At 47.6% G+C, this 143,043-nt stretch overlaps 2 protein-coding genes and 1 pseudogene across 21 annotated transcripts; 1 reads left to right on the top strand and 2 right to left on the bottom strand.

Moving 5' to 3' along the window:
- Nucleotides 1-5,581: 5,581 nt before the first annotated feature.
- On the top strand, nt 5,582-18,425 carry CDPF1 (cysteine rich DPF motif domain containing 1). Of its 12 annotated transcripts, none has more exons than XM_037847870.1 (6): nt 6,383-6,433; nt 6,623-7,354; nt 11,006-11,066; nt 13,707-13,819; nt 14,751-14,862; nt 16,715-18,276. In XM_037847870.1, exons 4-6 carry the CDS (start codon nt 13,707-13,709, stop codon nt 16,859-16,861), a joined length of 372 nt encoding a protein of 123 aa, XP_037703798.1. In that variant the 5' UTR covers nt 6,383-6,433; nt 6,623-7,354; nt 11,006-11,066; the 3' UTR covers nt 16,862-18,276. The 12 variants fall into 12 exon arrangements, with proteins under 12 accessions (XP_037703794.1, XP_037703793.1, XP_037703792.1 ...); XM_037847869.1 differs by lacking the exon at nt 6,383-6,433 and having other exon boundaries at nt 6,483-6,752; nt 7,259-7,354; XM_037847866.1 differs by lacking the exons at nt 6,383-6,433; nt 6,623-7,354; nt 11,006-11,066 and adding exons at nt 5,582-5,640; nt 18,317-18,425 and having other exon boundaries at nt 16,715-16,877.
- Nucleotides 18,426-18,529: 104 nt separating this feature from the next.
- On the bottom strand, nt 18,530-98,122 carry PPARA (peroxisome proliferator activated receptor alpha). Of its 9 annotated transcripts, none has more exons than XM_037845344.1 (9): nt 97,592-98,122; nt 96,250-96,310; nt 92,343-92,498; nt 51,902-52,151; nt 41,813-41,973; nt 39,988-40,126; nt 38,986-39,188; nt 27,797-28,244; nt 18,530-25,957 (listed from the first exon to the last, which is right to left on the bottom strand). In XM_037845344.1, exons 4-9 carry the CDS (start codon nt 52,107-52,109, stop codon nt 25,710-25,712), a joined length of 1,407 nt encoding a protein of 468 aa, XP_037701272.1. In that variant the 5' UTR covers nt 52,110-52,151; nt 92,343-92,498; nt 96,250-96,310; nt 97,592-98,122; the 3' UTR covers nt 18,530-25,709. The 9 variants fall into 9 exon arrangements, with proteins under 9 accessions (XP_037701272.1, XP_037701271.1, XP_037701270.1 ...); XM_037845343.1 differs by lacking the exon at nt 97,592-98,122 and adding an exon at nt 96,908-97,046 and having other exon boundaries at nt 92,355-92,498; XM_037845342.1 differs by lacking the exon at nt 97,592-98,122 and adding an exon at nt 96,908-97,046 and having other exon boundaries at nt 51,902-52,148.
- On the bottom strand, nt 75,570-76,196 carry LOC119541413 (annotated as a pseudogene).
- Nucleotides 98,123-143,043: the final 44,921 nt, after the last annotated feature.

Here is a 143,043-nt window from a genome sequence, read left to right on the forward strand (position 1 = left end):
GTCTGAGAAGCTGGGGCAAGGGGTGGTCCAGTCTGCCAGGTGGGAAAATGAAAAGGCTTAATGACTCACCCTAGGTCAGCCAAACAGTGAGTGTCAGAAAGTCAGACTTGGCCTTTCTGTCCCCTGGTGGGGAGGCCGTGGGGCAGCCTGGACCATCCTGGCCCCCAGCTCCTGCCTGGAGCACTTTGATTACACAGCATCCCCCTTTACCACGTGACTTCTGAGCAGGTTGAGAAAAAGATCAAACATAGGGACCGCGCGATGCCTTTTTACCGATAGGAGCCAGCAGGTGTTCAAGTTGAATGCACTTGCTCCTGGACCCACGGAACAAGGCAGCTTCACTCTAACTGCAGGCCAAGCTGGCGGCCTCCCCTTGGGGGGCAAAGACGGCCAACAGGGCGTGCCCCGTCCTTCTTCCCAAACTTAGCCATGAGCTAAAGTCACTGCCCCTCCCTGGGGGCTGAGAGAGGCTCAGGCTGACACTAGCTGGTTTCCCTTTTCAGGAAGGAAGCACCAGGGCTGGGAAGAAATGTTTCCCGATGTTGCGGCCAGGGCAGATCGTGCCTTGGACTTTGAGCTATGCAGCCAGAGGGTCAGAGTCATAAAGGCAGGGCCCGAGGGTGTGGTCCCAGCCACGTTGACCTCGGGGAGACCTGGGCGAACCAGGGGAGGGGGCCCGGGAGCAAGCCCCGAAGGAGGGCCAGGTAAGGACCAGGGACAGCGGCTGTGGTTCCAGCCAGAGGAGACAAGACTGGACTCCTGGGTTAAAATCAGAAATCCAGCAGAGTCCCAGGACTTTTTCCTTTATTCATGGTGGCAAAGAGCAATGAGTGACAAATATTTACACAGTTTAGAGATACAGAGATGCCAATGATAACATTATTAGGAAGACAAGAATCAAATAAGACAAATTACAGTTATGGATTTCTTTTGAAGGTTATTTTCACAGGATATGGTAACAATTTCTAAAGAGTCTTTTAAGACACTTGTTGTAGTCATACTTCCAGGGATAGGGCTATATTCCCAACAGGTTGTTCATAGTTAAGAATACCCTCCCAAGTCTTTGTATTGCATGGGAAGCCAAGATGGATAGTCTTGGTTCTGTTCTCAGTTTAGTCCCTTATTAACTCAGAGTATTTGAACAAGTTTTATGTGTCGTGAGATCCCTCCATCAGGGAGAAAAGACATGTTTTTTCCTGCATTTCTTGTTCATTAAGAAGACTTGCATTTTGGAGACTAATGCCTCTGGAATTGCATTAGGTAGTGCCAAAAGCAAAAAGCAAGACTTTAGACCTCAATTTTACCAGCAGAAATGACAGAGGGCTAAATAGGGTTGTATTTAAGAATGAACTGAGGTGCAGAGGGAATTAACCTTCCACAGCACCCCGCTTTGTAGCTCTTAGCAATACGGTATCTCAGAGTTTAGTCTGCATTCAATTCCTCATCTCTCAATTTTCAGATTTCCTTTCAGTCTTCAAGTACACACATAAGATACAATATTTGTTGAGTGTTGTGATTAAAAAGCTTACAAGGTATTCTTTTAAGAGCACATTTATATAGCATTTTGTAAGGATTTCTACATTTTTGCCAGTAAGCCCATCCCTAACACCTGTGGGGCCCACGGTGGAAGCACAAATGGAGGCCCACATGCCATATTTCTTAGTATTTAAGTTATAAACAAGCTTAAAAACTGTTGCACAAAACATACTATATCCACCTACCTTGAAAAATACACCTTCAAAAGGACAAAATAAAAAGGTATCCATAAAGCTATGATGTTTATATAGCTGAAAATTGGCAAAATATCAAGGATAACGGAAATTAATTATTGTGCACCTCTGAGTGTTTGGGTGATGGGTCAGTGATGCTTGGATGAGTAATAAAGACATACACAGTCCATAAATTATTGTGTATTAAGTCCATAAAAACAATTTTTCTTGCCTTCATTTCTGAAAATTCATGTGTTTGTATGCTATGGATTAAATTGTATCCCCCAGAAGGACATGTTCAAGTCCTGACTTCTGGCCCTGTGAATGTGAACATTATCTGTAAACAGGATTTTTGAAGTTGTTATTAGTTAAGGCCAAACTGGATTAGCAGGGGCCATCAATCCAATATGGCAAATATCCTCATTATCAGGGAAAAGTGGACACAGTAAGACGCAGACAGGCAAACAGGGACAGCCCTGTGACGGAGGCAGAGATTCAGTTATGCTACAAGACAAGGAGCCTCATGGATTGCTGGCACCCACCAGGGGTTGGGGAGAGGCATGGGATTGGCTCTCCCCTTTACGAGGGAGCCTGGCCCTGCCAACATCTGGGTTCAGACTGCCTGCATCCAGACAGCGAGATAATAAATTCCTGTTGTTCAAACCAACTAGTCTGTGGTAATTTGTTACAGTAGCCCTGGCAAACCAAAACACCAAATAGTAAAGAGCTTCACATAATTTGTGTTCTGTTGACAGCAGTGCCCAATCACGTAACCTTTTGTTCTGGTTTGCTAATGCTGCCACTATGCAAAATACCAGAAATGGATTGGCTTTTATAAAGGGGGTTTATTGGTTACAAAGGTCCAGTCTGAAGGCCATGAAAATGTCCAAATGAAGGCATCAGTACAAGTAAATCTTCACCAAAGGAAGGCCAATGGCATCTGGAAAACCTCTGTTAGCTGGGAAGGCACGTGGCTGGTGCCTGCTGATCCTAGGTTGTGTTCCAGCTCCACTCTCAGCTTCTGTGCGTTCTTCAAAGTGTCTCTCTTGGCTTCAGCATCTCCTTCTGTCTGTGAACACTTTTACAGGACTCCAGAGATCCAGTCAGACCCACCCTGAATCGGTGGGGTAACACCTCCATGGAAATTATCCAATCAAAGGTCTCACCCACAGTTGATTGAGTCACATCTCCATGGAAACACTCAAAGGATTCCAACCTAATCAACACTAATACATCTGCCCCCGCAAGATTGCATGAAAGACCTGGTGTTTTGAGGAACATAATATATCCAAACCGGCACACCTTTCCTGGGTCATTATAGTTTGTAGATTGTTTTCAACTATCTCAATTTGCAGAAATTTTGCTCTGCTGAGGGCGGAGCAACTGGAATTGTCAATAAAATTCTTAAAGCTGCAGATCTGGACTGGAACCACGAATATCTGTATTATGTTTACATATTGTAAGGAGAGTGTATACAAGAGATTATCATTATTTCAGAAAATATTGCAATACATTTTCTTCTCATTATACAAATGTTACCATTATTTCACTATTATCACCATTTCTTAAGGCAATATCCAGATTCATACAGTACTTCCGAACTTGGGATATTATAAAGAAAACAATAAATTTAAGTAGGTTGCTCACTTTGTTCAAACCTCTCTTCAACACAGACTTTAACTTGATCTATAATGACCAGAAAATCATCTCCACATGGTCTAGTTTGCTAATGCTGCCAGAAGGCAAACCACCAGAAATGATTGACTTTTATAAAGAGGGTTTATTTGGTTACACAGTTACAGTCTTAAGGCCATAAAGTGTCCAAGGTAAGTCATCAACAATCGGGTGCCTTCACTGGAGGATGGCCAATGGTGTCCGGAAAACCTCTGTTAGCTGGGAAGACATGTGGCCGGCGTCTGCTCCAAGTTCTGGTTTCAAAATGGCTTTCTCCCAGGACATTCCTCTCTGGGCTTCAGCTTCTCTGCAAAAATGTCACTCTTAGTTGATCTTGGGGCCTTTGTCCTCTCTTAGCTTCTCTGGAGCAAAAGTCTGCTTTCAACAGCCGTCTCCAAAATGTCTCTGTGAGCTGAAGCTCCTCTCTCAGTTCTTGACTGTACCAAGGTGGCTCCTTCTGTTTGAGCTTATATACTGCTCCAGTAATCAACGCCCATGCTGAATGGCTGGGGCCACACCTCCATGGAAATTATCTCAGAGTTATCACCTGCAGTTGAGTGGGTCACATAAACACTCAAAGGATTCCAATCTAAACAGCACTAAAACATCTGCCCCACAAGATTGCATCAAAGAATATGGCTTTTTCTGGGGGACATAATACATTCACACCATACATTCTATGGCACACCATAGAAATTAGTTTCAGGATTATTTGTACATGAATCTTCTCCTTAAGACTCCAGCAAACATTTCTGTTTCCTCATTTTAATTTTCTTATTTTGTATTTGAATGTCATTTTAGTGCTTATTTTATATGCAGTGTGTTTGGGGACACCATTTTTTCCTACAACTTTATGAAATATTTTTAATCCTTTTAAAAGTGAAAAGTCAAACATATATCGGTTTGGATTTTTTGGTTTTTTTAATATTAATATTTGTAACTATGGACAGCTGAAATTCAAAATTAACTGCTTTCTGCCAAAGATCACAATTTGTTCCTTGAATATCTTCTGTTTTTTCACTTAACTCTGCTAGTACATCTTGCAACTTGTCTAAATGAAATCTAATTGCTTTAACAGCATTCATGGGATTCCCATCAAGTACCTGAGAGTGGTTAAAAGAACGCCATTGCTGTAAGCTCAGTTGCAGTGTGTGTTATCAACAGAATCAAACTGATTTCTAATTCTGGGGTTCCCTTGGCCACGTTTAGGAGTGGTTCTGCTTCCCTGCAAAGCACCTCGTCTAATTCTTGCTTCTCACTTCCCCAAAGGACTAAGTCCCAGTCCTGTGTGGCCTGGCAGATGACGGAGAAGCTCTGGTCCGGGGACACAGCCGCCGCTTCGCGGTGACAGTCACCCCTCATCCCGCCAAGGCCGCGGTTTCAACAGCGGCACAGGGAAGACCGGGAGGAGGGCGGCGGCTGCTGCTCTCCGGGCAGCACTCCCCGGCGCCCCACGGTCTCAGGGGAGCCCAGGGGCGCCCGGAGTCCGCGCCCCTAACCCTACAGCATGGTGCCTCTGCACGCGGAGGGGCCGGGGCGGCGTGGGACGGACATCTCAGGACTAGGAACGGTCTCCGAGCTCCCGGAGGCAGAAGGCCGGGGGCTGGGGGACAGGACGCCGGTGTGGCTCCCGAGGGGCCTCGACGCGTCCTGGGGCCACGCAGCGTCATCAAGACCCCGCAATGTGGGCAACCGGAGGGCGCCTTCGGAATCCACCCTGCGTGGGGCTTTGCGCAGGCCGAGTCGCTGCAGACCCGGGGCGCACGTCCTAACCGGGTCGGGGCGGTAGCAGCGGGCGAGCTGACGGAGACCAGGGCGTGGTCAGAGGCCCGTACGGCGAGACGAAACGTGACTGCGACCGGGTCGACCTCTGCGCCCTCGGTTATCCGGAGGCCACGCACCGGCAACCTCACCTCTCCGGAATCGGGAGGAAACCCAAAAAGAAGCCGAGGGCCCCGGAGTGGCCAGGACAGGAAGCCGAATGCGCGTGCGCTCGCCGGAGTAGGCGCAGGCGCAGACGGGGCTCCCCTTTAGCCCCAAAGCCCGCCGCGCTGCTGTCGCCCGGACTTCCGCTCAGAAACCACACCCCACCCGCAGTGGCCGGAAGGAAAAGACCAGGCAGGGAACGCGATTAAGCCTCGCCTCGCGCCACTCTGCGCATGCGTCCAGGACCCGGCCTGTCGCGGGGGCGGGTCTGTGGGCGGGGCCTCTCATGCGCCGCGGGGCGCGGATTCAAGCGCTGCGGCGGCGGGCGGAGGTGAGTGCGCCCCGCGGCGACGGCCGGGCGGGGGGTCCACGTTGTGGGGCGGGTCCCGCGGCCCTGTCGGTTCCTAATGGGGGCCCTGTGGGGATCTGAGCGTCACTGCGACGGCACGGAGGATGGGGAAAACTGATCGCGCCGTGAATGGCGGGACTTTGGAGCCTAGGCCTGTCGGTTTCTGAACCCCGGGGTGTCCTGCTTGGACGTGCGGAACCTTTTCAGTTCGTGTGCAGCTCAGGGCGGGCTTCCTGGAGGCGGTGAGGTCCAAGGCAGGGCCGGGTGGGAGGAGAGGGAGCCAAGACAGTGATGGGGAGAGAGCAGGTTCTTGGGAGAGGGAACGGCGCGTGCACGGCCACCACTGCCGGTAAATGCACACGGTACCCGGAGCTTGTCGCGGCCTTGGGACGGGCCTGGGTTGCTGGTACAGATGAGAAATGGAGTTAGGCTCACACACATCCAAAATAGAGTTTTTCTTAAGAGCCAACATGGTGACATGTCATTATGTATTCTGTACCTCTAGGATTTGAATGTGAGTTTTTCCAACTCTGAAGCTCATACTGCATAACATACATCAAATTCTCATGTTCAGAAGAGGGGAGAGATCACAGCTAGGCAGTAGGAAACAGCTGATTAGGCTGTATTTGATAAAGGCTCTGAAAGTTGAGCAGAAATTCTGTAGGCAAATAATAAGTTGGCTAATCTAAAAAATCATAATTTTTCTTGAAGCCATCAGAGCTGAGGTCACAGGGCAACCAAAAATCTGAGGAAAGAGGTGCCTCCAAGATAGAATGTGAGTATGGGATGGGGACATTGTACACACAGGTGAGAAGAATTCAGCTGAAATTTTTAAGGAAATGCTATATATCCATGGTGGCTAACATAAGAGCATAGAGCCCCTGGGAACCACCAAAACTAGGGGAGTTTACCCCCTCCCTCAGGCTCTTCTCCACAGACCTTTCCTGGGTGTCCCCCTCCCCAGTGGGGCAGACCTGGACGGGGAGAGCGGCTGATTCTCCAACAGCATCCTACCTGGATCCTTCTCCTATTTGGAACAAAAACCTTAAGCCACTGGGGGAAGGAGAGCAAACGCTGTCACCCTCCAAGCACAGGTGAAGACCCATTGCACCAAGGGATTGAGAAAAGGAAAAAAAACTCATCCATTCCTGGGAAGGGGCGGGAAGCTGACCTGGGGCCAGGTCATTAGAGGTGTCGTGCAACCCATCCCTGAGACCCAGGACCAGAGGGCCTGCCTGAGACCGAGGCTGAGTGGGGACAACAGAGGACCCAGCCCCACCAGGCAAGCAGTACTGAGTGACAAGGGCTGCAGGCTACCACTGGAGGTGGGACAGGAGTGTGTAGACGCCCTGTCTGAGGCACAGAGGCCCAAAGCTGAGGGTAGAGAAGATAAGGCTGAAGGAGTCTTCACTATAAGCACAAAGTAACACTAGAAAAATGTGAACTCAGTGATGCCCTGGGGATAACCAAATCAACTACAAAATCAAACCCACCTCGACTCCTGACTAGATTGATTCAACACCCCCCACAAAAGGCCTGGCAGAAGAAGAGAATGCTCATTTTCATGCATAAACTCTGCTTACCTCTCTACTATCTATAGACAATATCCAGCTTCTAGCCAAAATTGAGATACAGGACAAAGCAAGAAAAAAGGAAAAAAACAGTCAAGTCAAAAAGTCAGCAGTACCAGAATCAGGTATGACACAGATATTAGAACAATCAAATGAGTTTAAAATAAATGATTAATATGTTAAAGGCCCTAGTGAAAAAGGTATACAACATGCATAAATGGATGGGGAATTTCAGCAGAGAAGGAAACTATGAGAAAGTCTAATGGCAGTGCTAGGCTAATAAACAGCATAGCAGGTAAAAAATGCCTTCAAAAGGCACAGCAACTGACTTGACACAGCCAAGGTGTGCTGGTTTGAATGTATTATGTCCTCCAGAAAAAGCCATATTCTTTGATGCAATCTTGTGGGGCAGACATATTAGTGGGGATTAAGTTGGAACATTTGGATTAGGTTGTTTGCATGGAAATGCACCCCACCCAACTGTGGGTGATAACTCTGATGAGATATTTCCATGGAGCGTGGCCCCACCCATTCAGGATGGGCCTTGATCAGTGGAGCCATATAAATGAGCTGACAAACAGAAGGAATTCAGTGCAGCTGAGAGTGACATTCTGAAGAGGAGCTACAGCCAAGAGGGACACTTTGAAGAAAGCAGAGGAGCTGCAGATGAGAGACAGTTTAAAGATGTCCGTTGAAAGCAGACCCTTGCTCTGGAGAAGCTAAGAGAGGACAAACAACCCAAGAGCATCCAAGAGTGACATTTTTGAGGAACTGCAGCCTAGAGAGGAACATCCTGGGAGAAAACCATTTTGAAACCAGAACTTTGGAGCAGACGCCAGCCACATGCCTTCCCAGCTAACAGGTTTTCCGGACACCATTGGCCATCCTCCAGTGAAGGTACCCGGTTGCTGATGTGTTACCTTGGATGCTTTATGGCCTTAACACGGTAACTGTGGAACCAAATAAACCCCCTTTTATAAAAGCCAATCCATCTCTGGTGTTTTGCATTCCAGCAGTATTAGCAAACTAGAACACAAGGGTAAAATATCAGTGTACTTGAAGGTAAAATAGAAATTACCCAAACTGAAAAAAAAAAAAAAATGAAAAAAAAGCAGAGCCGAGTAACCAAGAACTGTGGGACAATATCAGATGGTCTAACGTATTTGTAGATAGAATCCCAAAAGTGAAGAGAGAAAGAATGGGGCAGAAGAAAAGAAGTTATAATGATCAAGAATTTTCTAAAAATAATGAAAGATATCAAGCCACAGATCAAAGACTTTGCTCAAAGAAGCAGAAGGATAAATGACTTTTAAAACCCACACAAAGTAGACCTGTCCAGATTAAGGCAGGAGAGGGAGATGCTTCAGGGCTCTGAACTTCCATAGAAACTTTGAATAACCAGCAGGAACTGGAAGAAACGTATTTCTCAAAGCTCCAGTTAAAGAGCTGCAGTAACAGGGAGAGTCCCAAATTAAGACAAAGACTACTCAAAAATGGTAGGCCCTCGTGGTACCCTGGCTGCCCCCCGCTTTCCCTCACTGGCTCAGTGCAGAGCTGGCCCAGCTCCCAGTGCAGATTCCTGGTCCCAGTAGTGGAGGGAGCAGAGTAACTCCTACAGAATGCCGAGGGAAAGTAGTCAAGGGGCTGCTGGAGGCAAGGGATAGCTGCCTGTAGAACATACAGTGCTGCACCCCTGACCATGAGGAAACAGTTTCCTAGGGAAGAGGGAACATTTGTATTCGAGTGAACAGGAATTCCTAGGGCCACACGTGCATGCCCAAGAGAAGAAGGATGTGCAGAAAGGATTAAGGAGGCCCCTATGCTTTGGCCTGGACCTATTCTCTAAACTTATTATATGGATAAGCCCTGAAGGGGATCACTTGTACAGGCAGTCCACAAAAACTGGGGAAAATGTTTTCTTTATTTCCTTTTATTTTTTTTTTTTTATATTAGCTCTTGGCATTTAAGGAAAGCGCTGTCATAACACTAGATGGATACAAGCTTAAGGAATAGATGTTTCCGAGTCTAAATTCCAGTGATGACACTAAAATATTAAAATGTCCAGGTTTCAACAAAAGATTACAAAACATACAAAGAAACAGGAAGCAGTGGCCCAGGTAAGGAGATTAAAGTGTTAGGACCAATCAGTGAGGAAGGCCAAACCTGGGACATACTGGGCAAAAACTTTTAAAAAATGGTCCTAAATATGTTCAAAGAGCTAAAGGAAATCGTGGGCAAAGAACTGCAGGAAATCAGAAAACAGATGAACACAAAGAGAATATCAGTGGAGAGATGGAAATTATGAAGAGGAACCAAACAGAAATGAAGATCACGGTAAAAGAAATTTCAAAATCCTTAGAGGGTTCAACAGCAGATTGGAACTGGCAGAAGAAAGAATCTGAACTTGAAGATAAGACAATTGAAATGATCCATTCTGAGGAACTACAAGAAGAAGGAAGAAAAATGAACAGAGTCCGAGGAATCTGCGGGACACCATCAAGCAAACCAATATACTTATTGTTGGAGTCTCTGGAAGAGAAGAAAGGGGCAGAGAGAATATTCAACAAAATAATGGCTGAAAACTTCCTAATTTTAACAAAAAATGTGAATATTCACATCCAAGATACTCCATGAACCCCACCCAGATAGACCCCAGCTGCAGTATATTACAGTCAAACTGCCGAATGCCAGAGGTGAAGAGAGAATTCAGAAAGCCACAAGAGAGAAGCAGTGAGTCACATACAAGGGAGCCTCGATAAGATGAAGTAGTGATTTCTCAATGGAAACCATGGAGGCAAGAAGGCAGTGGGATGAACTATTTAAAGAGGCTGAAAGCTACTCAAGAATTCTATATCCAGCAAAACTTAAAAAATTAAGGAAGAGATTAAGATGTTCCCAGATAAACAAAAGCTGGGGGAGTTCGTCACCACTAGACTGGCCCTACAGGAGATGCTAGAGAAGAATCCCGAACGTTGAAAAGAAAGGACAACAGACAATAGGTGGTAGCCGGATGAAGAAATAAAGCTCTCTGGTGAGGGTAATGACATGAGTAAATATAAATCCATACTCTTGGTAACTCCACTTTTCCTTCTGGATCTAAAAGGCAAATGCATAAGATGTAACAATATATCAGTGACTGTGGACTCATAATGTGTAAACATGTAATTTGTAATAAGAACCACATAAAAATAGGAGGATGCAGGGTTATAGGAACACAGTTCGTATATACTATTGAAGTTAAGTTGATGCCAAAGCAAATGAGATTGTTATAGCTATAGGATGTTAAATATAACTAACTACAAACTTATGGTAACTACAAAGAAAATATTGGAGGATATGCAAGCTTATAGTGACAGAAATTAGAATACAGGTTGTTGGGCTGGGGGAATGGGAATTAATACTAATGGGTATAGCGTTTCTGTTTGGGAGGTGGAATTGGTTTAGCAGTGGAAGGGGGCGAGGGTACTGCAATCCTGTCAATGTGATTGATCTCATTGAATGTTAATGCTTGCGATGGTTGAGAGCTCTTTGTATATTCTGGATACAAGTTTTGTTTGTTTGTTTGTTTTCGTGAGATGTGATTTGCAAATATTTTCTCCCAAACTGTGGCTTGCCTTTGCGTGTCCTTAACAGTGTTTTTCGAAGAGCACAAGCTTTTAATGTTAATTCAGTTTATCAGAATTTTCTTTTATGGATTATGCTTTTGCTGTTGTATGTCAGAAATCTTTGCCATACCTGGGGTCCCAAAGATGATCTTCTGTGTCTTTTTTTGGCAGCTCTAGGTTTTACATCCAGGTCTGTGGTCCATTTTAAGTTAATCCTTCTACATGGTACAAGGTATGGCTTGCGGTTCCCTTGGTTGCCTATGGAGATCTGATTGTTTGGGCATCACTGTCCAGTTTCCATTGAAATGCCTTTCAATTTTGTCAAAATCAGTTGTCCATATATGTGTGGGTTTGTTTTTGGATTGATAGTTCTGTTTTAAAGGTATTGTCCCCTGGTTTTCTCACTGGTCAGATTTTTGACATGAAGTCTTCCGCCATTCTTACTATTCTTCCCCTGCCCTTCGTGCTGCTGGGGACATTGTTATCACACATTTTACACCTACCTATGTTGTTAATGTCACAGGACTTTCTGTTCCTTTGTTCCATTTGTGTGTGCTTACGCTAGCACCACACCGTTTTGATTACCAAAGCTTATAATATATTGAAGACATGTAGTGTTAGTCCTCCAAATTTCTTCTTCTAAGTTGTTTTGTCTTCTAGGTCATTTTCATTTCCATATGAATTTTAGAATCTGCTTGTCAGTTTGTACAAAAAGCCTTTGGGATTTTGGCAAAGGTTGTGTTGAAAGCATAGGTAATTTGGGAGACTTGATATTCTAACAATATCGAATAGTGTCAGCATGGTATGGCTTTGGTATATCTTTTTCTGTCCTTTCACTTTTAATCTATCTGTCATTATGTTTAAAGTGTTTTTTGTTTGTTTTTATAGACGGCTTATAGTTGGGTCTTGATTTTTTTATTCCATCTGACAATATCTATTTTTTCATAGGAGCATTTAGACCTAGGGTCAGGAAACTGCAGTCCTGGCCCCATCTGTTTTTGCACATAAAGTTTTAATGGACACCAGCATGCTATTTGTTTACAAATTGTCTGAGGCTGCTTTCACGTTAGAAGGGTAGAATTGAATGTTTGTGAGAAGCAGAAGATGTACATTGTCTGGCCCTATGCAAAAAAAAGTATGCTGACTCCTGCTTTAGCCATTTCCATTCAATGTAATTATCAACATGGTCAGGTTTATATCTACCATTTTGCTGTTCATTTTCTTTCTTTCTTATCTATTTTGCTTTCTTTTAGATTAAGTATATTTTAGGATTTCCATTTTTATTTACTATTGGTTTCTTAGCTCTTACTTTTATTTTTTTTTAGTGATTAGGTTTTACAATGTCCATCTGTATTTTACCTCAGTTTATCTTTAAATAATTTTGTTCCACTTCACATGAAATATAAGCGCTGTATTTCCATTTCACCTCCCCTGCCCTTTTTGCTGCTGGGGACATTGTTACCATACATTTTACATCTACCTATGTTGTTAATGTCACAGTACTTTCTTAGATTAATTTTGATTTAAATGGCCAATTATCTTTTAACAAAATTGGAAAATAAGGTAGTAAGCCCAACATGTTTACCATTTCCAGTTCTTTTCATTCCTTTGTGTAGCTCCAAGTATCCATTTGGCATTACTTATCCTTCCTTTAACATTCCTTATAGTGCAGGCCTGATGGAGAGAGAAGTTCTCTTAGCTTTTGTTTGTCTGAAGAAGTCTTTATTTGATCTTCATTTTTAAAAATAATTTTTAATGAGATTTTTGTCTACGTATCATAAATTCACCCATTTCAAGTGTATACTTCAATGATTTTGTAACTTTACAGAGTGTTTACCTTCATTTTTGGAAGATATTTTTACTGGGTACAGAATTCTGGATTGATAGTTCTGTTTTAAAAGTATTGTCCCCTGGTTTTCTGACTCGTCAGATTTTTGACATGAAGTCTTCAGCCATTCTTACTATTCTTCCTCTCTGTGTGTAATGTTCTTTTTTTCTCTCGATGCCTTCATGGTTTTCCCTTTACCACTGTTTTTTAGCAATTTGATTAAGATGTGGTTTGATGAGCTTTTGGCATCTGTGGATTTATGGTTTCCTTCAGTTTCTTGACTGGAGAGTTTAATCCATTTACATTTAGTGTAACTGCTGATAATGCAGGACTTTCTTCTGCAGCTTTGTTATTTAGTCTTTGTAAGCCTTTTACCTTTTTTGTTGTTGTTGTTGTTACTCAGTTTTCTGTTAGTGCCTACTTTCACATTTATTTGATATCTTTGTAAGGTACTATTTTGAGTACCTTGTCATTTCCTTCGTATATATTCTTCAGTTATTTTCTCTGTGATTATCATGGGGCTTAAATTTAACACCCGAAATCTACAGCTGTCATGTTTGGTTTGGTACCAAGTTCACTTCGGTGGCAAACACATACACTGTTTCCGTACCCCTCTGTCCCCCCACCTTTTTGTTGTACTCATTACAAATTATGTTTCTACACATTGTATGTCCCCATGCCTTTTGTGACACATCTGCATTAAGCAGGGCTCAGCTATACTTCAAAAAAATGGAATGTTCTTTGAAAAGAATCGGAAGTTACTGGTGAAATGTGTTTCTTTGAGTCTCTCCTTGCTGTTGGGGCTGAGAATCCCATGTTGTCCCCTTGGGTTGGGCGTGGCTGTTGACAGACCCCTCCTAGCGGGCGGCCGATGGGCGGGGGGCTTGGACGAGGATCCCCGATGCTGAATTGACTGGGCCTAGTGTGGCCTTGTGGGTCTCCTACATGCTCTGAGCTCGAGGTTCCCTGTCCGTGAAGTGTGTGAGAAGGACGCAGAGGGCTGGGTGAGCCTTTGAGGTGATTGGGCGGTTCTTGGTCTTGCAGATGGCATCCGAGAGAGAGCACCGCTCCCTGGGGGTGTTCGAGTGCCACCTCTGTGCCTTGACAGCTCCGTACAGCTACCTGGGGCAGAAACCTCCTGACACGCAGTCTGTCATGTGAGTACCCGGCTTTTGGGCCAGTGGCCCGGGCACCCCCTGCCCGGGCTATGGACCCTTTAGATGTGACCTGAGGAGGCAGGGGCCAGTCTCGAGGGCTGCTTGGCTCTTCCAGAATCTCCAAGCCCCTCCCTCCTGCCTCAGCCCAGAGTCCAGCACCTGCTCCAGCTGCAGAGTGGAATCCCCATAGCTCAGCCTAAACAGCCCACAGCTGGGCCTCCCGGGGACCTTGGTGGCCTCCTCTCTCTCTGGCGCTGTGCCTTGGTGCCCTCCCTGCTGGTTCCTATGGAGATGCCCTCCTAGCGGGCAGCTTGTCTTCCTTGCAGCTGTTGCATGGGCAGGAGCAAGTCCCAAAGGCCAGGGCTTGGTGTGAATCTACCCAGAGCAGGCCTGCAGTCGAGCCAGCGGGTCCTGGGGGTGACTTCTTTTCTAGGACAAAAGGACCTGACAACCTGTCCTTCATCAAATCCTACACTGTGGGGAAGCTGACCAGTGTGTGACTCACAGTGGGACCCAGGGGCAGGGTACAGGCCTTTATCCTGGCTGGGGGTCCATGCTGCCCAGGAACCTGGGGTGTCGTCACCACATAACCCTGCTGGTCGCGTTCCTGAGGTGCAGCGTGAGACCAGGCTTGTCGCTGGGGGGCGTGAGGGTGCGAGAGGGCCCTGGGTCTTCCTGCGTGGGATATTGGAGGGCTCGGATGGGGGCCTTGTCTCCCCGCCCCCTGTAAATAGGGGTGGGCTGGGGGCTCACGTGGTGGCCCAAAGCAGAGAGCAGGGGGTAATTCCAGGCTAACTTGGCCCCAGACCTTTCCGCCGAGGCCAAGCATAAAGAGGCCGTTCTGCTGCTGCCCGGCAGGCCACTCTCTCCCAGCTGGGTTTCCGTCCGCCCAGGTTGGGGCCACTCTGACCCTGGCCTTGCTTCTTCGCAGCCTCCTGGAGGAAAGCTACGTCATGAAGGATCCCTTCACCTCTGACAAGGACAGGTTCCTGATCCTGGGTTCGCGGTGCAGTTTATGCAGCCGGCTGGTGTGTGTGGGCCCGGTGGGTGAGCGCAGGGGGCTGGGCGGCCTTCCCTCCACCCTCGTGGCCGGGACCCCTCCCCTACATAATATCGAAGGTTTGCCCAGGGTGGAGACTTTCTTGCTAGTTGCCCTTGGAGGGACCTCCTCGGGGAGGAAACTCTCCTTTGTTGAGCATTTGTTGTGTGTCAGGCCCTGTGCTTGGGACCTGTTTTACAGGTGAGGCTTCATTCAATCCCCCCCAAACCCAACTAGGGAAAGTGGAATTATATCCGTATTATAGATGGGGAAAATGAGGTTCAGCCAGGCCGAGGGGACCCCGGTCACCTGCTTAGCTGAGCCTCTAGGGAGGCTAGAGGGAGGGAAGCAGGGGCACTTTAGGAGTATAGCCAGGGGGCCTGAGGGCCTGGGGTCTGAGAAGCCCCCCGAGGCTTCTGCTGCGGGGGTTGGATGCAGACAAGGGAGGCTGGCCTCAGGCCACACTGCAAGCCTGCTCCACGCCTCCAAGGCCAGGATGGGAAGGGCCTGGTGAGATCTTGACGGGGTGGGCAGAGGCCTGGAGAGAAGACGGTGAAGAGCATGGAGCTGCCGGCACAGCTGGGGCCTGCAGAGGAAGAGAAGAATCTGGGAAGCTGGGCCCACAGGGTTGGGAGGGGGCCAGGCAGGGGACAGCCTCGAATGCCGTGCTTTGGGATTCTGGCTCACCTGGTGATCAGAGCAGGGTGTCCCCACGGGTGTCACATGTCTCCAGCTTCTCTCTGGTTGAGCAGTAGCTGGTCAGCCCGTGAGTCCCCCCTGGAGCGGCTCTCCTCCAGGAGCAGCGGGATGTGCAGCCCGGTGTTAGTTGAGGTGCACCCAAGCGGCTGTAACAGAGACCCTGAGGGTTTAGTCACCAAAATAAGGGCAATGTGTGTGTTTGTCTCCTGTATACGAGACCCGCTGCCGGTGGTCCAGGCTGGAATGGACCCTGCTCTCCTCAGCTCTCCCGGCTCCTACCATCACACCTGCATCCCAGCTGGGAGGGACAGGGAGTGATCCAGAAGTGGTACACCCAGAACCAAGCACATGGCCATGCCCTGTTGCAGAGGAGGCTGGGGGATGTCACCCTTGGCTGGGAGCTGGGTGCCAGGAGAATGGTTTCAAAGGACAATGGGTTAGAGTGGACCCGGCTGGACAGCGTGACCTCCTACCCAGAGCAGCTCCTCGTCCATGGCCTCTGTGGTCTGCGTGGCTGTCCCTCCCAAACCTGCTGTCCCCAGCACTGGCAGCCACCCTGCCCCTCTCCCGTGGCCAGGATCCTCAGGGGAGGGAGGAGTCCAGGGTTTTTGACTGTCAGGAGTGGCCTGGGCTGCAGCTGCCCTGGCTGGCATTTCCCCCCGGGCTGGAGTCGGGTGGGCCCCAGAGCCTTCCTGCTGCCCCTCCCTGGTTAGCTCCCTGGTTAGCGCAGACCTTCCAGCCTCCCTCCTGGACGCCACCTCTGAGCTTTCTGAACGATCCCCATGTACTTTCTGCCCTGGGGTCTCCTCCGCACAGGCGTCGGTGACAGCAGCCCCTCTCCACCCCGCCTGCTCCCACTTTGACCCCAGAGCCGTCATCTGGCGTGGCCCTCGCAGTCCTGGACCCATTACCCTGATGGGCAGACCCCTGGGCTCCCATGAGATCACTCCCAAGGTGCCAGTCTGCCGCACCCCACCCCCACTGCAGGCCGTCACCAGCGCCTCTCCTCTCAGGCACAGCCCACTCCTCAGGAGGCCTGCCCTCCCCGTCGCTGTGCCCCCTCCCCTCGGATCCCTGTGCATCCCGGGGGCCTGGCCCGAGCCCCCCGTCGTGAAGGGCTCCCATGATAATCAACCCCTTCCGTCCCCCCCTCTCAGGAATGCAGTTTATTCTACTCCAAGAGGTTCTGTCTCCCCTGCGTCCAGCAGAACATTGAAGCTTTCCCTCAGGAAATTCGGCAAGACCTGGCCAAAAGGAAAGCCGCCTCCAAGATGCCCTCCGGCAAGCCCCGCCCCCAGACGTGAGGCGGCCGGGTGCCAGGTCAGCCAGTGGGGTGACCGTGACCGCGTCTTGGGGTGCTGCTTGCTGGAGCCACAGGGCCTGGCCTCGTATCCAGGCAGCAGGGGCAGTGGCTGCAGCCCAGGGGAGCAGCGGAGGCCACTCGCAGCAGCCCCAGGCCGGGGACCTGGGCAGAGCAGGACCCGGAGGCAGACGCCAGGCCCAACCCCCAGCTGGGCGCCCAGGGCCTTCTCCCTGCTGGGGCCGTGGAGGGCAGTGGGCACCGGCTGGTGGGCCTGGAGTTGGAGGGGCTGGAGGGGCCGCCCAGGCCGGTGGTGGGCCCTGTCGCTCTCTCCCTTCCGGGGCTGGGGTCCGGCCTGTGCGAGGGCTCCGGCTCACCTCCTCCGTCTGTGGCACGGGCAGCAGGGCCCCTCGCTGTGCCATATCCCACGAGCTGGGCCGAGGGCTGCGAGACCCAACAGACACTGCAATGAGCTCCTTTTTTTAAGGAAAATCATCAACAGTGGCCACTTTCTTGGAGTGAGATCAGGAAGTCTGGAGAGGGGATAGGATTGTATTTTATATCCTTGTGTAATGCTTGAAAAACGCTGTTTTGTCTTGGCTATAACTTATTTCAAGACCAAAAAACGGGTTCATTTTTTGAAAAGTAATCTTTCACCTGAAACCTCTGTGAGCTCCAACCTTTCCCCTGACACGCAGGAGCTGGCATTGGATGCGTCTCGTGGGGAGCTGACCATGGGGCTTCCAGTCTTTTCTGCTCCCTCAGGCTCTGGCTCCAGCCCCAGACCCGGCTGCATTCCCCACCCACCCCCAGCCCCCCTCAGCTTCCCACACTCACGCCCTCGCCTCAGCCACTGTGCACCTTGCCCGCTTCCTCCCCATGGACTGTGAAGTCCAGCGCCCACGGCCATGGGATGTTCCTGTGGCAGCCTTGCCCCCCGTGGCAGCCCCGTCCCCCATGGCAGCCCCCGTCCCCCGTGGCAGCCCCTGACACCGTGGCAGCCTTGACCCCCGTGGCAGCCCGTCCCCCATGGCAGCCCCTGTCCCCCGTGGCAGCCCCGTCCCCCTGTGGCAGCCCCGTCCCCCTGTGGCAGCCCCCGACCCCCGTGGCAGCCCCCGTCCCCCGTGGCAGCCCCGTCCCCCTGTGGCAACCCCGTCCCCCTGTTGCAGCCCCCGACCCCGTGGCACCCCTTTCACCTGGCAGCACCTTTGCCTCTTGTGGCCTCCAGTGGCCACTGGTGTCCCGATTACCTGTGAACTCGCCTTATGCCCAGTGGTTCGCAGTGGGCAGGACCCGCTGTCTTATTTTATAATTACTGAAAGTCCAACTTTCAGTGTTTGATGAAAGAATGAATAAAAAGCTTTTACTGACTGATTTGTGCACTGGATTTCAGTTTAAATGTTTAAAATGTAATAAAAACAAGTCATCTTTAAAAGTTTCCCATTTCATGTGACTTTAGACTAACGGATGTCACGTTCTCGGGCCACACCATCCCAGGTTCATTCTGCACCCTGAGGACATGAAGGGACCCCGTGTACCCGGGAGACCACCCCGTTCAGGCAAGTGGGGGCGGGACGGATTGTTCTAGGCTGAGAGCAGAAACGATGGCTGGGGATTTGTTTCTTTCCAAAACAAACCTTTCATCTCACAGCATCACTCAAAACTCACCAAATAATTTTAAAAAATAGTTTATTTTTTAAAACCATTAAGGCAGAACTGTACCCTGAAATTAACTCTTTACATTCATCAGTCTTACAGTAGGACATTCCAAACACAGACTTTTCCATAAATCCAGGATGAATCAATACGTAAGATCAACTCAATCTCCTAATGGGAAAATGAATAAGACCCAAGATTTTTTTTCATTAAAGTTAATATTTCATAGCCATTGTCTCATAGCCTGGCACCACTCCATCCATTCATTACACTTCATGCACCTCGTTTCCCGAGGTCCTCGATAGCCCACCATATGCAGAGAGTGAGGGGCTGCAGCTGGGTCAGCCATGTCCACTTGGCTCCTGCCCCTGCTTAGGAGTTACAAACAAAGGGTCTGGACACCCCTAAATGCTTCGTTCTTTGAGGCACCGAGAACTAAGAATAAACATGTGCAGCACCTGAGTGCAGGCCTCGCTTTGGAAACTCAACTGTTCTTAGCAGGGTCCTGCCATATCCCCTCCCCTTGGGCTCTGAGCAGGAGGGCCGTGTGGATTCCAGAGGTGCTGAAAATATGCTTCCAAAAGAAGCTGTGCCAAGATAACTCAAAACAACGTAAGGCCTCCCGGGAGCCTGGAGGGAGCTGGGCGACGTCCCGGGGTCTGTGGTTCTGTGTCCTGCATCGGGCCGGGTCACCTGGAGGGGCCGGAGCACCAGCGGGTGCAATGATTTCCCTCGGACAATGTCAAATTGCTTGAGTTCTTTGGTAACAACCCACAGGCAGTGATTCCCTGAAGATCAGCGAGCTATTTACCAAACTGGAATAGTTTTTAGCAAAACACTGTTGTATCATTTTGGTGGCCTTGACCCTGGCGTCTGAAAAGAACTTGCTGGTAGAAATGAATAAAGGCACAATCGCACTTCTTGCATAGACAGCGAAAAAAAAAATCCTGCATGGCTCAGGAGAAATTAAAATCTTTGATGGATGCGTGTATGTGTGTGTGCAATTATATTCCACTTCCTTTGTGTTTCCAATAGGTTCAAACCCAGGCTTTTAGCAGTAAAGCATCAATTAACACTGATTTCAGGGGAATCCCATTGTTTGTTATTAGATGCATGATCATAAGTTAAAATCACAGTGTATAAGATATTATATGACTCTATTCACAGAGTTCTTTTTTACCATACAGTATAGAAGACAGTAGTGATACTCGAATACTGCAGCCTTACCAAAAGGGGTTTTGAGTGGTATTCATCTTTTGTGAGGTACATTTTTTTGTCCTTGCCTTTAAAAGGAGAAGACATTTTCAAAGGTGAATAATTTGCCTTTGGAAAGACTAGACACCCACTTGTCTTGAGGGCCTGAAATCTGACCCTTTCTGCCAGGGGATCCGGGGTGGTGGGGGCCCCCACGCCTCTCTCCCCCTGCTCACTCCTCCCTGGGAGGCAAGGCTCAGCTTTGGGGCGTCGCGCCAGCGTGCCCGGTCAGTTACAAATGCTGTGGGGGAAGACGGGCGAGAAGCTGGCAGAGCCCCTTCTCTGGAGAAAACCATGGACTTTACCACATTTGGCCCAAACTAGCAAACTTTTTGTTTTAAATTAAAAAAAAAAAAAAAGACCCTGGGCTTTAATTTGCCATTTATAATATAAAAATCAATGTTTCTTACCTTTTGCAAATCATAAATTGAACAGCTGTGGGGAGCTAAAGTACTTGATGTTTTATCAGTTGCTTCAACCAAGACATGGCCATGAACATGGACATAATTCTGGTCTGTTCTTTTTGGCAAAGGACTCCCCAAAGCACTGGTTGTATATGTATTTCAGCTGAACCACATAATATAGCTCCTCTTCCCTTGCAAAGGGGGTTCTTTGTCGGGGAGAAAATAAACAATCGTAGTTCTCATGTCTCTAACAGATTCTGAGAAGCAGACGTCGGTTGACAGCCCCATTCCCGACCCGGGGCAGTGGTGGGGCCCCCAGGGGCTCCTGAAGCTGGGAGGAGGCAGTGCAGGGGACAGCCTGCCTGGCAGCCTCGCTTTCTCATCTCTTCTTAAGCAGGACACATGAGTAGCTTTTCCTTTTTCCTTCTTTTTTTGACAAGCCTGCAGCCACTCCACTGAAATAGAGTTTAAGAACCTGCTGCATTCTACAAAAATAGCATGATGGAATTCTACTTGTCATGATTTAAATCAAAGCATGAAGGCTCATTTTCTTTTCTTTTTTTTTCTTTAAACAAAACTTTCAGTCCACATTTTAGTTTGTATGGTGGTCTCCAAAGAAATATTGCACATCTCATATACTCTGGGTCAGATCAAAGATAGGCCATTTTCTTGACTTCTGTGGCAGTGCCTAAAAATATACCAGATCCCAGGAAAGACCTCAACATTGGCTCTTTCCAGGCAGAAGCTCCCTCAGGAGTGCGTGTCCTGGGTGAAGCCCTTAGAAGCAGCAGGAGGAAAGCCGCTCAGTTGCGGCAGAATTTTAAATATCCATTTAGCCATTAGCCCTCCTTTGCACCTCAGAGCTGAGCCATCCTCGGGCCTTTCAGCAGGTGGCGTGGACATTCCATGCCCAGCTGGACTTGGACAACAACCTCTCCTGGTCACTCCTGTCGAGGCAACGCAGGGTGAACTTGGCTGAAAACCTGATCCTGAGATTTGGTGGTGAACAATCATCCATTCCTGTGGAGCCCTGGGAAGTAGCTGGGGCCAAGAGTGAAGAGAAGCTGGGCCACTTTTGACAGGAAAAGAAAACCTAACGAAGTCTGTTTTGGGAACGTCCAAGGCTTTGCAAGGCCAACACTGAGAACACGGGGTGCCTGGGGGAGCATCTGTGGATGCTTTTCAACCATCAGCAGACAGCGCTCTATCGGTGGCTCCCATCTTGACGGGTGATCTCTCTGGACAGAATTTTCTTGCCTCTCCTGAATCTAAGCCATTGTTACGGACTTCAAGCCTTTTGAAAAGTAGCCCACCAAAGTAGCCCAAGCCAGGCAGGCCAAGCTGGCTGCAGAAGGCCCAGCCAGCCCTCCAGAAGGGACAGCGAGGAGACAGGCCTCCCCCGCAGAACTTCTGCCACTGTGCAGAAGTGGCAAAGCAGGAGACCCAGGATCCAAACCCACAGCCCTGCAGCGCCAGCCGGTCCATCCTCTGGAGGCTGCGGGTTTCCGTCTTAAAACAGGGAGGCTCTGGTTCAGACCCTCTCAAGCGGTTGGGGTCAGAGGAGACAAAACGGACCAGCTTGGAAAGGGGTCCAGAGTGCTGGCCGAGGGCTCCCGGCTTTAAGGACTGGACGTGTTTTTCCTAGTGGCATCTGCATTGTGGAGGCCACACCAGCCAAGAGGGGTTTTGCGGGGGGCTGGCTTTGCCTCGGGCCCTGAAACCAGCCCCAAGTCAGGGGACCAGGGAGTCATGTCAGTCAGAGCCGGAAGCGCTCGACTCGGTTGAAACTCTGACCGCCGTATCGAAGCAGGCGTTTAGAGATCCCCAAGGCATGTGGGGTGTCTGGGCCAAGACAAACGTCTCCCTCCAGCCTGTGTCTGGGTGCTCAGCCCTGGATGTGCCCAGAATTGTGGTGGTTTGGAAAGGAGCATGAGTGAGGCTTGTGATCAAATACAGAAATACAGGGGAGCACAGATGCAGGTTAAGGGCACGGAGAGACCTTAGAAAAAGTCAGGTTTATTAAGCTTTGAGGCATACATTTCCTGTGCTTCCTGTGAGTGGACCCCTAAAAGGCTAGCGGGAGTGGTGGACAGGAGGGGTGGCGGGGACCGGGCTGCTTCCCTCACCCCCAAGTTGTGCTCAGTCTCACGGGTCACTCGGCAGGGCAGCCACAGCGATTGGGGTAGCGCGTCTCCCGGCTTCCGGGGGAGAAGTCCTTGCTGAGCTGACGGTTTTATGTTGGCATCAGCTTCTGCTGGGAATGGACCTTCGGCTGCTGCGCTGTCCCTACACATTCCCCTTAGGGCTTTTTTAATTAAATGGCTTGGTGGAAGAAATGCATTAAGACAAGCAGAAAGGCACATTCTATGCTCTTCAAATGAAAAGAAAGAATCCCCTTAAAACAGGGACAGCTCTCCCAGGCATTCTTGAATGCACTTAGTTCCAAGTGTCTCTCTACTCTACTTCACATTAATTATCTATGCAGGAACATAAATATTCTTTAGGAAAGTGCTTGAAGTTCATCTCCTCAAAGAGTTGTAGAAAGGTCAAGAGCAAGGTGGGAAGCAGCGGGCATCCGCCAGCTACTGAAACTCTGCTACTGAGTCCCACCATCGGCCACGGCGACTGGGAGAACCCTAGTTTCGACAACACTCCATTTGACGGCTCTCGGGCTTCCAGCTGGGCACTGGGTGCTGCATTCAGTGGGAGCTGCGCCCACCCAGAAACCTCCAGGGGCAGGGAGAGGTGGCGTGGGCTGCCACGGGTCCAGGTGGAGGGGACCGCATCCTGCCCTGAGCCCCTGCATGGGCCAACACCCCAAAAGGCATGGCCCAGATGAGGCCCTGCGGCCCGTCCTCGTGGTCAGCACACAAGACGAAGGCTGGCTGGTGGGTCCGTGGTCTCGGGCTGGTGGGCACTTTTCGCTACTAAGAGCTGAGAAAATGGAGAGCCGACTTCAACAGGCTGAAGGGTGGTCTTGGTGGTGAAAGGGTGCACAGTCTGTGTCCCCCACCCTGGGCGGAGGTCTTGGCACATCCGCTGTGGAATTTCCTGAGCCTGTTGCGCTCTTGTCAATCTTGGTGCCAACGTCTGCTGAAACCCAGCGGGCAGTGAGCATGCCCTTTCGACAGCTCCTTGCTGAAACCCCCGGGGTCCCGAACTAGTGGGTGATCAGCCCCAGTGTGACCGCTGATGCTCCAAGGAGGCTTGGATGAGGTGACTCAAATATTCCACAGTCCATCACCGAGTGGCGATTAGTGGTCAGGTATTAAAAATAATGGGGAAGACATGATTTTGCTGCCTATACATAAAAGTGAAGATGCCAAGTGACGGTCGCACAGAGGCCACCTGTGGGCTGCTTTCTGGTCTCACCAGGGTTGTCACTGGTTGTCTTGGACCCTCTGAGAAGCAAGCACTCGCAAATGCCAGTGGACCCCACCCGCCTTGGGCTGGTTCTGCATTGCTGCTGAGAGCATGGAACGAGGAGCCTCTTTAGGTCAGGTCTATGAAAATTTAAATAGAATGAATGAAAAACCGGGTCTCAAGGCTTGCTTTGCTAAGCTATGCATCCATCTAGGGGACGTCAGTGCGAGAGGCTTCCATGGCAGTGCAGGGATCGTGGGCTTGGCATTGGAATCCAACTCTGACCCTGCAACCTTGGGCAGAACACAGCCCAGTGTCCTCGGAACAGAGAGTTCTCGGTTAGGAAAGAACATTTAAATAGATACGGCATGTGACGCAAGGGTTAGCTCCTTTTCGAATTAGGATTGCTTCTCGATTGGTGTTGTAGATGGAAATGTTTGTATTTGCTTCCAATTCCTAATAGATGGGCTGCAAATTGCTTACTTTCAGCTGGCCAAAGGAGCCTTCAGATTTTTAAAAATTTTTTAAACTTACTAAATGTGTAATTTTTAACAGGATGTCCTAATGGTAGATGTTCACTTTTTTTCCTAGTTGAAGTCTTGCAGCTTTACTGTCCTTTTTACCATCACATCTTCGCATTGCTGATCTTGGGAACAACACCAGTATCGATCCCAGTCACTCTCCAACAGCAAATAGTAATGACCCTAAAAGAGCCACAGTTTCTACAGGCAGGAGGAGGGAGGCGCGTCAAGGAGAGTGACGGGCTCGCAAATGCTCGAGTGGCTGAGGAGGTCTGAGCTGGAGGCTCGGTCTGGTTCTGGCTTTGGGAGATGCGGTTGAAAATTCTCCAGGGGTACAATTTATCTACTGTGGTGGACGGAAGGAGAGAGTGTATCCAGGTCCAGAGTTTCTAGACAGAAAACCACCGTCAATGTTGCTTTCCCTACCACACTGAAGTTTAGAAGTCGGTCTTTAAGGCAAAAACTAATATTTTAGTTGTTGGAAAAGTGAACTCACATATAACTGGAAAAGGAGCGCTCACTGTCTAAATCTTTCTAAAATAATCAGGCTGCTGTGAAATCTGAGGCTCAGTAAAGCCACCATGTGAAGGACACCTGTCCGTCCTCCCCGGCTCTCCAGGGAAGACATGTTTGCTTCATTTTCCTCCACACCAGTAGGCATCAGTTACCACCAAGAGTTAAAAAAAATAAAGCTTTGTATTTTAAAAAGCAATATAGGAAAAGACAAAAGAAGCTGCCTTGGTACTTGGGGCCCAAAGGAACACTGAAAAATAATCTGCCAGTTTACCCCCCAAAATAGTATCATACCCCAAAACAGCCTGATTCACCTGGTTCAGATTTGTTAGGAAACGGGAGGTGAGAGGAATGGGAAGCTAACATACGTTCGGAGTTTTTCTTGTTCCTGCCGATCATGGATGCTAGCTTAAAAAATGTGTCTATCACTTCCAGTAGGGGTCTCAAGACTTGGTTTTCTGAGATCTTCTGTACAAATCTGGAAAGAGGCTTTTTCACATATTAGTTACAACCATAGAAAGAGTGAACTGAAAACAAAACAACTGCTGCATTTTGATGTCTTATCAAATAATTCTTTAAAATTCTAAATCTTATGATTAAAAAACAGGGTGTCATCTTTCTTAAAATTCAGGAAACAGAATGGAAATCTTCCAAATAAATATTCTGCTGCTTTATAAATACCTAACCTTTGGAAACATCTAAATTTATAGGATTATAAAACCTGTTAAAAAGTGCTGATTAGTTTTCAAAATATAAAGGAGCACAACAGTTAAAGGGACAGTAGAAAGGGAAGGTATCCACATAGTCTGAGGTTACCAGCGGATTAAAGGCTAAATCACTAAGGTGATAGAAAGAAATCGGCATCGATTAACATCATGGGAGTTAAAATCAGATTGTTGAACATCATTCTCCTTAATTTTCCAAGTCCTGACTATTCACTGCTCATCACCAGCAACTGAATACCTCGTTTGCTCTTGAAGTCCTGGTTAAAACAAGAAATGTGGAATTTACTCCTAGAGCTTACACTTCCCATTCTCTAGCATTAAAATGGTGGCTATTTGTGCAAAGTCGTGTTGCTCCCGTGCTGTCAGCTTTAAATATCCTCACAAGTTTCTTTTTTTCCTTGCTTATGGAAAAGTGTTCAGTACATGTCCCTGTAGATTTCTTGCAGCAACGGGTGCAGGGCCGCGTCGGACTCGGTCTTTTTGATGACCTGAACGAGGCGTGCGTGCTCCGTCACCAGCTGCCGGAGGTCCGCCATTTTCTGAAGAAGTTTTGGGAAAAGAAAGATGTCATCTGGGTGGTTGCTTTGCAAGTGAAGTTTGAGCACATGCACGATACTCTCCTGCATTTTTTCAATGTGTCCAATGTTTAAAAGGCCGGGACGATCTATTCTCAAAAGAGAGAGAGAGATGCTTAGGTGAGGTAATTACCCGGTTAACGCCTAACAAGTGTTCCCAGTTCTGGTAACCAAACATTCCGATTTTACATGGTCTTTCTTACAAAAATCGGAGCTGCCTTTAGATACTGTCAACTTGACCAGAAGACAGAAATGGACTTTTCCAGAATCACTAAGTTTCTTTAAGGGACAGAGGGGACAGCACCGGTTCCTGCCTGTTCAGACTACACCAGGCCTCCCTCCACCCTAAACGGCCGATCACCCTGCATCGTTGACCCATCATTTGAATTTGCCTGATTACCACCTGTCGGGAAAAAATAAAAAAACAAAATATTAGGAGTAACAGTGCCTTCTGATGATGACTACAACAACCCACTTTGCATAATATGGGACATGAAGTTCTTATGCCCGAGTCAAAACTAGATATTTGGCTTCAGAGTTTTCACTGGTATTGAAGTGTGTTATTACGACATTAGGCTTAGGTTTTGCAGTATGAAGCATGATTACAGGTACTTGCTTATAGGAATCAGCTGAGAAGAAAGTGTGAGCAATGGATGGGAGGATGGAGACTGGTGGAGAGAATGCTGGGGCACGGCTGGTGGGCAAGGACAAGGCACAAAGTGGGAAACTCTCCCTCGGGCTCCCTGTGGGAGCTGAGCGAAGGCATCAGTCTTCCCCGGGCAGTCTCCGACCATCCTGACTCTCAGTCCGGAAAATACTGCCCAAAAATTCACATTCACTAAGCTGTGCCCACACTAAAGCCCTATTCATTCCTATCATTTTCAAAACTGTTGGCCAATAATGTGGATCTTTTAAATCTTTGTTGCTTTCTGGTTGTAAAATAAATAGAATTATGAAGCTTTAAACAAAGAAATATTAAAAAAAATTGAAAGTGAACCCCTTCTCATAATTTTAGCCCCACCCTCACAGGCTTAATGGACATCTTGTCAGACATTTTTCTTTAGATCTAGGCTTTATGTATGATTATAATTTTTTTACAAAAATTGGACAATAGTATATATAAACAGTTCTGCAATTGCTTTTACATGCTACATCTTAGGTGTACAAAAATGGGATACTACGATATACAAACCATTCTGCAACTGCTTTTGCACAACACTGTATCTTAGGCTTATAAAAGGATGAGGAAGAATTAGTAGGTCAAGTATTCTGTCCATCTGACTAGGGCCCAACCAGGCGGTAGAGGGACACGCCTCGGGGCGCTGGCCTGCGCTTGTCCAGCTGCTCTCACGGAGCAGAGGAGCTCGCTGGCCGGCCCCAGTGCCGAGCGGGGATAAATCTGGGAGGGCAGGTGTGGCACGCCGCAGCTCGTCAGAGTGTCACCCTGCTCAGCCTCTGCCAAGGCTGGCTAAGGTCAGCTGAGTTTACAGTAGAGGGGTGACCTTCCTAGACCTGGGACAGTGCTATTTAGAGAAATGTAACACTGAGCCAAAAATCCAGGGGCTGTAGAGCCAACTACCCTGCAGAGAGGTCCAGATTTGCCTTCACTGGGATCTGTTTCCTCTGGCAAAGCAAGCCTTGCAATCACTGTCAGCCACCCTTTTTTTTCATTATGAAATATCATACATAGATCAATAGTGATTGTAACTGTAGCAACACTGGTACGGTACTTAATAGAATACACTGTCGTGAGGGTCGTGGCCTTGAATTCTACCCAGCAACAACGCAGGGGCTCAGCCGCCTTTGCATCCTATCTCTGCCCACTCTGCTGCCACACAGCTCAAGCCGGTCCTGATTTTGCCATCGTAAAATTCTTCAAGACAGGAGTCTGAGTGATAAGGTAGAGGCAGAGTAAAGAAGTAACCTACCTCCGCAGCAGATGATAGCAGCCACGAACAGGGAAATGTCGCTGTCGTCCAGTTCCAGAGCATTGAACTTCATCGCAAAATCGAACTTGGGTTCCATGATGTCGCAGAACGGCTTCCTGAGGCCCTTGAGGAACTCACGCGTTATGAAGCCATTGCCGTACGCCACCAGCATCCCGTCCTTGTTCATCACAGAGGACAGCATTGTGAATATGGCCTCGTAGACGCCGTATTTGAGCAACGTCACCTGATCGTTCAAGTCCAAGTTGGCGAAGCCCGGGATGGACTTGGCGAACTCTGTGAGCTCGGTGACGGTCTCGACCGACGTGCACTGGCAGCAGTGGAAAATACGGACCTCAGCCTCCTTGTTTTGGATGCCGTTGGCCACCAGCTTGGCCACCAAAGTCTTTTCGGCCATACACAGTGTCTCCATGTCATGGATGACAAAAGGCTAGGAGGAAAGACAGGGAAGTAAGGCGGGTGATTCGTGACAAGCTACATGGTTGGAATTTACTAACAAGCATCTGCTGCTTCCAAACTGCCAAGCTTGATGGTGCGGGGAATTCAGAACGTGTATAAAGCACAAAGCACAGTCCTCGTCCTTAAACTAGTTGGGCCTCATGAAACATTGATAGGGAGCTAACAAAATATATCAGAACAATAATACTGCCATTGCCTGACATTGGGGAGGGATTTCGTGGCCAAGAAACTGAAGTACCGATTTTGGCAAGAAAGCTAACCAGAGAATATTACCAAGCCCTTTTATATTTTATAATACTCTCTGAACTCCCAAATACTACTGCAATGAACCTTAATTACAATAATTATTAATTGTCCCATTTTAGGAACTTTAGAGGTTACCACTATAATTTAACACTGACTTGGATGAAAAAATCTGGCATGTTTGTCACTCAGAAAGTTGGCATTGGGGGACAAATGTGCAAACAAGCATTGGGATAAACTGGAAGAGCCTGGAAGAACCCTCCTTTCTCTGCATATAGGATGGAAATCTTCACATTAGGCTTCCACATTCTGGCACAAGCACCGACTCCTGCAGGCAGCTCCCTATGTGTTACCAAAGCCACTGGTCCTGCCACCTTCCAACGATCTGTTGGTGGAAAGACGAGGTGGCCGGACATACAATTTGGAGCCAATATTCCCAGTAGGGGCACAAACACCACTGTGGTCCAAATCAGCTCAACCTCCATGTGCAGAGCAGAAGAAATGACAGTACACAAATCATCTCTTTGATTTATAACCTGTTTTTCAGCTCATGGAAACACAGATCAACAGTGAAGCGGGGCATGGCGTGGTTTTCCATCCATACAGGAGTACACCAGCATTCAGTGACTTCAAGAATCACGCTGCCAGTGGGAAAAACATGTCCCTGGCAATGCGTCTGGACCTGTGGTATGAAGCATCCTCTGTATCTGGGCTCACAAGGGCATCGAGTGAAACTGCACAAGGACCGTCTTCAGGGCACCTTTGAGACATACCTGGTGCTGAGGCAAGGAGGAGCTGGTGATTGCAGGGCTGGTGACAATCAAAGAGATTATCCTTGAAATGCTTAAGCAGAACGAGAACATATAATCTCGTGTTTGACAAAAAGCAGATCTAATTCCGCCTCTGAGGAAAGGGGATATTTTTTAAATGATTTGTGAATTAGGGAAAACATTCTGAATACAAAATTCGAAGCCAAATTCTAAACATCTCAAATCATGTTAAGGAAGACTGAAACCATGTCTCCCAAAAGACTAGATTACCACTGCTTTGGATAAGTTTGGGGATAGCTCTTCCTGAAAGTAAAAGAAAGGAGCACAGGAAATAGAATCAAACCCAAGAAGTGTCCACATAGGCTGAATAGCTGTTAGTGGACTTGACCTTCCCACAGATAATAATAATTAGCTCTGGACAAAATTTTAAAAATCAGTGACCAGAAGGTACCGGAGAGGGTGAACACAAGTAGGCAGGATCTGGGGGGAGTCAACCCTTGGAAGAAGGGACAGGACATGGGTGACTTTAGCCCAAGGGCAGGCTGAGGACAGCAGCTGAGTCTAGAGGGGACGACTGCAGCCTTTCCAAATGGAAGAACCAGAGGCCCGAGCATGGAGAAATCACAGCCACTGGCATTGGTTGCGGGGTGGGGTGGGGGAAATGCTGGGAAGGAGTGAGCTAGATAAAGAAACTCCAACTTGTGTATAAACTGCCCAAATCTCACCCCCTGGACCGTCAAGAACTGGGCAGATTCAAAGCTGCCCAGGTGATGTGAGCAGAACTGGAATCAGAGCAGCCACCTACTGCAGGGGAGACGAGGTTTATAGTGTGAGCCTAACCCAGTTCACTGCCCGCTAAAACAAAAAAAAACAAAAAACAAATAAAAATCAACACTCTTCAGAGGAATATAACAGAATTCAGTCTCCACAACATAACGCTGACCATGTCCAGGATTCCATCCAAAAGTAGCCTCCACAAATGAAGAACCAGAAAATGTGACCCCGCTAAAACAAACAAAAAAAAACAAATAAAAATCAACACTCTTCAGAGGAATATAACAGAATTCAGTCTCCACAACATAACGCTGACCATGTCCAGGATTCCATCCAAAAGTAGCCTCCACAAATGAAGAACCAGAAAATGTGACCCCATCAAGACAAAAGGCAACGGAGACCAGAAACAAGATGACCAGGCATTGGAAACAGCCGACGAGGGTCCCAAGCAGGATAAATACAATGAAAATCATGCCCAAGCATGTCTTGTCAAACTGCTGAAAACCAAAGAGAAAGACTTAAAAGAAGCCAGAGAGAAACAGGACATTACATACAAGGTGTGCCAGCTTGGATATATTATGTCCCCCAAGAAAAAGCCATGATCTTTTAATCCAGTCTCATGGGATCTGTTGATTAGGTTGTTTCCATGGAGATGTGACTCACCCAAGTGTAGGTGATAATTTTGATCAGATTATTTATTTCCATGGAGGTGTGGCCCCACGCATTTAGCTTGGGTCCTGATGAGTTTACTGGAGCCCTATAAGAGCTCAGGCAGAAGGAGCTCCATGCTGCAGCCAAGAGACACATTTTGGAGATGGCCACTGAAAAGCAGACTTTTGCTGACGCTTTGGAGGTACTAGCCCAGAGTTTGCCCCGAGAAGCTAAGCCTAGAGACATTTTGGAGAACACTATTTTGAAGCACAACCTGGGAGCAAGCAGACACCAGCCACGTGCCTTCCGAGCTAACAGAGGTTTTCCAGATGCCAATGGCCTTTCTCCAGTGAAGGTACCCGATTGTTGAAGCCTTACCTTGGACACTTTTATGGCCTTAGGACTATAACTTTGTAACCAAATAAACCCCCTTTATAAAAGCCAATCCATTTCCGGTATTTTGCATAACAGCAGCATTAGCAAACCAGAACACGGGTGGGAAACAATTTGAATGAATTCATCAGAAACCAGGGATGGCAGCAGATAGTGGAGTGATATCTTTAAACTATAAAACATGTCAACACAATTCTATATCCAGTGGAAGTGTCCTTTAAGAATGAGGTTGAGATAAAGATATTTTCAGATAAAGAGAATTCACAGCTTGTACTATAAGAAATGCTAGAAGAAGTTCTTCAGACTGAAGGTAAATGATAATAGATGAAAACAATTCATATTTTTCAGGAAGAAATGAAGAGCATTGAAAATGTAAATATTCTTCCTGGTACCTAAAAAAACAAAAAAAGCAGTGTCCTCTGATACTCTCCCTCCAACCCCCCAACTATCAAACCCAAGCAAAAACTTCAGCCTTGCAAGACTCAAAAATAATTCCCGCTGTCCCCTCCCACCAACCCCACTCTATCCTTAGCACGAAACAAGTGAATCCAATTCATTATTTGAACCTCAGGCTAGACAACCCTAAATTTTTAAAAAACAATTCATTGTTTTTTGTTTTTTTTTTTTAATTCATTAGGTCTAAACTTTCATCAAAAACAGTTTTACAAAAAACCCTATAGGAAAAACTTTTGCCAAACTGATCACAGACAAAAGCTATCCTCGATCTTTAGGAGATAACCATTAACACTTCAGAAACTGTTGATATTTATGGAAAAGGACTGCTAATAGAGACCTCAAAGGTGGGACTCCTATCTTAAACTTATTAGTAATAAAACCAACAATTCATAAGTCTCTTTTTAATAAGGGCATTTCCTTGAATGGGTTCACCATACAGTACTTTATGTGATGGGTGGTGTCATGGAAGGGAAACCTGGATGCACAGACTCATTATTCAACTTTCTGGCTCAGCCCCGGGATGTCCCAGCAGAATCTGCAGGAGCTATGACTCCAGTATGGCCAAAGAGCAGCCATATGGGGGCTGAATTGTTTTATCTTTCAGTTACAAGTTGAATGAAAGTGCCATATATCCTAAAACAATACACAGAGTGCAGGATCTTTTTGTTGTTTCATTTTTTTAAGGGGAGATTTTAATGGTTTCAATTTAGCAGCCAAATATTTTTGTATATTTGAGTGCTCTATTTAAAAAGAGCTCAGAATTCTTCCCTAAAAAGTTAAACAAAACAAAGAGAAAGGAATCATAATTGTCTTTTTATTCAGTGCAACTGAGTGTAAAATTCCAAGGACACTGCTTGAAAAATGAGGTTAAAGCACGTGGTGCAGTCACCATGCTTTGTGGTATAGACAAGAAGGCAGCCTTAAGCCAGAAGCAAGATCGTCGTTTCAAACATGCAGCTGGAGAAGGCAATTTGGCCCCCTGGCAATCGCACTGGACTCTCATTTCACACCTAACATTCACTGTAATTGAATGCTGTTTCCTTTAGATTTAATTTTAACCACAATTCTTTTTGTAGTTACTTGGAAGCATCTCCAATATACTCAAGCTTACGTACAAGGTTTTTTTCTTGCTGTTTCCAGCTCTACAACTGAGAGAGCTGCAGTAGAGTGATTAGAACAGACTGCCTATCCTCAAATCTTGGCTCCACCACTTTCTTGGACATTTCCTAATCTCACCGTATGCCTTGGTTCCCTCTGTCATAAATTGCGGATAATAAATATATCTCTCAAAGGACTGTACAAATACTGAATAAATCGATATGTGTAAAAACTTAGGATTCAAAATGCTAGTTGTCATTAACATCATTATGATAATTTCCAGAAGCTGCTTCTCTTCAACTTCCTCACTGGAGGACTTCATTATTTCACGGCTTCTAAATTTCTCTACTCCAATGGACCAAGCAAATGCAACAATCAATTTTGTAACTTTCTGAAGCCAGGAACAGAGAAAATGCTACAATGTTTCTGGATCATCATGGATCTCCCTGTTAACCCTACCATAATTTTGGGAAATAGGAAAGAAAAGGGAGATTATTTTAAAATTTCAGGAATTTAACGGACTCAGCTCAAGAATTAGGATTAATAAGGCCATAATTCTTGGCAAGCCTGCTCCAGATCATCTGGTTAAGGGGCCCTAGGAAGATGGGGAGATCATTTTATTATTCTGCCAACTTGATTTTAAACCTATTGCTTCACCACGAGGTGAGGCTCCAGCTTAAGGAATTGACATTTATAAGAGAGACTAGAGTGATATTTTTAAAGTACAGATGGCAATATTCCTGCAATTCCACAAAAGATACTATTAACCCACGTTAACTTAATACAAGTCATTGGTTTTTTTTATAAAAGAATATTCAACATAAATAAAAATGCTAAACCAATTAAAAAAAAGTTCTGTTAAAAAAAATTAGAGAAACACCAAATTAAACAAAGTTATCTAGATTTTGTTTGCATTAGGACCTCCCAGAGTCTTCAACATAACAGACGTGCACGGAGAATCTTCAAGAACGGAGATAATGAGTATGCAGTGGTTCCCAAAGAGTTTGATTCCAGCATGCTTCATTTTTTTGTCAGAGCCTCTCCCAGGGCTAGTAAAGGATCAGCTATGTAATTTTCAAGGCCTCGTGCAAAATGAAAATGTAGGGTTGGTTGTTTGAACACTATTAAGAAGCTCGAGATGGAAACAGGAGAGCACTAAAGCCCAAGCACAGGCCCTTCGGGGCCCGGGGCCCCTAAGACCTCCCAGGCCACTGCCCACGATGCCGGCCCTGACTAGGGTTTTGTGTAATACACGCTCATGATCGGGGATTGAAACGTTAACAATCAGTGCATCTCATTTTTATAAAATTATCGTTTCAGATTTCTAAAAGCAAGCCTTACTTAGTGGCAAAATTGAAAGCCATTTGAATTCAAAACAAGGGCCAACGTTAAGAAACCGATGATTATTAAAGCTGAACAGCATGTTATAGTAAAACAGATCTGAAAATTTGCCAAACTTTACTGATAAATATTCTATTTTAGAAATCCTTACGTCTTATATTTAACTTAAGAATGTGCCTTTTATGCTAATGTTTGGGTATGAATCTATCTGACATGGCAGGAGTTCATTTCAAGTAAATTAAATTAAGCACATCGTAAGATTTTAAACGGCACAAAGCAGAAAGATGCTCGCATTCCCCGGAATCTCACCATGCCAAGCCCAGAAAGCGGCCCTGACGTGCCCACCCCTGACCATGTTCTGTGTGGATGACACTCCTCACAGGAGTTAATCCCCAAACACATTTAAACAGCACTGCTGATGAAAAGTCAGGCAGCTGCCATCTCAGGAAAAATCTAATTGTCTAGTATTGGTAGAACTGCTTGAATGAAATTACTTACTAAGCTTTTGGTTATGTTTTATCACTCATTTCTAGAAAGGGGATAAAACATTAGGTGTGTTTTTCAGTCTGAAGACAATTTCAATAGCAAGTAGAATATCTGACCACAACACCCAGGCACCACCAGACGCTGGGGGCAGCTCCGTCTAAAGCTGCAGCTCTTACGGGACGGAAACAGGGGCCCCCTTACTCCCCAGATCCTGACAGGTGGAGAACAGTGTTGGAATGCACCCGTTCTCAGCCACAGCCCACGAACTCGTCTCCCTGCCTGTTCGGGGTTGAACATGTCCTAACCCTTGGGTCCCACTAACATGACCTTACTGGGAAACAGGGTGTACAAAGATGTGATTGGCTAAAGTGAGGCCTGACCGGATTAGGGAGAAGGCGAGAAGGCCACAGAAGACAGAGAAGGCCACATGAGGACGGAGAAGGCCACGGAAGACGGAGAAGGCCACGGAAGACGGAGAAGGTCATGTGAGGACGAAGAAGGCCACAGAAGACAGAGAAGGCCACGTGAGGATGGAGAAGGCCACGTGAGGATGGAGAAGGCCACAGAAGACAGAGAAGGCCAAGGAAGACGGAGAAGGCCACGTGAAGACAGAGAAGGCCACGTGAGAACGGAGGCGGCCACGGAAGACGGAGAAGGCCACGTGAGGACGGAGAAGGCCACAGAAGATGGAGAAGGCCACGGAAGATGGAGAAGGCCACAGAAGACAGAGAAGTCCATGTGAGGACGGAGAAGGCCATGTGAGCTCGGAGAAGGCCACGTGAGGACGGACAGGCCGAGTGAAGCACCTACAAACCCAGGAACACCAAGGGTGCCGCAGACACCAGCAGCAGATGAAGCAGGGACGGATTTCCCTCTTCAGGTTCCTGAGGGAGCCCGGCCCTGCTGACACTTGGTTTCTGACTCCAGCCTCCAGAACGGTGACAAACGTCTGTTGTTTTAAGCCACCTTCTTTGTGGTGCTTTGTTAAAGCAGCCCCAAGAAACTAAGGCAATGCTTTAGTTTCGTTTTTAACCAGAAGCTTTACTCTGTTTGATCCCAATTTACATACCAGGTTGGCTACAAATAACTCATGGTTCTATCCAAAACACAATTATAATCTTAGAGTGTAAAGATTTTCCATAACTGAAGATGTTCAAAGACTGGAGATAACTGCCAACGATTTTGAGCAACAGGGGAATCTCTGAAATAAACACACGATGCTCCCTAAATGGATACGTTCTGATGTTTGTTAGATTTAAAAAAAGCAGCACCATACTACACTACTGTCACTTTATACTTTGAATTGCTAGAGTCTAAATATTCAGGGCCAAAGGACTTTTTTTTGTTCTTTTTCTTAACTAAACACCCTCACCATTTTTCAGACGTGCTGCTGGCTACTAAAGCCAGAAAGCAGTGACGCCTGGGTGAGAGTGTGTGTGCTTGTGGGTGCCTGTGCGGCTGTGTGAAGCGGAGCATGTCTGTGTGTGAGGGGGTGTGTGAGTGCGTGTGAACGTGAGTGTGTTTACATGTCAGTGGGTGCATGAGGTGCATGTGAGTGTCCCGTGAGTGCATGTTAGTGCACCAGTGTGCGTGCGTGTGTGTGTGTGCCTGTGTGTCGGGGGCCTCAGCCCTTGGCTGCTGGGGAAGGAAACACCAGACATCATAAGAAACGTGCCGACTCCAGGTCACCCCTCCCCAGCCTCATCTGCTGTGGCTTCCTCGAAAGCCTTTTCCTTTTTAACACCTGGCAGGTCAGCGCACTCCCTGCACAAGCCTTTGCTGACAGGCACCTGTCTCAGAAGCTGCCCCCCCACATACACACACCTTTCCCCTCCATTCTGCTTCTGTCCCTGTTACCCTCAAATCAGCACGTCCCCGGCAGGTCCAACTGGACACAAAGGGCCCTCCCTGGCCATTTTCGGGTCCACAGCCCTGAAATCGAGGGGCTCAGCCCCAGGCCCAGCATCCCGATGGAAGCAGACACTCACTGCTGTCACTCCCCACGAGACCCACCTCTCCCCAGGGCGGTGGGTCTCCCCCCACCCCAGCAGCGTCTCCACTCCTGGTCACCCCAGCATGCAAGATGGTTTCCGGGTCAGCCTAGGGTCTTGGCTTCACCTGATCTAGAGACCACTGTCGGGGGGGGAGGGGGTGTCACGGAACAAAGGAAAAACCTACCGTTAAGATAAAGCTGTTGTTCTCAGCTCTCCACGTGGAGCCACCCAGAAGCCGGCTTTGAAATGAAAACCGGCCCCGCACCCATCTTTCCCCAACAAGGCTTCAAACATCTGGCTGAGAACCGGGAGCCTCGCCCCAGTGGCTGCTGCAGGGAGGGAGCTGGTCCGGGGACGGGGCCTGGGGAGGGAACCCCGGCTGGGATGAGGACGGCGTCACCAGCCCCTCCTGCCCCAGGGGCCACCGCCCCTTCCCCGGCACACAGGGTCACGTTGGTTACAGCTGTGCGGGGACCTCTGTATGCAGCCTCATCACTGTGTCTCCTCCTGCCCCAAACGCTCCGCCCGGTGTGTGTCAGGAGAGTGTGTTAACACGGCCACTCAGCAAAGCCCCCACAAGCCTGCCGATTCGGGGATCCGGGAAAGCCGACTCCTGGGCTGGGCCCGACGACCGCGTCCTGGAGAGGGACACTGAGGGCCGCTGCTTCCCCCAGGGGAGGACGCACCTGAGGCGGTGACTGCACAGCGAGTCATCGGGCACAGATCAGCTTACGTCTCCCAAAGCTGCTGCAGCTCAGTCTATCCAGCAGATTTCCCCTCAACGTCCTGAGCTGCTTTCTAAATCGTCCCAGGGATACGGAATATGGGCTTCCAAGCCCATGGTGACAAGAGACCCAGAGCGCTGTGAAGACGCGCGTTTGGGGCAGCCTGGGCTGGGCCCACACGGAGCAGACGCGGAGGACAAGGCGGGTTCTGAAAGGCCCGGCGGCGGGCAGGTTGCGGGACAAGAGGGAGGGCGGTGACTCCAGGATCCCGCAGACAAGGACACGGGTGGCAAGAGAACCCGGCTTGGCGCGAACAACAGCGTGATCAAACACAACGGGGTGACCAACAAGGCAGGGGTCAGGCCCAGAGGAGGGGCCGGGTGGGCATCTGACCCTTGGCGGCTCACCAAGGCCTGTTTCCCTTGCACAGCTAACCCCAATCCTGGACCACTCGTCTATTTATTTCCTTCAGGTTGAATGCAAACAGATTCCTCTCCAAGAGGCTGGGGTAGGAGCCCTCAACAGCCCTGACTTCAGCTCCAGCCGGGAGCCAGGGGCTCCTTCTAAGGGCTTTGTGGACCTTGGTGGGGAGATGCAGAAAGACCCTCCATGGAAATCAAATTAATACAACACGAGAGTGCTTTGCTAAGAGTAAAGGTGACTTTTAAGTTTGCTTTGAATCCTTAAACCCAAGGGAAAAACACAAGGTCTCAAACAAAAGTTTTGGTCACCCTAAGTTTGGGGTTATGCTAATTATTTTCAGGATAGACAATCAAAGTTAAAAGGTTAACTCTGCTTTCGTTCTTGAAATCAAGAAAAGTTTAATTTGTGTGAGCTTCTGGGGCTGCCTGGCATGGGTACGGCTTTGCTGAGTTAATAGGGTTTGCTGGAACCCTCTGAAAATGTCTCACTCTATTTAATTGGAGAATATACTGAAGAATTAAAGACTGTAAAAAAGAGCTTTGGTTTGTTCATGAGAGTCTGTAGCTTGTGAAATACTTTATTTTCTTGTGACTAAAAATTTCAGCTTGTAATTCCCAATACAAATTGCTTCAAGCTATTCATTAATGCAAATTAAACTTGTTCGACTATGTTCTTAGGAAAAAGGTAAAATACCTTTACCCGCCAACCTTGGGCCATCCCTGCCTTTGAAGGTGGCTCTGAGGGTAGTTTAATGGAGATGGAGACTTATTTAACTATGGGGCGGGGCAGGAGGGCTTCAGGCCGGGCAGGGGGCAGAACTAGGAGGCTCCACCAGGGGCAGTCGTAGGGGCTACCGTAGAGGTCCAGACCGGTCCAAAAGACAGTCAAGTTTCTGAAAAGAAAAGATCCTTTTTAAGTCATGAGATATCATAGCCATCTCACTGAAGAAAAAGAAAGCGGGGAGAGGGGCTGGGGAGGAGGGAGAAGTTTTCGGAGGAAGGGGGCACTTCCCACATTTTGAGTGGGAAGTGAACAGTTTCATTTTTTTGGCCTTAAGATAGGATTTTAACCCTAGCACTTGGTAGGTTATTAACTAGATTTTTTTGTGGCTTGTTAATAACATGGTCATTATAATGACTTGGGTGCTTTGAAGTGGACCAAGCCGAGAAGATATGAGTTGCTGGTAAGTTCTGAACTCAGAATGAAATGTTTCACCACCACCGTGTCCCGTCTGCCTTTGGAACAAACAGCATTTTCTCCACACTTGATGCGCGTTTCTTCAGGAATTCTCTAGACTCCTAGCTGCACGTCCCTACCGGACACTCCAGACCCCACGGCGAGCGGCGGCGGACACCTACCGGGTTGTGGCTGGCCTTGCCCGCGAGGATCACTCTGGCTTTCACCTTGTTCATGTTGAAGTTCTTCAGGTAGGCCTCGTAAATGCCCTTGGCCAGGGATTTGAGGTCGGCTGTTTTGGAATCGTCTATATCATGTTCGCATGTGAGAATTTCTGCTTTCAGTTTTGCTTTTTCAGATCTTGGCATCCGTCCGAAACGAATTGCTGGAGGGGGGTAAGGACGGAATAATGGGAAACACTCAGAAACAAGGGATTGGGGGGCGGGCAGCACAGAACAGTGACCGACGGTCGGATGAAACAGTCACGCCATGAGTTAAACTACAAGTGGCAACGTGCAGGTCAGCGTAAGTCCAGCTCTCGATACTATGCAACTCTTGGCGCGGGAGAGATGAGCGGAAAACCCACACTCGGTGAATCCTAGACTTTTTAAAAAAAAAAGTTTAAAAAAAAAAAGGTAACACCATTACTCATTTCATTAGTGAAATAAGCTTACAGTAGCTTACTCCCCTGGGTACATAATTGATCCATTAGCTTAAAGAGATGAAAATGAGTCTCAAATGAGTTTATATAACACCTTTTGCTTTTTCCAGAAGGCAGAGACACAACACTTCTGAACTAGTTATTTTAAATTTACCTTCACGAAGTAATTAGCACATTCTAAAATTAGAGTATGCCTGAAAATAATTAAATTTATAAAATGGTAAAATGTTGAAAATGCCACACATTTCTTCTGTGGGATATGCGTATATATACAATCCCTGCAATTTCCAATCACTTTTAAACTTTTTTATCAAAGTCTTGTCATTTGAAGTCTCCAGCAATCATTCCACAGACTCTGCTGAATCTCAGCTACTTGAAACTTTTGTTTGCTGAGGCTATTATGATTATGAAATGACGTGGACATTGAACGCTAGAACACATTCCTTCCAAGTCCAGGCCGTCCCGACCGACAAGGAAGGTAAACTGGGAAATGGACTGGAGAGCAGGAGGGGTTTCCACTCACCATTGTGTGACATCCCGACCGATAGGCACTTGTGGAAACGACAATATTGACACTTATTGCGATTCTTTTTCTGAATCTTGCAGCTACGGTCACATTTGTCATATGCCAGCTTTAGTCGAATAGTGCGCCGGAAAAACCCCTGTGTGATTAAGACTCGGTTTATTAAACAATATGGACCACTAATAAATTTGTTAATACCTTTTTTGTGTTTCTTCTTGGTCATTTATTGCCTCTTTGTATATAAACTGAATTTAGAGAAGTAATTCTAAAAAGTCTGATATATTAAGGACAAATCAAAAAACTTAAACTTAATAACATTTGACATAAAAAATAAAACATGGCAAAATTCAAAGTATTTTCAAAATATCCTTGTCTGACTTGGAAAGACACAGAGTTTTCCAAAGAGTTACCTAACTCTGCTGCTAAGATTTATACAAATGTAAGTTTTCCCTCTCAAATACATATGCATATTTGCAACTAAAAACTTTCTGGAAAACTTTGTAAAAAAAATTTTTTATTAGAGAAGTTGTAAGTTCCCAGAAAAATCATGCAGAAAGGACTGAGTTCTGATACACCCCCCTTCACACACAGCTTTCCCTATTATTAACACTTTGCATTCATAAGCTACCTTTGTTACAATTGATGAAACAATATTATTATAATTATACTATTAACTGTAGTCCATGGTTTACGGGAGGGTTCACTGTTCGTGTAAAAGAATATTAATTCCCTAAAAAATAAAAATTATAATAAAAGGAAGCCAGTCATTTGTAAACAATTTTCTTCCTTGATAAAAGAAACAGTAAGAAACAACTTTACTATTTAGTTCATAAAAAACAAAAGCAAACAAAAGAAAGCAAATCATAGCCTGAAGAAAAGGCTGCTTATAGGTGACTTCTCACATTTACTTAAAACACGTGGTTGAGCGTGCGGGAAGGAGTCTACATTTGCTTGTGTTTCTTCCACATTCCCCGGGAGGCAGGGTCGACTGGCCCGTAAGGGGGGACGGGAATTTCCAGGGGAGTGTGGGGGAAAGTGGATTCCGTCCTGTTACATCACGTGACATCTCCAGGTAAGCCTGTAAAGCAGAGTTTCTCAGGGGACGAGCGTGGAGACAGGATTTGCAAGCCAGAAGGCAGAGGTGCCCTGCTGACTGCAGCCCTCGAAGGCCAGGCCTCGGCTGGGGCAGAAGGCCAGGGTTTCCAGAAAGCACCATGGGCAGGGTGGCCTTGAAGGGGACAGCACTTTCCAGAAAGTTAGTAAACTCTTCAGGACCCAGCGTGAGCAAGGAAAGGGGACTTGTGCTCTTTACCAACATTCCGACGGCTAGCTTCCCGGGTGACGGGTACAGAAGGCACCAAAAGTGAGGCCGTACACCTGACACTGCAGGTACGTGATGGCTCGGGTGCCACTCGGGACACAATGGCCTGCGTTCGTTCTCACCATCATGCTGGATCTCGGGACGGGCCCACGAGGCAGCCAGAAGACGGCTGGGCCACAGAACCCGCCCTCAGGGACCCCTGACCCTGGCCGTGTGCCACAGGGGGTCTGGGCACCTTCGGTTGGTTGCTCGTCTCATGAGCCGGCATGAGGAGGAGGACGTGCACAGGTGTGCTCGCAGTTCAGGTGGGGAGACCCCGGCGTGCGGGCAGGAGCGGCCAGAGGGGCAGGGGGCTCAGCGCTGGGCCTCCCCGGCCATGGGCTGTGGGTTCCTGAGCGAGACACCATGTCTGACTGCCAGTGCTCTCACCTGGCCTGCTGGTGAGTCCTGAGGGATTGCGGCAACAGCTCCCTCACCTCATATTCCAGCGGAGTGTCCACTTACCTTGCAGCCTTCGCAGGCGTGGACTCCGTAGTGGTAGCCTGAGGCTTTGTCCCCACAGATCCTACACTCAATGTTTAACGCTTCACTGGGGGACTCATCTGTGCCACCAGGAGCCACCGGGCAAGTGACCGAAGAAGGGCTTGACGCTGGCGAAAGCGTGTCTAGGAGGAAAGAGTTACGGAGATTAAAGAACCGCCACCCTGGTCTAGGTCTTAGGAAACCATGACTGAGTGTGGGGGGCCTTGGGTGACGAGACATCAGGACACAAGCATGTCCGCAGAGCTCCCCTCCTCAGTCTGTCCTGCTCCTGGGTCACCCCACATGCCCCCATCCTTGCACTGGCACCCCAAAAGTCGCGGACTCTTGCTGGCTACTGCTGGGCTCCTCCCAGACTCCAGAGCTGTACGTCCGGCTCCGTCACCCACACCTCCACCTGCGGGACTCCCCAGGCCCCCCACTCGACGTGTCCACCCCGGAACTCATTATTTGGTTTGCTTCCATCCTTCCAGCTCTTTTGCAATTATTAACTTAGTAAACAACACCAGGAGATGGGATAAACAATCCATGAAAGAAACAATGATACGATGGACTTGATTAAAATTAAAAACTTCTGCTCTGTAAAAGGCACTGTTAAGAGAATGTAAAGACATGTCACAAACTGGGAGAAAATATCTGTAAAGCATACATCCATCTGATAAAGGACTACACTGTATCCAAAATATACAAAGAGCTCTTAAAACTCAACGGTAAGAAAACAACCCAACTTTTTAAAACATGGGCAAAAGATCTGGACACCTCACCAAATAAGATATGCAGATGGCAGATAAACATGTGAAAAGATGCTAAACATTACCTGTCATTAGAAAATTGTGAGTAAAAACAATGAGATGCTGCTGCACACCTATTAGAAGGGCAGAAATCCCAAACAAAAATGATGATACTGGTAAGGGGGCAGAGTAGCAGGGACTCTCATTTATTGCTGGTGAGAATGCAAAATGGTGCAGCTGCTTTGGAAAATACTTTGGCAGTTTCTTACAAAGGAAAACAAGTTTATCATATGATTTAAGAATTGTGCTCCTAGGGACTTACCCCACTGAAATGAAAACTAATGACCACACAAAAACCTGCCCACAAATCTTTACACCAGTTTTATCCATGATTGCCCAAAACTGGAAGCAACAAAAATGTCCTTCTATAGAAGAATGGATAAACAAACTGTGGTACATCCATGCAACGGAATATTTTCCCATATAAAAAGAAATGATCTATCAAGCCATGGAAAGACATGGATGAATCTTAAATGCATATTCTTAAGTGAAAGAAGCCAGTGTGAAAAGGCTACATACTTGCCCCCTTGAGGAGCCTGTGGAGAATGCAGGGGTATTTGCCTACCCCACCTTCATGGTTGCTAACATGACCACAGACATAGGGGACTGGTGGTTTGATGGGTTGAGCCCTCTACCATAAGTTTTACCCTTGGGAAGACGGTTGCTGCAAAGGAGAGGCTAGGCTTCCCTGTATTTGTGCCTAAGAGTCTCCTCCTGAATGCCTCTTTGTTGCTCAGATGTGGCCCTCTCTCTCTGGCTAAGCCAACTTGAAAGGTGAAATCACTGCCCTCCCCCCTACGTGGGATCAGACACCCAGGGAAGTGAATCTCCCTGGCAACGTGGAATATGACTCCCGGGGAGGAATGTAGACCCGGCATCGTGGGATGGAGAACATCTTCTTGACCAAAAGGGGGATGTGAAAGGAAATGAAATAAGCTTCAGTGGCAGAGAGATTCCAAAACGAGCCGAGAGATCACTCTGGTGGGCACTCTTACGCACACTTTAGACAACCTTTTTTAGGTTCTAAAGAATTGGGGTAGCTGGTGGTGGATACCTGAAACTATTAAACTACAACCCAGAACCCATGAATCTCGAAGACAGTTGTATAAAAATGTAGCTTATGAGGGGTGACAGTGGGATTGGGAATGCCATAAGGACCAAACTCCACTTTGTCTAGTTTATGGATGGATGTGTAGAAAAGTAGGGGAAGCAAACAAACAGACAAAGGTACCCAGTGTTCTTTTTTACTTCAATTGCTCTTTTTCACTCTAATTATTATTCTTGTTATTTTTGTGTGTGTGCTAATGAAGGTGTCAGGGATTGATTTAGGTGATGAATGTACAACTATGTAATGGTACTGTAAACAATCGAAAGTACAATTTGTTTTGTATGACTGCGTGGTATGTGAATATATCTCAATAAAATGATGATTAAAAAAAAAAAAAAAAAAAAAAAAGAAAAGGCTACATACTAAAAGATTCCAGATATATGACATTCGAGAAAAGGCAAAACTACAGCAATTGTAAAATGATCAGTTGCTAGGGATTGGGGCAGAGTTGAATAGGGAAAGGATAAGGCTTTGAAGGGTGGTGAAACTATTCTGTAAGAAACTGTAATGGTGGATCTGTGACACTTTGCATTTGTCAAAACCCTTCCCAAGAGTGAACTTCAATGTATGCCAATTAAACAAAAATAATTTAAGAGATCCAGGGATCTCAGGATGGAATGCAGAGTGTGACAAAGCAATCTCATAGTTTTACAAATGTATCGGACAGGTGGGGGTCACTAGTGCAGACTAAGTGACTTTGGAAATGAGTGAAGTCTGTCTAAGATAAAGGCAAAAGAAATAATATACAAATACTGCACTCTAGTTGATAAAGTTGCTTCCCATGGTTAACAATTCTGATGTGTACTGGAATCGAACAACTAAATACATGAATGGTGGATGGTGAGAGCCGCATTCTCACAGTTGCATGGGAGGTCAAAGATTAGCAGGAGAAAGAAGCTAGAGTGATCCATGGGTTAATGGATTAGAGTTGAAGACATCACTACGAACTCATGTTTAACGTAATATAGTTACAGAAGGTTACATAAAAAAATACTTATAGATACATGTATATACATGAGTTAGTGAACACACATCTATTTCCTTGCTCTGTCAGCTGAGAGGACCTTGAAGTGCCAGCATCTTGAAGTGCCAGAAAGTAAGGAAGCGATCAAAAATATTTAAAAACCCACAATGATGGGGTAGGTCAAAGGGATACAGGAGCTGACGGCCTCAACGAACTCCTGATGGTCAACACTAGAACAATTTGACCAACACAATAAATAAAGTATTGGGATTATATGCCAATGTATAAAATTAACATCTATGAATTCATACTGGTATAAGTGATTGAATAAATAAATAAATGGACGAGAAGAAACGAGAAGTGGCACACAACTTCTCACTCCTTCAGTGTGGGCTGCACATAGTGACTATCTCCCAAGGAGTTCAGGATGGAAACGGGGAAGAAAAGAGTGACTTTTCAGTGGAGAAACCTGACAAATGCTACTTCGGCCATGTGGTCAAGGTCAACGTCAACACCCATAGGTCATGTTGACAGTGTGGACTCTTGATATGCTGTGATGAGAATGGCACTTTACCTCTGTGGCGTTACCCCATGGCCTTCCAAAAACCCATAACCCCAGTCTAACCATGAGAAAAACATCAGACATATTCCACTGAGGGATGTTCTACAAAATCCCTGGCCAGCCCTCCTCAAAATTATCAAGGACATCAAAAATGAGGAAAGTCTGAGACACCTTCACAGCCAAGAGGAGAGAAAGGAGACAAAACTAGGGGAAAACTAAGGAAATCTAAATAAAGTACGAAATTAAGAGCACTAGAAAAGGTAACTATATGGGTAAATACAACAAATAATTTAAACCTCTTTAAAAGATAATTGGCTGCAGAATATGACTCCCGGGGATGAATGTGGACCCGGCATCGTGGGACTGAGAGTATCTTCTTGACCAAAAGGGGGATGCAAAATGAGACGAAATAGTTTCAGTGGCTGAGGGATTTCAAATGGAGTCGAGAGGTCACTCTGGTGGACATTCTTATGCACTATATAGATAACACCTCTTAGGCTTTAATGTATTGGAACAGCTAGAAGTAAATACCTGAAACTACCAAACTCCAACCCAGTAGTCTGGACTCCTGAAGATAATTATATAATAATGTAGATTACAAGGGGTGACAGTGTGATTGTGAAGACCTTGTGGATCACACCCCCTTTATCTAGTGTATGGATGAGTGGAGGAATGGGGATAAAAACTAAAGGACAAATGGGGTGGGATGGGGGGATGATTTGGGTGTTCTTTTTCACTTTTATTTTTTATTCTTGTTCTGGTTCTTTCTGATGTAAGGAAAATGTTCAGAGATAGATTGTGGTGATGAACGCATAACTATGTTATCATACTGTGGACAGTGGATTGTATACCATGGATGATTGTATGGTGTGTGAATGTATTTCAATAAAACTGAATTTAATAAAAAAAAATAATAAATAAAAAATAAATCCTATGATAGTTATCCACATGTCCATTAAGTGGGTAAAATTAGTGAGTGCTAAAAAATATGCCTGAAAATAATTTAGAAGAATTAGATATAAAATTAGATATTGTAAAAATCTGTGAAGGAGTTGAAACAATGACTATGATACAATGTGCAGTTAATTTAGTAGATAATGCTGATAAAATAAAAATGAACATTAAATAAAAATTTTTCTACAGTGGTTGTAGATATATGCTTTCTAGGAACATACCTTCCCTATGTGTCATGTAGCTGTAAATGCCAGTTTTGAGTATTATTAGTCTAAAATTTACAGGGTCTTTAGGAAAACATTCCTTGCACTGATGGTTCTAAATTGCTGAGAGAAGGGACACTGTTTCTATTTTGTTTTGTTTATTATACTTCACATGAAAATTGGATATCGTAATACTCTTATGTAACTGTACCTTTTGCTTCACAATATAATTTTGAAAACCATAAATAAAAAAAAAAGATAATTGGCTGTTTAAAGCAAAAAATCACTATTGTGTAGATTGTGAACTTCATAACATGTAAAAATAAAATAATATGAAGACTGTATTAGTTAGGGTTCTCTAGGGAAACAGAATCAATGAGAGATATCTATAAATACAAGATTTATAAAAGTGTCTCACGCAGCTGTCGGTATGCATGAGTCCAAATTCCGTACGGCAGGCAGCAAACTAGCAACTCCAATGAAGATGTTCGATAAACTCCTCAGGAAATGAACTGGCAACTTTGATGAACTCCTCAGGAAAAGCTTCGCTGGGCAGCCAAAGAAGAAGTGAAGGTCCTCTATCTGTCTTGCTTAAAAGTCTTCAACTGATTGGATTAAATCCAGCCAATTGCATTCTCTCATTGTGGAAGACATGCCCTTCATTGATGTCACCAGTCACAGCTGCAGTCAACTGACTGATGATTTAATACACCAGCCTGTTGGTTTATTAACCAGCCACAAATGTCCTCGCAGCAAGCAACGGTTAGGCCAGTGCTTGCTTGACCAGACACCTGGCTACCATCACCTGGCCAAGTTGACACATGAACCTAACCATCACAGAAGACAATACCACAAAAACCAAGGGGAAAAAAAATGGAAGTACACTGCCATAAAGTCTTGTACTCTACATGCAATGGTATAATATCAGGGTAGATTATGCTGAGCTAAAGATGTATACGATAAACCCCAAAGCAACCACTAAGACAACACAACAAGGAGCTATGGCTAATAAATCAACAAAAGAGATAAAATGGAGTTTTAAAAATACTGAATTAATGCAAAGGAAGGCAGAAAAAGAGGAAAAGGGGAACAAGATACAGATGGGCCAAACAGAGGACAAGTCACAAGAAAGTGGATTTAAATCAAATCACAAGATAAAGATACAATAGGTTAAATGAAAAAGAAGAGGAAAAAAATACATGTTAATACTAGTCATCAGAAAGCTGCAGTGTCTGTGTCAATATCAGACTAAGTATGATTAGAACAAACTTTACCAGGAACAAAAAAAAGAGTTATTTCATCAGGGATAAAGTGATCAGCTCATTAGGAGGACATAACAATCTTTTGCACCAAATAACAGGGCTTCAAAATATATGAAGGAAATAATGATGGAACTGCAAGGAGAATCAGGCAAAGCCACAATTATTATGGGAGATTTCAACACACCTCTCTCAATAATTGATAGAACAAGTAGACCGAAAATCATAAGAATATGGAAGATTTGAAAAACTATCTACCAACTTGATCAAGTTGACATTTATACATGGAACACTCCACCCAATGACAGCAGATTATACATCTTTTCATGGACATCCAGAACATTTACCAAGTGTAATGGTTAAGTCCATGTGTCAACTTGGCCAGGTGGTGGTGCCCAGGTGTCTGGTCAAGCAAGCACTGGCCTGTTACTGCAAGGACATTTGTGGCTGGTTAATAAACCAGAAGGCTGGTTTATTAAATCATCAGTCAATTGACTGCAGCTGTGACAGATGATGTCACCGAAGGGCATGTGTTCCTCAACGAGAAGATTCATTCAGCTGGATTTAATCTGATCAGTTGAAGACTTTTAAGGGAGAAGAGAGAGAATATTCATTTCTTCTTTGGCTAGCCAGCCTCTCCTGAGGAGTTCATTGAACACCTTCATCAGAGTTGCCAGCTCACTGCCTGCCCTACGGAATTTGGACTTGTGCATCCTGCTCTATGGAGTTTGGACTTGTGCGTCCCCACAGTTGCATGATGCACTTTTATAAAATCTCGTATTTACAGATATCTCTTGTTGGTTGTTTCCCTAGAGAACCCTGACCAACAAAAATACCATGTACAAAAGTGCCAAAAATATGAAATATTTAGTGATAAGTCTGACAAAAAATCTGAAAGACCTGTATGCTAAAAACACCAAAACATCACTGAGAGAAAATAAAGGGGGCCTAGCTAAATGGAGAAATGAACATGCTCATGGATCAGAAGCTTCAGTATTTGTTAAGATGTTGATTCTCCCTAAATGGATTCATAGATCTGGTACAAACTCAATCAAAATCTCAGAAGGCCTTTCGGTGGAAAGTGACAAACTGATTCTAAAATTCATAAGGAAATAAGAAGGACCTAAAATACCAAAATATCTTTGAAAAAGAAGAATAAAGTTGGAGAACTTACGCCACCTGACTTCATGCCTTATTGTAATGCTACGGTCATCAGGACACCGTGTTATTGGGGTCAAAAGAGACAAATCGATCAGTGGAACAGAATAGATAGTCCAGAAAAAGATCCACACATCCACCGTCCACTGAAGTCTGATGAAGACACAAAGACAGTTTAATGGAGGAAGCCCAGACTTTTCAACAAATGGTGCTCAAACGAACAAACAAAAAACCAGACATCTTTTCAAATCCATAGATAAAGAAAATAATAATTTCCTGGTGAATACTACAAATAGTCAATATAAGAAGGAGGATGAATGAATGCAAGATTGGGTCTATGGGGTGGTGAAAGAAGCACCTGATCTGAGTTCGTGAGAGCAGGGTCTTAGCCCTGGCTTCCCTGCCTCTGGTCTTGCAACCCCCACGAAGGTCACCCAGAGCCCACTAACCCATCTCTTCAGGGTGTCCCTTGGACCTCGTGTTCCTGATGGACCCAGTCGAGACACTGCTGGCTTTCCAGCGGGACTTTGTGGGACATGCAACCATCGTGGCTTTGGGGTCAGCCAGAAGCTTGGCATCTTCTCCTTCTGGCTGAGTGACTGGGGCAAGTTACTTCATTTCTCTGTTTTGTTTTTTTTTTCCTACATTTATTTAGTTATTTTAAAAATCTTCTGCACTGAGTGTTTACGAGGATCAAATAAGCCTTCGCACACACTGCTTATTCCTTCGGCCAGAGAGGCTCTTACCCACCGTTTTCATTTTTTCTTAAAGAATTTCAAACAGAAAATTTTGTACACATGCCCATTGCCCGGGCTTACAAATGTTGATGTTTTATCACATTGCTTCAAGTCTTAAAAAAAAAATGCATCCTAGTATATAACATTTAAAAAAAAAGAAGAATCTATTGGAGGGTGCTGGGGAGCTAGGACAACACGATCACAGCGGTAATTAGGTGGGACTCTCGACCAGATAAAGGATGTCCGTGGACAAACTGTCTCTAAAGCAGCGAACAGTACTGCACAGCATTAACCTCCTGGTTATGATAACTGTACTAGGGTTAGTAGTATGCTGACACTCGCACACAGTGGGTGAAGGGTCTATGGCAACTCTCTGCACTATTTTTGCAACATTTTTTTCTTAAACTTTTTACTTTGAAATAATGTCAAAATTACAGGACAGTTGCAAAAATAATACAAAACCCACACAGAGAACTCAAAAATACTCCTTCCACCCAGATATGCAGATCCGGCAATTTTAACATTTTGCCACATTTGCCATAACATTCTATCTTTCCTTCTGTCCATCTATCTGTCGATCTATCCAATCTGCTAAACTTTTGAGAAAGGTTGCTATATCATGTTCCTTGAACACGTGATACTTCCATGTACATTTCCTAAGAAGGATTCACTTATGTAATATGTACCTTAAGTGCAGTTATCAAGTCCAAAAAATTTAATGTGGATGTAAAGCTTATAGTCTATATTTCCATTTTGTCATGTGTCCCCATAATATCCTTTTGGACCTTTTCTCTTCCATTATTAGATCCAGTCCAGGATCATGGATTGCATTTAATTGCCATTGTCTCTTTAGCTGCTCTCTCTTTTTTCAAAAATTGTGGATTTCTGCAACATTTTTGTGTATATAAAATTATTTCAAAATGAAACATTAAAAATGCAAAAGACCCACATCCTAGAGGGAGTTCAAGCCCCTGTGGCACCCCCTCCCCAAGTGCACCTCCCCTCTCTCAGGAGGGGACCGGGATCTTAAAGCTGGCAGACACTTCTAAAACGTGTGTCCCTATCCACTAACAATGTACTGCACTGTTTGGTGTTTAAGATTTTCCATAAATTGAATCATACTGAATTTATCCTTCCTAAGCCTGCATGTTTTCATTCAAAGTTGCTTTTTAGATGGATTCGTGTTAATGCACGTAGAGCTAGTTCATTCTTTTAAATTACCATCAAATATTCCCCTGAACAAATACAAGACAATTAGCCAGTGCCCTTTGATGAACACTGAGCTCGTTTTTGTCCTTTGGGACGACATGCCCTGCTGTGGGGTGGACCCTTGGGCCCGTCCCCTCTTCAACAGCCTGTGGGTTTCTCTGGGGAGCAGTTCCCAGTGGGCTTGCTGGGTTTTGGAGGAGACACACTTCCAATGACTCCCTTTCTGCAAAGGTTTTCCCAGGGCTCACCCCTGCAGCGGAAATGCGGGCCCTCTTACCCCATCTTCACCCAGGTCAGTGCACGGTCATCAGAACAGTCTTCCCAGAGGAAGACTGAAGAGTGGAAAGGAATCAGCAAGAAGAGAGAGCTGGGGGACATACAGTGCACAGGGTCGTTTCACCAAATGGTGCCAGGGAGAACCTTCTCACCTGCCTCCCCAGTGGACCCCTGTATTCCATTTGCAGGGCCGTGAGCTGTCCACCCAAGCTACACCTCCTGGCAGAGCCAAATCCAACCCCTTCGGTCTAACCCTTGACCCACATCCACCACGAAGCCTGTAGTCAAGTCCACCCCAGATGGCGTGTTCTTTAAACCCGAGGGTGGGTTCACACCCACATTATCCTGGGGGGTTTAAATGCTGCCTCGTGAGATGAACTGTTTCATGATTTCCTCTTCCCAACGATACGGTCAGTTACCTGAGAAGACCCCATGTTTTATTTCTTTGTGTCTGCCATGTCTAATACCTGATGTATTTCTTAGTGCAACATAGGAAGGTAGGTAGACAGTTAATATAAATTTCCAGGAAAAAAGTACTCTTTATTATAACAGGAGTCTCTGCTGTCAAGAAATATACACTGACAACTGCATTTTTAAATGCAGCAGACCATCTTAACTGAATTCCAAGCATGATTTGATTTGTGTACGGCTTCTGAAAGAAGGTATACCATGCAGAGCAAGAGCCGAGTCCCAGAGGCACTTAGCATCCCACTGGGTCACGCCTACAGAGATTTCCTTGCAGAAATATGTGATTTCTTTCCCTGCTAAAGAGAACAATTTTCTCTGAGGAAAAAAAAAGCCTAAGCAAAGCTTTGTAGGAAACAGCACTTACCTATAATAACAGATCCATCGGACGCTGGGCCACTCCCTAAATACTGATACTCGGTGAAACTAAAGCTTCCGGAGCTGTCGTCACCAATGGATTGAGAAATCTCCTGAATATTTCCCATTTCTTGTAGGAATTCTTCAGAAAGTGGACTTTCCAGGTCATCCGCCTCGAGAGGGGACAGTGGCCCGATCGGGCTCTCCATGTCCACCATCTTGCTTAGACGGCGCTGGCCACGCAGCTGAGTTCCGGCCTGCTGGGGGGAAAGAGAAGACATCGGCGAAGCCGATAAATAAGAACACTAGTTTTCTTTTAGTGAAGACATCCCTTATTACTGAAGACATACCTGAATTTATCATCTAAAAAATAATAATGTCGGCCATCTTTTCTCTGCTTGGTTCTTGACAAGCACACCAGGAAAATGAAAATATTTAAACAACCAAATGCTTAAAGAGCCAAAGCCGATCCAGCCGGGAATCATCTGTCCATCACTCATTCCTCACCAAGCCTGTTCTAGGTGCTAAAGATACAGCAGGGGAAGAGCGCAAAGTCCCGGCTCCCCTGGGCATCGCCGCTAGTGAACAAATGAACAGACAAACGTGTGGAATGTTTGCTGGTGATGAGAGGACAGGGGGGCAGGTGCTGCTTTGTATGGAGGTCAGGAAAGGCCTGGCTCGTAAGGTGACAGTAGAGACCTCAAGGACACGAGGGAGTGAGTTGCACAGATGACTCGAGGGAGAATGTGCCAGGCAAAATGAACAGCCACTGCAAAGGACCTGGACAGCGCATGCTAGAAACAAGGCCCGTGGGGCTGGGTGGGAGGCAGCGCACACACTGGGTGCGGTGTTTGCTCTGACACTTTCTCCCTGTAGCCACGTGGGTAACTGTTTGCAGTTATTCTTAAGAAAACACTGTACAGTAACAAATATTTAGAGGGATTTAAAACACTGGGCAAGTCCCAGATGACGCCAGACTGTCTCGACTAGCCAACAAAAGAACACTCTCCATATGGATACGACGACAAAATGGTGGCTCTTCCCGCGTGGTCTGTATTATGCTTTTGCCCAAACTTCTTAAAGACGTCCTGTGGCCTCCAGGCTAAAGTCCCCTCAGCACAGCATCTCCAGCCCCCCGCGGCTTGCCTCCGATCTAATCTTGCTCTCTTGGTTCTCCCTCTCTCTCCAGGGTCACCCAGTGTCCTGGAATACTCCTGTTCCGACATTCCCTGACCTATTTCGTTTCCAGGCCTTTGCCCACTCCACCTGCCCGAGCAGCCCTTCCCCGTCGCTACCTTCTTGAGGCCCTACTTGCTCCAGCCCCTTGGCCTGGCCGAGTCACCAAGTGCCCAAGGAGGAGGCCCGTGTGACATTTAACTCCGGAGCCGTCTTCCCATCTGAGAAGCGGTCCCTGTGATGCCCGCCCTCGGGTCATGGAGGACAGAAGGAGGGGCCGCGTGCCACCAGCCCCACGTGCAGCCACAGGCAGCTGCCACCACGGTCTCGCCACAGAACGTCACGGCCTTCGGACCCCGTCGGAACACTCTTCCAAAGGAAGTACTCGTCCACAAGTGTGTTGGTGAAAAAATGTTTTCGTATTTCAAGTTTGCTTAAACAACAGCTATAAGTTCGAGGATGGAGTGATGTTTTGGCTTCATCTAGAAATGCAAAATTGGATACAGTTTTCCTATTTTTGTGAAATTCACATCTTACTTGCTGAGAGTCAGATATGACTCCTACATGTTTAGAATTCTGACCATAAATCATCCTACTTGACAATAACACACAGGGAAAAAATCAAAGAATTGTTAAGCTTCCACTGGGGATTTAGAAGACTTTTTCTCTCTCTAATCTGTTAGTGTGAATCAAGCTGTGAATCTATCATGTTGTGTCTGCATTATATTGGAAGGAAGGATTCTTCAAATAGCAAGGAAGATAATGGGACAAGCATTACTTAAAACAGTTTTCACATGAAAAGATCCAAAACCTCCAATTACTAACTCACTGGATTAACCCGGAATCCAGCTTAATGAAAATGAAGAGCTGGGGAGAGGCTGGGCTGAGGGGGGCCGGGGCCAGCTCCCCCTTTGCCCCCTGGCGCAGTCCCAGCACTGCCACGGAAAATGCCCACGGACAATGGACCATAGCTCTTTATTCCACAAATACACTTTCTCCCAGCCACAGCGTCGGAGCAGGAGCCACTGGCCTTTGACTGACATAACAGCGTTAGTTTCCTTGCCATCCTGTTCGAGGAGTCAGAATATTTTAAAATCATACCATTTTCATGTGTCAGTTGCTTTGAGAGAATATCTGAAAGTTATTTAGTGAAACATTGATCTTAATGTTAACGAAGAGATAAACAAGACAAAATCGCCACGTCAAGTGAGGCAATCCCATCCTGTACTTTGGCCAGAGGTAGTGGCTGTTATCCCGATCACTGGACCCGTGGCCTCCCCAGCTTCCGACGAGAGCAGATAAGGGGCGGCTGGCTTTGAGGGTGTCCCCAGCAGTGGGGAGCAGAGGCCGTGTGGGCACACTCTGGCCTGGTCACCCTGGGTTCCCGGCACACTCTGGCATGCTGGCCATTCTCACTCGCTGTCACATCCACTCAGGGATCAGAAAAATCCTGGGAAATCCCCATCTTCTTCATCTAATATCCAAGGATCACTGCCACTGCCCCGTTCACCGAGCAGCGTCATGTAAAGCATATAGTAAGTGTTATATTATTATTGTTAGCAAAAAATTCACTTGGCACTCAAATATAGATGCCTGGCTACACCCCCAGAGATCCAGATTCAGTAGGTCTGGGGTGGGGCACAGGAATCTGCCTTGAGGTGTGTGTTAAGAAATCCTGCCTCAGGGAGACAGGTGTGCAGCGTTAGAGGGGGAAAGAGCGTTAGAAGGGGAAAGAGGCACAGGACTGATCACCTTTCTCAGCAGCTTTTGATCTGATCAAGGAGCAAACAGAACAGCTCAAACAACTGGAGAACGCAAACAGTGCTCCATTAGGTCCACGGCTCCAGAGCCCAGATCGAGAGCGTCACATAAACATAAGGACGAGGGAAAGAGTGATGGAGGGCGGAGGAAAGAGAAAGCTTCTGTTCCTAGTTCTGGCAGTGATTTGATTTTCTGTGTCATCCTCTCATTCCCCACTTAGCCTGAGAGTCTTTGAGTTTCTAAATCCCTTTTTTTTCCTTTCCTATCCAATTTAAATGCTATAGCTGCATTTTGTATATCACAAGCTCGAATGTAAACCACTGAAAATCTGATTATACATCTTAGTAATCGAACATGTATCAGTCAGAATGGTCCCTTGAGAACTATGAAGCACAGCACACAAAAGCTACAAAATATTTTTAAAAAACAGAAATGGGCAGAATTACAGTACTGTTTTGGGTTACCTAAACACAGGCCAGGTGAAAACTCTGGAAGAATTTCAACATTAATTAGTAACTTTTAATGCTAAGAAGTCTCTGTCTCATGCACTGTTAGACACAGGACTCTGGAAGATGAGGCTCAAATGAGAGTCAAGGAGAGCCCAGTCCTTCTCCGCTGGGCCCCCAAAGCTCCTGGCATCTGTTCTCATTCTAGCCCTCACTAAGCTTGGGGGTGCAACTCCTTACATGTCTCTCTCTCCCGCCAGACTGCGGGCTTCTTGAGGGCAGGGAATGTGCTCTGCTGGTCTCGGTGTCTGCTCCTCTCCTGCACGCCACGTAGCAGTGCTCAGTGCCTCTTCTGAAGGCTAAGCTGAGCCAGCTCTCACTTCTCGCTTATTCTGTGACCCAGTGCCAGTCTGTGGGAGCTCACTGTGGCTCTGTGCCAGTGTCTACAGCAGTCGCTCAGATGACACACATAACCTGCGTGTCCACAGGCAACGAAAACATAAAGGACAAGAGGACAGAAGGCACCATGATCCCAGGCTGGAAAAGTGGGCAGACTCCTGCTGAGTGAGGACAGTCATCCCAGGGGGTAAACACCAAAGGGTGCAAAGAGTGTGACAGTGGTCAACAACAGCCTGAGTCAGCAGGGGAGGCCTGGCTGCAGAAAGGGATTTGGGGAGCAGAAGCCATGGCCCTTCAACACGTTTCTCCCAAGGGAAGGCACCGTGTCGGATGTGGCCATCACCTGCACTGACCGCCACGACCGGGGAGGAGCATGTGTTGGCGCCGTTAGGACTGCTGGGTAAGGGAATGCATGGATTATCAGTGCCACTCCCTAGCTTAGAGACAACAGATGGAGAACTTGGGAAGTGCTCTACAATAAAATTAATCAGGTGCTTTGAAGAAAGAGTAAAGAAGTTTAGTTATTTGCACAGAGTAAAAGAAGACTAACAGGTATCCTGCCAGTGTGAGCTCCCTGAGGGCAGGTGCAATGTCTTAGCCACCTTGGTACCCTACATGATTAGCGGAGTTTAATGTTTTTTGAAATTAAATATGAAATAAGCAGTGGCTTTAACAATTTTTGTGCATCAAAGGACATCATCAAGAAAGTGAAAAGACCACCTACAGAATGGGAGAAAATGTTTTGAAACCATGTGTCTGAATCCAATATCCAGAATATATAAAGAGTTCCTACAACTCAACAACAAAAAGATAAGCAACCAATTAATACATGGGCAAAAGACATGAATAGACATTTCTTCAAAGAGTATCTACAAATGGCCAGTAAGCAGATGAAAAGATGCTCAATATCATTAGCCATTAGGGAAATGCAAATCAAACCACAATGAGATAGAACTTTATACCCAATAGAATGGCTACTATTTTTGAAAAAATGGAAAAATAATAAGTTCTACCAAAGATGTAGAGAAATAGGAAACCTCACGCACTGCTGGTAGGAATGTAAAATGATGCAACCGCTGTGGAAACAGTGTGATAGTTCTGCGGAAAGTTAAGCATAGAATTACCGTATGAGTTGGCAATCCTATTTCTAAGTATGTACCCAAAAGATTTGAAAGCAGGGCCTTGAACAAATATTTGCAAACCAATGTTCATACAGGCATTATCCACAATAGCCAAAAGGTGGAAGCAATCCAGTGTCCATCAGTGGATGAATGGATAATCAAAACGTGCTACATACACGAGGTAATATTCAGTTGTACAAAGGAATGAAGTCCTGATACACGCTAAAACACGGCTGAACCCTGAAGACATCAAGTTGAATGAAATAAGGCAGACAAAAAGGACAAATATTTTATGATTTCCCATATATGAAATAGTTAGATTAGGCAAATTCAGAGAGTCAGAATTAGAATACAGGAAACCAGGGGCCAGGGTGAGGGTGGGGAATGGGGCTTTAATGCATAATTGCTAGAGTTTCTCTTTTGGGTAAGGGAAAAGCTTTGGTAATGGATGGTGGTGATGGTAATACAACATTGAGAATGTAGGTAACACCACTAACTGTGTAATTGAATGTGATTAAAATGGGAAATTTTATGTTGCATATCTGCTACTATAATAAAATAAAATAAAAACTCACGCAAATGCACAACACAGTGAATTATAATGTAAACTTGGCACTTGTTAATATAATTATAATCATATTGGTTAATCAAATGTACCACACAAATGCAAAATGTTAATAATAGGGAAGACTGTGTGTGGGGGTAATATAGGAACTGTGTACTTTCTGTATGATTTTTGTGTAAACTTATAACTGTTCTTTAAAAAAAAAAAATAAATAATAGAGTTAACTGTCCCAACTATTAAGACATTTTTATAGGCTATGTGATCAAACACCCAAGAATTAAACAAACGGAATTGGGCTTGAATTTTCACACCCAGAATTTATATTTGATATAAAAGCTTCCTGATAAGTACTTACAAAAATTAGACTGTTTACTTTCTAGTGATTATCATTTTGTAACCCACCTTAATTTACTATCGTATAAAATCTCTCTCAGATTACCACTTCATATGCTCAATAATGCCACCCACTGTAAATGTATTCACATTTTCCTTTGCTAAAACTTCAGCAGGTGAAGTTAAAGGCAAAAAGTTGGAATTTTTTTTGTCAAATAAGTAATGTTTATGCAACACATGGGCAGCTGTTAGGTAATGGATTTTTTCTGTTTTCCACCAAATCTACTTCATGACCTTGTCAGAGGTTTTATACTTTTCTGTATAATTTTTGAGATGTTATATTTAATACTTGGAAGTCTTTTAGCTCAATATGTGGGACCAGGATTTAGGACATTTCACATATAACAAAAGAATGCTAAAAAGATCTATGCACCTGCATTTAGATCCACCATAACAGATGGATCACCACTGCTTGCATAATGAATGCCACAAAAATTCACTTAAGGCAGAAGAAAAAACATTCAAAGTATAACAATGGCAAAACAAAACAAAACAAAACAAAAAACAAAGACCTGGTGACTATGTATTTTGACACATTAGATCAAACACATTGCAAGAGTTTGCACATCAAATGGGTTTAACCAGAGATATCTAGACCTTTCCCAACAAATGCCAATGGCAAGTACACTTGAAATTTTGTAATCAAAAGAATTTGGCATGTGAAAAGAGTGAGAAGTCCAACGTGGCACAAAACAGGGGCGTGAGCCTCCAAACCTTGATCTTTAAAGTTGCAAAAAGAATGTTCCCAACTAATTTCAAGAAAAACTCCTCCCAGGATTTACACAAAGTTCACACTATTTGATAGCATGTATTATTTCCATTTCAAATACAATCCTTTGATTCATTTCCCTGAGAGCTTGAAGCCATCGTGTTGTTTTTTTATTAAATTCAGTTTTATTGAGATATATTCACATACCATACAATCATCCATGGTGTACAATCAACTGTTCACAGTACCATCATATATGGATATCATATATCCATCACCCCAATCTATTTTTGAACATTTTCCTTACACCAGAAAGAATCAGAATCAGAGTAAGAAATAAAAGTAAAAAGAACACCCAAATCATCCCCCCACCCTATTTTTCATTTAGTTTCTGTCCCCATTTTTCTACTCATCCATCCATACACTGGATAAAGGGAGTGTGATCCACAAGGTTTTCACCATCACACTGTCACCCCTTGTAAGCTACACTGTTATACAATCGTCTTCAAGAGTCAAGGCTACTGGGTTGGAGTTTGACAGTTTCAGGTATTTACTTCTAGCTATTCCAATACATTAAAACCTAAAAAGTGTTAACTATATAGTACGTAAGAATGTCCACCAGAGTGACCTCTTGACTCCGTTTGGAATCTTTCAGCCACTGAAGCTTTATTTTGTTTCATTTCATATTCCCTTTTTGGTCAAGAAGATGTTCTCAATCCCATGATGCTGGGTCCAGATTCACCCCCAGGAGTCATATCTCGTGTTGCCAGGGAGATCTACACACCTGGGAGTCAGGTCCCATGTAGGGGGGAGGGCAGTGAGGTCACCTGCCGAAATCTGAAGCCATTGTTTTTAAATACAATGTTATCTTTGTTGATGATGATAGGAAAATAATTCAAGAAAAGCTGCAAGTTTGGACATAGTTGCTGTCATCTGCAGGCAATCAAATTTGAATACGTGGAGAAACCAGCCACAGGAATCCAAAGTCAATTGGAATGAAATTTGTATTTATCTTGCCAAAGCTTTGACCCTATGCAGAAAAAGCTTACAGTAACAGGGATAGTGTTGGAGCATGTGCTAGATGGGGCTACAAAGAATACAGCCAAGGATCAATAGTCTAGCCAGTTATAAAATTCAGTGTGAATACAATTAATGAGGACATCCTAGAACCAGGAAAGCCTAATGCATTTTGACAGAAATATATCACATACATGACAGGCAAACATTATAAGGCTTAGTCTTCATTTCAGAGTTAAATGGAATATTCATGAATATTCATAAGATGGGAGACTACATCTTATGAATATTCGTGAAACATACATTGTGTATCCACTGGCACCAATGACTGTTCTTGGCACTGAAGGATACCAAGAGGCCTTCTCAGCCTGGAAGGAACCCCCAGGCCAGGCCAGTGTGGGAAAAGGGCAGGGGAAGGGGGAAGCGGAGAAAAGCACTATTTACTGAGCACCTGTATTGGGCCAGGTTCCTCAATAAAAGTTACCCACAGCATTTTCCTTAATCTTCCCAGAGGAGAAACTGCTGAGGCTCGGAGAGGCAAGTAGTAAGTGGAGAGAGACACAGAAACAGACCTGTGGGTGGGTTTTATAAAATTTAGGCACTCTTGGGTGGATCAGGGAAGGCTTCATAATGGGAGGGACACTGAAGGTGAATCTTAAAAGGTGACTAGAAATTAACAGAAAAGACGGAGAGAATGTATACTTTGGATGGTATATATTTTTAAATTGCATTAAAAAAAAAAAAAAAAAACAGGAAAGGTGGGGAAGGGGCATTTCAAGGAACAGGGAACAGCACATGAGCATATCTGGGCTAAAACATCCCTGAGTACGTCGGTGGGAATGGCTGGACAGTGTGCTTTGAGAGTTGTATCAGTTATGTGTGACTGCATAACAAACCGCCCCCCAAGCTTAACGACTTAAAACTACGACCACTTTATTTGTTCTGGATTCTGGGGGCCAGAAGTTTGGGCTGGGCTCAGCAGGGTGGCTCTCCTGCTGGTCTCGCCCGGGCTAATGCACGCAGCCGCAGCCATCCGGCAGCTCAGCCGGGGCCAGTGGTCTGGCAGCCCTCGCCACGTGCCTATCATCTGTGTCTTTCTCTCCATGTGGTCTTTTGTGTGCACCTGTGGCAGCGTTCCAAGAGGGCAAGTGCAGCGGAAGCTTCAAAGCCCCTGCCCCCTTCCGCTGGTCACAGCCAGCCACAAGGCCAGCTCAGATCCAGGGGTGGGAAAACAGAGTTGTGACCATTTGTGAGCTCCCACAAAGAGGAAATGGCAAGAGAGGTCAGAAATGCCAGTCATGGCTCGTTATCACTTGGCATTAAGGAGTTTGGACTTGATATTAAGAGTTATTATCACTTGATATTAAGGAGTTTGGACTCAATATTACAAGCTATTATCACTTGACATTAAGGAGTTTGGACTTGATCCTAAAAGCAACCACCAGAAGTGTGACAAGGAAAGAGCTGTGTCAAGGTTGTCCTGGAGGCAGGTGGAATCTGATTTGAAGGACACCAGGCCAGGAGCAGGCAGGAAGGACTGGAATGAGATAACAAGCTGACGCTGGCAACGGGGGGTCGTCGTAGGTTAAGTGATGCACCCCAGGGAGAGACATATTCTTAATCGTGCCCTCCATTCCCTTCGGCATGAATTTATTTGTAAAAGGGGCCTTTTGAAGATGTTATTATTAGTTAAGGTGTGGCCCCATGGAATCAAGATGGCTCTTAACCCATATTACTGAAATTCTTATAAGAAGAAACCGGAAGACAGAGTCAGAGAAGGCCACCCAGGAGCCAGAAGCTGGAAATGAGAGAAAACCACAAGAATAGAAAGCAGAGGGCACAGCCACGCGACAGGAGGAGAGGTACATGCCCAGGAGCCCCAGGAGTGCTGACGGCCAGGACCAAGGCATCAACTCCAGGAGAAAGCAAACTTTGCCACTATCTTGATTTAGGGGTCTTCTAGCCTCAAATCTGTGAGCCAATAAATTCTTATTTTAAGCCCAAAGCAATTTGTGGTATTTGTGAGAGCAGCTCAGGCTAACTGAGAAGTGGCTGGCTGGCAGAGGGATTTGGGGGGAGTCTAGGATGCGGTGACATGCAGTGAAATCCTGGTCCTCAAGGGAAGAGGAGGTATGGGGGTGGAGAGAGAGTCGAAGGAGGAAAGATGAGGGGCTCCAACAGCTGAGGGACACAGGTTGGCCTCTCTAACCTCCTCTCCTCCTCCAGGGTTCTTATCAACAGCATACAGGGGGGATGCCCGCCCGATTCTCAGGGGAGAGGGCAGGGCTACGAGTGCAGATCCACCAGTGCCGGGATACTGAGCACATCACTCCATTTCTTTGGACCTCGGGTTCAATAAGTGCAAATTGGGTTAAGAATGTCCACATGGCACGTAGTTCTGATCAGAGCCTGAGGACATGGCGGGACCCCGCCCTCTTACTGTGAGCCCCTCCCTCTTCCCCCTGCGGCCTGGCTGGTCCCCCATCCTTTCCCCTTCAGGCTGACCTAGAGGAGCCCGTTCAGCCTTGGTTCCTGTTCTGGTTTGCTAATGCTGCCATTCTGCAAAACACCCAGAAATGGATTGGCTTTTGTAAAGGGGGTTCATTTGGTTACAAAGTTACAGTCTTGAGGCCATAAAGTATCCAAGGTAAGGCATCAACAATAGGGCACCTCCACTGGAGAAAGGCCATGGGCATCTGGAAAACCTCTGTTACCTGGGAAGGCACGTGGCTGGTGTCCGCTTGCTCCCAGGTTGCATTTCAAAATGGTGTTCTCCAAAATGTCGGCATCAGCTATCAACAGCTGTCTTCAAAATGTCTCTGTAAGCTGCAGCTCTTTTATATGGTTCCAGTGATTAAATTAAGACCTACCCTGAATGGGTGGGTCACACCCCCATGGAAATTATCCAATCAAAGTTCTTGTCCAGTTGATTGAGTCACATCTCCATGGAAACACTCAATCAAAGGATTCCAACCTAATCAACACTAATACGACGACTGTCCCCACAAGATTGCATCAAAGAACATGGTGTTTGGGGGGACATAACACATCTAAACCAGCATAGCTCCTTAGCTGGTGTCATCGGTAACACATGTAACCTCTAGGGATGCAATTAACATATTAAATTGAACTATGTCTTAAGTGTCCTTTTGTCTACCAAACTATAAAGTACACAAGCCATGTCTTGAATTTTCAAGGGTATTACACAAACACACACTTGGATGAACTGAGCTGTATCAGAAAGGGAAGGGGAAGACGAAAAGAAAATTTACATTAGCTCCTACAAGGAACCAAGAACAAATGTCTGGGATCTATGAAGAACTTCATGTTACTTAAGCCAAATTATCCAAAAGAAAGCCAATTATTCAAAGTTGACAGATGGCACACAGCCTCTGAATGTATTTCTTTTTTTTTTTTTTTTTTTTTTTTTTTTTTTTTTTTAATCATCATTTTATTGAGATATATTCACATACCACGCAGTCATACAAAATGAATGTATTTCTATACTGCCAATCTTGTAGTGTCTTGATTCTCAAACAAATGTGCAACATTCTTTTTAGAGGAAAGAGAAAAGTCCCTTTTGCTTTATCTTTAACTTCTTCCAGGGTCAAATCTATGGAATCCAAATATACTCAAGACTAAGAGTAGCCAAGTGGAAAGAGAACCACTTCTGCTGTAGTCCTATATCCCGAAGTCTAGTTTTGGCTTGATGAGTTCAGGAAGTTGACAGATTTGTCATTTTTGAGCCTTTTCTCCTTGAACTCTCTCCATCAATTTTTAGATTGAGCCAATGACATTGCATTTTTCCAGAGGAGACAAATTCTGAATGTATTCCACTTTTTCAAAATCCAATGAAAGCAGTGTTGGAAGAGCAGTAGGGGTTGACAACAGAGTTTGAAAACAAGGCAACTTGAAGGCATAACACATCTCATTCTGTTTATGAAGCTATGGGAAACATCAAACACCAGTGTGGTAGCTTGGAGCCATATGCCCCGGCAAAAAACATGTTCTTAATCTTATTCCATTCCCAGATGTGAATCCATTATAAATAGGACCTTTTATGAGTGTTCCAGTTTGCTAATACTGCCAGAATGCAAAACACCAGAAATGGATCGGCTTTTATAAAGGGGGTTTATTGGTTAAACAGTTACAGTCTTAAGGCCATAAAGTGTCCAAGGTAACACATCAGCAATCAGGTACCTTCACTGGAGGATGGCCAATGGTGTCTGGAAAACCTCTGTTAGCTGGGAAGGCACGTGGCTGGTGTCTGCTCCAAAGTTCTGGTTTCAAAATGGCTTTCTCCCAGGACGTTCCTCTCTAGGCTGTAGTTCCTCAAAAATGTCACTCTTCATTGCTCTTGGGGTGTTTGTCCTCTCTTAGCTTCTCTGGAGCAAGAGTCTACTTTCAACAGCCATCTTCAAACTGTCTCTCATCTGCAGCTACTCTCTCAGCTTTTGTGCATTTTTCAAAGTGTCCCTCTTGGCTGTAGCTCCTCTTCAAAATGTCACTCCCAGATGCACTTCAAAATGTCACTCACAGCTGCACTGAGTTCCTTCTGTTTGTCAGCTCATTTACATGGCTCCAGTGATTTAATTTAGACCCACCCTGAATGGGTGGGGTAACATCTCCATGGAAATTATCCAATCAGAGTCATCACCCACAGTTAGGTGGGGCACATTTCCATGCAAACAACCTAATCCAAACCTTCCAACTTAATCCCCACTAATATGTCTGCCCCATAAGATTGCATTAAAGAATATGGCTTTTTCTGGGGGACATAATACATTCAAACCAGCACAATGAGGTTATTTCAGTTAAGGGGTGGCCCAGCTGGATCAGGATGGGTCTTAATCCTATTTCTGGAGGCTTTACTGAGGAGGTCTCAGAGGAGAAAGACACAGGGAGTGGCCAGGGGCTGGAAGTCTACGGGACCTAGAGGATAAAGGAGAAGATTCCACCATGTGCCTTGCCATGTAATGGAAAAGCCAAGGACCAAGGATCACCAGCTGCTAGCCCCAAAACACCACAGTCTTCAGGAGGAAAGCATTGCCTTGCTCACACCTCAAATTTGGACTTCTAGACTCAAAACTGTGGGCCAAAAATTCCCCATTGTTTAAACCAACCCACTTTATGGGTTGAATAATATCCTATTTTACGCAGGTTCCACGTTTTGTTTATCCATTCTTGCACTGATGGACCCGTGGGTTGTCTCCACCCTTTGGCTATTGTGAATAATGCTGCCATGAGCACTGTTTGAGACTGTGTTTTCAATTTCTTTGAGTATATATCTAGGAGTGGAACAGCCAGGTCATACGGTAAACCTATATTTAACTTTTTGAGGAAACATCATATTGCTTTCCACAGTGGCTGCACCATTATACATTCCCAAATCAATAATGCACTGAAGTTCCAACTTCTCCACATCTTCTCCAACATTTGCTTTTGCTGTTTTTTAAATAACAGCCATCCTTGTAGGTATGAAATAGCTCATGTGGTTTTGATTTGCATTTCCCTAATGGCTAATGATGTTGAGCATCTTTTCATATGCTTATTGGCCATTTGTATACCTTCCTGGAGAAATATCTAAGCCCCTGCCCATTTTCCAAATCAAGTTGTCTTTTTGTTGCATTGTAAAGGTTCTTTATATATTCTGGATATTAAACCCTTATCATATAAATGGTTTGCAATTATTTGCTCCCATTGTGTAGGCTGTCTTTTCACCTCCTTGATAATGTCCTTCGGTGCACACAAGTTTCTAATTTTGATGAAGTCAAATTTATCTATTGTTTCTTTTCTTGCTCACACTTTTGGCTCCATATCTAAGAATCCATTGCCAAATCCCAGGTCATGAATATTTGCCTTATGCTATCCTCCAAAAGCTTTATGATATTCAGCTTTTATATTTAGGCCCTTGATCCACTTTGAGTAAATTTTTGCATATGGTGTGAGGTAGGGGTTCAGCTTCAATCTTTAGCATGTGGATATCCAGTTTTTGTGACACTGTTTGCTAAAGAGCCTATTTTCCCTCGTTGCATGTAGTTGGTACCTGTGCTGGTTTGAATCTAATATGTACCAAACAAAAGCCATGTTCCTTTAATCCAACCTTGTGGGTGCAGACTTATTGTGTGTGGCATCTTTTGAATAGGTTGTTTCCATGGAGGTATGACCCACCCAACTGTGGGTGGGACCTTTCCATTAGATTATTTCCATGGAGATATGACTCCAGGTGGGTCTAAATTAGTTTACTGGAATCCTCCATGAGGGGATAAAAGGTAGAGACATTTTGAAGAGACACTTAGAGAGAAAATGCCCAGAAACACTCTGGAGACAGTCGTTGAAACCAGAACCAGGAGAAAAGCTGAGATGAAATTCAGAGTTTGTCCCAGAGAACTATGAAAGGACCCCCAGATGCTTAGAGAGAAACGCCCTGGGAAAAACAACCAAGGATGCACAGGAGCTGAGAGAGGGAAGCTAAGACAGAAGTCCAGAGACATTCTGAAGAAAGCAACAGAAACCAGAAGCTAACCCCAGGAGAGGCCCAGCAGCCTCAGGCCATGTGCCTTTCCATGTGACAGAGGAACCCCAGATGCCATCAGCCTTTCTTCAGAGAAGGTATTGTTCTATTGATGCCTTATTTGGGACATTTTCATGGCCTTAGAACTCTAAATTTGTGAACTAATAAACCCCCATTGTAAAAGTCAATCTATTTCTGGTATAGTACATTTTGGCAGCTTTAGCAAACCAGAACAGGACCCTTGTCAAAAATAAATTGACCGTAGATCTGTGGGTCTTTTCCTGGACTTTCAATTCTATTCCATTGGTCTATCTGTCTATCCTTCTGTCAGTACCATGCTGTTTTGATTACTGTAGTCTTGGAGTAAGGTTTGAAATTGGGACGAGTGAGTCCTCCAATTTTGTTCTTCCTCTTTGAGATTGTTTTGGCTATTCAGGGCCCTTTGCAGTTCCTTATGAATTTGAGGACTGGATTTTCCATGTCTGGAAAAAAGGCTGCTAAAATTTTGATAAGGATTGTATTGAATTTGGAGATCACTTTGGGTAGCACTGACATCTCAACAATATTAATTCTTCCAATCCATGAACATGGGATGTCTTACTATTTATTTCGAATTTCTTTACTTTCTCCCAGCAGAGTTTTGTAGTTTTCAGTACATGAGTCTTTCATATTCTTAGTTAAATTTATTCCTAGATATTTTGTACTTCTAGATGCTGTAGGGGTCTTGGTCCACATTCTGTGGGTGGAGACCCACTACAAATAGAATATCTTGAAGATGTTAACTTTAGTTAAAGTGCCCCATTGAATCAGGTTGGGCTTTAATCCCAATTACTGTAGCCCTGTATAAGCAGAATTAAATTCAGACATAGAGAGAAAGAGCCTTGGGGAAAAGCCAGAAATCAGTGGAACCTGGAGAAGAAAGAAGATGACAATGCCTTGTGCACTGCCATTGGACAGAAAAGCCAGGGACCAAGGATCAGCAGTAGCCCACTCCAGAATGCCTGTCTGGGGAGAAAGTATCACTTTGTTGATGCCTTGATTTTGGACTTCTCCTGTCCTCAAAATTGTGCATCAATAGATTCCTGTTGTTAAGCCAACCCATTGTATGGTATTTGTTTTAGCAGCCAGGAAACTAAAACAGACACTATTGTAAATGGAATTGTTTTCTTTATTTCTTCTTCAGATTGTTCATTGCTAGTGTTATAAACATAATTGATTTCTCTGTTTATCTTGTATCCCGACACTTTGCTGAATTCACTTATCAGCACTAGTAGTTTTCTTGTGAATTCCTCAGATTTTCTCTGAAAATAGAGATAGTTTTACTTCTTCCTTTCCAATTTGGACATCTTGTTTTTTCTTGCATAATTGCTCTGGCTAGAACTTCTGTTGCAATATTGAATAGCAGTGGTGAAAGCAGGTATCCTTTTCTTGTTCCTGATTTTAGAGGGAAAGCTTTCAGTCTTTCATCACTGAGTATGATATTAGCTTTTTTTCATAAATAGTCTTCACATGTTGAGAAAATTCCCTTCTATTCCTAGTTTTCTAATTGCTTTGTGTGTGTGTGTGTGTGTCTTTTTTTTTTTTCAAAAAAGGATGCTGGGTTTTGTCAAACACCTTTTCTTCATCTATTGAGATAATTATGTGGGGTTTTTCCCTTTATTTTATTTATGTGGTACATTACATTGATTTTCTTATGTTGAACCATCCTTGCATTCCTGGGGTAAATTCCACTTGGGCATGGTATATAATCCATTTAATATGCTATTGGATACAGTTTGCTAGTATTTTGTAAAGGACTTTTACATTTATATTAATGAGGGAAATTAGTGTGTAATTTTCTTTTCTTAAGATATCTTTGTCAGGCTTTGGTATCAGGATAATGCTGACCTCATATAATGGATTAGGAAATATTCCCTCCTCTTGAATTCTTTGGGAGAGTTTGAAAAGAATTGATGTTAAACTTCTTTAAATGTTTGGTAGAATTCACCAATGAAGCCATTTAGACCTTTCTTTGGTAAAAGAATTTTTTTATTATTGAATCAATTTCTGTATTTGTTATAAGCCCACTGAGGTTTTCTATTTCTTCTTGTGCCAGCTTGTGTTTCCAGGAAATTTTCCACTTTGTCTAAATTACCTTATTTGTTGGCATACAATTGCTCAGAATATTCTCTTATAATTTTTTATTTGTATAAGTCAATAGTGATGCCACCATTTTCATTTCTGATTTTAGTTATTTGCATCTTTTTTTTTTTCTTTATCAGTCAGACAAAGAAAAAGGGTCATCAATTGTATTGATTTTGTTCAAAGGACCAACTTTTACATTTGTTGATTCTCTCAACTGAATTTTCTCTCAATTCTCTATTTCATCTATCTCAGCTCCAGTCTTTATTATTTCCTTCCTTCTGCTAACTTTGGGCTTATTTTGCTCTTCTTTTTCTACTTCCTCAAGATGTGAAGTTAGATTATTGATACGAGATCTTTTTAAAATAGGCATTCATAGTTCTAAATTTCCCTTTGAGCATTGTGTTGGTGGCATCCCATAAGTGTTGGTATGTTGTGTTTTGTTTTCACTCATCTCTAAGTATTTTCTAATTTCGCTTGTGATTTCTTCTGTAATCCCCTGGTTGTTTAAGAATGTACTGTTTAATTTCCATGTATCTGTAAATTTTCCAGTTTTCCTTCTGCTATTGATTTCTAGCGTCATTCCATTGTGGTCAGAGAAGTCACTTTGCATGACTTCAATATTTTTAAATGTATTGAGGTATCTTATGCCCAACATATGATCTATCCCAGAGAATGATCCATGTGCACTTGAAAAGAACATGCAGTCTGTGCTGTTGGGTGAAGTGTTCTGTAAGTGTCTGTTAGCTTAATTGGTTTATGATGTTATTCAAATCCTCTGTATCCATGTTGATTTCTGCTTACATGTTCTGTCCAGTATTGAAACTGGTGTATTGAAATATTCAACTAATAATATATAACTATCTATTTCTTCCTTCAATTCTGTAAACGATTGTTTCATATATTTTGGGCCCTGTCATTAGGTGCATATATGCTTATAATTTTCATATCCTCTTGTTGAATTGACCCTTTCATTAATATATAAAGTCCTTCTTTGTCTCCTGTAAGAATTTTTTACTTAAAGTCTGTTTTGTCTGATATTGGGAAGCTACCCCAGCTCTCTTTAGGTTACTATCTGCATGGAGTATTTTATTCCATCCTTTCACTTTCAACCTGATTTCAAGATGAGTCTCTTGTAAATAGCACATAGTTGGATCATGCTTCTTTACCCATTCTGACAATCTCTACTTCCTGATTGGAGAGCTGAATCCTTTCACATTTAAGGTAATTCCTGATAAAGTAAGACTCACTTCTACCATTTTGGTAATTTTTTTTTTTATGTCTTAATACCTTTTTGTCCCTCATTTCTCCCATTACTGCTTTTCTTTTCTTTAGATGATCTTTTGTAATGAGCTCTTGAAAACAGCAAGAGAGATGTGTCACATACAATGGATCCTTAATGAGATTAACATCTGACTTCTCATTAGAAACCAGGGAGGCCAGAAGGCAGTGGAATAAAATATGAATTCCTGAAAGACAAAAAAAAAGGTCAGCCAAGAATTATATACTCAGCAAACTGTCCTTCAAAACAGGGAGACATTAAGACATTTTCAGATAAAGAAAAGCTGAGTTAGGTTCCTTATCACTAGACCTACATACTAGACCTAAATTACTTCTCATTTCCTTTTGTGTAGGATTTTTAAGATATATTCTTTGTGGTTACCATGGGGATTACATTTAACATCCTATATCTATTATATTTTGTGTTGATACCAACTTAATTTCAACAGCCTACACATACTTCGTTCCTATATCCCCCGTCCGTCTTCTTTATGTTGTTCTTGTTTAAAATTACATTGCCATACATATTGTGCCCACTAACAAAAGTTTATGCTTATTTATATGCACTTAACTTTTAAGGCACAGAAGAGTTAAAAGAGCATGATGAGTGAAAAATGCAACAATACTGCATTTGTATTTACCCATATAGTTACCTACACTGGATGTCTTTATTTCTTCATACAGCTTTGAGTTATTGTCCAGTGTCATTTCTTCTCAACATGAAGGACTCCCACAGCATTTCTTGTATGTAAGTCTAGTGATAAGGAACCACACTCAGCTTTTGTTTATCTGAAAATGTCTTAATGTCCCCCTGTTTTGAAGGACAGTTTCACTGACCTTTTTTTTATCTTTCAGGAATTCATATTTTATTCCACTGCCTTCTGGCCTCCCTGGTTTCTAATGAGACGTCAGATGTTAATCTCATTAAGGATCCATTGTATGTGACACATCTCTCTTGCTGTTTTCAAGATTCTCTATCTTTGGGTTTTGGCAATTTGACTACAATGTGTCTTGGTGTGGATCTCTTTGTTTTTATCCTGGTTGGAATTCATTGAGCTTCTTGGATTTGTATATTCATATCTTTCATCAGATTTGAGAAGGTTTTGGCCCTTATTTATTCAAATATATTTTGTACCCCTTTCTCTCACTCTTCTCCTGGGACACCTATGATGCATTTACTTGATGATGTCCCACAGATTCCCCAGACTCTGCTCTTATTTCTGCTTCTTAGACTGGATGTCAATTTCTTTTCTTCAAGTGTGCTGATCCTTTCTTTGGCCTGCTCCAAACAGCTGTTGAACCCCTCTAGAAATTTTTCATTTCAGTTATATACTTTTCAGCTCCAGAATTTCTATTTGGTTCCTCTTTATAATTTTTATTTCATTATAAGATTCTCATTTGTTCATATATTGTTTTCCAGTGGCATTTATGATATTCACAGTGTTGTGTAACCGCCACTTCCGTCTAGTTCCAAAAGCCTCTCCCTTTTAAATATAAGTTGGCAATGAAAACCTGCCAGATTTATGAAGTGGACCTCTAGCATGAATGCTAGAGGGGAAGAATGCTACAAAACCAGAAAAAAAAACACCAGTATCCTCAGAAAGATTAGACATTACACTCTTGAAAAAAAGAGTATGCTATGAAAAGGAACATTCAGAGAACAAAAACCTGGGGGGGGGGGGGTCTTGTAAATTAAAAACTTAATAGAAAGTATTGGAAGAGAAATGCTGTAATCTCCCAGAAAGTAGGGTAAAAATACTGAGATGGAAAATGGTAGAAAAAAGAACAGAAAGTGAAAGGTCAAGCACAGGAGGTGAAACTCTCCCCCAGTATTGGAAGTTCCAGAGAGAAAGAGGTGACAGCATGTAACAGAGGAACTTATCAACAAAGGAATTAAAGAAAATTTCTCAGAAATGAAGGACATGAATTTCCAGGTTGAAAGGGTCCACCAGATCCCCAACATAATGGATGAGTCCACACCTACAAAAAGAAAATCACTGCAATACTTCAGAACACACCGAGACAAAGAGAAGCTCCTACAAGCTGTCAGAAGGGGGAAAAACATGCCATGTGTAAAGGATCAAGTATCAGAATGGCTCTGGACTTCTCAACAGCAACACAGAAGTGAGAAGACAATGGACAGTCCCTATAAAATGCTGAAGGAACATTACTTCCAACCTATAAGAATATATTCAGATAAACCATCAATCATGGGCAAGGATAGAAGCTCCTATTTGCATCTTAGAATCTAGAATCTCTCGCTCCATAATATTCATCTTATATCAGGGGTGATGATGGGTGAACATGGTTTTTTAGTGGAGTTACAGAATTTAACTCATGACACCTTTTCAGGCAGATAACTTGTTGTGGAGTGTTAAAAGCTGTTTGTCTTTCATTTGCATTATGTTTTTATAGTTTACATAGACTCTTGTGGTCCAACTTTAGGATCTAGTCATCATTTGCCATTATTCCAATACAATAAAATATTTCTATAAATTAGAGACGATGATGACAATGATGATGATGACTTCTTGAGTCCTTATTACACGTTAAACACTGTCCTAGCACTTAACATGTATCCACATCAGGTACATGTATCATGTATCATTTCATCCTTTCAGTAACCCCATGAGGTATGCATTAGCATTATGTTGACTTTACAGATAAGGAAATCGAAGTATAGGAAGATTTCAATAACATGCCCAGAGTTACAGAACCAGCAGAGCTGGATTCTGAACCCCGGAAGCCAGCCTCTCCTTTCTGTTGTTTACTACCATGCTGTAATCCTCTGTGTAATTTACTTTGTAACGCCTCCCAGTGTCAATGTGTCACAGCTTTCACATCCAACTATGGAGTTTAGAGATTTGATAATGTGGTTTCTGAATTACCCGCAAGTTGTTTGTCCTTCCCAATTTATCTATTTTACAAGTAGAAGCTCCATTAAGTGAATATAATTCTTGTTTAGAGATGAGAAAAAAAGTATTATTTTAATTTTAATCATTTTTTAAAAAGGAAAAGATTGGAGGTTTAAACTTAAGGCAAAATAAAATGTGGAGAATTACCTGAATTTCAGGTTCTCACACTGCTAAATGTTTGCGTGTTTAGTGGAGAATTAGTTGTCTACTCATTTGGCAAATGGAGTCATTTTTCTAAATGTCATTGCTTTGGGACACTAGAATCTACATCCTTAGATGAGGACCTCAGGGCCATGACCAAAATTCTAGTGTCTATTATGAGCCAAACATTTTTTCATTTTTAAAAAGAGCTTATTAATAAAAATTGATCTACAGTAAACTGCTTATATTTAAAGTGTACAATTGCTAAGCTCTGGCTGATGTATACATTTCTGAAACTATCACCACACTCAAGATAGTGAAATAGCCATCACTCTAGAAGTTTCCTCATGTCCCTAAGGAATCTCTCCCTCCCACCCCTCCTTGTCCCAATCCCCAGCTGTCTGTCCCTATAGTTTAGTTTGCATTTTCTAGTTTTATATAAATAGAATCATATGGTATATACACATTTTGTATAGCTTCTTTCAGCATAATTATTTTGAGATCCATCCCTGCAAAGTAATATTCCATTGTATTGATGTACCACAATTTGATTATCCATTCAACTACTGATGGACATTTGGAATGTTTCAAGGTTTTGTTTCTTATAAATAAAGCCACTGCAACATTTGTGTACAAGTCTAACTTTTTAGGAAACTGCCAAACTGCTTTCCAAGGTGTTTGTACCATATTATATTCCCACCAGCAATGAAGAGAGCTGCAGTTTCTCCACATCATGGCCAGCATCAGGTATGGTTAATCTTTTTTAATTTTAGCCATTCCAATATGTATCTAGTGGTATCTCACTCTGGTTTTAACTCTCATTTCCCTGATGATGAATGGTGTTCAGCCTCTCTTCATGTGCTTAATTGCCATCTGTGTATTTTTCTTGATGAAGTGCCTGTTCAAATCTGTTGCCCATTTTAAAAATTGGGTTATTTCTTTATAGGTGAGTTTTTAAAGTTCTTTATATATCCTGGATACAAGTCCTTTATCAGATATAGGCTTTGCAAAGATTTCCTTTCAGTTGTGGCTTTTGTCTTCATTCTCCTAAAGTATCTTTTGAAGAGCAAAAATTTTAATTTTAATAAATTCCATTTTATCACTTTTTTTCCTCTAGAAATCATGCTTTTGGTGACACATCTATGAAATCTTTATCTAACACAAGGTCATATCACAAAAATTTTCTCCTGTGTTTTCTTCTTAAAGTTCTATAGTTTTGGTTATTACATTTAGATCTACAATCCATTTTGAGTTAATTTTTGTATATGATGTGAGGTATGGATCAAAATTCATTTTTTGGCATATGGGCAACCAATTCCTCCGGCACCATTTGTTGAAAAGATTGTCTTTTCTTCACTGAATTGCCTTTGCAACTTTGTCAAAAATCAGTTGTTTTATCAGGAAGATAAGTTGGATTTTTGTCAAATGCATTTTCTGCATCTTTTGAGATGATCATATGGTTTTTCTCTTTCATTTTGTTAATACGGTAAATTACGTTGATTTTTGAATGTTAAACGATCTCTGCACTCCCAAGATGAACCCTACTTGGTCATGATATATTATTTTTATATATTATTGGACTCAGTGTACTAAAATTTTGCTTAGAATGTTTGCATCTAGGTTCATGAGGGATATTGGTCTGTAGTTTTCTTTATTTGTAATGTCTTTGTCTAGGTTTGGTATCAGATTAATGCTGGCTTCATAGACTGAATTGGGAAGTATTCCTTATTCTTCAACTTTCTGGGAGATTGTGAGTAGAACTGGAATTACTTCTTCTTTAGATATTTGGCAGAATTCACCAATGAAGTCATCTTGGCATGGAGTTTACTTTGCATGAAAGATTTTAATTACAAATTCTATTTATTTAATAGATATAGGGCTATTCAAGTTTTTTTCTTCTTGAGTTGAATTTTGAGTCTGTGAATTGCGAGTAATTAGTTATTTTCATCTGAGTGGCTAAGTTTTTTTGTTTTTTTTTTTTTTAACGAATATAAAACTATTGATCACTGTTCACCAGTATTTACAATAATGTAAACAATATACAGTTGGATAACATTCTGATACTATGAAGTTATTGTTTTCCTGGCTTCTGCTGAACCAGTAATCCAAATACTGAAAAGATTGAGCCTACATGTAAGGAAAGCATTGGGGTAAAGAGAAAACCATGCAGGTCAACAGTTTAGATTACAAAAGTCTGTTTACCTATTTATGCCAACATGTCCTAAACTGCCACATCTTCAACCATCTGATTAGGTTTCCATGAATCATGACCTTTTTAGTCAATACAGCACAGGAATTTCAACTTTCTATAAAGGAATGGCTCTCTAGAAGGAAACTTTCAATGCCCATTTAACTAAGCCTTGCTTGGCTAAAGAAACACAACATTATTTACGTTGTTTTCTCGTCTAGGTGGGGAGATTGTTGGTTGTGGTAGATTTTCCTTTCAGTGTTTTGCAAGTATTTTCCATTTCTATGACTATAGATATAGACATGGATTTTGCTCTGGCTGCTTTAAATTATGTAATTTAAATTATTTGTATTACATTTAAATTGTCCAATTAATTACTGAATCATCTATTTGATGTGAAAGTTTATGACTTCAGGAAATTTTCAGTTTAACTTGAAATATTTCTTGCTCAGAATGATGGCATCCCAGAAGCACCATGGAGTTATCCATAGTTGTGAAGTGACATTTATGTTTTGAATGGTTTTATTTTTGATGAATGTAAAAAATAATAAAAATAAAAAAATAAAAATTACATATATATTTATATATACACTCACACAAAAAATACCCCCCCCCAAAAAAAAACCAGAATGGACAGAATGGTCTCCTTAAGCATAAATGGGGTTAAACACAAGCTCTGATTCAGTAATGACTATGGAAAATCATCCCCACATTTAGAAATGCTGTTCTCTAATGCAAAGGAAATAATACACCATGGTATCACATGGTCTTTTCTGATAGATGAAGCAACTACCGAAAGCTTTTATTTGTTCAAAGTAACCAGTGATACTGATGTAAAAAACAAAACAAAAACCAATACTCCCCCAATAATACTACTTCGAAACAAACATATCTAACTTGATTTCCATTTGAACACAGTTATTCTTCACACTAAAAAATCAAAAAACCAAGATCCAGATTATATATGTATATGTATATAAATATATATAAAAAGCAATGCAAGACAATTATTGAGCTTCATCTTCTGGACAAGAATGCCAAGTTAGTCTCTCTCCATAAAAAGCAATTACAATTTGAGGACACTTCATGTTTGCCTCTTTTGCCGGCACCAAGTCTGCCTCATCTGAATCTTTCCATTCATGAGAAACATTAATTCTCCAGTGCTGTCTGTGGCACCAATTATGCTCTCAGGATCAAGCCCACTAGCAAAGGCTCTTGGTTTGTCAGCAGCATCTCTCTTCTTCTTTGATTTGCTGTCATCAGACTCATCGTCAGATAAAGATTTTCTTTTGGTACCATCTTTTTCTTTACCAGCTTTTTGAGAATTAAGAAATGCTTCAATTAACTTTGGGCAATCTAAATTTTCTTCAGGCTCCCAAGTATTGTCAGCATCTGTAAATCCCTCCCACTTCAGGAAACACTCCACCTTCTCACTCACTACACATTGATTCAGTACTTTTTCCACCATAAATTCTTCAGGCTCTGCCTCTTCAACTTTTTTACTCCTTCCATTCTGCTTCTTTCCCATTTTTTGCAATGTAGTTTTATTAGTGGCCATTTTTTACCGCAGACTTGAAGAGCTGTTAGTCACCGCCTCCGAGCTGCTCCGAGTCCTGGCTCTGCAGCGTCTCCCTGAGTGGTTAAGTTTATTAGCATAAAGTCGTTTTTAATATTTCCTTATTATCCCTTTGAAATCTGTAGGATATGTAGTGATGTCACCTCTCTCATTCCAGATAATGGTAATTTGTGTCTTCTCTTTTATCCCTGGAGCAGATGGCCTAGAGTTTTATCTCTTTTATTTATCCTCTCAAAGAATAAGCTTCATGTTTCAGTTATCTTCTCTATTGTTTTTCTGGTTTTCTATTACTTGACTTCCACTCTGATCTTTATTATTTCCTTTAACCTGCTTACACTGGAATTAATTTGCTCTTATTTTTCTGGTTTCTTAAAGTGGAAGCTGAGGTCATAGATTTGAATCCTTTTTTCTATTCTAATGTAGGTTTTCATTGTTATGTTTCCCTCTAAGTACTGCTTTAGCAGCATCCCACACATTTTGAAGTTGTTTTCATTTCCATTTGGTTCAAAAAACTTTCTAATTTCCTTTTTATTTGTTTCCTGACCCATGGGTTATTTGGATATGTGTCATTTTGTTTCTAAATATTTGGTGATTTCCCAGATATATTTCTGTTATTGAATTCTACTTTAATTCTATTATGGTCAGAGAACTTACTTTGTATGACTTGCATCTTTTTTAATTTATTAAGACTTTTTTATGACTCAGAATATGGTCTATCGTGGTAAATATTTGGTATGCACTTGAAAAGAATGTATTTTCCTGCTGTTGTTGGGTGGAGTGTGCTATATAAAAACATCAATTAGATCAAGTTGGTTGATACGGTTGCTTAAATCTTTTATATCTTTGATGATTTTCCATATGTTTGTTCTATAAATTATCACTGTTTGTGGATTTGTCTATATCTTCTTCCAGTTCTATCAGTTTTTGCTTCAGGTATTTAAAGCTCTATTGTTAGATGCATAAACATGTAGAATTGTTATATCTTCCTCATGAATTATCCCCATTATTCCTTCAAAATATTTTTCTGTTTCCCTTCCCTTTCTCAGGGTCCCAAGTTATACATAGATTAGGCCACTTAAAGCTATTCCACAGCTTACAGATCCTATTTTCATTTTTAAAAATTCTTTTTTCTCTGTGTGTTTCATTTTGGATAGTTTCTATTGCTATGCCTTCAAGTTCACCAATCGTTTCTTCTGCAATGTTTAATCTGCCATTAATCCCAGCCGGTGTATTTTTAATTTCAGACAGTGTCGTTTTCATCTCTAGAAATTTAATTTGCATCTTTTTTCTATCTTCCACATCTCCACTTAACTTTCTGAATATCTGGAATACAGTCATGATAATGTTTTAATATTTTTGTTAATTTTAACATCTGGATCAGTTTCAAATCACTGTTTTCCTCCTCATTATGGATTCTCTTTTCCTGCTTCTTTGCACTCCTAGTAATCTTTGATCAGATGCCAGATATTGTTACTTATTTGATTCTGTGCTGGATATGTTTATATTCCCATAAATAAATATTCTTGAACTTCTGGGATACAGTTAAGTTACTTAGAAAGAGTTTGATCCTTCTGCGTCTTAGTTTTAAGATTTGTTGGATGGGACCAGAGAAACATGTGGGACAATTATTCCTCACGACTGAAGCAAGATCCTTCTGAGTACTCTACTCAATTCACCTTGAGGGGTTGTGCTTTCCAGCCTGGCAGGTGGAAGCAGGCACTGTTCCCAGCCCTGAGAGAGCGCCAAGCACTATTTCTGCCCAAGTGTAGGTACCGGGCCCTGTTCCGTCTAACCCGTCACATGGTTCTCTTCGTGGCCTCGGATAGTTTGGTCACATGTGTGTGCCATTCAGTACTTCAGCAGGTTCTGGAGCTCCCCCTCTGTAAAGCTCTCTTCCCTGGGACTCTGTCTTGCGAATTCCAGCCGCTTTGGTCTCCCCAGACCCTCAGCTCCATCTCCTCAATTAGGGGAGTCTGCTGAGCTCCATCCGGGTTCCCCCTCCCTGCACTGCAGCTGGTAGACTCTCCAGGTAGTAAGCTGGGTTACTTGTAGAGCTCACCTTGTTTGTTTCCCATTCCACAACAATCAGCACCATTAATTCCCTGGTGTCATGTCTTGAAACACCTTGTTTCATGTATTTTGTCTGGATTTTTGGTTGTCTCGGGCAGCAAGGTAATCTGGACCCCGATATTCCATCTTGGGCAGTGGGGTCAATCATTTTTACACACAGAGAATAAGTCAGTGACAAGCCCATAGCCAGCGTTTCTCAATATTTTTTAATGCATGTCCCCTTCTGATAAATTAAAAGAGCTCATACTGTCCTTTAATATTGTTTTAAATTTCAAAGTAAATTAACCATTAGACTATTTTTTTAAAATTTACCCATTCTTCAGCAATTCTGATATACCTGCTTGGGTACAAAGTTGAGATCCTGACACACACTCTTGGCTATGTACCGGACACTCACATGCTTCCTTAGGTATATCCCCAAGAATCTGCTACATCTCTCTGAGTAAATACCTGACACTCCAATATATCTTCTTGGGTATATGCCCAAGATTCTGATATAGCTCCCACCTTGCACACACTCAGATCTCTGCTTTAACTCAAACACTGAAATCCATCCAATAACCTGGGTTTATCAAGAATACAGAAGACTGTTCAGAGTTCATGATAAACCTTGGAGGGTGTGATACTATCTAATTCTCATACCAGACCCAGGTAGCATAAGGTAAGGATTAATGGATGCTAAATAAAATTAAAAAGCAAGAACACTAGTAGGCTATAAAACTAAAATTTTTAAAATTTTATTTTGAGATTTCTTAAGAAGTCACATAATGATAAAAGAATTCATTCACCTAGAAGACATAATGATACTATATGTGAATGCACACACACACAAAAATCCTCAAAATACATGAAGCAAAAACAGATAGAGCTAACGATTACAGCTGCATATTTCAACACCCACCTTGTAGAGCTAAGAGTTCTTAGATTCAATGCTAAAAGCATGATCCATAAAAGGAAAAATTGGTAATTTAGAATCTCATCAAAATTTAAAACTTTCGCTTTGCTAAAGACTCTGTGAAGAAATGAAAAGACAAGCTACGGCTTTGGTGAAAATATTTACAAACAACAAACAATGCAATTGGAAAGTAGACAAAAGACATGAATAACCATTTTGCCAAAGACAATATACAGATGACAAATAAACACATGAAAAGATGCTCACCATCATTAGCCAAGAAGGAAATGCAAAAACATCCACAATGAATTATTACTATACATGTATCAGAACAGCTAAACACGCAACTACCAGGCAGCCCAGAAATTGCTCTCCTGGGCATTTATCACAGACAAATGAAAACTTAACATTCAAACAATACCTGTACACACACCAAAAGAACAAGTGACAGAAAATAAAATAAATGAATTAGATTTCATCAAAATTAAAAGCTTTTATGGTGTAAACACTACCATCAGGAAAGTGAAAAGACAGCCCACAGAATGAGAGAAAATATTTACAAATCATTTATCTGATATGGAACTTGTATCCAAAACATATAAAGAACTCTTAAAACTCAACAATTAGAAGACAAATAACCCAATGTTAAGAATGGACAAAGGAACAACCTACGTGGCAGACTTGGAAAAGCCAGTTATCAAATTTATTTGGTAAAAATATTCTAAAACAGAAAAATAAAGCAGGAAGACTTACACTTCCTGATTTTGAAGCTTACTATAAATCCAGAGTAGTCAAACAGCATGGTACTGGCACACAGATAGACATATCGATCAGTGGAATCGAATTGAGAATTCAGAGATAGACCCTCAGATCTACGGCCGACTGATCTTTGATAAGGCCCCCAAAACCAGTGAATGGGACATAACAGTCTCTTCAACAAATGGGGCTGGGAGAGCTAGATATCCATATCCAAAGGAATGAAAGAGGACCCCTACCTCAAACCCTACACACAAAAATTAACTCAAAGTGGATCAAAGACCTCAGTATAAGAGACAGAACCATAAAACTTCTAGAAGATAATGTAGGGAAACATCTTCAAGACCTTGTATTAGGAAGTCACTTCTTAGACCTTACACCCAAAGCACAAGCAATGAAAGAAAAAATAGATAAAGGGGAACTCCTCAAAATTAAAAGCCTCTGTATCTTTTGAGGAATTTGACAAAAAGGTGAAGAGGCAGCCAACTCAATGGGAAAAAATATTTGGAAACCACGTATCTGATAAAAACTGATATCATCCATATATAAAGAAATCCTACAATTCAACAACAATAGTACAAACAACCCAATTATAAAATGGGAAAACGATATGAAAAGATATTTCTCTGAAGAGGAAATACAAATGGCCAAAAAATACACGAAAAACTGTTTATCTTCACTAGCTATTAGGGAGATACAAATCAAGACCACAATGAGATATCATCTCACACCAATTAGAATGGCTGCCATTAAACAAACAGGAAACTACAAATGCTGGAGAGGATGTGGAGAAATTGGAACTCTTATTCATTGCTGGTGGGACTGTATAATGGTACAGCCACTCTGGAGGACAGTCTGGTGGTTCCTTAGAAAACCAGATATCGAGTTATCCTTTGATCCAGCAGTTTCACTTCTTGATATATACCCAGAAGATCTGAAAGCAGTGACATGAACAGATATTTACACACCAATGTTCACAGAGGCATTATTCACAATTGCCAAGAGATGGAAACAATCCAAATGTCCTTCAACAGATGAGTGGATAAACACAATGTGGTATATACACACGATGGAATTCTATGCAGCAGTAAGAAGGAATGAGGCTGTGAAACATGGATGAACGCTGAAGACATAATGCTGAGTGAAATAAGCCAGACACAAAAAGAGAGATATTGTATGTTAACACTAATGTGAACTCAGTGAAAAATGTAAAATAAATGTTTTATATTGTAGAATGTAGGGGACCTAGAGATAGACAGCAAGTAGCGAAGGGGGAACAATAATCTAATAAGAAGAGATAAGCTACTGAGGGTAATCTCAATGTTAAGGGAATGTTCAGGAATGATTATGGTTTGTAAATTTTCTTGGTTATGGTAGGAACATGTTGGAAGCAATGTAGTTATTTTAGGTTATTTGCTTTTTCTTATTCCTTTGTTTTGTTTTGTTTTGTTTGAAATGTTGTGCTTTTTTAAAAAAAAGGAATGGACAAAGGATGTGAAAAGCCATTTATACAATGGCCAATAGGCATATGAGAAGATGTTCAACATTATTAGTCATTAGGGAAATGCAAACCAAAACCACAATGAGATACCACTTGACAACCACTAGCATAGCTATAATAAAAAAGACAGAAAATAACGAGTGTTAACAAAGATGTGAAGAAATTAGAACCTTCATACACTGCTGGTGAGATTGTAAAATGGTACTGTCACTTTGAAAAACAGTTCGGTAGTTCCTCAAATCGTTACACATAGAATGTATCTTAAATTTCACGATAAGGAAATAACAGAAACTGTGGAACTGTAACCCATAACATTCTTTGAAATTATCTATATAACTACTTGTTAAATTGTACTTTGAAAGTCATCACTGTTATGTATATATGTTAACTTTCACAATAAAAATGTATTTTAAAAAAAAAGTTACATATAGAGTTACCATATGACCCAGCGATTCCCTTCTTAGGTATATACCCAAGAGAAATGAAAAATACACTCATGCAAAAACTTGTATATGAATAGTCATAGCAGCAGTTTTCATCATAGCCCAAAGGAGAAACAACCCAAGGGTGCGTCAACAGATGAATGGATAAACAAAATATGCCATGTGCACACAATGGAATCTTTTTTGTGGAGACACAGAAGGTTCCCTGGCTCGATAGATTGATTATACAGTGGGGCCACTTCCCCCACTCTGGAAGCCTGCAGGCAGGCACCAGGCTGGGAAAAGGCCAAAGCACTGCATGCCTGAAGGCAGGCAGCAATTTAGGTAAGGGCTCCTTGCCGGGCTCCGTCTGTGCTCCTGTCTCCTGCTCCTGCTGTCCCCTGTCTAGCCCCAAAGAAATTGTCCCTTGAGATTAAAGACATGTAAACACACTTTATGGCTTTAGAAATAATGCACCCTCCCTGAAATACCTGAAAACAGTCACGTAGGAGACTACCTTGTATGCTATAAAAACCTGTAGAAATGAGTAGAATAAAACTTTCTTTCGCATGAACACAGAGGATGAAGTGGGCTCCCTTCTTTCACATTTTTTGGCAACAAAACAAAAGGAAACCCTGGCACGTGCTGTACCATGGACGGCCATCGAGAACGTTGTGCTAAGTAAAAGAAGCCAGTCATAAAAGACCACCTAGTGCGTGATTCCATTCACAGGAGTTGCCAGAATAAGCAGATGATGTTAGTGAGACACAAAGTAGATCAGTGCTTGTCCAGGCTGGGGAGCAGTTGGAAGAATGGAGACTGAGGCCACGGGGTACGGGGTTTCTTTTAGGGGTGATGAAATGTTCTAAAATTAGATTGTGGTGATGGTCGCAAAACCCTGTGAATACGCTATATATTGAACTGCACACTCTGCATCAGGGTTGTATGGTATATAAATTACATCTCAACAGAACTATTTAATACAAAGAAACCCTGCATATGAATGTTCATAGGAATTTTAGTCATAACAACCCAAAACTGAAAACAACCCAGATGTCCTTCAAAGGGAGAACAGTTGAAACAACCGTGGGGCGTCCACACTACGGAACCAACCGCTGATCCACGCAACTACTTGGATGAATCTCATGGGAATTACACTGAGTGAAAAAGCAATCCAAAAGGCTACAAAATGTGTGGTTCAACTTTTATAGCATTCTTGAGATGACAAAATTATAGAAATGGAGAGCAGATTATTGGTTACCAGGGGTTAAGGGGCAGGGGTGGGAGGGCAGTGGGTGTGGCTAGAAGAGGACAATAGAAGGGGCCTCTAACTTGTCAGTCCGACTCCCAGTTTGGGCACTGCATCATAATTTGCAGGGTGTTATGTCTGCGTGAAAGTGGGTAAAGAAATCTCTATCATTTCTTACAACTTCATGTGAATGTACAATTATCTCAAACTAAAAAATTTCATTTTAAAAAGGTACCAAAAGGGAGGCAAATTAGGAGTGATATTTTGAGAATAGGGGATCTGTGATGAAAAAGTTTTGGGAACGGATGATGGTAGCACAATACAGTAAAAGTGATCAAGGCCACTGCATTGTATACTTGGAAATGGTTCAAATGGTGAGTTTCATATTTTACATATGTTACCACAATAGAAAAAAAGAATAGGTGATTCGTTACATATTCAGATACATGGTTTTCAGAATCTGCCCATGGTAATAGACGTCGCTACGATATATAATGTAGAAACTGTCTTTTGTGTTTATTTGCTTGTGCTTTAAGTGTTTATTTGCAAGTTGAAAAAAAAAAACAGTTATGATTAACAGTTTACCCATTTGCTTTTATCATTTTTTCTTTCTTTAATAGTAGTCAGCCAGCTATACACATACACACACACACACATTTTAAGGCACACATACATCATACATACATGTGTATATGTAGGCACAGATTCAGACTCATCTACATCTGAGAGTGTGTATATGTGTGTGTGTGTGTGTGTGTGTGTGTGTGTGTGTGTGTGTGTGTATTTGGGGGTAAGCTACATTCCTTACAGTCCCTCCCCCCTAAAAACTGAAGTGTGTGTTCCCTAAGAATAGGGATGTTCTCTTATACCCTCACAGTACAGCTATCAATTTCAGTAAATTTAATATTGGTACAATTCTTTAATGTATCATTCATATTCAAATTTTGTCACTTGACTCAATTATGTCCCCTTTATAGCATTTTTCCCTCCATATGGGATCCACTCTAGGGTCGGGTCAGGTATTGAGTTTCACTGTCATTTCTCGTTAGCATCTTTTAATCTAACATTGCCTTTCCACATCTTTTATGATGACATTTTAAAAGAATCCCATTTTCACCTCTCCTCCTCTTTTTAATAGAATGTGGAAACTGCTTTAATACCCACACATGGTAACTTATATTTCAGTCGCAATCTGCTTAGAAGACTCAACACCTGAAACATTCCCACTCAAGGAATCCCATGCCATTCTGACACCATGTCCTGACACGGGCTCCTGCCCTCGCTATCAACTTTTACACACTGCGTTCTGTCTGTTTCTGTCTGTCTGCCAAGGCTTTCCTGCTTGGGACCAGAGGTTCCCAGAGCTACGTAGCTTCAATTCCTATTCAAAATGAAAACTAACAGAAAACCAAAAAAAAAAAAAAACAAAACAAAAACATAATTATTCTGTAAATTCCAGAACAAGAAGAGAGTGAAAAGAACAACAAAATCTACCTGATTGCACTGATTTTAAACAGCTCAACACAATTCAAAGCATTGAGCAAGTGTTAGTAACAATTATCCAAGTACATTCTTCAATAGCTGGTTGTGAAAGAAATCCTTTTCTAAAGAAACAAGGAAGAATGCAATAGAGAGAATGGGGCAATCTGTTTAAGAAAAAAAAAATGGAATTTTCTGCTAAAAAGTAAAGTTCTGCATAAAAATTAAAGAAACAGGGAATCTACCAAGGGTTTAGTCATCAAACCCAGTGCCAGGGATTTCAGGGAGGAGCCCATTGTGTTTCTGGGGTAGCTGCCTGGGTGATTGCGCTGGGGGCTGGTGCTGCGTGACCTGTCCATGTGGCATCACTTGGTCCTCAGAAAGCCACGTGTGCAACCCTCCAGGCTCCTGCCAGCAGCTCTGCGGCCCGAGCGGCTGTCAACATGCCTCGTCCCTGGTCCGTCCTGCGTGACCTTGGTCCTTTAAGTTCACACAAGGTTATGGCTTATAGTCCGTGGACAGTCTGATCTGTTTGTTGTTTGTTTTCAAAGACTGTTTTCATCTTAAATTACTCGCCTCCACCCAGTTGTCTCCACCCCAGTGCCACCAGGCTCACCGGCCCTGTCTCCCACCTGGAGTCCTACACAGCCCTTAGCTGAAGCAGAGCCCAGGCCATTCCCCCCTTGGCCCCCCAACAAGGGACTCCTCCAAATGGCATCTTTCCAAATAGTTTGCAGCTAAGGAGATGGCCCACAGATATCCAAGGTCACCCAGCTACTGGATCAGAAACCAAGGGCTCCCAGCCCCCAGCTCTGCTAACTATGTCACCTTGCTCGCCCAAGATTCACAGCCTCCAGGCCCTTTGTCAGCCCCAGTTAGCATCCTGCCAGCTTCCTGCTTCTCTCCTTGGCCAAGACAAGAGCCAGAGGGAGACTTTTTTTTTAATATTACTTTAAGTTTTTTATTTTGAAACAATTTCAAATTCAGAGGACAGCTGCAAACCTAATACAAACCCCATACAGAAGACTTCAACATACCCCCACCCCCAGATACCCAGAGCCACTGATTTTAACATTTTGCCACATTTGCCATATCATTCTATCCATCCATCCACTCATCCATCCATCCACCCACCCAGTGCTTAGAATGGTGCCCGGGAACAGAGAAGGAGCTTAATAGATATTTGATGATGTTTGATGGTGAATGAATGAGACTTTGCTTTATTTCCTGATACTCTGGCCAAAATAAACCACTCAGAACTTGCTATGGCCACCCCATGCTTTCCAGCCTCTAAACTTTATCTGATTCCTTCTGATGGAATGTCTCCCACCTCCACATGTTTTCGGGGAAGCTCAAATACAAATTCCTCCTGAAAGCCTCCCCAGATCCCCCCTGGTGGAAGGGCCCTTCCCTGCTCTAAGTCCCCTCAGCTCACATCACCAGTGGGGATGGGTGCCTTTTCTGCCCCACTTATCCCCTGACTCCTTACAACAGAATTCACACCTGGTTCAGCTTCCTCTCCCAAAGGAGGCAGGTGTTACATAATTTTTTACTGAATGAATCTAATGTGGGTGCTAAATTCTGAATATTGCTTCCTTTCTTACAAAAAACCCAAGTCACTTTAAGTAACAGAGCCACGAAAGAAACCAATACAGTGGATGCTATCAATGTTTAAAGGATAAGACTGGAGACCAAAGTGCATCCTGAAACCATTCTGGGAGGGGTGTAGTTAGGGGCTTCAGGGCCATTTGAACAGCTGTAATCAGCTCTCTTGAGTCCATATTGTTCAATTTAACACCCACCTGGGCTTGGAGTTAGATGTCATTATCCCCTAAGAGAACTGAGTTGTCCCTTCCATGAACATGGTATAGCCATTGATTCATTTGGGTTATCTTTAATTTCTTTCAAAAATGTCATCAGTTTGCTAAGTAAAGGCCTTGGATACCTTTTAAAAATTTATTCATAGATCTATGATTTTTTTTTATTGGATAAATATATAACAAAATTTTCCATTTTAAATGAACAACTTAGTGGCACAAATTACATTTATAATATTGTGCAACCATCACCACTATTTCCAAAATTTTTCATCATCCCAAATAGAAACTCTGTGTTCATTAAGCAATTTAACTTTCTATTCCCCCATTCCCTGGTGACCTCTAATCTACTTTCTGTCTCTACGAATGGGTAGTGGTATTTTTAATGATAATGTAAGTGGTATCTTTGCCAAATGTTTTCCAATGTGGTTGCACCTCTTTACGTTCCCATGAGCAGTGTTTGAGAGCACCAGTTATTTCACATTCTCACCCATGCTTGATTAATAGTCTTAATTTTAGCCAGTCTAGTGGGTGGGTAGTAATATCACTCTACCAGTAATAATGATATCTACCACTATTAATTTGCATTTCCCTAATGACTAATAATGTAGAACATCTTTTCGCATGCTAAACTTCATCCAGTGGCCTTTGTTGAAGCATTTATTCAAATCTTTTGTCTGTTTTTATTGGGTTGTCTCTTTAGATTGTAAGACTTCCTTATAGATTCCAGATACAAGTCCTTTTCTGGATATATGTTTTGCAAATATTTTCTCCAAGTCTATGGCTTGTCTTTTCATTTTCTTAAGAGGGTCTTTTGATGAGCAAATGTTTTCAATTTTGAGGAAGCCCAATTCATTAACTTTTTCTTTTATACTTCTTGCTTTTTGAATCATATTTAGGAAATCTTGGCCAAACTCCAAATCACTAAGAATTTCTCCTATGTTTTCTTCGGGAAGTTTTATAGTTTTAACTCTTTCATGTATAACTACAACCCATTTTGAGGTTGTTTTCGGTGTCTAGCATGAGGTGAGAGTAAAGTGCATTCTTCTGCATATGGCTAGCTACCTGTTCCAGCACCATTTGCCCCAGCGAACTGACTTGGCACTTGGTTGAAAATCAACTGGCCTTATACATGTAGGTCTATTTTTGGACTTGCTATTCTGTTTCATTCATCCATTTGTCTATTTTCTTATCAATACCACGCTGTCTTGAAATCAGATAGTTTAAATCCTCTGACTTTGCTCTTCTTTTTCTAAGTTGTTTTAGCTACTTTAGTTCCTTTTCACTTCCCTATAAATGCTAGAATCAGCTCATCAAATTCTACAAATAGGTCTGCTGGGATTTAAAAATTTTTTGGTTGTTTTGAATCTGCAGATCATTTTGGGAAGAACTGACATCTAAACGATATTGAGTCTTTTGACCCCAAAATATGGTATACAGTGCCATTTATTTAGGTCTTTTTCAATTTCGGAAATGTTTTGCAGTTTTCAGTACACAGGTCTTACATTTATTTTGTTTCTAAGCATTTCATATTTTTTGATGCTTGATTACTTTTTAGGTGTTATTTAAAGACGCATTTTCATTGTTTTCTGGCTTCCATTGTTTAGGTTGAGAATCAGCTCTCAACTGTTGCTTCTTTGAAAGTGATCTTTTTTTTTTTTAATTTCTAGTTTCTATTAAGATTAGGCTTTTCGGTAGTTTTACTAAAATGTGTCTAGGTACTAATTTTTTCATCCTATGTGTAGTTCTTTAAGCTTCTTGAATTTGTGACTTGGTGTCTTTCATGAGCATTGGAAAAACTTCAGCCACAACCTCTTTAAGTGTTGCCTCTCTTCTCCTCTTGGAATTCCAATTACAGTCGATCCTCATTGTCTGCAGAGTCTGTATTCATGATACTTCCATAGTCATTTGTGGACATGCACCGAGCAGCAAAAAATTTGAGTCACCCAACACATACATTTCCAGCTGAGGTTGAATGAGGAGAAGCTTTGCCTTCTCGTTCCAGCTCTCCCATCACAGATGTCTGTCCTTCTTGTGGTATACTTAGTGCTACATTTTTTTTTTAATTTTTATGCTTTCTCTTGGCAATTTTGCTGTTTAAAATGGCCCTGCATAGTGCTGAGGGGCTGTCCAATGCTCCGAAATGCAGGAAGTCTGTGACGTGTCTTACGGATAAAATACGTGTGTCAGATGTGCTTGTTCAGGTGTGAGTTCTAGTGCAGCCGGCTGAGTTCAGTGTTCATGAACTGACAACTCATTTAATGAACTCCAATTACCTGCCTCCCCCCCACAAGGCGACTGATGATTAAACTCACTTAAATTTACATTCAGAGGCTCTGTGTAAATGTTGCTCTGAAATGTTCTGAAGACACTGATACAGCCACTAGCTGGGGTTCCATGCTGGAGTCGCTAAGAGCTGGTGAAACAAAGAACCGTATGCAAATTTAAGGAGGAAGCAAAAGGCACGGTGTCTTTAAACGGAAACACCCAAGACAAGATGCTGTGTGATGCTGAGGACATGCCACCAGGGGCTCGCAGGAACTTCACCTTGTACCATCCCGGGCAGTGGCTCGGTATTTGCAGATTCTGCGTTCACAGAGACTTTAGAGAACATCGCTACCACGACTGACCAGAACTGACTGCACCTGTATGGCAAAAATTTTCAGTATATTCTCTCCTTTTGTCTCTCTTTGCTTCATTTTGGGTATTTTTTTTTCTAATCTATCCTACAATTCACCAATTCTCTCTTCAGTTGCGTCTGCTCTGCCGTCATATCTACCTACAGAATGCTTCATTTCAGTTTTACAGTTTCTGTTTGGCTATTTTTCAAATCAAGGCCCTGCCTGGTTTCTGGGAAGTGGTGAGTCTGAGCAACGTATCATCCATCGCACAAAGGAAGGGAGTGAAGGCGACTTCTCCAAGAACGTCAAGCTCTCGGTGTCCCGCTTGACAGAACAAGACTGGTGAACCCCAGGGGCAGGGTATCGCCCCCTGCCCCACCACTGGGCAGGTGAGAAACCCGAGCTCAAAGACACTAACATCGCCCATTCCCACTATCCTGCAAAAGGAGCTCTGATAAAAGACTTGCACTGGTCTAGGAAATAATCTGCCTCATTCATAGCTCTCAAACTCAGTGGCGTTTCGCCAGCAGCACCCAGCAGCCTGCTCTCAGCTATCGAGTGTGCCTTCCAGCAGAGATTATTCCGCTCAATTGATTAAGACAGAATCACCGTGTGGAAGCATTATCTATTTTTAATACTAGAACTATTGGCAACCATGAAAGAACAGATGCTGTAACTAAATGTACAAGAGCTTCTCGACTATAGGTCATTAGGTACGTAATTAGTGTGTAATCACCTGAGATAGAAGTTCTGCTGACCCCAGCGGGTCCAAAGGAGTTCAACTTGAGCACGTGATAGCTTCAAGACAATAATCAGAAGGACTAAAGTGGGTTCTAAAACTTCTCAAGAATTTTCCATTCACTCTTTCCTCTCCCCCAACTCAGTACCTTTAGAGAAAGGAAATCCCGAATTCAAATCACCGTCAAAGCCAGCACACACACCCCCGGCAACCGTGGCACCCTGGGACAGCAGCCTTGCCAGGTCTTACCTGCCAGCCTAGCTCTTCCCACATGGCAGGTGACCACTGGTTTTCATACCTGCCTTTCCCCTCAGCCTGGGAGGCTCACTCACCACAGAACGCAGGGCTTTAGAACGTCGGGGAATTCTGTCTTGTTTTTCCACCACTTTCCCCAGCATCTGGGACACTGCCTGGCACTGAATACATGAATGGGCTCATGAATAAGTGATTGAGGGACTCAATAATCAGCCGCTAAAGTGAAGGCAGGAGATGGCAAATCAGAGAGGTTCTCACTGTCGAAGGGAGCCTGTTGGACAAAAAGCTGTGTCTAGGCTGGGGGTGAGAGTGAGGAGGCAGCATTTGACAAAGGCTCGAGGGCCTCTCCAGCAGAAGGTGTCCCAGTGGGCACGGCCTAAATGGTTTCCAACCATCGGATGTCTGTATTGAATCAGGGAGGGGACAGTCATCAAGCAGTTACTCAAATAAAGGCCTAATGTGTCAGTGCTTTGGAGGGAAAGAACTTCCATCAGAAAGACTCGGCCTTGGTGGAGCAGGTCCACAAGGTTTCCTGAGAACGCAGCGTCTTGCTGAGATCTCAAGGGTAGAAGTTACAGGCGTGGGGTCACGGGTAAGGTGCAAACAGCCTGGGTGAGAGACAGTGCTCCAGACAGAAGTTGAGGAAGCACAGTCCACCGGAGGACCCAGAAGTGGACCGGGGAGGGAGGGTGGGACCAAGCTTTCCTCCTTCCCCCCGAAGTCAATAAATATCCACTGGATGAGTCAACATGAAGGCTAGAGAGCCGGCAGGAAGCAGGCAACAACCGCAGAGTTCTCACTGCGTGCCCATCACAGCAATCTATGACAACCCCTCAATTTGCAGACAGGGAAACTAAGGCACGGGCCAGCTGCACAATCTGCATGAGTCAGAGAGCCCGTAGGTCAAGGCCCTGAACCTTGTTCTGTCTGTAATGTGCAGGTGGATGACGGTTACTGAGGTGGGGGAAGGAGGAAAGGGTCCGGGGTGGGAGGAGATGCAGGGGGGTCAGAGTTGGACACACTGAGCTGAGGGCCTCCAAGAGGGGTAGGGCAGGGAGACGCTGGACCTGGACCTCAGGAGAGAGAGGACAAAGTGCAGGGGCTTGAAGGGGGGGTACCAGAACGCCGGACTCAGGCGACAGTGGAGGATAAAGGCCGGCACAGGGAAAAGGGGGGCCCTGGGGATTCTGAGACATAGTCATCAGAAAGTGTCTGTCTGTCTGTCCGGCCCTTCAGCAATAAACATGCTGACAGCCACTAACTTAGACTAACAGGTGAATGGATATCTCGGGTTACAATGTCATCTTTTCATCTCTGAAAATTAATTCCTTTTCTAGGTTCTAATTTTAATTGCTCTCTCTTGTCTTTCAGAGGTTTCACTCCGGGAGAAGCTGTATCGGGCCTGCTATCAGAATTGGGCATTTCTCTTTCTGAAATAGCTTCTGGAAGACAACTTCTAAGAAGAAAGCCCATGTGGGAACTATTCGTTTCATCAAAGCACCTGGGCACTTCCTAGCGATTGTGCACTTTCATTTTTATTAGACCAGAGACTGTGCCGTGGATAGATCTGCTTGCTGCTCTGGACTCTTGTTTCTCTTCTTTTAAGTCTTGTGCTTCTATTAGTATTAAAGATTATCAGTTGTCCTTGAATGTGGTTAAATATTCACCTTCTTTTAGACTTCTGACCTAGGCACTAAAAGCTAACTTTGTTAGGTTCATCTAAGTAAAGAGAATGGAACAAGAAAAAAAAAAAAAACCCTATAGTTTTTTTTTGGTTTCCAGAGTGAAAGAAAAATACCATCTTTATCTCGCTATAGTGACGTCCTGCAAAGTACTCTTCACTCTCTAAATGCACACACAGAGCCTGGGACTTTGAAAGAACTGCTGCAGCTCTTATATTCAAGCTTCCCATTTAGAGTCCTCTCCTGTCACCCTCCCTGGGAACCTCTTTCAACCAACACCTAATCTCACTGGCTGTGCTTTCCCTGGCACTTACAGGCTTTGGTTTCCAGGCTGTTTCGGCAGAGGGTCGGCCACGTGGTTTGCCATTTGTGATGGATTCGCCAACGCCCTCTCTTCTAGAACCTCTGCCCCCTGCCCACACCGCCCTCTGAGGGCTGGCGCCTTCTCTCCTGAGTCTAAATCCTCTTTCTCCTGTTTGGACAAACGCTCTAGGCACCAACATCTCCACCCCCATGTTCTTTTGTCATCACTTGTCACGCAAGTTATTTCAACCGTGTTGGTACTAGCCTTTTCTCTCAAGGAGCATCAGCTTCGAATGCATTTCAGTTCTCTGACCCCCGTCTCTTCTCCCTGCTGCTTACCGAATCTCTCACCTTCAGGATCTTCGCACAATTGAACTTTTTTCTTTTTTAAACAACTTGCCTTCCTCAGGACTCCTCATTCACGGGAAGGGATTAGGTTTCTTTTTAAGATTTGAGAACCACACACATGGAATGCCTTCCTTTCTGGAAAATGCTCTGAAAAAAAAGGAAATTTTTCTAAGGAAAGAACGAAGACTGTCCTCTGTACTTTCAAGCTCTTTTGATTGCTAGCTTGTGAATCATCAGGAGACCGTGAAGGGGCCAAAGTCTCCCGGCCTGGAGCTGGTGACAGATTCTGTAATGTTTTACAAAAGTTGGGGGAGGGGGGTCATAACAGTCAGGCAAAACAATCTCCTCATAGATCCTGAAATCCCAGGACATTGTACAAATCCTACCCTGCTGGATGCTATTTGAATGGAAACTACTTTCATGTACCAAGAGATGGTTCCACTTCAACCAAACTGCAAGTCCCACTGAATGATTTTTCTTTTAGATAGCATTCAGGTTAATCCCACCCAATGCACAGAGAGGAAAACAGAGATAGAAAGTAAGTGGGACAGTGAACAGACAAGAAACTAACCCAATTGTCGAGCTGTCCCACAGAATGAGCTAAACTGAGATTGTAATTCAGAATTTATCAAATTTACCCCTAATCCGACCTACTCAGAGGGGACTAGTTTCCTTATGTTGGCAGCCTCGGAGATGTCAACCTGTTCAATAGGGGAAACCGCCTGAAAATGCTTCTAAGAACTGCTGCAGGTAAACAATATCCCACTTAATAAACAGTTAATGGAAGAAAGCTTGGTTTCAAATGATCACGACTTGATTGTCAGTCAATTTTGCGAGCCTGTATTTTACAAGCCACACTCCTTAATTGCAAACATGCATTTAAACACTGGTGTAAGGCAGACTGCTAACTTCTTAGGATGTTTCAGAAAGAGACATATCCACGTGTCACTCTTTAAATAACTGGAATGCTCTCACTGTAGCTTGGTGATTTGTGACCTCCGTGTGGTGATCACATAACCACAGACTTCTTCAGTTACAAATGGGGCTGCATGTACTCTTAAAAATGAAAAAAAAAAAAAAAAATACTCGGCTATATTATCATCCCAAATCCCTCATTTGAAGCTTCATTAACTTTGAGGCAATTAGTCATTATGGAAGGATCACATGAGTTCTGCGTACTGCAGCACAGAAAACATTTCATCAATGTTTCCTCGAATTTCTCCTGTGCATTCCTTCTTTCCACCACCGGAGTATGAGCAGCCAGTTAAATACACACATTCCCCAGCTCATAGTGTTTCAAATGCACCCTTTTCTGCCCAAGGCAGTTGTTTGGGATTCGAACCCACGATCTCACAGAAAGAAATAGCCTTTATTTAGTTATATTCTCAGGCCATCTCATAAAAAGCCCATCTAACGTATAACATACCCCAAACCTGGGAATAAACACTAAGAATCATTTCACCGCAGACACCACCTTTATAGCACCACTGGGTTGGGAACTACACGTGTCAATCCAGCATGACGTGGGGACCATGGTCTGTTCTGTTTCGGTAACTGCCAGCCAGCCCCTACCCAGATCAGAGTCCTGCAGAGGACACAGAAACCCACCAATAAATACTGGTCGAATTAAATTCTGTTAATCATTTACTTATTCAGTGAACATTGATTGGTGCCAAGTATAAAGGACCAGCAGGGCAGAAAGGAGTAAGACCTAATCTTTGCCCAATCATCTAAACGCAGTGGAGAAAGTTAGACAAACAATGAATTGAACACAAGGCAGCACCCAAAACAGCTCAAGAGAGCCCTGTCCCAGGACATTCGAGAGACCAGGTCCAAACGCAGCGCGTCCGGCCGGATGGCACTAAGGTCACTGTTTCACAGCTCCTCCAAGGATGAGGACGATGCTTTGTATAAGCCAGGATGGACGCAAAAATGTCGCACCTCCGAAATCTGAGGTCATCCTTACATGCAAAGAAAACAGCCACTGAGCATGACACTTTTGTTCTTACTGATGGAGGACTCCTGTGTATCTATTCAAAAATGGAATTAAAAAAACTGTTGTGTATGGGAGCAGGATGAGTGTTTCTTTCAAAAGCTTTAGAAAAATCAGAAAGTGGTCGAAGCAAATATAACACAGATATCAGATCAGGCCAGTGAGAGGCGTGTCTTCTTCCTTTTTTCAGACACCTCCTGGGAGGCTTTTACAGTTTACAGAGAATCTTCAGTAAGCCACCACGTTTGCCTTTCACAACCCTTCAGAGAGGTTAGAACAGAGAAGAGCTCCACGTTCTGGTGGGAACACAGCAGTTTGGGGAGGTGGACAGGGGTCCCGAGGCCTGGGAGGTGGCGGTCAAGGCTAGAATCCAAATCTGGAGATGAAGGATCTCACGCCTTTTCCTCTAAATCAAGTTGCTTCCCTCATGCAAAGCAAAATTTTGAAATACTTTTTATTTTACTCTATCCTGGCCTTAAATGCAACTTAACCGCAAAAATAATTACAATAGGGCTGACCTAGTGAGGAATAAGTTTTTCACTCTTTGAAGCACATGAAGTCTTCCAAGACCCCACCACCACAATATGCCATGTAATTAAATACTCTAGAAGACAAGGAACGAACACACCTCCAGGTAATGAGCATATGAGGCCTGGTTACCTGATACCTGTTACCTGGAGGACAGGTGGACAGTGCACCTGTCTAGTACCCCTTCCCACAAGAAGCTCATGCTCATGGCACTCAAGCAACAGAAATATTTGGAAGAAGAAACATGTTCTTTTAAACTCATGTCACTGGGACTCTTTGGATTTCTCCTCCTGTTTGCTTCTTGACTTAAAACTACCTGCAACACCAAGCTGTAAACCATACTGTCTTCATTAATTCTCCCTGATCACATTGGTTGTTTTATGTAACTAATAAGGCTGGAGCAATGTCTGTCCCACAAACAGAAACTCTGCCTTTTTTTTTGAAACGCCTAGGGAACAATTTACAAAACCAGCTCTATATGACACTACAAAAAACAGAAACACAAACAGAGCCCCTGAAGTTGCAAAAACACTAAAAGCGTACAGGCCACATCCTCAGGCTGCAAAGCAACCAGATTAGTACAAACATTAAAATGAAAACAGCAGTCACTTATAAGTCAAAACGACCATCCTATTTGCTCTTAGGAACATATCCATTCACATACAGGGGACAAGCCTGGAAGAGGAGAAAGAGAGAAGCGACTTGGAGTGTTTAAAATCTGTTTGCAAATTTGGTACTTGTAAAGACAATTATTTTATGATTATGGACATTATGGAATGTCCCCTATTATACATCTAAGATGCCAGAAGAGAGAGAAAGAAATCTTTTTTTTTTCTCCTACCATCAATGAATTTACTTTTGCTTCAAAGTTGTACAGAATCTCGTAGGGCAGCACCTCCTCGAGAGTGTGAAGCGTGTCTGGCCTTTCATGGACGTGACAATCAAATCTGTACCATTTGGCTGACTTCTTCAGCTATCCCTGCACTGGCTGATGGAAGTTCTAGAACTGACCTGCAGTCACCTGTTTAATAGTCAAATTAGAATTAAAACAGCCAAGAAACAGCATGCTGCTCTTTAGTAGTCAGTGACTACAAGAGTCTATTAAGGAATAACCTTTCTCAAAGTTGCACTGTCTAGTTTTAAATATGAATCTGGACTGCCATAAAGAAATAAAGTTCTCGGTGAAACTCATGCAATAACTCAGAACTTAAAAAGGAACAGCTCCAAATGTATCAGAGCTTAAAAGCACTGAAAATGTATTCAACATTGTATCAGAGAGTCATAACTTACAGCAAAAATGCTGGCCCGTCGTGCAACAGAAGAAAACACTTCAATATTGGGGTCTGGAAATATTTGTAAATCAAATCTGCCATTTACCTGCGATGAGAAGGCTGGTCCCGAGCGCTCCTCCCGGGAAGGCCGGGCCTCTGGCTTCAGCCTGGGCAGCGGGAAGGGAAAGGAGGAAATGATCACGACGTGCGTCCTGGATGCCCCCTCCCTCCGGCAACTCGCCACCACCTTGGAAGAGGAAAGTCACCGTGACCCGCTTCTCGCAACGGCGACGGTCGCCCAGGGTCATTCCCTGGAGAGCCCTTTGCCCCACCTCCCCGCCCAGCTCCCCAGCGCCCTCTTTCCCGAGCAGCCTGGGCGGGAGTGGGGTGAGGTGGGTTAGGACGTGCGGTCCCGACGGTCCCATATCGCCCCTGCACCGTTTTTAGAAAGACTGACATTTGGGACACACTTCCCCCCTTTAACAAACACGTAAAAAGGAAAGTCGGGGCGCGCAGTTGTCGGGTCAGTCGGGGGTGGGCGTGGGGACAGGGCCCACTCGCAGCTTCCAGCGGAGCCACCCTGCGCCTCTCGGCTTCGCGGGCGCCACGCGGGCCAAAGAGGACCTGGGCGCGGAGACGCACCCCGACCCGGCCGGCTGGCACCGGGCAGCTGCGGACGGCGGGACCCCCCGGGCGCAACAGGATCAAGGGTCCTCCAAGGGGCTCGCGGCCGCGCAGCCGTCGGGCGGCAGCCGGGGGCGCACCTGCCCCGCGCGTCGCTCCGCCGCGTCCTCGGGGTCACCCGCCTCGGGGATCCCTCGGGGTCTCAGGAAACGTCCCCCAAGTCGGTGACGCCCAAGCTCGACCGCGCCTCGCGGGCCTTCCCCGCCAGGAACGACCTCCGCGCCGCCCCCGCCCCACGACAGCCGCCGATGCCGGGGCCGCGGGCTGGGCCCGGGCGCTCCGCAAGAGGCCGAGCAGGGGGCGGCCCCGGCGCCCGGGGGGCTCCCCCGCTCCAGCCCGCGCGCATGCGCTGCCGCCACTCCGCCCCCTCCGGCCCGGCACCGGGAAGGCCCGGCCCGCGCCCCGCCCGCCCGCCCGCGCGGGCACCTGGGGCGCGTCGCCTCCCGCCGCCTGCCGGGCCGCCCCGCGCAGCGCACCCAGGGAGGCGGCGCCGGACCGGGCGCTCGCGGCCGCCTCCGCCCCCCGCTGGCCCCGCCGCGGGCCCGCCGCGTCCCTGGCCCGGCCCATGCCCGGCGCCGCCTCCCCGGCCCGTGCCAGCGCGGCCCCCTCCTCGGCTCAGCTGCGGGGACCGGCCCGCCAGCCCCGCCCCGCGCTCCGAGCCCCGCGGCCCCTGGGCGGGACACACCCCCGGACGGCGGCGCCCGATTGGCTGCGGGGCGAGGGGCGGGCCCGCGGGCTCCCCAGCAGCTGGCCGCCGCTCTCACCGTGCGCCCCGCGGCCGCGGCAGCCCGGGGGAAACTGAGGCCGGAGAGTAGAGGCGGCCGCCGCGTGCGAGCGGTCCCGGCCCGCGCCCCCGGGAGAGGCAGAGGTCGAGGGCGCGGGCAGGGCGCGCACCGGGTGGGAGCCCCTCCGGGTGCCGGTGCCACGTTGGCGGAGCCGTCCTCTCGGCGAGCCCGGCTTCGCTCGTCTGTCCGACGGTCTGGGGCCAAGGCGCCGGCGCCCTCGGGTCTTGGGGCTAGGGGCGGGGGGCGGGCAGGGAAGAAGGCCCTCGGCCCCGGGTCCCCAGGGTGCAAAAGGCGGCGAAGGGGAGCGCGGGCCCCGCGGCCGCGTCACCGGGTGGCGGAGGAGCCAGGGCGCGGGATGCGCCGGGAGGGGACACGAACAGGGTGAAGGGCAGCGCGGACGCGGGCGCCGCCAGCCCCGACGCCCCTCCCTCCGCCCGCGGCCTGCGAGCCGGGCTCCCCTGCCCCGGTGCAGCCAATGGCGGGGAGAAGGGGCCGGGAGAGCTGCACGGCGGCTCTGCGCCCTGACACCCAGCTGCCCGCGCGGAATGCGCGAAGCCACGAGGTGCCAGCGTCTCAGGGTGCCCCTCCTTGGGAACGAAATGTGTGCTATGCCAGCCCTCCTCCTGCCCTCCCGCTGTTCTATTTGTGGCAAGGAGCGCCCAGGAGGACCTACTCGGGGAGAGAAAGGCTGAGGCCGCGGAGAGGGGAGGCCGGCGGTGCCTGACCTTTATGCAGACCTCTTTTAAATCCCCGTGGTTGATTAGCCCTGTACCCGCGTGAACTTTGCCCCAGCCTCCTGATACCCGCGCGCCTTTCCCACTCACAGACAAGCCCAGCTTTTATTGCACAGGCTGGCTAGCAACAGCCAAAGTCTGCATCATGTTTCAGAGTTTGCAAAGTGATTGGTGCAGTTACACCATGGGGGTCTCACGAGCTGCACAGGCAGGGGCATTCTTTCTTTATTCAGCAGCTAGTTACCAATACCAGCCAGGGCACCCCTGGGCTTGGTGGCATTGGTCTGGCCTCAAAGGAGCTGACCAGTCGGTGGCTGCCCAGAGGGACTCATGGGCTGCGTCCTACTGAGACACTGCATGACATACCCCAGACCCCAGACTCTCAAGTTCCCGGAGTCCAGAACCCAGGGGTGCCAGCTTTCTTTTTACACAGGCACCCTGTTCAACGAGGTCATTGGAAAGACCTGGCAAAAACTGTGACACACGAGGACAAAGAAAGCTGTGTAGGGTTCAACAGAGCGTTCATTTTGAAGGCTCAGCAGACAGAAGAATGATATTCTTGGGTTCTTGGGGCTCCCAGGGTTTGGGGAGAGAAAGCTGGTTTTTCACCCACGCACACATAAAGAGATGTACCTTGTGAGCAGGTGCTTTCAGCCAGCTCCCCAAAAGCGTTCTGAAGTCCTTGGTGATAGAAAGAAGCTCAGAACTTTTCTTTTGGTGTGATCCTGGCCAGAAATGGCTCCACCTCTGTCACCTCTGGGGGATGGAGGATTTCTTTGGGGAAAACACCCTCAGTGGGAGAGGTGAAAACAGCCTGCTGTTTGCCTTGAAGATTTTGTCATACATCTGGTGTATCAGCCAGGTATCAGCCAGGTTCTGTGTGTGTGTGTGTGTGTGTGTGTGTGTGTGTGTGTGTGATTGCTTTTAAAACTGCTGATTGTGATTACTGGCGAGTCCACAGGCCTGGTGGGCAGGGTGGACTTTCTGCTAACGACAGATATTACAGTCTGGAGTCTAGATCTGTAGGGTGGGTCAGCAGGCTGGAAACTCAGACAGGAGTTGACGGTTTCCTCTTGAGGCAGAATTTCTTCTCTGGAAGCTTCACTCTTGCTCTTCAGGCCTTCAGCTGATTGCATGAGGCCCACCCATATTATTTTGAGGGGTGTCTCCTTTACCTAAAGTCAACTGATTGTAGAAGCTGATCCCATCCTCAAAATCCCTTCACAGTGACATCTAGCCCCGTGTTTGACCAAACAACCGGCCACCATCACCTGGCCAAGTGGACGCATAACATTCTCTGTCACGCCCAGTGTGGGAGGAGCCGTCAGAGGACACCCCTCCCTCCTGCCCCCAGCTCCAGAAGGTCTCTCCACACACACACACACACACACACACACACACACACACACACACACACCCTCCTTAGCATTGATGCAGTGTGGGGGCGACAAGAGGGGAAGACAGCTCCCCATGCAGGGCCTGAGCAGAAATCTGTCACTCTGGGGACACATCAGTTGTCCTGGGAACCATCTCTGCCTGCACCCAAGTTTGCTCTTTGGAAAGACGGGGTCTTGGATGCACGTGTCCAGTTCATTTAGTGCGTGGTGTACATTATTTGGTGCCAGTGCTTTTTGGGTCCCTTTTCATGAGTTGTATAATCTGGAGACTGTTCCTGAGAGGTGGTTATTTTGCCACATTGTACGGAAACCAAGGCACAGAGGGTCCCAGGCACCGAGTCCCATAGGCGGAGCTGCAGGGCCCGGGATGGAAGGCGGATCTGTGCAACTCCAGGGCCCACACCTGCTCTGCGGAGTCTCGCCAGGACCCCCCAACTCCGCCAGGCAGGGAGACCCCCACCCCCGACCTCCAGGAGAGAATCAGGAAGCTGCAGACATTCAGAGACCTGACGCGGGGTCTGCCCCTCTGTACCAGGCAGTGGGTGAGACCCCTGTCGCCGTAAGCAAGGATGTCACCATCTGTGTTCAGAAAGAAGGGGGGACCCTGCCCTGCCGGCGGGGGGTGTGGGGGGCTTCTCCCACGTGTCCGGGGGCCCGGCGGCCTGGGCCATGCAGGCTGAGGCCATTTGTTTGCCCTGCAGCCTGGGTGAGCCCTTTTCCAGGAACCATGCGAGGCCTCTGCGGGTCACTCGCTGTCCTTTGCTGATCTGCAAAGCCTCCCTGATGAGTTGGTGTTTGTGCTTCCGGGTTTCGTCAGCCAGGGCAGCGGCCCCTGACCTCCTGGGTGCGTGCCCTCGGGTCAGGTGGTGGAGTCCCCGGGGCGGGGGACAGCAGGCCGAGTGAGGGAGAGCCCGCCGACTCAGTGGGCCTCGGCTCGACCCTGGCGAGGGCCACCTTCCTAGTAAGGACAGCAAAACCCTCGCAGGCCCAGGTCACAAAGTCGTGTCCTGTTGAGGTTCGGAACTCCCGACAGTCCCGCAGGGCAGCGCTTACCTCCACGCCACGGGAGTAACAGCACCCCACCCGGGTCTCCAGGAGGGAGCTGGAGTTGGAGTGCTCAGAGGCCAAATCCACTGTGCCACACACCACGCTTGGTGTACACGAGGACCCTACTGTCTGGGCCAGAAGCCAGTCCTCCGGCCTGATACCTCAGCCTGTGCGAGAGGCAGAGGTGCACCCCAGAACCGACTGCCCAGGCCTCACCTGGCTCCCCCACAGGAAGGTGATTGCTTGGGGCCAGCCCCAGCCCCCTGCTCCAGTCCCCCTACAGCAGCCTGTGGCAGGGGAGAGGGGCATGCTCAGGTGAAGAGGGGTGCACCTGCTCCAGAAGGGCTGGAGTAGGCTGGTGGGGAGTTGGGGTTTTGTTCTGAGGGTGGTGGGAAGCCCTTCAAGGATTTTAAGCAGGAGGGTGACTCTCCCAGATCAGTAACAAATAATAACAGTGATACCTGTGAACCCTTTTTATTATCAAAGTGATGCCTAAAGCTGTGTGCTCATTCTCGGCAGCTGGTTTGCAGGATCTGGAACCTTCTGCAGGCTCAGCAACTAGTGCTGTCATAGGCACGCAACCCCTCGGATAATTACCTGCCCCTGGTAGGAGTGGACAGAGGGCTGGGTGTCCATGTCCAACGTCATTGAGAAGCCAAAGGCAGCCCACCTGCACAGCACCATCTCCCCTCCCATGTCCGCTCCCGGTAGACCCCTGGCTCGTCAGCACCCGCATTTCCATCTCCAGGTGGCTGACGCCCCTCGGGACCAGGGGCTGGGCCATGGGTGTCTTTTACCCAGTTCAGAGCAGACAGTTGGAGCACCAGGACTCATGGGACCTGTTACTGCTGGAGAGCTGAAGAGGGGGGCAAAGGCACTGCTCGGCATGGAAATGAGGTTTGCAGCCGTCGGACCCGGGCTGGGATCCCAACAGTGCTCCCTGCTCAGAGGCGAGGGTGTGGGGGGGTACAGAGAGAAGGCAGTGCCCTCCCCATAACTGCAAAATACTTTGCACTATATATGCATGTCACCCCCGAAGCCCGGGGCACCATCCCCCCATTTTCCCGCATTAAATTACTGGAATTTGGAGTCAAACAGACCTGCATTCAATCCTTGCTTGACCTTTTCCTCACACTAAACCTTGGCAAAATGTCTTGTTCTCTTGCTGGAACTTCATCATCTGTGAAATGGGGCAGGGATGTGCCCCCCACGGGACCCTGTGTGAGGGTTAAGGGGGAGAATAAGCAAAGTGCTGGGGCAGGGCCTGACAGGTGGGTCATACTCAGGACTGAGGGCTCTGCCTCTTCCAGGAGGATGCCTCCTCCAGGAAGCCTGCCTGGCGCCCACCCCACTGGCAAAACCACCCTCCTCCCTGTGTTGCCACCACCTCCCACTTTTGTCCAGAGCAGGAGTGTCTTTACAACACCTACTTCCAGCACACAGAACAGCTGATGCTGACCAGGATCTCACACCTACTGGGCATCTGGCAAAGTGCTGATTTCTTGCCCCCTGCCCTGTCATAGGCCTTTTGCAGGAGAGCCCTCCCAGCCAGAATTGGTGGAGGTATGTGAGCCAGGACCAGCCTGCAGGCCCCCGACCCCAGCCTCCAGCTGTGACCCCGGGAGTGCAGAGCGCCTCCCCCTGGCTGTCATCCCAGGTGCCCAGCTCGGCCTCTGGAACATTCAAGGCTCCATCACTGTGGCCGGATGAATGCGGAGGAGACCAGCATCACAGGCCTCGGTTTTCACTAAGATAAACAATTGGACCCAGAAGGAACAGGCCATCTCTGGCAAAGCTTTCCTGGCCTGCAGCAAAATGAGAAAAAAAGCAAGGACATGGTGGAGCATTTCCCATAAAGCTTCATCTCATCGATTTTAAGAGACACATTTTTCTCACCCTGAGATCATGTCCTTTGCATTCTTTTTTGTTGCTGAAAATGCCTCTTCTTAATGAAAATGTCTTACATGAAGTGCCAATAGTAGGTGATAGGGATTGGTTTGTTTTGATTTGGCAAAACAAAAAAAGTTGGCAACCCACTGAGCCGTTTAAAACTGCACAGGCTTGTAAAAGCCCAAAGTCCAGGAACCCCTGGCCTAGATGAGTATGTCTCAAAATCCTTGTGACACCTTCCTGAGTACACTCTCCAATCCTTCCATGCCTTAGCCCAGCTCTCAACTCCAGTTTTATTTGTGCTATTTATTTTCAAGTCAACACGTTGGCTGGTGTTGAGACTTGCAGCATGGAATCTAAAATTACACGTGAAGTTCTGATTTTGATCTTCGACCAAGTGAGGGCGCAGGGAGTGGGCGGGAGCCTCGGGAGCTGCAGGGCTTTGCCCACATGGTGTCCTGGCACACACGCCGTCGGGCACCCTCCCCGGGCCTGGCCCCAGCCTGGGGATAGTCTTTGCCTCTGCCTGGGGGCCTCGAGGTGTGCAGGGGAGGGAGTTGGCTGGAGTCGGGGCACAGGCTGAATTCCACACGGTCCATGAAGGAGATCCAGTTCTTCTTGAGATGGTGGCAGTGGCCCGAGGTCAGCTACGGACACGGGACAGGAACCTTGGGGGGCAGGGTCCCTGAATGGCTCATTGGGAAGACCCACTGGGGGGCTTCACTTCTCAAGCAATAAACATTAGATTAAATCAAACCTTCTTGGTCAGTATCAGTCCTGAGTTTAGTTAACTAAACAAAACCAAAACAAAACACTATTGAGTATTAGTAGGTACCAAGGACTAAGCTGGCACTTTCTAAGGTGACCCCGTTTCACCGCCCAGTGACCTGAGCACTGACATCATCTTGGGAAGCAAAGTGGGCTCTGGGCCTTTGGGGAGTTGCCAGGTGTTTCCCCAAATCCCCTGGTTCCTTGACTCACCTGGACCTTGGGGTGAGATGTGGGCTGGGCAGGTGCCCCCCTACCTCCTTGCCTAAAAACTGCTCTCAGCTCAGGGCACTCCCACCCAAGCTGGGTCAGGTACCTGCCCTCACTGCCCCCTAAAATCTCAGGCAAACCTCAGTCTCCTCTTATTGTATTGTTCTAACCGGGTCTGTTGGCTCGCTGCCTCCCTCGTCAGACAGAAAGGGTCTCGGTGCAGGGACTCCGTCTTCCCCAATGCTGTGGCCGCGGCACCTAACAGGCTCACAGGGGAGATGGCAGAACTTAATCAGAACTAACTGGAACTGACCTCAGTTAGCCCCCCTGCTGCAAAAGGGCATCAGCCCCCTTCTCCCGAACCTTGGAGCAGGAGTCAGCCTGAGGCAGCCCCGGATCCAGGCAGGCCAGGGATGGAGATGCAAAGAAGGTTGGAACTGGCACAGGGAGGGCCTGGGAAGGCAGGCTAAGGAGCTGGAATGTTGTCCTTGAGACAATGGGGAGCCAAGGAAGGTGCTTGAGCAGTGGCAGGCTCAGACTCAGGGGACTTGTTTTCCCTTGCACAGAGCTGGAGGAAGGAGCAGGGACAATGTCCTCAGGAGTGTTTCCATAACGAGCACTGTAACATTGCTCCAAAGATGCCCAAATGGAGCATGGTCTTGCTCTAAAGAGAGTGGCTTGAGTAAAAAACTAAAAATCACCTCTTGGCCTTTTTTGAAGAAATGGAAAATCAATCTTCAAATTCATATGGAATTGCAAGGGGTCCTGAATAGCCAAAACAATCTTGAAAAAGAACAAAGTTGAAGGACTCACACTCCCCAATTTCAAAACTTATTACAAAGCAATAAATATCAAAACAGTATGACACTGGCCTAAGATAGACAACTGGAGCAATGGAGTGGAATTGAGAGCCCAGAAACAAACCCCCAGGTCTATGGCCAATCAATTTTTGACACATGCCAAGACCATTCAGTGGGGAAAGAACAGTCTCTTCAACAGCCAGTGGAAGAAGATCTAAGTAAATTGGTTTCTCTGTGCCTGGTTCATGAATAGGAAACCAGTAGGAGTGGGGGCTGGGAAGGGAAGTCAGGGTTACCCCTGCTTCTTTATCCTTACAGGAGGTATAGTCTTTTGGGGGCCCCAGCTTAACATGGAGAAGGTCCCCTTTTAGACCCCTCACATCTTGACCTCTGTCCATGCACCCACCTCCCCCAAATCAAAGCCAGGTGGCAAATGCCCTAAGGGCAAAAACTGGCTCTGGGGCTCCTCTCTAGGTGCCCCCAGAAGTTGCCTGGAGGTTCCCCCATTGTTTGGCAACTCTTTGATGCTTTTAGGGTAAACTTGAGAACTTATTTTTTAATCCCAAATTTTTACTTTATTGTCAGAGGGAAAATCGATCCAAAGCCGCACCCCCGTCCCCGCCAGCCTGCCATTCCCAGGAAGGGAAGCTTGAATCGTTATTTCAATCAGCTCCGGTGTTGAATGTTTCACATGCTCCTCTGTCTTGTTTCTTAGACTTTCAGCAGCTCGAGGAGTGGCCCGTCCCTGAGGCTGGGAACGCCCCCCTCCCACACCTGGACAGGGTTTTTGAGCATGGCCCTTAGGGGCGCTGCTGATCCAAAGGAAAGCAGCGGCGGCCGGCGCGGGGCCGCCCGGGAGGTTGCTGGGGGCGCCCCCTGCGCTCAGGTTCTTTACCTGCGTCTCCTCCGGGCAGCCCTGCTCCCCGGCTGTGGGGGCCGAGGCCGAGCGAGGCCGAGCAGCTGCCGGGAGCCGCAGGCCTGGGCGCGGCGCCCGGGCAGCCTCTCCACGTGCCTGCGGTGTTTCCACTGCGCAGCCGCTTCCCTCCCAGCGCCGTGACCTTGCACGGGCCACCGCCTCCCGCGTCTGTTCCCTGGCTGGGAAGCGAGAGTCGGGGGTCGCTGATCTCCAGCGGCGCCTCCCGCCCGGGGTCCCGCGTCGGGGCTCGGGGCTCGGGGCTCGCCGCCCGCCCGCGCCGGGGAGGGGTCCCTCCTCCGCAGCCCGGGGGCAGCGGACACGTGGTTGTCCCAGGCCCAGCGCTCGTGATCCGTGACGCGCGGTGTCTCGCGCTCTGTTCTTGGAAAAGCTTTCACAACCAGCCCTGCGCCTGGACTTGGCCTCGGAGCTGGGGGCCCCGGGGAAACCCGCTCCCCTTCTCGTCCCGAGCCTCGCGCGCCACGTCGGGCCGGCCCGCAGGCCCCCCTCCCGCCTCCCCAGACACGCCGGCCACCGGCGGGGGTCGCGGCCCCAGGCCAGCCCCAAGGCCCAGCCCCGCGGGGCGCCCACCCTGGCCGCAGACTCCCGCGTCCAGCGCTTTCCCAGCCCCCACCCCCACGCCCCATTGCTTGGGTCTAAAAATACGCTCCGGCTTCTTGCTGGAAACCCGCAGGGTTCAGAGATCCCTGCCCACACGACGGAGAAAGTTCCCTGCTGGGGCAAATTAGCAAAATAGCAGCACCCAAAGGCCGGCGCCCCCTCGCCCTCCCCCTCCCCACGCCGGGATGGGGGGCGCTTGGTCTTAGGGCGACGGAAGCCCAGACCCCAGCTTCCCGCCCGCGCTTCCCCTCCCTGCCCCCCCTTGGGAAGGCGGCCCAAGAAGGCGCGGAGACCATTTGGACTGGGGGTGCCCTGAGGGCAGGCCCCGGGAATGCTCTGAGGTCCTCGGTGCCAGGTACTGAGGCGGAAAGGAAGACTCAGGCAGCGTGGGGGACTCATCCCTGAGAGGGGCCCCTGCCCCCTACCCCCAAGATTGAGCTGCGGCCCTAAGCCCTAAGCCCGGCTCTGCGGGGTGGGCTTGGCCAATCCCCGCACCTCTCTGCGCTTCCGTCTCTTCCTGGGGAGAATAAGACCCCGGGACCGTGAAGGTCAGAAGTGAGGAAGGTCACTGTGGCCAAGTCAACAAGCTGACCACCCCCCCACACACACACTCATCCCGCCCCACCTTTTGGGTAGACCCTCGTTTCTCACTTGGATCACTCCACCAGCTTCCAGGCTCTGTCCCACCTGCACAGCCCACGTTCCTCACGGCTGTGAGAGCCACCTTCCCAAAAGGCACCTTAAGACACAAAGGCCTGGGTTCAGCCCCTTGGCCCACTGCCCACCACGGTGGCGTCCCCACCTCCCTCTCCAGCCTCTCCTGCTGTAATCCTCTCTTTGCACTTGCTTTTGCTTCTGCTGGGCATCTCCTCCCCCCACTTTAATTTTTCCTTTAAGGACTTACTTCGGGTACCACCTCCTCCAGGAAGGCCTCCCTGATCTCCCCTCCCCAGATTATGTTCCTCTTCTGTGCTCTCCCAGCCTGAGAACCTCCCCGTCCTCACTGTATTATATGTCTGTGGGCTGGTCTGTCTCCCCCACTGGCCTGCAGCCTCTTGGGAACCAGGTTCTTATCTGAGATTCACAACAAGAATGATGACAGAAAGAAAATCACCATTTAACAATCATTATCATAATAATTGATCCAGGCAAGAATCATCATCAGTGGATGCTAAATCCTTTAGTGAATGAAAGTTCCACTAACATGATATTTACAAAGTCTCAAAATATCTCCCCACAAGATACTTATTAATTACAAAGGGGAAAGTAGCAATTCTTAGCACAGAAAGCTGGGAGAAGCCACTTTCACCCACCCCACCCCCATCCCCAGGAATGGGGCAGGCCTTACCCACGCCGCCTTTTGTGGTCTCCCTGCCCCAAATGTGTAGCCTGATTCCCACCACGAGGGACGTTCTTCAAGATAACTGGCCTGTCCTCCTCAGAAACGTCCGTGTCACAACACACACACTTCTGACTGAGGAGCTGATGCAAATGAAAGGAGGTTAAAGGAACATGACAATGGAATGTCACACATCAGTCAGGATTTTAATGAGATTTTCAGAGCATTTGGTGAATGGGAATGAGGTCTGAAGTTTAGATAATAAGGTCATACCAGTGTTAATCTCCTGGTGTTGATACTTGGGCTGTGGTTATGGAAGACAGCAGTTCTCAGAGGTTTTGGACTCCTTTACACCCTTAAAAATTATTGAGAACCCCAAAGATGTTTTGTATATGTGGGTTATACATATACAAAACTAAATTGTATTAGAAACTAAAATTGAGAAGAAAGTTAAATATTTAGTGATTCAAATAAAAATGACAATAATAAACCATTCATGCTAACATAAATAACATTTTTGAAAAATGATATTTTTCAAAACAAAAGTTGCAAAAGAATGGTATTGTTTTATGTTTTTGCAGATCTTGTTACTGTCTGGCTTAATAGAAGATAGCTGGATTTTCACATCTGCTTCTGCCTTCAATCTGCTGCAATGTGCTATTTTTAATGAAGTGTGAAGAAAATCCAGTCTCACACGTAGTAGGTAGAAGACGAAGAAGACGTTTAATAACTTCTTCAGGTAATTGTGGATATTCTTCTTTGATATTGCACCAAATTCAACAAGTGTGTGTTTCTTTCTCTCTTTTTCTCTTTCTCCCTTCCGTCCTCCCTCCCTCCTCCCCCCCCCCAATATAATAGGTTTCAGTGGTATAATTTACATACTATAAATTTCATCCTTTCAAAGCTACAATTCAATGGCTTTTAGTATATTTCCAGAGTTGTGCAACCCACACCACTATCTAACTTTAGAATATCTTCAGCACCCCGCAAAGAACTGCGATACACTTGAACAGTAACACTCCATTCCCCTTCCTCCAAGCCCCTGGAAACCTTACTAATGAACTTTCTCTTTCTACGGATCTGCCTATACTGGGTCCTTACATTTAAATGTAATCATCCAATATATGACTGTTTGTGTCTGGTTTCCTTCACTTAGCATAACATCTTCAAGGTTCATCTATGCTGTAACATGTCTCAGTACTTCATTTCTTTCTGTGGCCAAAATATTTCCACTATGTATACATAGACCGCGTTTTTTTGTTTGTTTTTTCTAGTTTGCATTGATTGTATTTTTTCTCCCAATACCACCCCATTTTTAGTACCTTGCAAGGTTGACATTTGTTTGTTCTCCCTCATGTAAAAACATATTTGTACATTTTATCACAATTGTTGAGCACTCTAGGTTTCACTGAGTTATACAGTCCCAGGGTTTATTTTCCTTCTTGTGTCCCACATGCCCTTAACCTTCCTTTCAACCATATTCACAGACATCTTTGTTCAGTGTATTTATGCTGTTTTGCTACCATCACCCAAAATTGTGCTCCAAACCTCTCACTCCTGTCTTTTCCTTTCTGTCTGTAGTGTTCTCTTTAGTATTTCCTGTAGAGCAGGTATCTTGTTCACAAACTCTCTCATTGTTTGTTTGTCAGAGAATGTTTTAAACTCTCCCTCATATTTGAAAGACAGTTTTGCCTGATGTAGAATTCTTGGTTGGCGGTTTTTCTCTTTCAGTATCTTAAATATATCGCACCACTTCCTTCTTGCCTCCATGGTTTCTACTGAGAAATCTGCATAGTCTTATCAAGCTTCCTCTATGTGTGATGGATTGCTTTTCTCTTGCTGCTTTAAGGATTTTCTCTTTGTCTTTGATGTTTGATAATCTGATTATTAAGTGTCTTGGTGTAGTCCTATTCAGATCTATTCTGTTTGGCATACATTCTGCTTCTTGGATCCGTAATTTTATGTCGTCCATAAGAGATGAGAATTTTTCATTGATTATTTTCTCTGTCTGACCCTTTTCCCTTCTCTTCTCCTTCTGGGACACCCATGACATGTACATTGATGCACTTCATGTTGTCATTCAATCCCTGAGACATTGTTCATATTTTTACATTCTTTCCCTATCTGTTCTTTTGTGTGTAGGATTTCAGGTGTCTTCTTCTCCAGCTCCTGAATGTTTTCTTCTGCCTCTTGAAATCTGCTGTTGTATGTCTCCATTGTGTTTTTCATCTCTTGTGTTGTGCCTTTCATTTCCATAGATTCTGCCAGTTGTTTTTCAAACTTTTGATTTCTACCTTATGTTTCGCCAATGTTTTCTTTACATCCTTCATCTCTTTTGCCATATCTTCCCTAAATGTGTTGAGTTGACTTAGCATTATTTGTTTAAATTCCTGTATCTCAGTTGAAGTGTAAGTTTGTTCCTTTGATTGGGCCATATCTTCGTTTTTCCTAATGTGATTTGTGGTTTTCTGTTGTCTAGGCATCTGGTTTCCTTGGTTATCCCAATCAGATCTTCCCAGACCAGAATGGGCTGAGGTCTCAGAAGGGGACAATATTCTGTATCAGGTCTCCCTGAGGGTGTAAGAAGATTGACAGACTGTCTGGTGAGACCTCGATCCCCTGTGCTTCTCCTAACCTGCCCAGCAGGTGGCGCCTGTCAGCCTGCTTCTCCCCACTGGTGTAAAGAGGTGTGGCCCCTTTAATTTTCAGGTTAAGTTGTTTCTGGATTCATTATTTTCCCCCAGGCCCTGGAGTCTGAGTTCTGAAGGGAGGGTGGACACTTGGGCTGGGCCCCACCTCCCTCCTCTTCTGCATTTGAATTATTCCTTTATCTCTCTGACTCTGTTAACTCCACCCCTGTCTGGGTCAGAGCACAGCGAACTGAAATGCAGGGTCTCTCTCCACTGAGCCACTCGGGTTGATAGAGAGAAAAAGAGAAAGAAAGCCCCTTTGCAGAGCCAGTCCACAGCCCCCCAGTTTTGCCTGTCAGCCAGACAGAGCATCTGTTCTTCTGGGCTCCCTTTCCCGGGGCACAGGTGCCTTCTGGCTTTCTAAGTTCAGTCTCGAAAAGTCTCTGTATTCTTTTTCTTTTTTAAATTATTTTTTTTCCTCTCCATCAGCCCCACCTCCTCTCCACTGGGAGTCACCTCAGGGTACTTTGCTCCTTGTTGGGGTTTGTCTATGTTTGTAGCTTATATTCAGCAGGCCACATTTGTTAATTAAAACCCCAGTTGGAGCTTGGTTGAGCTATATTCGCTTGCTGGGAGAGAGCTGCTTTCTCCCACAGCAAGGTCTTGCAGCTCAGCCTGCCGTGGAGGGAGGGGGCTCCCGGTGCATTTCCCCAGGGTTTGCTTATAGATTCTATGCTGCAATCTCAGCCATTCCACCCAATCTAGGTTGGTGTATGATGTGTAGACCATCATGGTTGTCCCCAAGCAGTTGTTCCAGATATTTACTAGTTGTTCCTGGTTGTTTTTTGGTTGCTCCAGGGAACTAACTAAACTCCACACCCCTCTATGCCACCATCTTGCCCCTACCAGTATCTAGACCATGTTTTGTTTATCCATTCATCCACTGATGGACATTTGGGTTGTTTCCACTTTGACTATTATGAATAATGTTGCTGTTGGGTATGTATTCCGGAGTGGAATTGCTGTGTCACCTGGTAACTCAATGTTTAACTTTTTGTGGAACTGCCAAACCATTTTCCAAGGGGGTCTATAACATTTTACATTCCCATTGGCAACGTATAAGGGTTCCAATTTTTCCACATCCTCACCAATATTTGCCATTATCTGTTTCATTTTTTGTGTGTTTTTTTTTTAATTTTATCCATCCTGTTGCGTATGATATGATATTTCTTTGTGGATTTGACCTACATTTCCCTAATGGATAATGATGTTGAGCATCTGTCCATTTGGTTATTGGCCATTTGTTTATCTTCTTTGAGAAATGTCCATTCAAATCCTTTGCCCATTTTTTAAAAATTCAGTTTTATTGAGATATATTCACATACCATACAATCCATCCATGGTGTACAGTCAACTGATCACAGTACCGTCATATAGTTGTGCTTTCATCACCCCAATCCATTTTTGAACATTTTCTTTACACCATAAAGAATAAAAATAAGAATAAAAAACACAAGTAAAAAAGAACACCCAAATCATACCCCCCATCCCACCCCAATCTTCATTTAGTCCCTGTCCCCATTTTTTTACTCATCCATCCATACACTGGGTAAGGGGAGTGTTATCCACAAGGTTTTCACCATCACACTGTCACCCTTGTAAGCTGCATTGTTATATAATCACCTTCAAGAGTCAAGACCACTGGGTTGGAGTATGATAGTTTCAGGTATTTACTTTATTTACTTCTAGCTATTCCAATTCACTAAAACCTAGAAAGGGATATCTATATAGTGCATAAGAATGCCCACCAGAGTGATCTCTTGACTCCATTTGAAATCTCTCAGCCATTGAAGCTTTATTTCTCAGCCCCTTTGCCCATTTTTAACATTCGGTTAATGGACTTCCTGTTGTTGAGTTGTAAGTTTTCTTCATATATTCTGAATACAATTCCCTTATCATATATATGAATTGAAACTATTTTCTCTCATTCTATAGGTTGTCTTTTTACTTTATTGATGGTGTTCTCAAAGCCCAAAGATTTAAATTATGAGCAAGTCTAATTTTTCTGTTTTTTCATTTGTCACTTTTGCTTTTGGTGACATAGCTAAAAAACCTTGCCTAATACAAGGTCATGAAGATTTCCTCCTATGTTTTCTTCTGGGAACTCTAGAATATAGATATATTTATATCTATGACCAATTTTGAGTTAATTTGGGTACATGGTTGAGACAGGGATACAACTTCCTTCTTCTGCATGTGGATATACAGTTGTCCCAGCACCATCTTTTGAAAAGACTTCTCTTTCCCCCACTGAATTGTCTTGGCACCCTTGTTGAAAATCAAGTGACCATAAATGTAAGAGTTTATTTATGGACTCTCAATTCTATTCCATTGCCCTCTATGTCTAGCCTTCTGCTAGTTCCACACTGTCTTGCTTACTGTAGCTCTGCAATAAGTCTTGATATTGGAACTTGTGAGTCCTTCAACTTGGTTCTTTTTCAAGATCGCTTTGGCTGTTCTAGGTTCCTTACATTTCCATATGAATTTTAGGATCAGCTAATTTCTGCACAGAAAAAAAGTGGGATCTGGGATTTGGATAAGGGCTGTGTTGAATCTGCAGATCAATTTGGGGAGTGCTACCATCTTAACAATATTGTCTTCCAAACCATGAACATGGGATGTCTCTCTGTTAATTAAGGGCTTCATTGCTTTCTTTTGGCAATGTTTTATAGTTTTCAGTGTACACAACTTACGCTTATTTTGTTAATTTTTTTCTTTAGTACTTTATTCTTTTTGATGTTATTGTTATATAATGTTTTGATATTATGACGTATAATTGATTTTTGTATATTGATCTTGTACTATAACTTGCTGACCTTATTATTACTTCTGTTAGTTTTATAGTGGATGCCTTACACACAATATCATGTCATGTGTGATTAAAGATAGTTTTACTCATTCCTTTCTTTCCAGTCTGGATGGCTTTTATTTCTTGCTCCTGCCCAGGTTCCCAGGCTAGCACCTCCAGTACTAGGTTGAATAGAAGTGGTGAGAACAGACATCTTTATCTTGTTCCTGATCGTAAGGGGAAAGATTCAGTCTTTCACATTAAGTATGATCCAACTGTGGGTTTCCCATAGATGGCCTTCATCAGGTTGAAGAAGTTGCCTTCTCTTCCTACTTTGGTGAGTATTTTTTATCATGGAAAGGTGTTAGATTTTCTCAAAAGCTTTTCAGGGGCTATTGAGATGCTCATAGTTTTCTGCGTTTATCCTATTAATATGGTGTATTAGATTGATTGATTTTTTTTTCTTTTTTCTTTTTTTATTTTGAAATAAATTCAAAGTTATAGGAGCAGTTGCAAAAACAATACTAACCCCATACAAAGAATTCCATCATACTTTGACCCCCCTCCCCCGATAGCTCAATCCACCAACTTTAACATGCTGCATACTGTCACATCGCTATTTCTTTCCCTCCCTCCCTCCCTCCCTATCTATCATCCATCATCTATTGCTCTGTCTTCTGAACATATGAGCACTAGCTGCACACATCCTTGAACATACGCTATAATCCATGTATACACTTCCCATGAACAAGAACATTCTTTTATGCAATCCCATTAAGTGCCGCTACAAAGTACAAGAGATTCAACAATGATACAAAGCTTACATTCTATATTTCCTTTACCTTATGTCTCAACTGTGTCCCTTTGAGCCACCTGTCCTCTATCCTCCAATCCCATCCAAGTTCATCCTTGGCATTCAATCATCATCTATTTAGACTTTTTTTTTTCAGTTGTGGAAACATACATACAGCCTAAGTCTTCCTATTCCACCCCCTCCCTACCATTCCATTAGTGGGATTAATCACATTTAGAATGTTGTAATGCTCTTTCCCACTAGAAATTTCCCTTCACCTCAAACAGCAACTCCACACTCATTTCTTTTTTTTTATCTTCATTTTATTGAGATATATCCACATACCACACAGTCATACAAAAGAAATCATACATTCAATTGTTCACAGTACCATTACATAGTTGTACATTCATCACCTAAATCAATCCCTGACACCTTCATTAGCACACACACAAAAATAACAAGAATAATAATTAAAGTGAAAAAGAGCAATTGAAGTAAAAAAGAACACTGGGTACCTTTGTCTGTTTGTTTCCTTCCCCTATTTTTCTACTCATCCATCCATAAACTAGACAAGGTGGAGTCCACACTCATTTCTTAACTCCCCATTGCCCCTTCCCCCATTTCTCTTAACCCAAACTCTACATTTCATCTCTATGGTTATATTCTCGATAATTTCTTTGTGTTTGCTGTGGGGGTTAAAATTAACCTCTTAAATCCCTATCAATCTTGTTTTTTTTGATACACCTTCACTTCAATAGGACACATAAACTATGTTCCTATACTCCTCCATTCCCCCACCTTTATATAGTTGTCTAAAATTACACCTTTTACACTGAGTTCAAAACCACTGATTTGTCATTAGAGTTCGTGTAATTTATATCAAGTAGGAAGTAAATAATGGAGTTATAGTTCAAAAATTATTGACTTCTATTTGTATTTCATTGTGGTTGGAGAATGTGCTTTGAGTACATTCAATTTTTTTTTTTAAATTTCTTGAGGCTTGTTTTATGTCCCAGCTTATGGTCCCTTGTGGAGAAAGATACATGATCACTAGAGAAAAATGAGTGTCCTGGTGATTTGGGATGTAAGGTACTATATATGTTTGTTAGAATTCTGTATATCTCTTTCTCCTTTCTTTGTTTCTCTGTCGGTAGGGCTCCCTTTAGAATCTGAAGTAGGGCAGGTCTTTTATTGGCAAAGTCTCTCAGCATTTGTTTGTCTGTGAAAAATTTAAGCTCTCCTTCAAATTTGAAGGAGAGTTTTGCTGGATAAAGTATTCTTGGTTGGAAGTTTTTCTCTCTCAGAATTTTAAATGTCATGCCACTGCCTTCTCGCTTCCATGGTGGCTGCTGAGTAGTCACAACTTAGTCTTATGTTGTTTCCTTTGTATGTGGTGAATTGCTTTTCTCTTGATGCTTTCAGAACTTGCTCCTTCTCTTCAGTACTTGAGAGTCTGATCAGAATATGTCTCGGAGTGGGTTTATTTGGATTTATTCCATTTGGAGTTCGCTGGGCATTTATGCTTTGTGTATTTATATTTTGTAGAAGGTTGGGGAAGTTTTCCCCAACAATTTCTTTGAATACTCTTTCTAGACCTTTACCCCTTCTCTTCCCCTTCTGGGACACCAATGAGTCTTAAGTTTGGATGTTTTACTTTATCTGTCGTATCCCTGAGCTCTATTTCGATTTTTTCAAATTTTTTCTCCATTCTTTCTTTTGTTCTTTCATTTTCTGTTCTGTGGACTTCTAGGACACTGAGATGTTGTTCAGCTTCCTCTAATCTTGTATTATGAATATCCAGAGTCTTTTTAAATTGGCCAACAGTTTCTTTTATTTCCATGAGATCTTCTATTTTTTTATTTACTCTTGCAATGTCTTCTTTATGCTCTTCCAGGGTCTTCTTTATTTCGCTTATATCCTGGGCCATGGTCTTCTTGATGTCCTTTAAATCCTTTGCCATGTTTTTGTTCCTCGATTGTAGTTCTTTAATTAATTTTGCTAAGTACTGTGCTTCTTCCGATGTTTTGATTTGGGAGTTTCGAGTTGGATTCTCCATATCATCTGGTTTTATCATATGCATTAAGATTTTCTGTTGTTTTTGGCCTCTTGGCATTTGCTTTGCTTGAAAGGGTTCTTTCAAGTTGTAAAAAAAAGATACCAATCTAATTTTTCAGAAACACTGTTTCTTGGCGTACACTTTCTCTAACTAACCAGCAGATGGCATCTGCAAGTCACCTATACACCTCCAGTCAGTTCTCCCCAACTCTGTCTCTGTGGTGTGTGGGGAAATGATTCTTGTGGGGCTCAGTTGGAGAACTCAGTTTGGGTGTGTTGCTGGAGCTGTCCGCCCTGAATGTGGGAAGCATGTATGGGTGGCCATAGAGGAAGGGCAGCTTTAAAATTCAAATCCCCCAGGTTCCTGGAGATTCAAGGCCGCCGCAAGAGTCTAAGCCTTCATTTCAGTTTTGCCCCAGATTTTCTGTCACTGACCCACATACCACTGGCATAGACATAGCGTCCCTGGGTTTTCCAAGTGGGCCCCCCTTCTCAGCTGTGATCTTCCAGGACCTCTGCTGAGGGAAGGCTGTGCACGTCATCCCTCAAGCTAAGCCCCAGGCTACCGGGCCGTGCAGGGAGGCTGTCTGCCTGATGCAAAGATTAGCCTATAATTCTTGACTGGTGTAAGTTCTGAATGAAAGGCAGGCAGTAAAGCTGGGCCCCACCCCTTTCCTCTTTAGAGAAAATAGATGCCTTAGGGGGAGATTATTAGCATTTCAGTGGTCTCTCTCTGCCTGTGCCACACCCTTGTCTGGGTCACAGAACTGGGAACTCAAAATGGCCGAGGCTTTCTCCACTGAGTTGAAAAAGGAACAGAGCTAGTCCGAGGAGACCCTCCGGCCCTCCAAGGTCAGTCATCACCCAAAGCCTCTGTCTACTTGTTGGGGATTCGCACCTCGTAGTGAGCAGTTCACCCTTGCTAATTAAAACCCCAGTTGGAGCTCAGCTGAGCTATATTCGCTTGCTGGGAGAAAGCTTCTCTCTGGCACCACGAGGCTTTGTAACTCAGGCTATGGGGGAGGGGCTGCCGATTTGGATCTGCAGTTCTTACTTACAGATTTTGTGCTGTGATCTCGGGCATTCCTCCCAATTCAGGTTGGTGTATGATGATTGGACGTTCATGTCTGTCCTCCTGCAGTTATTCTGGATTGTATACTAGTTGTTTCTGGTTTTTTTTTTAGTTGTTCCAGGGGGACTACTTAGCTTCCACTCCTCTCTATGCCGCCATCTTAGATCCTGATTGATTTTTAAATGTCAAAAAGAACCTTGCATTCTTGGGATAAATCCCACTTGATCATAGTGTATAAATCTGTTTTACATTTTTCTGGATTCTGTTTGCTAATATTTGTTGAGGATATTTGCATCTATATTCATAAGAGATAACAGTTTGTAATTTTCTTTTCTTTTGATGACTTTGTCTGATATCTGACAGAATTCACTAGTGAAACCTTGGTGACTGAGCTTGTCTTTGTGGGAAGTTTTTTTTATTTTACTATTAATGCAATCTCTTTACTTCTTATAGGTCTATTCAGACTTTCTATTTCTTCTTGAGTCTATTTTGAAAGTTCGTGCCTTTTTAGGAATTTATCCATTTCACCTAGGTGATCTAATTGTTCGGATCCCATTGTTCATAGTCTTCTAAGACTTAAAAATTTTTCTGTGAAGTTGGTAGTAATATCCCCTCTTTCATTCCTGACTTTCATAATTGGAGTCCTTTTTCTTTTTTCTTGGTGGGTTTAGCTAAAGGTTTGTTAATTTTGCTGATCTTTTAAAAAAAACAACTTTTGTATTTCTTTACTTTCTTTATTCTTTTTCTATTCTCACTTTCATTTTTCCCTATTCTAGTATTTATTATTGCCTTCCTTCAGCTTGCTCTGGGTTTAGTTTTCTCTTCTTTTTCCAGCATCATAAGGTAGAAAATTAGGTTATTGATTTGAGATGTATCTTCTTTTTCAATATAGGCTGTAAATTTCTCACTAAGCACAGCTTTACTGCATCCTATAAGTTCTGGCATGTTGTGTTTTTATTTTCATTCATCTCAAAGTATTTTTTAATTTCTTAGATTAATCAGTTATTTAGGAGTGTGTTTAATTTCACATAATTGTGAATTTCCCATATTTCCTTCTGTTATTGATTTCTAATTTCATTTCATTGTAGCTGGGGAACATTCTTCACCATTTCTGAATCCTTTTAAATTTATTGAAGCTTTTCTTATGGCCCAACATGTAATCTATCTTGGAGAATGTTCCATGTGCAGTCACAAAAAATGTATATTCTTCTGTTGTTGGGTGGTGCGTTATATAGATGTTTGTTTGGTCTATTTGGTTTGTAGTGTGCTCAAGTTCTCTATTTCTTTGTTTATCTCCTGCCTGGTTGTTCTATCTATTATTGTAATTGGCGTACAGAAATCTTCAACTATTACTATTGAATTTTCTACTTTCCCTGTTCAGTTTTGTCTGTTTCTGCTTTATGTATTTTGGGTCTCTTTTGTTAGATGCATATGTGTTTATAATTGTTTTATCTTCCTGAAGGATTTACCCTTTTATCTTTATAAAATGTCCTTATTTGTCTTTAGTGACAATTTTTGCCTAAAATTCTTTTTTTTTTTTCCTGATATTAGTATAGCCATTTGAGTTCTCTTTAGGTTACACTTGTATGGTATGTCTTTTTCCATCATGTACTCTCAACCTATTTGTATCTTTGAATCTAAATGATCTTGTAAACAGCATACACATGACTTGTGTTTTGACAGCTGCCATTTTGCTATTTTCTTTTATATGTTTTTGTACATTTTTTTCTATTCCTCTATTATTGCTTTTTTATATTTACATAGAAGTGATCCTTATTGTGAAACATAATATATATGCAAAAAGATGATAACTTTCAAAGTACGGTTTAATAAGTAGGTTAAAAAGGAGATATCCAAGAATGTTATGGGTTACAGTACCTTGGTTTCAGTTATTTCCTTATTGTGAAATGTAACATATATAAAAAAAAGGTGAAAATTTTCAAATTACAATTTAATGAGTAGCTATATAGCAAATTTCAAAGAATATTACAGGTTACAGTCCACCATTTCAATTCATTCCTTCTAGCTATTCTAATACCCTAGCAACTAAGAAAAAGAAAATTATATAGAGATTCAGTATTCATAATCCTTTATTAAATTCTGTCTTGTCTGTTGCTACCCCTTCTTCTAGTTTAATCACTTTCCTGATCTTCAGGGATGTCTTGGCAGTGACCACACTAACTTGTTCATGTTATGGGAAAAGGAGACACAATTGGTTGATGTTCTTGAAGAAGCTATTGCCTCTGGGTTTGGGGACTTAGCTGGCATAGGAGCTCTCTGGAGGATTTAGGTTTCTAAGAATAAACTTAGTGAGTGAAACTTTTATAGAATCTCAGATAGGGACCTGGGTATTCTTTAGGATTTGGGGGACTGCTGTTGACTTGAGCTTATCACACTGTGGTCATTTGGCATATCTAGGTGAAGCTTGCATAGGAGTAACCTCCAGGACAGCCTCTCAACTCTTTTTGAAATCTCTTAGCCACTGAAACCTTATTTTGTTGCCTTTCTTTTTCCCCTTTTGGTACATCACTTCTTTTTATGGTGAACAGTAGTCCATTGTATGGGCATACCACATTTTACTCATCCATTCATCTGGTGATGGACAGTTGGGTTGCTTCTACCTTTTGGCTATTGTGAATAATGCTGCGATGAACACTGGTGTGCAAATATCTGTTTGAGTCTCTGCTTTCAGAACTCTTGGGCATATACCTAAGAGTGAAATTGTATGGTCATATGGGTAATTCTGTTTGAGTTTATCCTACTTGGAGTTTATCTTCTCAGATGTATAGATTAATGTTTTTATCAAATTCAGTAAGTTTTCAGCCATTATTTCTTCAAATATTCTTTTTGCCTTGTCTTTCTCTCTACTTCTTCTGGAACTCCCGTTATGTGTATATTCATAGACTTCCCAGGCCCCAGCAGCCCCTGATGCTTTGTTCAATTTTCAACAAACTTTTTTCTTTCTTTAGCTCAAACTGGATAATCTGAATCGACCTATCTTCAGGTTCACTGATTTTTCCTTCTAGCAGTTCAAATCTCCTGCAGATACCCTCTTGTGATTTTTTTCATTTCAGCTATTGTGCTTTTTGGCTCCAGAGTTCCTTTTTGTTTCTTTTAAATGATTTCTCTTTATTGATATTCTCCATTTGGTGAGACATCATTTCCCATACTTTTCTTTAATTCAAAATTCAAAGTTTCTCCTTTAGTTCTTTGACCATATTTGTAATTGCCAATTTAAAGTCATCATCTAGTAAGTCCAACAGCTGGGCACCTTCAGGGCAGTTTCTGTTGACTTCGGTTCTCCTGTGTATGGGCTATACTTTCTTGTCTTTTTAAATGTCTCATAACATTTTGTCAAAAACTGGATATTTTAAATAACATGGTGAGACAATTCTGGAAATGAGTGACTATTTGTTGCTGTGCTTTCTTTATGACTTTCCTTGACTAATTCTGTAAAATCTGCAATCTCTGTCGGGCAGTGTCTCCCAGCCTTTGCCCATGGGCCCTGGGTCGTGTGTGCAGTGCTCCAACAGGCCGTCTGTGGCTCTGCCTTCACCTTCTCATTCTTCTCGTCGTGAGACTCAGGGTCTGCCGGGGCTGGGTGACGAGGGCCTTCTCCGGTCCCCCTTTGGCATACGTCCAGCCCTGGGCCTGTGCGTGGCCTCCTACATGCTCAGGACCTACAGGAGCATTTACCAGCCCCTGTGGACACCTCACGCTCCAGTTTTCCTTCCCAGTTTCCTGGGCAGCCTCTTGTTGGCCCAACTGTTATCGTCTCCTCAGGCACAAATACCCTGGGAGAGAACTGTTAGCACAGAACAGTTTTGGGTCAGGTCAAATGAAGAGAAGCCCTGGGAATGGGACTTTTCCAAGGAGTTTACAGGCAGGTCAAAGAGTGTCAATTCTCTGGGGGTATGGGGGGGCCTTCGGGGAGCTGCTGGAACGTCGGTTTTCAAGGTTACCAAGGAGCTGGAAGAGCGGGGGTGGTACTGGAAAAGGGAAGCTAAAATACCACAAAGCTCACTGTTTTTCTTGAAAAAAACACTCCTTGGAGTGTTTCCAGAGCTGACTTCCAGAATTCTGAAAAAGTTGATTTTCCAGAGTTTTGATCATCTTGCCAGCATTCTCATTGTTTTTATGGAGGACCAGATTTTCGGAGGTCCTTCACTCCTGAAATGCTTCTCTCAAGCTGGTGGTTCTTAAAAGTTGGTTGCAGTGTAGAATCTGAAACCATGTCAGTGAGCATTTCGTACCCTGTTACGTTGCACTGTGAGTGGATGGCTTTGTGACATCATACCTTGTCATTTGGAGAATATCAGTTCCCTGGGTTAGGCAGATCTTCTGAGTGTTGATGTGATTCATGGATATTCAATATTTTAAAAATCTCATTTGTTAACCTCACCACGCATCTCATCAAGAAAGTCTTTAACTCTTAGGAAATTGCAAGCTCAGGGTGGCTGTTTTGGATTAAATCAAGCTCCCCCCACCTCAAAGGAATGTTCATGTCCTAACTGGTCTGTGGACCTGAACACGTTTGTGAATGTGACCCTCAAGGATCCTATCAGGATGCAGCCAAAGTGAATCAGGGTGGGCCTTAGTCCAATATGACTTATATCTGTCCAGTATAAGCAGATATGGACACAGAGAAGGAGAGAGGCGGGGACAGGAGAGGGTGGCTATGTGAGCAAGGACAAGATTGAGGAATGGAGAGCCGGCAAGCCATCCCAGAACCCTACAGACCTCAGAGAAAGCACGGCCTGTGAACCTCTCAATGTTGGCCTTCTAGCCTCCAAAACTGAGACAATAAATTCTTTTTGTTTCAGCCAAGGAGTCTGTGGTCTTTGTTATAGCAGCCCTGGCAAACCAAGACCGTGGCAGATACAAGTGTCCAAAATTCTAATTTTTGCTCGAAAGTTCACATTTGATTGTTGGCAATAAATACTGTCCATTGTTTTCCTCGAAGTGTTAGGCTGCATCCATCCATCATCCATCCATCTCTCCATCATCCATCCATCCATCCATCCATCATGTATCCATCCATCAATCCATCCTTCCATGCATCCATCCATCCATCTGTGCTGGTTTATATATATTATGTCCCCCAGAAAAAGCCATGTTCTTTGATGCAGTCTTGGGGCAGGTGTATTGGTGTTGATTAGGTTGGAATCTTGTGAGTGAGTATTTCTGTAGAGACGTGACCCACCCAACTGTGAGTGACACTTTGATTAGGGTGTGACCTTTTGGTTGAATGTCTCCATCTAGGTATAGCTCCACCCATTCAGCTTGGGTCACTATTGTATCACTGGAGTACTTTAAAAAGCCACACAGGCCCAGATGCTGCTGCAGCCTAGAGAGGAACGTCCTGGGAGAAAGCCATTTTGAAACCAGAACTTTGGAGCAGACGCCAGCCACGTGCCTTCCCAGCTAACAGAGGTTTTCCGGACGCCATTGGCCATCCTCCAGTGAAGGTACCCGATTACTGATGTGTTACCTTGGACACTTTATGGCCTTAAGACTGTAACTGTGTAACCAAATAAACCCCCTTCTATAAAAGCCAATCCATTTCTGGTGTTTTGCATTCTGGCAGCATTAGCAAACCGGAACACCATCCATCATCCATCCATCCATCCATCATCCATCCATCCATCCATCCACTCACCTTCCTATGTCCAGTATTTATTGATCCTGCCCTCTGAGGACACACCCCAGCCTATCCTGAGAGTGAGGGAAGGGAGGGAGGAGTGACCTGAGCTGGTCAGGGCCACTCAGCCAGTGGGGGGCTTTTCTTCAGTTCAACTGCTCTGTAGTAAAGCGGTCTGGCATTTCCCTTCAGTGTTTATCCTCCGACGTCGCAGGCGCTGAATGTACACTTATTGGGAGTGTGTCATCCACTGGACAAATGGCGGAGGAGATAGAATCAGACGTTTCCTGCCTGGCTGCCTCAAAGCCTCCATTTTTCTCTGCTAACATATAATGTGGAGGCTAATTACTTCCAAACAAAGAAAAGAACGGTGGCCTCAGCGGCTGTGTCAACTTAAGGGTGTCACTGCCCACCCCTGGCGTCAGGCCCCTGTTCCCTCGTCTGCTGGAGGAGGGGGTAGGGACGCGGCAGTGCAGCCAGAGGCCCCAGGCCCTTCGGTCTAGGACTTAGGCCCTGGGGTCCCCTTAGCCACCCCAAGCGTGGCTTGCTCAGTGATGGGGAGCTGTGCCCAGCCCCTCTCATGGCCCTGGCACACACAGCCCTTGGCACACAGAGTGGCAGCTGCTGAGAGCCCACCCCGGCACCCTTCACCGGGACTGACCCTGGAACCCCAGGCCAGGATCCCTCCCTCCTGCGGCAGCTTGTGGCCGGTGAGGGCTGCTGCAGATACACGGCCTGACCTCTCCCCCAATCCAGGATGACTCTGTGTGCATCTGTGTGCACGCGGGCATACCTGCATTCATGTGCACGCTAGTGGGCACATGAGGGACGGGCTGAGGACCGCCCTGCCTCACTCCCTGTAAGTGCTGCCCCTGAAAGCACCCCGTGGACCTTCTGCCCACTAGGGAGGCCCATCCCCCAGCTCCCTGCCTGGCCCTTCCTATCCGGGTGGCTGCAAAAGAGCAAGTTGTTCCTCCTTTTAACCAAATGCCATGTACCACCCACATTTGAGAGCTGGAAGCCCCCAGACCGTGCTCCACTTCCTCAGGCTGCAGAGGTGGAAGATGAAGGTCAGAGAGGGCAAGCAGTCTGCCCAGCATCACACAGCCAAGTCCTCGGTGGAGCCGGGAGCAGAGACGGGGTCCCTGACTTGCAGCTCAGGCCTCCACCCGCCATCTCGGGCACACACATGTGAGTGCAGGTCTGTGTGTGTGCATGCACAGGTGTACACTGTGGGCACGTGTGTGAGCATGTATGCATGGGAGTGTGCGTGCACACAGGCACTTGTGTGTGCATGCATGTGAACGTTTGTGCACGTGCATACTGTGTCCCGTGTGTGTGCAGCACTGCTTGTGTTCATACATGCGTGTATGTAAGTGTGTGCTTGTGCATATGCACGTCCATGTGTGCACCTGGTGCAGTGTGCACGTGTGAGCAGGTATACGTGTACTTGTGTGCATGTGTTCATGTTTGTGTGTTTGCATTACCACCTGTGTGTTCATGCATCTGCATTTGTACTTGTGTGTTCACATCTGTGTGTGAGTGTGGGTGCTTGGCTGTGAGCGTGTTTGTGTCTGGCCTGTGCACACACATGTATACACACACACGTTTTGTGTTGACTGCCCGTCAAGAGGTAGAGCTCCGGTGTTTGGATGTGGCGGGCTTGCGGGCGTGGTGTTTGGGGGTGTCGTGGAGGTGGACACAGAGCGGGGACAGCCGTGGGGCCTTGAGCTCAGCTGGGCTGGGGAGAGTCCTGGGATGGTGCCACCAGCACCTCTGACCGACTTGTTGCTTATTTCCAGGCTTTCCCCCCGAGGGTGTCTCCCCTTGCCCTTTGGTTTAAGCTCATTCAGAGAGCCGGCATCAGTGTCCTCGTGGCAGCTCCGTCTCCCCGACACCCACACTGGGGCACAGCCTGCCCCTCGCCGGCCGTCTGCCGGCCCCTTCCTCAGCCGAGCGGCCCTCATCGCCAGGGTTTGCTGCCCAGCACCCTTCCTTGGGTTCTGGGGTGGGGGGACTTCTTTTTAGGGCTCAGCAGTAACACGAATGGGTCGTTCTTCTATCATTCGTGGACAAGGGAACAAAGACAGGATTATCGCGCTGTGGGGACGGGGGCAGCAGTCTGTGCCGCACGAAAGACTTACTTCCTGCCCGCTCTGAGCCCAATCGGGTGGCTTGGAAATTGGGAAGTGGCTCTGGGGAGCGACTGGGGCAGGCAAAGTGGGGGCTGAGCGGCCAGCGCAGGTCACCCGGAGGGTGGGGTGTCCGCTCTGCCTGCGCGCAGCCTGCACGCTTTTGAGACCCACCTGGCCCTGGGCACCTCCAGGCACTAGCCTCAGCCTCGGACGCTGCCCCGCACTGCCCCAGGCCCTTCCCTGTCCACCCTCCCTCCGTCTGTCTCTAGCCTGGTCCTCCGAGCTGCCAACTGGGGCACCTGAACCCCACGATGGCCCTGAAGCCTGGTGCCCCCTCAGAGCTCTGCACCAGGACCAACAGCCACCACTGCCAAACAGTTCTGTCTGGGCCAGAAATCTAGAAACCTGGGGGTGCGCCTTGACCCCCCCATCCATGTCCATCAACATGTCTGTCCCTGGCTCCTGCGGAGAGAATTTTCTCTTCCCTGCTGCCACCCTCGGTGCTCGCATAGCTGGGCCGGGCCCAGAGGAATTGGCAGCCGCGAGAGGGGGTCATGACTGGGGGGAGGGTTGTGGGGGGAGGGGGTACAGCGAGGCCAGGGCCACCCAGGGTCCAGGGCCTGTGCTGAGCTGAGGGGTGAGGGACGGGGCAGGAGGGGGCAAGGTGGGGCATTCTGGGTGGCCCTGTGGGGTGGCCCCTGTGGCTCCCACACTGCAGGTGAGGAAACTGAGGCAGAGGGGGCCTCGGTCCTGCTTCTCTGGGGGAGGGTGGGGCTGGACCATCCTGGGGCCACCCAGGGCCCAGCTTTATGGCCGGGGGACGCCGGGGCTGGTCGGGGAGAGGACCTCTGGGCTGGGGGCTCCGGGAGGGGGAAGGAGGGGGAGAGGCAGGTCCTGCAGGGGGAGGGGTTAGAGGCTGGCCGGAGCGGGGGAGGAGCCCAGGATGGGCTGGGGGTTCTGGCAGGAGCACCTGGTCCCCAGGAAGGGGGGCAGCATCTAGAGGGGAAGAAAGGTGGGGGACGGTGGGGACTCACAGAGGCCTCATGGGGTGGGGGCTCATGGGGGTGGGGCAGTGAGGCCCAGGGGTCCCAGGGCCCAAAGGGATGTATAACCCAGATGCCCGGCTGAGGAGTGGACTGTGATAGCCACTCCAGCTGCTTGCTGAGGGGCTGCGAGGACGGCCTGGGGTCATCCTCCCCGGGGACCAGGCCCTCGGGCACCCAGCCTGCTGTAGAGTTGCCCCTCGGTGGGCAGAGCCCCGGTCCCGGGTGCATCTCTGTTGGGCAGGTGGAGCCTGGGGGGCTCGTCCGCAGCATAATAGCATCTGCCCTCCCATCCCTGTGGAGACTGAGGGGTCCTCAGATGGCACAAAGATGTACACGTTGCTTCCCGGCCACACCACACCCCCGTGAATCCCCAGCCTCAGCAGACACAGCTCTGGGGCTCACTCCCCCAGACCCTGTGGCCAGCTGCAGGGGAAAGCACCGCAGGGGAGGCCCGGCCAGCGTGGCGTGACCTTGGCCTGGCCTTGGCCTCTCTGGGCCGCGTCACAGGCACTGAGTGAGGGCCTGAGGCCCACAGACTCTGGGGACGGTTGTGTCCATGACAACCGGCCCACATCCCCAGCCCCCCGGCCCACCCTGGTGAGGTGCCACTTTGCCCTCTGCCTCCCCTTCTCCTGGCGGGGCCCCTGGGGCGGTGGGAGGCTGCGCCCCACCCGCCCACCCCTTGCTCTGAGCTTACGCTCCCCCCGGGCTCCCGGACCCCTGCCTGGCCTGACTCACCCCTTCCAGTGAGCCGCTCCACCCTCTGCCCAGTGGGGTGAAAACACCCCGCACCGAGGGGCATGTAAATGCAACTTCTGTGGCCCTGCCCAGCTCAGAGCCAGGCACACAGAAAAAGTCCAAAAAAGGACAAATTTCTGGGTTGGGTAGGGTTGAAGGTCAAAGATCAGGGGTCACGCCCCCTTTCCCGGGAGGCCCAGGACGGAGAGCCATGCCAGGGGGAGGCCCAATGGCAGGGAGGCCATCGCTGAGGACCGGCCAGCCTCACAGTCCGGGTGGGCAGTGGGGATCTTGCTGATGGCCTGAGGTCCCCGGCGTGAGTGTGATGCATGTGGCCAGGCCTACCCCGGGGGACAGGCCCCCCGCAGTGGACGGGCTCCACCAGCAGGTGTCAGCCTGGAGGCGGGCGAGGCTGCCCCTGGCAAGGACCCCCACCCAGGCCCCTCGGCCACCTCCTCCTAGAAGCCCTCAGGCCCTGCACCCTCTCCTGCGCCCCCTCCTCTGCCCCTCCTTGAGCCCAGGGTCCAGTCTGTGATGTTTGCTGCTGCCCCCAGCCCCCCTGGCCGCAGCCCCTGGAACAGGCGGGGAGGGTTCAGGAGACCTCAAGTGTTTGCCTGGTGGGTGGCGACAGGCTGCACCCTCCACACTGGCCCAGTTCCTGACCATGCTTCCCCGTGGCTTCTGTGGCCTCGGGGTCCCCATCCCATCCCCTTCCCAGCCTTGCTTGGCCCCCCTGCATGCAGAGCCCACTCACTGAAACCGCAACCCCCACCTCGAGGGGTCCCAGGGAGGGAGGGACACGGGCCAGGTCCCCACGGGCATGCTCCTGGCTCTCGCCTGATGGACGCCCTTGGAAAGGTCACCGGCCACTCGGGCCACACGCCCCTGTGTTCCCAGGCCCCGGGTCATGGCCGGGTGGCCCAGCTGCTCCTGGGAGCTGCCCGGGCAGCGTGTGGCCCTGGGCCAGGCGTGTTCCTGCATTTAGCACCAGAATTGCAATGGTACGGAGCGGGGGACACTCCCTCCATCGCCTCCTCTTCCTCCTCCAACAGTGGCATGTCTGGGGGACACCAGCCCTGCCCCGGCCGAGAGCCGCTCCAGTGGGCAGCTCCGGGGCAGGATCCCCGGGCAGGAGCAGGCTTGGGGTGCACAAGACGACCATCCGGGAGGGGGTGGCCTGCCCGGAGCCTGGGGGGCACTTGCTCCCTTTGCCTGGGTGGCCCCCTCAGGCACTTCCTGAGCCCCAGTGCCATGCCAAGCCCTGGCCTCGGCCCTGTCCAGGGGGGCCATCCTGTCCGCCTGACCAGGCAGCTTTCCCCAGGGCAAGGGCTGGCACAGGGCTCTGCGGTCATGTGGGATGGGCCTGGTGCGGTGGTCCCCTGGTGACCTCAGCTGCAGCCGCGGCCCCTGCACCAGTGTCCAGCCCGGAGGTTTTCATCTTGTTCTCTAATTAGCCTCAGTTTTGGGGCAGGGATCCCTAACTTGGCCCTCCCCAGCTGGGGATGTCTCTCTGGGCCATCCTGGCACCGTGCTGGGCCTCAGTGTCCCCGGCCGTCCAGCCTGTAGAGGGGGTCATGAGGGCTGGCAGGTGGGGGGCAGAGGGAGGAGCAGGGCCGGGGCTGCCATTGTCGGGCGCCTGGAGTGGTCAGAGGGGCCTCTTGGAGGAGGGGAGGAAGGGGAGCAGCGTGGGGGTCAGGGGCTGGGTGTGTGGTTGCAGCACTAGGCACAGACTGGGGGCACCAGCAAGGCTGGGGCTGGGGATCCGGGTGGGGGGCAATGGGCCTTGGTTCCTGATGGGGCCAGGACCCCACATCTTCTCTGCCCAAGGGGCCTCACCTCTTCAGTCCCTGCCGGGGGCCCTTCTCAACCCTGAGGACAGGTGGCAGCGGGACTCATGCAGCTCCTGCCCGCTCCGGGTCTTTGCTCCTGCTGTGCCTCCTCTTCCCCTCAATGAGCTCCTATTCAACCTTCAAAGCCCAGATCCAATGTCACCTCATTTGTTTGTCGGTCTGACGGACACTCACTGAGCGCCATCGCTCCCAGGTGGGTGCTGGCCCCGGGGCACAAAGGAAAAAAGCCCAGCCTGGGCCCTGCTGCACGGACCCCTGAGCTGTCCTCGTGGTGCTGTCTGTATAGTTGTTCTCACCAGGTACGTCTCAGCATGGCAGCTCTGAGAGCGGGTTCAGAGGGTGGGACAGTGGGAGGGGGTGCGCCAAGCAGGGAGGGGGCCCAGGGCCTAGCTCAGGCCTCTCTGAGCAGGTCCTGCAGGGCACCCGGTGTGGCCCAGCGTGCACTCTGGGTGCTTAGCCCGGCTGGTGGAGCCCCACGTTGGATTGAGACCCCTGCCCTAGGCAGCTGGGTGAAGGGGCTTCTCCCATCACTCCTCTGGCCCCTGCCTCCTGGGTGGGGGTCAGGGGGTGCTGTATTTGGCACCTCAAGGTTGAAACACTCTGCTGGCCCCTCCTGGACGGGGGTGAGTGGCTGCCTGCCCTGACTACCCCATCCCCGTTAGAGAAGGCACTTGGCCTGGGTGGGGAGGGGTGCACCACCCCAGCTGGCAGTGCTTTAGAGACGGCCCCTGCAGAGCCCCTAGCCTCTGGGTATTGCTGGACGGCCAGCTGGGCTGGGCCAGGGGAGCACTTAGGAACAACGGGAACGCACACCTGCTCCCTGCCCACCCAGAGGTCACGGCCAGGCCCGCACAGGTCTGGGCTGGGGGGCTGCTCCTCTCCTAGCGTGCCAGCCGGGGGTGGTGCACAGAGCTGAGTCCCGGCCACTGCCCCCAGACAGCCTTGTCCTCCGCTCAGGGCAGCAGAGGGGGAGCCCCCCACTGACTCAGCCATGGGGCTGTAGAAGGAGCCTGCCCCTCTGAATCCACCCACCACCTGCTCCCCTCCCTCCCCACCACAGCCCCAGCCTGACCCGTGAGAACACTTCCGGCCAATCAGAGGCAACTTAGCAAGTTTTCCAGGGGCTGCTAGAAAGGGGGACCTGGCTTTCTACAGGGGTGCCCATGGGATCGTGGAAGGAGCCGGCCTGCAAGTATGGCCCACACAGATGAAAGCTGGAGAAATGGGGTGAGACAGAGCCCTGAGTGCCTCCTTTGAGGGCCTGGATCCAGCCATGCCTGACTCTGAGGTCATTCCTGTTTTTTTCTGATACATAAGCCGATAAATCCCCCTCTGGGCCTGAACAAGCTTGGCCTGGGTTTCTTCAGCTGCAACTAAAGCTTCCTGATCAATTCTAAGACCTCCTTGGAATGACTTGGTCCTCTGAGCATGAGCAGTCCCTGGTGCCCACAGACGGTCCCGTCCTCTCTTCCCATCAATGCATCACACAGCAACCCCCACACGCACACGTGACATACTGACAATCACAGGGTGTAGGTAGGGGACCTTCTCATTCTTTTTCCTACTCTGTTGCTAGCAGGCTCCTACTCATCCTACAAAACCCAACTCAGGGCTTACCTGCTCCAGGAAGTTCTCCCCTCCTCCCACTGAGAGTCCTCCCTCTTGCCCTCTGTCCCTCCAAGGCCCCCGGGTGTCCTTATCCTCGCCATACTGAGTAGCTGTTGCTCCTGGGTATATCTCCTGGCTGCCATGGGTCAACTGACAGACGGTTTTGAGGTCTCCAGCACTAGGCCATTCTGCCCTGGGGCTGGTCTGTAGTTGAGGTTTCCCGGATCAGGAGCTGTCCCTCGCCCCCACCCCCAGCTGCCCACAAGTGCCTGAGGTGCCAGGGCTCAGGAAGGCTGGATGCAAGTGCGGGGACAGAGAGGAGAGATGGTGGCCTGGAAGGTTTCCCAGAGGTGGGAGGGGCTGGACTCTGCCTCCAGGGCCAGGCGGGGGGAGACCAGGCCTGGGGTGCACGTCTGGTGCAAGTATGCCAGGGGAGGGCATATTCCTGGCTGAGGGGCCTCGGCAGGCGACCCCACCCCCTGTGCCTGTGGGGCGTCCTCATTGTTAAAATGCAGAGAAAATCACCACCCGCAGGCGGAGTCGTGGTTAGGGGACAGTGGTGGTTGCCGTGGTGACAGGCCCGGTTGAAGGTGATCAGCAAGGCAGGGGCTGGAGGGGGGCATCCCGGGCAGAGCACCGGGCCCCGCGTGCTCGGGGGTGGCCAGGAGGAGGGCCGGAGGGAGAGGGCCACCCCTGCCACAGTGACCCCCCGAGCCGAGCCCGGACGAGCAAGCAGGTGGGGGGCACTGGGTGCCGTCCGGCCCCTCCAGCAAGCAGGTAGTGGGCCCTGCACTGGGCCGCAGCCTCGGCCTCCTCACCACCCCCCTGCCCAGCTCGGAGGTGGCCCGGGCTGCCTGGGTCCACCCGGCTGGGCCGACTGCCGGCTGCTCCCCGTGCCCGCCTGGCTCCCGCGGTGCCAGGCCAGCAGGGGCCCTGCGCACCCCCTTGCTTCCTGCCCACCTGCCTCCAGCCGTCCCCACGCACCCCCTGCCCGCCCTGCACGCCCCGATGCTCGTGAGCCCAGAGCTCCGGGGCAGGAGTCCTCGGGGCTGGCTCACGGCCCACCTCTCCCGCTCTCTGAGGCCCGATTCAAGGGATGCAGGGGTGGTGAGGGAGGACCCTGTCCTGGGGACCCTGCTGTGCAACCCCGGACATGGTGCTGACACCACAGGGACCCTCTCTGCCCCCTGAAGTTGGTGGATAATCCAGGGCTCCTCCTTGGACCTTCCTCTCGTCTTGAGAGGCAGCACGTCCACTTGCAGGCGGCCCTGCTGGGGGCACCCCCATCCGCAGGGGCTGGCACAAGTCGGGGGGTGGGGCGTGTAAGGGGATGGCCTGCAGTGTGTGTGTGGGGGGCGCTGGGCCTGGGGAAGTGAGGGTGGTGATTTCCTCCACTTTACAGATGGGGAAATTGAGGCTCCATGAGGCACAGGGCATGCTACAGCTGGAATGAGGAGAACATGGACGCGGGGCATCACCCAGCCCTGCGGGACTCCCTGTCCAGTGCTCCTGCACTCCCCTTTCACACCCCAGGGATGGCGGTCCTCCCGCCTGGAGGGGTGGGGGATGTCCCATGTCCGTCCTCCCTCTCGCCCGTCCCCCCCACAGCCACTAGGTTGGGGGGGTACCCGAGGCAGGACTACCCCGGGGTCACGGCCCGAGTGGGAGAAGGGCCCCCGCAGGGGCTCAGGGGTCCCGCCCGGCCGCTGTGCCGCCCCTCCGTCCGCGCTGCTGGCCCTGCAGGCTGCTCGGCCCCGGGTCCCGCGTGGGCCGCGGGGAACTGCCCCGGCCGCGGCCCCTTCCCCACGCGCGGCCTTTCCCCGGGCGCCGGCGCCGCCTGCTGGCCGAGGCGGGCCTCACCCCGGGGCTGGACCAGAAACACGCCCCCGAAGCAGGGTGCTAGAAGGGGTCTCCACACCCCTAAGTCCCCACCCCTCTCCCATCGTGCATGGGGAGACTGAGGCCCACAGAGGGCCTCCGGGAGCCGGGGCCTGGACCTGGTTGTCCCTGGGGGTGGGGGACGGGGGCTGAAGGGACTTACAGAAAGTGGGACCCTTGGCCCAGCCCTGCAAGGATCCAAGCCCTGGGCTTGTGCACCCCAAAGGGCTGGCCCCGCTGCACTGGCCTCCCAGCACCGTCCTCAGCACCCCGTTGGCCAAGATGGTAGTGGCACCAGCCTTGCCCCAGGCCCCAGGGAACCAGACAGCGGCCAGGCTCCCCCAGGAGCCAGCTGGGCGGGGGGTCCACTCCAGGACAAGGGCCAAGAGCTGCCTGCCGGTCCTGCTTGGGGTCCCTGCCCTGGGTCCACCCCAGGGGAGATGGCAGCTCCACTGCCTGTCTTTAGCTCTGTCATGGAGGCTACCAGGCCCGAGTCCCCAAGCACCCCTGCTGCTGTCCCTGCACCTGCCCTTCGTCCTGATTCCTGCCAGGGCAGGACACAACGGGCAATCGCTGGCCCAGGGGGGCCTGGACAGGTGGACAAGGAAGCCCAGGGGTCTCTCCTTGTGTCCTCGAGGCTGGGAGCATAGGGGAGGGTGGGGACACGGGCAGGGCCAGTTCCGGTGCCTGCCCCAAGGGCAAAGGCCTCCAGCCCACGTGCACCCCGCAGTCAGCCTGGGGCAGCTCCCACATACACGCCCCGAACAGTGCCTGCCCGGGCCTGTTCCAGCTGGCACCTGTCGCAGTGACCGCCCCATCAGCTGCAGACGCCTGGGCCTGGCCTGCTGCCCTCCACTGCCCTGAGTGAACCCCCAGGTCCTGCTGAAGTCACCTCCCAGCTGTTTCTCAGGCCCGAGCCCTTCCCTGCTCTACTTGGTCACCACTGGGTCGGGGACCCCCACTTTGGCCTGAGCCCTGGTGGCAGCCCCCTCTTGGGTTTCCCAAATGACACCAAATAGCAGCCAGAGGACCTTTGGCCAACACAAGGCTGCCGGGTCAGACAGGGCTCAGCCCTCCGTGATGACCCCCACTCTGGGGACGGCCACTGGGGTAACCTGAAAAGCTGTGGCTGGTGTGTTCAGCGTGTCTGGGAAACCTGGGACTAGACCAGGCCAAATAGGCCTGGTTCCTCCCTGCAGGCCTTGTCAGAGCCTTCAGTGGAGTCACCACAGCACAACTGCACTCTGGGCAGTGCCGTGGATGTGTTGCGTGGGGAGGCCTCTGAGTTCAGGAGCAGCTCGCAGGCCCTGGGAGGGGACAGCCGCTTCCCCCGTCTGGGTTCCCCCTGGGGGCTGCTCCTGCGGGGACCTGCCCCACCGCCTCTCCCACTACTGGGCTCCACCCCACAGGTCAGGTGCTCGCTCTATCAGGTGGGTCAGTTATTCACTGCATGAGTACTTATGGGGCACCTGCTGTGTGCCAGGCCCTGGGCTAGGAGCTGGAGATAATGCAGGGAAGGAGATAAGCCCAAATCCCCAGAGGGGGGAGGGATGGAGAGGAGGAAGGATGGAGGAGGGGGAGGGAGGGAGAGGAGGGGGACGGAGGGAGAGGAGGAGAGAGGGAAGAGGAGGGAAGAGAGAAAAGAAGGGGAGGGAGGGAGGAAGGGGAGGGAGGAAGTGAGGAGCAGGGAGGGAGGAGGGGGAGGGAGGGAGAGGAGGGGGAGGGAGGGAGAGGAGGAGGGATGGAGGAGGAGGGGGAAGAGAAAAAAGAGGGGGAGGGAGGGAGGAAGGAGAGGGAGGAAGTGAGGAGGAGGGAGGGAGGAGGGGGAGGGAGGGAGAGGAGGGGGAGGGAGGGAGGAGGAGGGAAGAGAGAAAAGAGGGGGAGGGAGGGAGGAAGGGGAGGGAGGAAGTGAGAAGGAGGGAGGAAGTGAGGAGGAGGGAGGGAGGAGTGGGAGGGAAGAGAGAAAAGGGGGAGGGAGGGAGGAGGGAGGGGGAAGCAGCAAGCGGGAGGAGTGGGAAGGAGGAAGGGGAAGAGGGAGGAAGCAGAGGGAGGAGGAGAAGCAAGAGGGAGGGAGGGAGGGCGGGAGAGGGGGCAAAGGCCTTGAGCTTCCGGCGGGGGAGGGGAGGGCAGGCAAAGGGCTTTTTAAGGCCCTGCCTCGGACTCCCTTTCCTCTTCCGGTGGCCACGGGAGGACTGGAGCTCCTTCCCCGCCACATCTGGCTGCATTTCCCACCCAGGGAGACGGGGGCCTGGGCCCGGGGCTCCAGAAGGCCCAAGGCTGGCGGTCCAGGGCCCCCATCTCTGGGCTCAGCTCAGGTCCGAGGGGAGAGGAGGCCCCTTCCCCCGGGGAGGCCAGCCCTGTGGTGCCCAGGTGGCCGGGCTGCTTCTGCTGCGGGGGGGGCCGCAGGTGAAAGGCAGGTGGGACCCCTGGAGTCCCATCTGTCCCTTTCCTGCATCACCATCCCGCCCACCCGCCACATTGAGGCCAGCTGGGGGGAGGGGGTGTAGCTATGGACCTGGGGGTGGGCAGCCAAGTCTGCTGCTGTGTGGCCTGGTGGGATCAGAGCAAGGTGGGCGGGGTGGGGGTGATGCTGACGGCTCACGGGGGCCGGGCACAGGGGGGCTGCCAGGTTTGGGTCCCAGCTCTGCCAGCTGTCCCCGGGGCTCCACGCCCTCCCCTGGGACTCAGGGGTGCTGGCTGGGGCTGCCCCATGTCGCGGGGAGGTGCAGGGGAGGGCGAAGGCGCCTCCTTGTTCCCTGGCCTGCAGCTCGGGAGCCCCCAGTGCCCAACGGGCAGGACACGCATCGCCCTGGAACCCAGAGGCTCCCCAGCCCCGAGTGCGTCCGTCCCTCGCCCGCCGCAGCTCGCGGCTGCCACACGGTGTCGCTGTTGGGAAGCGCACAGACCGCCGGCGGGGGCTGCTCCCTCGGGCAGGCAGGGCAGGGGCGCCCGGGGCAGAGCGACAGGGCCCCCCACTCTCCGGTCGGCTCCGGCCGGCAGGGCCCCTTCCTCTGTAAGAACATCAAAATGCTTTTATGGCTGCGCTGGTGTAAAGATGGACCCCGTCCAGGCTGGGTTTGTTATTGCAAATGCTCTACATAACGTCCCTATCTTCATGTAGTTTGTTACTCTTATTACACTCATCACATGTCATGTGTTTATTATTACATGTGCTCGATACTGTGATGTTTGTTTTTCCCTCTGATTTGCACAGAAATTAAAACTCAAACACTTTGGGGGTCCCTGGCAGCACAGAGGGCCCAGCGGCTCGGCCATCCCTCTGAGGGGTCCGAGGTCAAAGGTGGCCCATTTGGTGTCCCAGGGCACCCAGTCCTCGGTCTCCCCCACCCCCGGGCACCTCCCTCCCGACCCCAGAAGACAAGGCCTTTATGCTCCTTAGGGCCTGTGGGTTTCTCGGGGACCCAACCCAGAGCAAGTCTCTGATGAGTCCCCTCCCTGGAGGAGCAGGGGACACCCAGACCTCTGTCCAGAGTGCGCCCCACGCTCAGACGGCCCAGCACTCAGAGAAGACAGAGCCAGCTCCCCCAGGCCCCAGGAGGCTGTGCCTGGTGCAAGGGTCCCGCCGCCCTGGTTTCCCCCCACACTTGGGTCGGGTGGTTCCTGGGTCACCGCACCCCGTCCCTGAGCGGGTCTCCAGCCTGTGGTGGAGCTCACGGCCCCAGGGGGAGCTGGTTGCAGCCCTGGGGGCCTCCCAGCCTGGAGACTGCTGGGGCCAGGAGCCGCCTCCTGGGCCGGGCAGCGGGAAGCCCCAGCTTGGGCCTGCCCACCCACCTGCGTCAGCACCGAGCCAAGCTCTGAGCTGTGATCCTTAGGGGTGGGAGGCACTGTCACCACCACCCCTGCCACTGTAAGGTGGGGAAACTGAGGCTCGTGGAGTGACCACCCCAGGCCTGTTGCTGCCAAAGCCCAGGCCCTTTTGCTGCCCTGCAGGGCTTCCCAGTGCTGAAGGGGGTTGAAAACAAAGTAGCTGTTTTGACCACATTGATGTCTTGATCCAGTTTATTTTGCTTAGGCCCGATACTGCTGGGTAGCCCATGCCCCACCCTGCCCCTTGAGCCAACCTTTTGGGTGGGTTCTGATGCCCCCCTCTAGGGATGGTCTAGTTGGCAGAAGTGTTGGTTGGTTGGGCAGGGGGAGAGTATCCAGGATAAGTCAGGTGTGCCCTCCTCCAGGAAGCCCTCCTTGACTGCCAATTGGGCTCATTTCCTTGGGGCTCCCCCACTGCTGGCTGCCCCCTCCATGGTGCTGACCACAACTCTGTGTGCATCCCTGGCTCCCCCCACCTCAAGAAACAGACATGGGCTGCTCAGGGCAAGGGCAGTGTCTGAGCCGCAGGTATTCAGAAGTGTGTGTGTTAGGAGTGGGGCTGTGTGTTAGGGATGTCTCAGGAGGGGCGGGATTAGCAGGGAGGGCATTTGGGTGCAGCCTGTGAGTACAGGTGAGGGTGGGCTGTCCCTGGCCCCTGGGCCCCTCCCCTGGGCTCCCCCAGCCTCTGAGGGCCCCCAGCCCTGACCCACCTCAGCACTGGCTCCTTCAGGTCAGGCTGGCCGGAGGCCTGGGGTGTCAGCAGCGTGGGATGGGCTCTGGTGGGTGTCAGGAGAAGGGCTGGTGTGCCCAGGAAGGGCCACATGGGGTCAGAGGTGCCAAAGAGCCCGCAGGAGGCCAGGAGACATCAGGATGGAGATCAGGGCAGAAGGTGGTGGAAGGAGCAGGGCAGAGGAAGGACGCAGCTGGGCAAGGGCCAGAGGCTGCAGACGAGGGTCCACCACGGCCTCTGGCTGCTGGGCACAGGGCCAAGAGGTGCTTAGCTCCACTGTACCTTCCAGACCCCCGGCTGGGCCAGGAGCCCCCCTGTCCCCGAGTCCCTGTGCTGGGTCTCAGTCTGGGGACATCTGGGGCTGTGATGGTGTCTGGAGACGTCTTGCATCAGGGCTGGGGGTGGGTGGTGACTTGGGCCTGGGACTCGCCATCACCTTAGCTCCCGCTCAGCTCAGGCTGGGGAAGGCGGTGCCTGACGAGGGTCTGTCTCGGGGGCACCAGGGGCCAGGAAAGTCCAGCACCTTCCCTGAAGGGTCCTCTGTGGGCACTGGGTCCTTCGTGGACAGACCTCTGCACCCCAAGCCTGGGAAGGCTGGCCTGGCCCCCTCAGCATGAGGAGGCACACTTGGGGTGGCTGTCGCCCCAAGGATGGACACCAGGGTAAGGGCTGCCCACAAACCATCCTGAGGGGCTGGGCCCAGGAAGACGGGAACCACCGGGCTGTGGTCAGACGCCGAGGCTAAGGTGGCCACCAGGGCTGGGCCCCAGGCCCCTCTGTGCCCAGCGCTCAGCACGCCTGGCTTGGAGAGGGTGGGTGGGGATCTGACGGGCACACCAGGGGACCCGGGCCTCTCACACAGCAGGCAGGCCTGGCCCGCCCCCCGCCACGCACCCCCCGGAGCCTCCGGAATGAAGAGGGGACAATTTCAAATCCACATCACAAGAGCTTTATTGCCAGTGAGGACGATTCCTCCCCAGGCTGAGGCTCGGCTCGGTGCCCACCCCTCAGTCCCTGGGCTGGGGGCGGACCCTTCCGGGGCTGTGTCTCTGGGCACCTCAAGGAAGGCAGTAGGCTGTATAGTTATCTTCTGAGGGGCAACATCACTGCCCTGAAACCACACAACCTACTACCTCACCCCACTGGCGCCCGGGCTGGTGGAGGGCCCGCCATCGCCACCCCAGCCCGCCCCGGCCCCCACCCGCGGCCCTCGACCCCCAGGGCCGAGCTGGAGGCTGGGCGGGCGCAGGGAAGGCACGTAGAAACGCCTTCAGGCTGGCCTGAGACAGGTCCCCAGGCTTTCCGCCTCAGTTTCCTCATTGTGAAGCAGCACCCGCTACATCTGGCAGGGGTGTTGGGAGGATGAGACGAGCTTATGCCCACGAGGGGCTCCAGGGTGTGCCCACTTCCAGCTCGCGCTCAGTGGCGTTCCTCCCACTTTCCGCCTACAAAGGTGAGGGTGGGGACAGGGGCAGCTGGTCCCCCTTTTGTCCCTGGGGCCAGCTGCTGGGGCAGAGGCCCCACCGCTGAGCCCAGATACCCAGACGGGCTGGTGTGCCCGGTGTCGGGGCCGGGGGTCCTGGGGCATGTGCTGACCAAGGCGGGGCCCTGTGGGATGTCCCTGGCACTCACTCCCCATCCTCCCAGTCTCGGCCTCCCCTGTCCTCCCGGGACCCCAGCTCCTTCTGGCTGTGTCGGGGGCAGGGGGGCTGCAGAGGGCCTGGTCTCACACTCCCGCCTGGAGGTGCCCACAGGCCTGACATGGGGTGTGGGGTGTGGGGTGGGGGAAACATGCACCAACGGACCCCTGGGCATGTCATGGTATCTTCTTCAACCCTGGGTGGTGCCGCTGCACAGATGGGGAAACTGAGGCACAGCAAGTGGCACCCAGGCCTGTCAGGCTTGGATGCATGGTACCCACTGCCCCCCACTCCTGCCAAGGTCACCACACCCCCACCGACAGCCCCCCGAGCTGGCCGCCCCCACCCGCGGTCAGTGTCCCGCCGCTCCGTCCAGCGCAGATATTACAGCCACTTCAGGAAAGACAGTAGATTGTATAGTTAGCCCATTGCAGGGCAGAGCCCCAAACTATACAACCTACTACCTCACCCCAAAGGGCGGTCAGTCTTGGCGCCAGATGGCTTCGTGGCCTTGCAGACACCTCCTGGAGGGAGGGAAGGAGGAAGAGAGCGCAGGGGACGGGGCTGGGGGCTCAGGCTTCTAGCAGTCGGGGTGGGGGGCAGGGAGGATCTGGGAGCCACCAACGCCTGAGAATCCCCTGGGAGTGGGCGTCATCACCCAGACGGGGGCTGGGCTGAGAGCCACTCACCAGAGGGAGGAGAGAGGAGGAGGAAGGGGGTGGAGAGAGAAGAGTGGGAGGAAGTGGGGTGGGCGGGGGGTGAAGGGGAGGGAAGAGAGGGAGGGGGCAGAAGGCGCAGGCTGCTGCTCTGTCCTCCTGCCAGGGAGCTGGACCCCTGGGGTGGGCAGCCGGGGCCAGAGCCAGGGATGCTCGTAAGACACCCAGAGCACCTGTGGGTCAGCGCCCGAGCTCGGGGTTCCCAGGGCCCAGGACGGAGCCTGGGAGAGTGACCACCCCCAAGCAGGCCCGGGAAAGCGGGGGCAGCAGGCCGGCCTCAGTGCTGCCACCCCCCCCCCCCCCAATGCTGGCTGCTGTGCCTCCCTGGGCCCACGGAGAGAGGCACATGAGGCCCAAGGGGGTGACATGACCTCTGTGAGGCCACACAGCTGACGGGCAGCCGCGTGGAGACTAGAACATTCTGCTTCCTGCTTGGTAAAGTGCTAACATAGCTCTGAGATCTCGGCTGCCACTGTGGACTCAGAAACTGTACCCCCAGCCTCCTTCCATGGCCCCTTCTTGAGCAGGCTGCCTCCTCCAGGCAGGCCCCAGGCTGGGCCGAACTGTCCAGTCCCCACAAGCCTGGTGAGGCCAGCATCACCGATCCCATTTCACAGTGGGGAAACTGAGGCGAGGGCAGGCTGAGTCTCTTGCCCCAGGTGGTGCCAAGAAGACCTGGGGCTGGGCTGGGAGCCTGGTTCCCTCTGGCTCTCCCAATTCAGCCCTAACCACTGCAAGCGAGTCCCCATCTGCAGTCCCAGTAATCGGGGAACCGCTGCTCCCTGGACAGGCCCCGGTGAGTTCATCTTGCACCCAAAGGGCAGGGGCACAAGCCTGAATTCCCCCAGCCAGAGGAGGGCATCAGGGGCCCATGTGCAGGGTGTCCAGTCAGAGCCGGGAGAGCTGGTGGGGGTCCCAGGGCCAGGAGTGCCCTCTCCTGCCCGGTCTAGCATGGCCTGGCCATGGCCCCAACACCCCCAGTTCCCTGAAGGCCTAGCAATGAAATCTGCCTCCACCAACACATCTCTGTGGGCTCGAATGAAGACGGGGGCCTGAGTGGACCCCAAGCCTACGGCTGGTCTCAGGTTGCAGTGACCGCCCAGGCTGGCCGAGGCCCCTGCACCACTGGGCACCCCTGGGCAAACCTTCTGCCTCATGGGCCTTGATTTCCTTGCTAAGATGCGGGATTCACGCAGTTGCCCCTCAGCTGGCCAATCTGAGCTAGAATCCACGTTTGGTCCCCTACACTGGCCCCCACAGCCCCCGCCCCATATCCCGCATCCCTTCCCGCCCAGGGCGGGGAGCGTGGGAGGACAAAGAGAGACATGGCCTGGCCCACCCTGGCCACCCCCCTGAGCCCCCAGCCTGGCCTGGGAGAAGCAGGGTGTGACTTGATTTCCCTCCTGGGCCTCTTTTCTCATCCCAGGTTAGACTCACCCCTGCGGCAGCTCAAATCGAACCTCCGTCCAGGGCAGGCGGCCTGGGGGCTGAGAGAAGCAGCTGGGCAGAAAGAGGGGGCTGCACACACAGATCTTCTGGCCCCGGCGGCCCCCGAGGCAGGGAGAGCCTGGGCGGGGCAGGCAGGTGCACGCGCGTGTGCGTCTCCAGGGACAGCGAGGCCTCCGGGCAGGGGAAACACAGCCTGACGGGGGAGGCCAGAGGAGCCCCTCAGCCTTCAGAGAGCAGCAGGGTCGAAGGTTAGGTCGAGGTTACAAGGCGGACTAGCCAGGGGAGCCCTCTGGGAGGAAGGGTGGGGGGGCTGCGGACGGAGGGCACAGCCTCAGCAGAGGTTCAGCAGTGGGACCGTGAGGTTCACACCGGAAGACACCTGGCCCTGAAGGCGGGGCCTGGAGTTAACAGGAGGGACGTGCTCCGACTGCATCCCTCACGCTACACAGCCTTCCATGGCTCCCTACTTCCTTAGGCAGGGATGGCAGAGGGGAGTGTGCAGGGTGCCACGGCTGGTACTCGGGGTGGGGGCACGCACCACACCAGGGGGAGGGAGGCCTCCCAGGGGCCCGTCCAGTGTGCACACGCGGCCACCGCTCACCATGGCGATGGCCGGCCGCAGACAGGAGCTCCTGCATCCACGGCACTTCTCGGCCTGTCTGGTTTCTAGAAAAGCGACAAAGAGGCAGGGTCAGCCTGGGGAAGTTCACCGTCATGGCCAAACGCCAGCAGTGTGCTCACCGTGCTCTCCATGGACCCTCCCTGTGGGCCGCACCTGCACCACCAGCGGACCCCCCATTTCAGCCCAGCCCATCCCACCCTGGCCTCCCGCAGGGGGCACAGCCAAAACAGGGTCGGATCCAGTGGCCCCTGTGGTCAGTCCCTGCTGGACAATGCCAGTTCAGAGACGACCGAGACCCGGCCTTGTCCTCGGGGACAGGGAGGCCAGCGTTCCCGTGCTGGGGGACCAGGGCCACACCACGCAAGCACTGGAACCTGGATCTGTCCTGTCCCAGCACTTTGTCCTAGGGGTGATCAGTTAACAGGAACCAAAACCTCCACTGCCCAGAGAAGACCAGTGAAGCTGGGAGGGGCTGTGGCTTTCCCAGGGTCAGGGCAACTTGGGGCCTGAGTGCCCCCCGATCAGCAGACTGAGCAGAAAAGCCAGAGAGGAAGGGCTCAGCCAGGGCTCAGCCCATGAATCAGACCTCCCACGACACTCCGGCTCATTCTGGACTGGCACACGGGTGGCAGGGAGGACAAAGCCAACCCGGGGAACGGAGGAGGCAAGCAGGGACTTGCTGACCCTCAGCAGGGCCACGACAGCCACTGGGGCCAGGATGTTGCACGGGGAGCGGGTACACTCAGGTCCAGTCTGCCCTGTGGCATGCTGCCTGCCCGATGTGAGCAAGGGAGCCTCAGAGCCTCGGCGGTTGTGCCAGTCGGCTGAGGGTCCGGGGAGGGTGCCCAGCCCAGACCCCGCCTCTCCCTAAAAGCCGGCCCCACCCACGGCCCAGATGGCCAGGCCGTCTATCACCAGGCTGTCACCCACTCTGGGTGCCGCGCCTCCTTCCCACAGCTGCCTCTGCCCTCCCAGGCCCCCACCCACTGGACACCCAGGGCACCAAGATGCCCCAGGCCCTCCACCCCCTTGCCCGTCTCCCAGGCCCCGCCCACCTTCTGGCCTTTGCCTAGGCCTGGCTCTCTGCCAGGAGCGACCGCCCCCCTTTATTCTGCTCCTTTCCCACGAGGGCCCCCCTCTCCCTAGGGGTGGCACCTGAGCACCCCAGTCCAGGAGGCTGCGAGCGAGCTCACACCACCCGGGTGGGCAGCTGCCTGCAGGCGAGGCAGCGTGGACACAGATGCGGCCCCAAGGCTGGCACTGCATGCTCTGCCCCTGCCCTGGGTGCACTCCCACAGCGGGGAAGACGGGGCTGCCCTGGGAAAGGGGCCCTGGCCCCAGAGGTGGGAAGGCTGAGGTGCCCACTCGTCTGCCGTGCAGCCCTGGGCAGCCTCAGGCCTGGGGAGGGACAGCAGGGTGCCCCGTCCTCCAGGGCCAGGCCCCAGGAACCCTTCCCAGAGAGCAGGGGGCGAGCGGGCAGCAGACCCTGCTGTGGGGCAGCTGCTGCCCGCACCCCGTCCTGCACCCGCAGCAGCTGGGTGGTGGTCAGAGCGGGGGGAGCCGGGCAGGCCCAGGGACAGGTGTGGGAGGCCCCTGGGCAGGTGGCCCTTTCAGGGCCGGGCGGACATCTGGAGCGAGCGAGGCAGACAGACGGTGTCACCCCACAGTCACCTCGGGCTTGGCGCGGGGCCACCGGGAGCCGGCCCCCGCCCCACACGGCTGCCCCCCACCCTGATTAGGTTTCTTCCCATAAAGCGGCCAGTGTTTCTGCTCAGCAAGCCATGCCGACAATGGAGTCTGGGAAGAGACGGGGGGCGACATCCGGGGGGTTCGGGTGGGGGGGCGGGCCTCGGGCAGACACAGCCATAAAGTTAACAAGTCACGTGTGCCGGGCAAGCTGCTCTCCGCCTCGGGCCAGGCGGGCGGGCAGGGGCGCCCGGGGCCCAGCAGTGTGCTGACCCTACTGTGCACCTGGCAAGGCTGGGCGAAGGAGAGGCAGGAGAAGCACCTTGGCACAAAATTTATAGGGGCGCCCAAGCTGCAGCAATCAGACAGATGATATTTTAATACAGTATTAAAAAGAAAAAAACAAACGCAGAAAGATGAACAAAATTCTAAACTTAAAGAAGGATGGGGTTGGAGTGATTTCTCCCCGGCCCCACTCTGGCTCAGCCCTGGGCATTGCCCACTGGCCTCACCGCCTCCTGAGGTCGCCCCGTGGAGACGCAGCTGCCAAACCCAGACTCTTTCCTCGGCCCTGCACACCTCCAGGGGGAGCAGGGCCAGCAAATAGGGGAGTGGGCACCTCCAGGCCAGGAGCCCTGCCCCTTGCTCCTCTCCCCGTGCCCTCACCAGCCTGCCGCTCAGCATTCTGGCCATCCAGGGACCCCGCTGGAAATCCTGCTTGCACGTTCCCTGCAGCCCCAGCCT

The sequence above is a fragment of the Choloepus didactylus genome, chromosome 8 (assembly GCF_015220235.1).
Source record: "Choloepus didactylus isolate mChoDid1 chromosome 8, mChoDid1.pri, whole genome shotgun sequence".
In the NCBI taxonomy this organism is placed as follows: Eukaryota; Metazoa; Chordata; class Mammalia; order Pilosa; family Megalonychidae; genus Choloepus; species Choloepus didactylus.

What these genes read in the sequence shown, in the direction of transcription:
- PPARA (XM_037845344.1), bottom strand. Translation starts at nt 52,109, where the DNA reads ATGGTGGACATGGAGAGCCCGATCGGGCCACTGTCCCCTCTCGAGGCG. An exon ending in CGATGGATCTGTTATTATAG is followed by an intron (nt 41,974 to 51,901) that starts GTAAGTGCTGTT and finishes CTTTCCTCCTAG; the next exon opens with ACACGCTTTCGCCAGCGTCA. An exon ending in GGTCGGGATGTCACACAATG is followed by an intron (nt 39,189 to 39,987) that starts GTGAGTGGAAAC and finishes ACCCCCCTCCAG; the next exon opens with CAATTCGTTTCGGACGGATG.
- CDPF1 (XM_037847866.1), top strand. Translation starts at nt 5,596, where the DNA reads ATGCGCCGCGGGGCGCGGATTCAAGCGCTGCGGCGGCGGGCGGAG. An exon ending in CGCTGCGGCGGCGGGCGGAG is followed by an intron (nt 5,641 to 13,706) that starts GTGAGTGCGCCC and finishes TTGGTCTTGCAG; the next exon opens with ATGGCATCCGAGAGAGAGCA. An exon ending in CCTGACACGCAGTCTGTCAT is followed by an intron (nt 13,820 to 14,750) that starts GTGAGTACCCGG and finishes GCTTCTTCGCAG; the next exon opens with CCTCCTGGAGGAAAGCTACG.